Source organism: Kogia breviceps, chromosome 5 (assembly GCF_026419965.1).
Source record: "Kogia breviceps isolate mKogBre1 chromosome 5, mKogBre1 haplotype 1, whole genome shotgun sequence".
Taxonomy (NCBI): domain Eukaryota; kingdom Metazoa; phylum Chordata; class Mammalia; order Artiodactyla; family Physeteridae; genus Kogia; species Kogia breviceps.
Window position 1 is genome coordinate 19,425,239 of NC_081314.1, and position 105,362 is coordinate 19,530,600.

General features: G+C 50.2%; 1 protein-coding gene across 4 annotated transcripts; it reads left to right on the forward strand.

The window, feature by feature from the left end:
* The first annotated feature begins 52,175 nt into the window (after window positions 1-52,175).
* KY (kyphoscoliosis peptidase) lies at window positions 52,176-100,991 on the forward strand. Of its 4 annotated transcripts, XM_059064142.2 has the most exons (11): window positions 52,176-53,002; window positions 56,167-56,229; window positions 60,186-60,248; window positions 71,279-71,353; window positions 73,124-73,186; window positions 76,561-76,643; window positions 80,672-80,780; window positions 82,628-82,745; window positions 91,006-91,194; window positions 92,498-92,688; window positions 96,578-100,991. In XM_059064142.2, the coding sequence occupies exons 1-11, from the start codon at window positions 52,858-52,860 to the stop codon at window positions 97,471-97,473; spliced, it is 1,995 nt and encodes a 664-aa protein (XP_058920125.1). In that variant the 5' UTR covers window positions 52,176-52,857; the 3' UTR covers window positions 97,474-100,991. The 4 variants fall into 4 exon arrangements, with proteins under 4 accessions (XP_058920125.1, XP_066889852.1, XP_066889853.1 ...); XM_067033751.1 differs by lacking the exon at window positions 60,186-60,248 and having other exon boundaries at window positions 52,745-53,002; XM_067033752.1 differs by lacking the exons at window positions 52,176-53,002; window positions 60,186-60,248 and having other exon boundaries at window positions 56,202-56,229; window positions 71,279-71,357.
* The last annotated feature ends 4,371 nt before the right edge of the window (window positions 100,992-105,362 follow it).

The window sequence follows — 105,362 nt, forward strand, 5'->3', positions numbered from 1 at the left end:
CTACTTTACCAAATTCATTGATTAGTTCTAGTAGTTTTCTGGTAGCATCCTTAGTATTCTCTATGTATAGTATCATGTCATCTGCAAACAGTGACTGCTTTACTTCTTCTTTTCCTATTTGGATTCCTTTTATTTATTTATTTTTCTCTGATTGCTGTGGCTAGAACTTCCAATACTATGTTGAATAAGAGTGGTGAGAGTGGGCAACCTTGTCTTGTTCCTGATCTTAGTGGAAATGGTTTCAGTTTTTTACCATTGAGAACAATGCTGGCTGTGGGATTGTCATATATGGCCTTTATTATGTTGAGGAAAGTTCCCTCTATGCCTACTTTCTGCAGGGTTTTTTATCATAAATGGGTTTTTGTCAAAAGCTTTCTCTGCATCTATTTAGATGATCATATGGTTTTTCTCCTTCAGTTTGTTGATATGGTGTATCATGTTGATTGATTTGCGTATATTGAAGAATACTTGCATTCCTGGAATAAACCCCACTTGATCATGGTGTATGATCCCTTTAATGTGCTGTTGGATTCTGTTTGCTAGTATTTTGTTGAGGATTTTTGCATCTATGTTCATCAGTGATATTGGCCTGTAGTTTTCTTTCTTTGTGACGTCTTTGTCTGGTTTTGGTATCAGGGTGATGGTGGCCTCATAGAATGAGTTTGGGAGTGTTCCTCCCTCTGCTATCTTTTGAAAGAGTTTGAGAAGGATAGGTGTTAGCTCTTCTCTAAATGTTAGATAGAATTCGCCTGTGAAGCCATGTGGTCCTGGGCTTTTGTTTGTTGGAAGATTTTTAATCACAGCTTCAATTTCAGTGCTTGTGATTGGTCTGTTCATATTTTCTATTTCTTCCTGGTTCAGTCTCAGCAGCTTGTGCATTTCTAAGAATTTGTCCATTTCTTCCAGGTTGTCCATTTTATTGGCATAGAGTTGCTTGTAGTAATCTCTAATAATCTTTTGTATTTCTGCAGTGTCAGTTGTTACGTCTCCTTTTTCATTTCTAATTCTATTGATTTGAGTCTTCTCCCTTTTTTTCTTGATGAGTCTGGCTAATGGTTTATCAATTTTATTTATCTTCTCAAAGAACCAGCTTTTGCTTTTATTGAGCTTTGCTATTGTTTCCTTCATTTCTTTTTCATTTATTTCTGATCTGATCTTTATGATTTCTTTCCTTCTGCTAAATTTGGGGGTTTTTTGTTCTTCCTTCTCTAATTGCTTTAGGTGCAAAGTTAGGTTGTTTATTCGAGATGTTTCCTATTTCTTAAGGTATGATTATATTGCTATAAACTTCCCTCTTAGAACTGCTTTTGCTGTATCCCATAGGTTTTGTGTCGTCGTGTCTCCATTGTCATTTGTTTCTAAGTACTTTTTGATTTCCTCTTTAATTTATTCAGTGATCACTTCGTTATTAAGTAGTGTATTGTTTAGCCTCCATGTGTTTGTAATTTTTACAGATCTTTTCCTGTAATTGATATCTAGTCTCATAGCGTTGTGGTCGGAAAAGATACTTGATACGATTTCAATTTTCTTAAATTTGCCAAGGCTAGATTTGTGACCCAAAATATGATCTATCCTGGAGAATGTTCCATGAGCACTTGAGAAAAATGTGTATTCTGTTGTTTTTGGATGGAATGTCCTATAAATATCAAGTAAATCCATCTTGTGTAATGTATCATTTAAAGCTTGTGTTTCCTTATTTATTTTCATTTTGGATGATCTGTCCGTCGGTGAAAGTGGAGTGTTAAAGTCCCCTACTATGATTGTGTTACTGTCGATTTCCCCTTTTATGGCTGTTAGTATTTGCCTTATGTATTGAGGTGCTCCTATGTTGGGTGCATAAATATTTACAATTGTTATATCTTCTTCATGGATCGATCCCTTGATCATTATGTAGTGTCCTTCTTTGTCTCTTGTAATAGTTTTTATTTTAAAGTCTATTTTGTCTGATATGAGAATTGCTACTCCAGCTTTCTTCTGATTTCCATTTGCATGGAATATCTTTTTCCATCCCCTCACTTTCATTCCGTAAGTGTCCCTAGGTCTGAAGTGGGTCTCTTGTAGACAGCATATATATGGGTCCTGTTTTTGTATCCATTCAGCCAGTCTGTGTCTTTTGGTGGGAGCATTTAATCCATTTACATTTAAGGTAATTATCGATATGTATGTTCCTATGACCATTTTCTTAATTGTTTGGGGTTTGTTTTTGTAGGTCCTTTTCTTCTCTTGTGTTTCTCACTTAGAGAAGTTCTGTTAGCATTTGTTGTAGACCTGGTTTGGTGGTGCTGAATTCTCTTAGCTTTTCTTGTCTGTAAAACTTTTGATTTCTCCATCGAATCTGAATGAGATCCTTGCCAGGTAGGGTAATCTTGGTTGTAGGTTCTTCCCTTTCATCACTTTAAGTATATTATGCCACTCCCTTCTGGCTTGTACAGTTTCTGCTGAGAAATCAGCTGTTAACCTTATGGGAGTTCCCGTGTATGTTAATTGTCATTTTTCCCTTTCTGCTTTCAATAATTTTTCTTTGTTTTTAATTTTTGCCTATTTGATTACTATGTGTCTTGGCATGTTTCTCCTTGGGTTTATCCTGTATGGGACTCTCTATTCTTCCTGGACTTGGGTGGCTATTTCCTTTCCCATGTTAGGGAAGTTTTTGACTATAATCTCTTCAAATATTTTCTCTGGTCCTTTCTCTCTCTCTTCTCCTTCTGGGACCCCTATAATGTGAATGTTGTTGCGTTTAATGTTGTCCCAGAGGTCTCTTAGGCTGTCTGCATTTCTTTTCATTCTTTTTTCTTTATTCTGTTCTGCAGCAGTGAATTCTACCATTCTGTCTTCCAGGTCACTTATCTGTTCTTCTGCCTCAGTTATTCTGCTATTGATTCCTTCTAGTGTAGTTTTCATTTCAATTATTGTATTGTTCATCTCTGTTTGTTTGTTCTTTAATTCTTCTAGGTCTTTGTTAAACATTTCTTGCATCTTCTCAATCTTTGCCTCCATTCTTTTTCCAAGGTCCTGGATCATCTTCATTGTCATTATTCTGAATTCTTTTTCTGGAAGTTTGCCTATCTCCACTTCATTTAGTTGTTTTTCTGGGGTTTTATCCTGTTCCATCATCTGGTACACAGCCCTCTGCCTTTTCACCTTGTCTATCTTTCTGTGAATGTGGTTTTTGTTCCACAGGCTGCAGGATTGTAGTTCTTCTTGCTTCTGCTGTCTGCTCTCTGGTGAAAGATGAACTAAATCTTATTAAAACTGCAACCCATCTCTAACCTAGCTCAATCCCTGGTTGGATTGAGGTGATATTCTTACCTAACAAAGAAAAGAAGGAAATCTGACTGGTTGAAGATATCACGCAAAGCCTCTACAGTTCTGTTACACACAATATCCAACATGTAATGAAAAATTACCAGATATGCAAAGAAACAAGAAAATGTGACTGATAATAAAAGGAAAAACAAATAATAGAAATAAGTTAGAAGACTTTTAAATAGCTGTGTCTAATACATTAAAGTGGACACATTGAAGAAAAGATTAGTGAACCCAAAGACAATTCAATAGAAAATTTCCAAAGTAAAGCACAGAAAGATTTACCCGAGAAAAAGATCATTCTGCCTGCAGAGTACAGGATTGCTGGAAACAAAAATTAAAGTCAAAATACCTTGAGGAGAAGAGTAGAGATCTTTCAAACCATCTAAAAGCAGCCAGGGTGAGGTGCAAATAACACTCAAAGCATTCTTCTCCACCCCCTTAAGGAAAACGGGACCTTATTCAAATTTCTTTTCCCCTGTATAGCCTTACTCAGATGAATTTAAGTAAAATCAGAAGTCTCTTCAAGAAGCATCCCCATCATAGCATCAAACTAGGTCTCTTCATTTCCCTTCAACAATGTCTGAAGCTGGAGGAAGAGAAAAGCAACAAAACCTTAAGATTCCCCAGATTCCTGGCTTTTCCTTGGGTAGGGGAGGGAAAGACTCGAGGCTCCAAACCAGCCTGCTGACTGTCTCCTCTCTGACTGGTCCTCAAAAGGTTAGCAGAGATTCTGCACCATCAACAACCCTCCTGGGAAACCAGAAGTTTCTATCTGATCAGAAGTTATCACATACAACCAATCCAGATCTTGGCAGAAAACCAGTTTACATGAAAAGCAAATAGTGAGCTGGGAGTAAAGGTGGGGGAGTGGGCAGGCAAATTCCCTTTCAGAGGGAAAGCTCTATGTGATGTTCATTCATTCAGTAACAGGAAAGCTCTACTGTGTGCCAGGTGCAGGTCTAGGCCTCGGAACACAGCAGTAAACAAGACAGGCAAGGTTACTGCTCACAGAGCTATAACCTTCTAATATATCAAAGGCACTTTAATACGTGGAAATTAAAAGCAGGAAATTAAAACAGGATGATGTAATATAAAGTGGTAATTTGGGTGGTCAGGGAAGGCTTCTCTGAGTTGGTGCCATTTAAACTGAGATCTGAATGATAAGAAGGAGCCAGCCCTGTGGAAATCTGGGTTAAGAGCATTTCAGGCAGAGCAAACAGCTCCAGCAAATATCCAGAAGGCTAGTGTGGCTGGAGGGCCCTGGCTGCTGGGGAGAGTGATAAACAGTAAGGCGGGGAAGGCGGGAGGAAGCCAGTATGTAAGTTCTTCATCACTCTGACATAGAGCTTTGTGTTATATGCAATGGAAAGTCACTGGGGATTTAAACTGCACCGAAGGGTCTTGTGTGTGTTTCCTGCTACACTTAGGCTTGATTTCCTGGCTCCAATTCTCTGGCTCTTCATGAATCTCCCCCCAAATTCCTCTACTCCTCAGACTTTGGCAAAAGGCTCAGGCCCAAACTCTTAAGAGTCATTCTTGACTCTCCTATTTCTCTCACACTCTACTTGAAACCTGTAGAAAGTTCTACAGGTTTTACCTTCGGTGTATGTCCAGTACCTGACACTTCTCGCCACCCCTCTGCTGCCACCCTCATCTAAGCCCCTGTCATCTCACGCTGGGTGGTTGAATGTGTCTGTTTCTCCTCTCGCCCCTACAATCTATTTGCTACACAGAGTAGCCTCTTAAAGAGCCAACCGCATAAGATCGCATCTCAGCTCAGAGCCTCCATCTCACTCAGGGTAAGATCCAAAGTTCTTACAAGTGCTTGTAAGGTGTCTATGGCATCTGCCCCTCATCATTTCTCTGCCTTCACCACCTCTCACTGCCCTGACTCCCTCCCTCTCTGGGACACCGGTGTCCCGGCCACCAGCATGCTTACTCCTTTTCCTCCAGTGGGTCCCGGCTCAAAGGCCACCTCCCCATGAAGTCCTGCCTGCCTACGCCATTGAGTAAAGCAAGCTGCCCTTACCCCGGCACTCTGCGTCCTCTTTACCCAGCTTTACTTTGGATTTTTTGTAGGTCTCATCACCTTCTAAAACATTCTATAATTTACCCATTTATTATGGTAACTGTTTACCATCTGACCTTTCCCCCAACATGGATGAATTTCCTTAGGGTAGGCACCATGTTTGTGTTTTTCCCTTTATGCCAAATTCCTAAAGCAGAGCTTAGCATGTAGTCAGTGCTCAATATTTTTGAATAAATATTGTTGGATGTATCAATAATTTTTAAAATTTTATACTAGGCCCTAGATCAGCACAGATCATGACAATTTTTATATCTGTAGTATTTCACTCAATCATTCAAGAAAGAAATAGCTTTATGAAAAGAAAAAAATTGAGCACTGTATGCTGAGCACAAATGTACTACTTTGGCTTCAGTTGGACATGGTGGATTGAATACACATGTCCTCCCCAGACCCCAGCAAAATAATAAAAAAGAGGTAAAACAGAATTAACCAATAAAGACGAAAAGAATAAGAGGCAGATGACTACAGACAAGATACCAACAGAGAGTAGTGTGGAAAGCCGATGGACAAGGGAAACCATGTTGGCAGGCTAGCTGAGGGTGAAGGATGCTTGTCTGAAGGGAGCGAGCTGGTTCCTGCTCTACCGTCTGGAACTGCAAGAAGGGAGGCTGCTCTGAAGTCTTGGGGGCAGGCACGCTGAACACGGGAGAATGGGTTGAAGAGCAGTGTAAGAGAGAGTGAGACCCCCATACCCCTTCCCTCCACGTGAACAGCAACTGTATATGTACAACTGATTTAATCCAGCTTGTGATAGAAAGAAGTTGGAAAGATGTTATCAGGAAATGTCTGTGTGATGTGGGTGGGGGCAGGGGATGAGAGGGATAAGTTTTATTCCATGTTTGAAATTCAGTAGAAAATAAGTAAAGGCTAAAACTCAAAAGCCAGCAGCCTAAGGATGGTGGAAACTGCCAAAAGAGTTGAAAGTGGTCACCTCTGGGAAGTGTGAATTTTGACCGAAGAGGGACGGGACAGGAGCCCACTGTTTCTCATTATAAGCCTTATAGGATGATTTCTCTTTATAAACTATGTCTCTGTCTTACTTTTATAAAAATAAAAATTGAATTTCTGGCTGCTGTGTGGAGAATAGATTGGAGGAGAGCAAGAACGGAAGCAGGGAAACCCATTAAGTGGTCCAGGGGAGAGATGATGATGTCCAGGGCAGACATGGCAGGAATGGAAGAGGAGAGAATAGCATATGCATTTGCAAAGTTTCGGAGAACAGAGTCCACAGGACTTCCTGAAGGACTGAATATAGGCAGTGAAAAAATGAGAGGAATCAAATGTCATCTCTAGGCACGTGGCTGGAGCGACTTGGTGCAGGCAGGGTAGAGAACAGGGTGAGACCTGCGAGCCCCAGGGGTTCAACATCCAAGGAGGTCCTGGCGCTTGGGGCCCCTGGAAGGCTGTGCTGGCACCACCCTCGTCCCAGCCTCGACGTGGCAGGTTCTGGTGCTATTTACTTACCTGGAGAAATGAGTGGCAAAATCATAGGGGTCACAGTGGAGGACAGAGAAATTTTTTAAAAATTATTTTGGACAAGTCATGATTGAGTCATCTATTCGTGGTCTAATAAAGTTGGCAAGCGGTTCAAGTCTGCAGTTGGGGGCAGTCACAAGTGAGAGAGGAATTCGCATGTCTCAGCATAGAGATGGTGCTTAAAGCCACGGTTGGGACAGGGGAACCCAGAGAGAATTGTGTGAAAGTGCAGGAGGGGCCAGATCGGAGACATTCGGGCATGTAACAAGGAAGAGCAGGGGTACCAGCAGGGGAGACAGAGAAGGAGCTGCCGGCCAGGTAGAAGGGAACCTGGGAGAGGCTGGTGTTCCAGAGCCCAAGAAGAGAGCCTCTGCAGAGGACGCTGTCCTGAATGCCTCACACCCACAACCTTCGCAGAAATGGTGCTGTGAAGAGGCCAGAATGTTTTTTGCCCTCTGTCTTGCCTCAGGTCAGCCCCGTGTGACCACCTGCGACCCCATATTGCCCAGGCTCTGTGCTGTTGCTTTATTCACTGTCCATTCTTCTCCCTCCCACTCCCAGGCCACCACCGCCCCTGCAGCCAGCCTGCTCCTCTCCCTGCTTCCCAGGACCTCATAAGCCAGGCAGTGACTCTGGTCTTGCCCCTCACAGCTTTCCAGGGACTGGGCTGGAGCCATTCTTTTGTTTAACCATCTGATGTCGCAACAAAATCTGGGCTCTGTTTGCAAGGCCAAAGTTGGGATGGCGATAGTGGGGCCAGGGTAGGATTCCCCACCCCTCCTGGGTCTACGTGGTATTCCTTGGAATCACCCCTTAGATTTGCCTAGCATTTCACAATTTACTTAGTGCTTTTAACTTGTGCATTATTTCATCTGGTCTCAGCACCACCCTCTAAGCAGTGTGGGCTCTTGTTATCCCCTTTTATAGATGGGGAAACAGGTTCCCAGAGTTGAGGTACTTGCCTGGTTCTGTGTTTATAGTTGGGACAGAGGCAGGTCCTAGCACTCAAGTCGAGGTCTTCAGATGCAAAACTCTGCCCCTTTATTCCTCTTCCATAAATTCCCAATTGTCTGTCATTTACATGTCACCCTCACAACTCCCACGTCCATGTGTCTCCTTTCCTACTGTCTACTTAATATTTTCAAAGTGAAAGCTTTTCATTAAATAAATGTACCTTAAAAGGAGGCTTGATAAAGCCCCAGGTTTGATATTCTGGTACACATGCAACTTTAAAATGAGCACAAAACTGTTAAAAATATTTATTTGGGAATAGAACTCATGCTCTGGCACCCGGCTGGGTCCAAGTCCCAGCTCTGATGTGGTAGAATGTGCAGCTGGTCTCCATCCAGATGCCCCCGGACCTCACATTCCAGGGTGCGGCAACCCCCCTCCCAAGCTTTGCCTGATGGCTGTTCTCCGGCCGTTCTCTTAACAACTGTTTCTGAAGCTCCCAGTGGCAGGAATGGTGCTAGGCACAGTGGAAACAGGGATGATTAGGACAAATGCTGTTACCCAGAGGGGCCCACACCCCCCTGTGATACTTCCCGCTCTGAGCCCTGTCAGATAAAACAGCCTACCTGCCCAAGTCTGAATTCTGGCCCCAAGCCCACTGGCCAGACCTCCAGGCAAGCCCACTGAGCCTCCATGGGAGGTGAGGGGCCTAAACAGTTCCTCTCCTGTGAGGTGCAGCCTCATTAGAGCATAGAATCATCCACTTTGGAGGAAAGTATACCCAAGATGGGCCAGTGAAGAGCTTGCGGGTGACTGTCTTACTATATGAACAAGGTGGAAAGCAATGCCAGGAGGGCCAGGGAGGAGCGCGGTGAGGTAGTAAAAATCCCAGAGGCACTTACTAGCTATGCGACCTTAGGCAAGTTTCTTAACCTCTTTGAGCCTCAGCCTCTACCAGTATAAAGTGGGCATAGTACTAGAACTCCGTCCCCTGGTTGTTGTGAGGATTCACTGAGTTTAGTACTTAGAAATGCTTAGAACAGAAACTATCAGCCATCAGTGGTCGCAGGTCACACGTGGCAGACCAGGGAGGAGACCTGGGCCGCCTGATCCTGTGTCAAGTGCTCAGGCCATCAAGTCTGCCACCTTCACTTTCTCTATATTTTAACATTCCCTGTGTTGGACGAGGTGCAACAATACAACGGCAAGCGCATTGGCCTCTGCAGTGCTCTCTGGGAGGGGTCCAGAGCCCCTTCTTTCCCTCGGGACTCCTCTGCGGTGTAGTAACTTGTGCCCAGATTCACCACCTGCCAGGATCCATGTCCATCTGTTCACAAGGACCAGATGGGCCCCAGCTTCCTCCTGGGAGCTGAGTGTCTGGTCCACGGATGCAAGAAAGGTCACCGCCATGTGTGAGCAGGACCCCTCTCTCTATAAACTCATGTCCCAGTAAACAATGAGTGTTGCCACCTCTTGCTCAAGAAGCCAGACCAATGTATGCTCAACTCTTTCCAGTCAGAGCTGTTTCCACAAGCCTTTGACTTCTGTGGGGAACATTTGATTTAAAAGGAAATGGAATGTCCCCTACAATATCCTTCTTGGATGAAAGGTCTGTGATTGGAATCAGGGCATGAAAAATCATGCCCTGGTGGTTATTTGTATTAGTGGCTTTTGACTTTGCAGGGACACCTGGAGCACCAAGGGGTCAGCCTCTCCCGCCTAACACATCCCACCCCTACAGCTCAGGCAGGTCCTGGCGAGTTGCCCCGGAGCATGCTGGTGCCTCAGAGCCCTGTGCTATCTGGTCAGGAGCTTGGCTAACTCATCTTTGCAAGAACCTGCTCCGTGGTCCCTCCTCACATCATTGTCCCGCAAGCCCGTGCTCTGGTCCAGCCTTCTTCCACTTCACAGCATGATGAGACATTCCCACACACACATGTGCACACGCACAGCACGTGCTTGCCTCTCTGCCCGCGATAAACCATCCCAGGGAAGTACTAATTGTTATACGTGGTAAGAAGGAAAAAAATTGTTCATTGCCTAGGCCGCAGGGTACCAAAACCCAGGGGAGCCCCAATGAAAGAAATGAAGACGGGGCCTGGAAATGCAAGAGAAAAGCAAAATGAGACCACACTTAGGGAGTCCTTGAGGAAGACGCAGTGAGAAATAGCGCGGCAGAGGCCGCAGGCCCGTCACGGCGGGCTTGTGTGTCTGTCCTGCCCTGGGGGCAGCCACACGTCTGGGTGTCCCTCACACCTAGCACAGGTCCAGGCACTCAGGAAATGTTTGTTGATGATGGAAGGAAGGAAGACACAAGAGGAACAGGAAGACAGCTTCTGCTCAGAGACTGGGTGCCACTTTACTTAACTTGGGTCAGTATCTGCAGAACAACAGTGTTGGCCGAACAGGATGGAAGCTCTAAGGATCAGGGTCGTCTGCACCCAGAGGAGGCACTAATCTGAGGACTGGGAGCGGTGGGGCCGATCGCACAGTTCTCACAGGCTTTGCTTGTGCAGCAGGAGGGCGGGTGTGCACAGGACCACTGCACCTGCCTGCCGTCTGAATGGAGCCCACCCCGACCCCAGCCACGTCGGGGAGGCATCGAGAATCCCGTGCCTCCCATAGCACTCTACGGCCATGTTCAGGAGCCTAGGATTTGCCTCCTGGAGAGGGGGCCAGAAGCCAGTGGACAGATGGAGAAGATTAGCCTCTGGGCCTGGGCGAGGAGTGCTACCCACGTGTCTGAGGGGTGGCTGCCAACATTCCTGCAGGATGCTGTTGCCTTCCTCCCAGAGCCCTGAGCCTGAGCTCCTGCCTCCAGGGCACGACAGCTAGCGGCCATCAGTGGGGGATGCTTCTGACCCAGTGCCAGGGTCACGAGGACTATGAACTCAGCTCCAGGGCCCCGGAAATCAGGCCGGTGTTTGTGCGAGGCAAGAGCACCTGCAGAGAGCCACAGAAGGGAATCCTCTCCCTGGTCCTAGTCCTGCCTGCCCAGTTTCCCTCCGGTCTTGAGTGGTGATGCTTCCAAGAGTCTGGTGACTGTGGGCAGAGATCGATAGCCAATGAATCCAGCCCAGAGATGAAGAATCGTTTCTCCACAGAGGCTCCTGGCTCCTAGGAATGTCTGAGTCCCAAGTGCAGCTGTAAACTAGCCATAATTTAGCCCATGTTTTTCTGCTTCCTGCTATTTTATGTAAAGAATCTTTCTACCCTGTAAAGAAAGCAAATAACACCTTGCATTGTTTAAGAATTGTGTTTGGCAACGGAAATCTAGAAAACAGTGACTTAAACCCAATTGGGGTTTTAGTCACCTAGTTAGTTAGTTTCACTTACAAAAGGACTCTGGGAATAATTAACCCCAGGCTTTTTCAGCAGCTCCATGAAGCCATTTAGGGACCCAGGTTCCTTCTGGTCCTCAGCCTTGCTACCTCCAAGTGTGGCCCTGGGCCTCACATCTGCAAGCTGACTCTGGAGCTCCAGCCATCCCAGCTGAGTTCCAGGCAGGAAGATGAAAAAGGGCAAGGGCAAAACATGTGTTATCAATCTACTGTGTTTTAAATAACTCTTTCGGGAGGCCCCACCTGACAATTTTCTTGAACATCTTGTATTCCAGGACTATATCACATGACCATTCCATCCACAAGGCAGGCTGCTTTTTTTTTTTCCCCCCCCTGGGCGCATTGCTATTCCAAGAAAATGGGATTTCTGATAATAAGGAGGAAGGAAAGAAAGGCCGTGGTGTGGGCACCTGGCGGTCTCCACCACACAGCTCTGTGTTTGCCCTTGTCTCAGCCAACTCATTGAAGGCTCCGGGAAATGGATTCGAGAAAGGAGGAGGAGGAAGGGAGAAGGAGAAGAGAAGGGAAAAGGGGCAGAGCCCACAACCAGAGCCCAGAGCCGACGCCCAGGTGTGTGTGCGTGTGTGTTAGGGTGGCAACAGACACAGTTTGCCCAGCACATGGATGTTCAGTGTTAAAACCGGGACAGTCCTAGGCAAAGAGGGACAGCTGGTCACCTTGAATGTGCACACATATATGTGTGTGTGAACCGGGTGTTGTTAGACTAGAGATCCCAGACCAGTGATCCTTAAGAGCTCCTTAAGATGCTGTCCAAGGACCCCTGGAGGCCCTCAAGACCTTTTACGGGATCTGTGAGTTTGGGCTATTTTTCCAATAGATTGAAGTGTTATTTGCCTATTTCACTCTTTCTCTCACAAGTATACAAAGGAGCTTTCCAGAGGTTATATTAGTGTGATACTGCAGCAGATTGGATGCAGAAGCAGATATGAGAATCCAACTGTCTTTTATTCTGTTAGAAAGAAATAGACACCAGACACCAAAGAGATTTTCAACAAATGTAAAAGAATGCCACTCTTCTCAAAATTTCTTCACGAATTTACTTCTGTTTTCAAGAATAGAGTCATTTTCCTTAAAAATATGTTATGTTAACATATAATGATTTATTACAGTTATTTTTAAATGAATGAATGAATAATTTTTTAATTCCTTGGTCTTAATTTCTAACATGATAAATATTGATAACCATAACCTACACTTTAAAAAAGATTTTTGGCATCCTCAATAATTTTTAAGAGTGTAAAGGGGTCCTGAAACAGAAGAGTTGGAAACCTGTTGTCCTAAACTAGACTAGTAAGGTTCTCCTGGGAATTAAATAATGGGAACAGGATGAAGGCTGGACCTCGAGGCCCTGGTGTCAGAAGGCAGCAGCTCCGGAAGCCTCCACAGGAATAAATGTTCTAGTGTGGTGCTGCTCAAAATGTGCTCCACGGATAGGGACCAGGCTGAGAACTATTCACCATTAGTCACTGTTGAGATAAGTACAGAAATCGAGAGAAGCTTCTAGAAACTTCCATAACAACTTGATAGAGTAGCTTTACGTCTATTGAAACTAATAATAGGAAAAGCTGGGCTTGTATTTTGTATGTCCTATCTCTTTCATTTAATTTTTCCAGAAATTTATTTTTACTGTACTTGGCAAAATTATTCCATGATGCATTGGAAATTTTCAAAATATGGCCCTTTCATGCCTGAGATGAATCTTAAAGGATAAATACTGGTTATCCAAGCAAAAAAGGGGACAAAGTATTCCATAGAAAATTTTGTACTTCAAGGGCAAACTGTGCATTGTTGAGAGCACACATTTCCTGCCTACCTGATTGTAGCCTCTCACTGAGCTGTTTTACAATTTTATATACTGTAGATAACTAATAGTAATACAAAATAATTTCTGCCTATAGACACACAAAACTCCTGTCATGCAACTGGCTTCCTCCCTCACTGCGGCTGAGGACCGTTTAGCCTCCATTTATTCATTCGTTGCCATATTCCTACTCTAATTATGTCTGTTCTTTGGATTCCCCTTTGAACTTGTTGTAACATCTCACTGGTTTCCTCATTAGTGAGTTACATAAAATCATTATTAAGTGTTCATTAAAAAGTAATATGGTCCTTCACATTATTCACAAACACAGGCTTTGCAAAGCTCTGCTCTTGGACCCCGCCATTGATGTGATTCAATTGCCTTCTGGAAGTCACTTCCATTCTCATCTTGCTGTCTGAAAAAGTCTGTACCCTCTCCCCTGTCTACGTTTTCTAGCTTATAGCTGTTCTTTTTTTCTAGTTTCGGCTTCCTCATTATCTTATTTGTGAGGTAGAAAGGGGGCTGAGAGAGAGAGGCAGAGAGAGAGAAAGAGAGAGAGAATGAAACCAATAGGAGATTGAATAGATGGGGGCAGGGGGTCCATGTGCACAGTCCATGTGCACTTTTGTGTATGTATAGCTGGAAATAACTGCATCCTGCCCAGCAATCACTACATACCTATTTTGTTTTTGTGAGCAAAACCACACCTCTGTGAGCTCCTGGCTTAAGGCTTGTCCTTGGAAGCCATCCTCAAGATCTCCACGCCAGAACCCAATCCCAGCCTCAGTTGCTAAGCCCCTGGAAGAAGAAGACCTTTGTCAAGAGGACCTGGATGCTGGGGGAGGGTGTCATAAGCCCGAACTCAGCTACGGAGGAGTGAAGTTCAGGAACCAGTGACTCTGACACTTGAGGAAGCCAAAATGCTGGTCCCAGCCACCACCTGCCATCCTGAGGGCAGGAGGGGGTGTCTGAGGTTCCTGTCAGCAACCCTTCTTCCCACTTCAGCTGCTAATAGAGCAACAGCCTGATTGTCTCCAGTTCCCTGTCATCTTCTTGCTGGGCCTTTTGGGAGTAAGGTGGCCAAGGGGCAGCACGTGAGTGATGCAGAATCTCTAATGGAAATCCAAATCTTTTCCTTGTAACAGTTTCACTGAGGTATAGTTTACATATCATAAAATTTACTTGGTTTAAAGATACAATTTAGTAACTTTCAGAAAATGTATAGAGTTGTGCTACCATCACCACAATCTAATTTTAAAACCTTTCCATCACCCCAAAAAGTAACCTTGGCCCATTTGCAGGCACTCCCTATGCTCAAGGCAACCATTGCTCTACTTTCTGTCTACAGATTTGCTACTTCTGGACATTTCATATAAATGGAATCATACAATACACATAATGTTTTTGAGTTTCATCCATCACAGCATGTATCAGTACTTCATTCCTTTTTATAGCCAACTTGTATTCCAGAGTATGGATATGTCATATTTTGTTTATCCATTCACCAATTGACAGCCATTTGGTTGTTTCCACCTTTTGGCTATCAACGTCGCTAGGAACTTTTGTGTACAAGTCTTTGCGTGGATTTACGTTTTCATTTCTATTGGGTGAATACATAGGAGGGGAATTTCTGGGTCACATGGTAAATTTATGTTTAACTTTTTGAGAAAGTATCAAATTGTTTTCCAAAGTAGCTGTACCATTTTACATTCCCACTAGCAATGTAGGAGAGTTCCAGTTGCTCCACATCCTTGTCAACATTTGTTGTTGTCTGCCTTTTTGATTATAGGCATTTGTGGGTTGGGAATTTGAATCTTGAGCCACATGAAGTGAGGGCAGGCCACAGCTGTGGCTGACCCATCCTTGGCAGTGCACCAAAAAAGATGTCTCTCATCCTGCATCAGGCCCTTGGATTCCTACCTTTCTTGAGGCCTGATTTTTCTGCTCCCTTTGGGGTCTTGTATATTACCCCCATGTCTTTTCAATACAATGTTTGTTTAAAAAAACTTAAGTGAGATTGCGTGGGGTTCTGTCACTTGCAACAACACCCATTTGAATTGCATACTTCCCATGGCACCCCATTCCTGACCCTAGTTGGAGCTGACGTCACCTATTGGGATAAGACCAGCAGGCATCAGGTGGGTCAGGATTTGTTCTTAGTGCAGAAAACACAGGGAAATGCCTTCAGCAATAAGGAGGATGGTGCCATCTCCCAGGTCTCCAGGCACCTGGGTGACAAGCAGCACATTCATTCAGGCTGCTTCTCACCTTTCTGGACCTGCCACAGGCTCAGGTGAGTTAAAGTTAGAGTCTCGCCAGAGGATCACATCAAGCAGTGAGAAGGGTCAGTATCTTTTGAGAAGGGCCCAATTTTTGAGAAATTTAATGAAGATGGAGGGTATCAGAAAATGTGTCCTCGTGCACTTGGAGAACATCACCTGGGTGATCAAAGTTGGATCTATGAAAGCATAGAGTTCTGTGATCTGGGGTGAGTCACCCGACCTCTCCAAGCTGTAGTCTGCAGGGCCGTTGTAAGGATTCACGATAAGGAGAGCACCAGAATGGTGTCTGGTTCGTTGCGCACGGTTGACACTTTTCCCAAAGTTTACCGAGGGGAAGTGAGATAAAACAGCCTGGCCCCAATCTTTTGCTTTGGGGGAGGCACTTCAGCATCATGGTTAAGAAAGTAAACTTCCATGCCAGACATAGCAAGCAAGTCATACTGTGCCTGCTGTGCTCAGTGAGGCAAGTCACTGCATCTCACTCAGCTTCAGTTTTTCTGGCCCTAAAGTGACACCCATGACAGTGCTTCACTCATTTCAGTGTGTTGGGAGGTCACATCAGATAGTGAAGAGGGACCCCTGAGCCTGGATCCTAGTGTCTAAGATGCATTCACAAGCATTGACAATTTTCGTAGCTGCTGTTCCTTGCATTTCTCTGAACTTTCCCAGGGGCTGGGAGCTGCCCTCAGTGCTGCTGATGTGGAGCTGCCTCGGGGAGGAGCCTGTGCTCTGTCTGGGGAGGGCATGGGGGCCAGGAGGACATGAGGGGAAGTTTGAGGGCCCAGAGATGCCCCCACTGCCCCCGTCCGGTCTCTGGCCATGAGATCCTGCTGCCGCCCCCAGCTGGAAGGCTCCCGGCAGACCAGCCCCTCATCCTGCCAAAGACACTGTTGACCCCAGCCCAGATCAGACGTGTGCTGTGTCACCTGAGCTCTCCAGCCCCTCCTGGCCCAGGACAACAGGTGGATGTGTTCAGTAACTCGAGTCTACCTTCTGAAGGCCTGAGAGATTGAGAGCGGGCAGGCAACTCTTTCCTCAGACAATCACATGGGCAATAAACAAGTTTTCAAGGAGACCATGCCCAGCTCAAGCTTCTGCAGGGCCGGATGTCATGCTGGGGGGTGTCCAGGACCTTGGCTTTTCATAACAACTATGGCGTCGGCAAAACCAGGCCTCATTTGTGAACATCCCATGGATGGGTGTGGATCCTGGACCACTGTCCTTCCGTGCTCTTTCCCATTTCTCCACGTCTATAGCCGGTGGGGGAGTGAGTCATAAGAGCAGAGGCACTGCAGTCAGACCAGGCCTTGAGTCCCAGGATCTTGATCTTGAGCAAGTCAATTAACCTCCTGGAGCCTCAGTTTTCTCATTGGTAAAATATGGATGATAATATCTGCTTGCTGTGGTTTGGGGGAATTAGATGAGGTGATGTAGGGAAATTTGGGAGCCCAGATCCGGGCACAGAGTAAGCCCTCAGTGTACGGCAGCCAAATGGATTATAGGAAACAGTGTCCCCTCTTTAAGTATGAGGACAGAGAAGTCCATCTGGCCAGAATCTGAAGAGATTTGACAAGCTTGTGTTCCCACCCACCGTGTACTTACAGCACCTCCTCCGTGTTTGTCCACACCCTGTAACTGCTGGAGGACAGACTGGAGGGCAGGAAGCCCCCGGGCACGGGGGTCCAGTTGGAAGAGTGTGGGAAACACCAGTTAAGCTGGGGGTAGCATCATTTATAGCTTCTTATTACCCAAACTCTTCTGCACCCCCAACCAGAATACTCTTCAGAAAGGGCTAAAGATGGGCACCCAGAGATGACACTCCAAGTTACCTTGTTCCAAACACAAACTCTAATCAATACACAGAGGACCACAGACCACTTGTCTACACCCAGACTCTGGGAGAAAGGGCAAAGGATAAACGCAGGTGAGAATCTTCATACGACGGGTGTGACGAGCTTCCCCGGAGAAAAGCACGTCTGGCTGTACGTGTGCCTGACACGGGTCCTGTGGTGGGGCGGACAGGGCACCCCCAAAGCTCTAGAAGGTGTCCAAGTGACCTCAGTTCCCCCAAACAAAGACCTAATTATTCTGATCAATGCTTCATCCCAACAGAGTTTAAACTGGTATAAGTGCATTTGTAAATAAGATGATTGGCATGAGGTTATACATTTTTTCCAAACAAACAATATTATACATGACGCTTAGGTTATAAGTTTAAATCCGTAAAGGTCTGTTTAAATCATAACATGTCAGCAATACTGTTTTTTAATGAAAAATATTTATGTTAGAACCCATTAAACATGTACAGGCCAGTTAAACACAATATAAGGTCTACCTGCATCCAAGCCTTCTTCCCTCCTCTACTCAAGCCACGTGACCAAGGCCCCTGGACCACCTCACCTCCAGTGAGGCTCCTGGTTAGTGGAGCCAGCATGATAAGCACATCTTATGTGTTCAGGCCTCCAGTCAGCACCTGGCATGCCTCTGGTGACTGTCATTGGTCCAGGGAGTGGGGGGAGACCTATGTGGGTCCAGGTGGACTGAAGGAACGGTCCTCGATCCTGTGGGTGGAAGAGAGAGGTTTCCCAGCTCTCCTGCTGAGCGTGAACGTGTCCCAGTTGCCTCTGGAAGCCACTACGCCAGCACAAGTGAGGCTGCTGAGGACAGGGCAGCAGCCGAGGAGCTCAGGGACACGGAGCCTGGCCTTCACTGCCACCACAGCCGCCCCGCCCCTGCACTTCCTGTTTTGCAGGAATTTCTGTTGAATTCGAGGGAGTTTTCTACTCTTTGAGGCAGGAAAGCATCCTCATGCAGGCGGAAGGTGTGTCTAGAGATAAATGAAAAGGGAGGGAATTTCTTGAGATAATAAGGCAAAAGTGGGAAGAGATAGTGGAAGAAAATAAGGGATTCAGGAAGGAGTCTGTGCTTAAGCAATAAAGACACTTCCCCATATGGATTATTTGACCAGAGAGTCATAGGAAAATATGAAAAGCAGGACTTGACTTGGGCCACAGCCCCTGAGGCAGAAGAATGGTTAAAGTGGAGAGAGATTTCTCTGTAGCTGGAATGTACAGCCAGCCTAGAGCAGCATGGTCCCCAGTTATTCAGGGAAGAAGAGTGGGGGCAGGGGAGAGCCACATAGAAGAGGCCCTGAGGGGACATGCAATCACCTGCCCACAGTCACAAGCCAGGGCTGAGCTCATGTTCCCAGAATACGTGCACACTTCTAGGTGTTCTGAACAACTTTGCACCTAAAACTCTTACCGGCAGCTGTGTCATCTTCCAGGGGCTTGCTTCCAGCCCCTGATATAGATGAGAGTGCGCTGTTTACTTTCCTCTCAATCCAAAAAGATGTTAACTCTTCTCATGGCCTCAGTCAACACTACATTTCCTTCCATGGCAAAAGCCAAATGAGAATGAAAACTGTCTTAGAGCAATTGGCTCTCATGAAAACTTGTACCGCACGTCTGTTGTTTTGCCCTCCTGCGTTCACTTCTCCTGGGTCTGCTAATGCCGTGACCCTGAGGCAGGGTGCTTTGCAGTGGGTCTGAGCCCACCCCCGATGCATGGGTGAGCGTGTTGGCCAATGAGAGTGCTGCACTCCAGCGGTAAGTCAAGTGAGGGCAGGTGACCCCAGCCCAGGCAATCCAAGCTAATGCAATGGAACTGTTGAGGTGGGAAGTGGAGAGGGGTTCCCTATGTGCTAAGCCTGTCAGGACGTAAGCCATCTTAGCGACGGCTTGTGAGAAGAACCTGCCTGAAAATGAAGCAAAGATAGAAAGAGGAAAGCGGGCCGAGAGACAGACTGAGACCTGATTATATCATTTGAGCCCCGTGTCTAAAGCTAGAATCCAGGATTTTCACTTCCATGAGCAAGGGATTTATTCTCTATTTTTGCTTGATCACTTAAGTTTGTTTTTCTATCACTTGTAACTGACAGAGTTTGGGTTGATAACACATCTCAACCTTAAAAAAGAATGATTTTACTTCTTTCTTATTATTTAGTTCTTGGCCTTATGTAAAGGACCTAGGTTATTTCTAATGTACATCAAATTCTTGCTGTCTGACTATGAACAAGTCATATCCATGTCCTCATGAAAATAAGGCATGGGACCCGATCTCCCAGGTCCTCTGATTTATATAAGGCCAAGTACTTGTGCTCTACAAGCAGTCTCTTAGCAACCTTCACACTCAGATTTAGACACAAAACCATTTTTCTTCAAAAATGTGGATTCAAAACATTAAAATAAAACTTTTAAACGTTTAATCAAATTTCAGATGAGGAAAACCATGTAAAATCTCTTTGCTTTAGCAAAACATAGAACCACAATCACGGTGGAGATGTGTCATCTGCTAGTTTCTGGTTCCAGAAAAACTTCTACTCTCCCTCCAACTTCTAATGAGTACCACCCGACTGTAGCTATAGCCAGTCTATTTCACTCAGCCTTCGAATTTATTTATTTTATTTTTTTGGTTGCATTGGGTCTTCGTTGCTGAGTGCAGGCTTTCTCTAGTTGCGGCGAGCGGGGGCTACTCTTTATTGTGGTGCGCAGGTTTCTCATTGCAGTGGCTTCTCTTGTTGTGGAGCACCAGCTCTAGGCACACAGGCTTCAGTAGCTGTGGCGCACGGGCTCCATAGATGTGGCTTGCAGGCTCTAGAGCACAAGCTCAGTAGTTGTGGCGCACGGGCTTAGTTGCTCTGCAGCATGTGGGATCTTCCTGGACCATGGATCGAACCCATATCCCCTGCACTGGCAGGCAGATTCTTAACCACTGTGCCACCAGGGAAGCCCCTCACTCAGCCTTTTAAGCCACAAACTCTTTCAGAGGTAAGAGAGGTGTAACAGTTTAACAATCTTCAGAGAACAGAACTGTAGTTGCTTTGTCTTTAGACTCTAGGGCCCTGACTCAAAGCTCTTTAGTGACTCTCTGTCAACCCAGGTGCCAAGTCGTGCACCTACCTGCCCACTAGCTCTCACCCTTCCTCCCACTCCTGCCTACTTGAGCATCTTAGGTACATCACTGAATCTTTCTGCCCCCTCAGTTTCCTCATCTGTAAAATGCACAGTATAAATGTTCACTCTCATCTTCATCATCATTCTTCTGGATGGACTCCTCGGTGCCAGATGGATGGCTGCTTGTATGGCTGGCTGGATGAACAAACGGTTAAAGTGTGAAGGACTCAAAAATATTTCACATTGCACCGGTTATCAGTAAATACTTATTAATGATGGTGTTCTAGACATGTAAAAGCAGCAATTCAGAAGAGACAGGTCGCACAGCCCGCACCCCTTCCTGCTATTCCTGCCCACTCTTGAGCACCTCCCTCAAATCCCTTCTTTTTGGAGCTTTTGCTACTGGCTTTCAGATCCTGCAATGTCTAGTTAATGATGATTTGCAGCTCCTAGTATAAATTTGCTCTTCTGGGTATCTAATATGAACTGCTCCCAATACAAGTGCAAACTCATTCCCCAATTATGTCTGTTTTAGCTAAGAGATACCCAGAGTGACCAGCTGACCCCAGAACTCAATTCCCTGTGGGCACTCAGAAGTAACAGGATTTGGGAACCAATCCTCCTAAACTGCTCTTAAATGAAACCAACTGATGACTCAGAAAGACCATTTATGGAGCATAATAGGAATTAGATTAGAGCAGAGTCCTAGTCTCGAGCATGGCTTCAAGAACTCCCTCCCAGAAGATGCCCCCTCTGAGGCCCCAAAAGGCTGCTGGCTGGCTGTAGAACTAGAACAAAGTGGGCCTGCCAATCAGGAGGTGTCAACCCCCCAAGAGGCTTGCAGAGTATAATGAGAGAGGGCTGAGGGGTACAGTAGGGCTGGGTTGCTACTCTAGCAAGACTTGTTTGCTAACTGGGTGACTTTGGGCAAATTTCTAACTTCTCTGATCCTCAGTTTCTTCAATTATAAAGTGGGGCCATGGTACTCACCCCAAGGTAGCTGTGAGAACTGACTGAGATCGTACATGTCAAATGCTTGTCTCACCAACAAGTGGTCCAAGGCTACTGTTTTGAGTGTCCTTCCTTCTCTTGGGATATATTTCTGGCCCAGAGACAGTATCAGCCCCTGAACCCTGGATCACTCTCACCCTTGAGTAGTGGATAAACTCTAAATATATCATTTCCCAGATTCCACCTTCTCCTGCCATAACGTCATTGGCAGCCCTCCCACAGAAAAGCATTTGAGCAGGTTCTAGTTTAACATTCACCATATTTCACTCCAAATTAGAGCTTCTGAACTTTCTCAGGGTCATACCTATTTGCAAATCTAACAAAAGCTATGGTCCTTATCCCTGTAAAAATGACCATGCTTTTGCATGTGACTCAGATTCCATGAAACCCCTCTATGGGCCTCCTAGGGCTACATGTACCCCAAGATGAAGGTCTCTGCCTTAACTGACCTTCAGAAGCCTCTGGCCTTCACGTCTGTGCTTGGCCAGCATTCATCCCCAAAGGGGCGTGGTAACTGTCCCTCACTTCACAGTTTACAAGGTACCACAGAACAAAGTGACATGTTCTCATTTGAACTGCCACAGAAAACTAATTTCACCCCCTCTTCAGCCCCCTTTTCATGGTGTCTGCCTCAAAAGTCGTGCTTTCCCGGCTTTGCCCTCAACACAGAGGGCCCCTTACAGGATTTGGCCCGGAGAGGGTCCACCTCTCCGCCCTTCCCCCCGGCTCTCCCCATCCTTGAACCTCGTCCCACTATGAGGCCTGCCCCTGCATGTTCCCAGGCTCCTGTCCCGAGTGCCACCTGTCCTGGGGCTTCACTCACAAGTGCCGCTGTCCTGCAAACCTCCTCTGGGCTCAGCCCCCGAGGCAGGAGGGAAGAATTAAGTCAACCAGTTGAAAGATATCAGGCTTCAGAAGCAAGCTTTAAACAGACATGAATAGCAGAAAGTTTCAAAGGCACTCGCTGAAGTTCTTGTAAAACTCCTGCCACCTCTCCTGTGAGCTGGCAGTTCCAGCCTCTTTTAGATCTCTTTGAGCAATCTCCTTGTCATGTCACCAGCCCCAGTCCTGCAAAGGAACTAAAGGGCCTTTTGTATTTAAGCCTTTCAACAGAAAGAGACGGGTGGGTGGCTGTGGACCCTCCCAACCTGAAATATGAATAGCTCAGAGCATCACTGAGCCAGAAATCTCCTTTCCTCTCCTATCAGGAATTGATGGCATTTGGGGGTTGGAAGGGAACTGAGTCCTATGTCTCCACATACTCATCGTGCAGTTGAGGACATTGAGGCTCGGTCAAGTCTGCTTGTTACCCCAGACCTCTCGGGGAGTGAGCAGCCAAGCTGGGCGTTGCCCAGAGCTCTTGCCCCGTCAGTATGCAGGACAGAGCACAGCCCTTCAAAGGGTGACTTCGACATGAGTTATGGAGTCCGTTCCTCAATGGTCAGCATTTGGGTAAACTCAACAGTGTTGACAAAACTAGGGCTACTGAAAAACGGAACATAAATAAATGATCACAGGATTAAACAGAGCTTTACAATATATGTGTGTATTCGTTTGCTAGAGCTGCCAGAACAAAATGCCAGAAACTGGGGGTATAAACAACAGAAATGTATTTTCTCACAGTTCTGGAGACTAAAGTCTAAAATCAAAGCGTCGGCAGGGTTGGTTGCTCCTGAGGCTTCTCCCTTTGGGTTGCAGGTGGCCGCCTTTCTGCTGTGTCCTCACATGGCCTTTCCTCCGTGCAGGTGCATTCCTGGTGTCTCTTCCTCTCTTATGAGGACACCAATCTTATTGGATTAGGACCCACTATAATTGCCTCATTTTACCTCACCTACCTCTTTAAAGATTCTATCTCCACGTACAGTCACATCTGAGGGGTCAACAGCACTGACCTCCCATGAGGGCGTCCCACTGTGCTCTTAATTACCAAGGCAGTTTTCTCTTTTAAAAATATACATATGGTTGTGAACCAAATTGTTCCCCCCACCCCCAGATTCATACATTGAAGTCCTAACCCCCAGGGACAAGACCCTGGTCTGTGCTGAGACACCTCAGTGCAGGGCTTTCTCAGCCACCTGCCAGCTGAACGTCATTGTCCTGGGGTCATTTTGTGGCCAGAGAGTGCTTAGAATCATGGGGAGCAAACGTAAGCTTAGAGCCAGCTAACCGGGTCCCAGTGAGCTGCGGGCCCTGCAGCTGACGTTCAGTTGTCTCTTCAGTGAAGTGGAGCCAACCTGTCCTGAACTCTGCCCAGGGAAGCGGGGAGAGCAAACAAGATACAGCCAAGAAGTGGCAGCACATTGGGAACTGTAACAATACCAAATAAATGAAAGTCATTAAAACTATGTCTCTTTTTCCTTTCAGGTAAACTAACACAGCCCCCACAAAAAGATGGCATTTTCAAAGGCATAGCTATCAGTGGTGGTGTTTCTTAATGGCCCATGTCTGATGGGCCCGTAGGTCACCAGCTCTCTTTGAGAGGCTACAAGGCCTCTGGGCCTAGAATGAGCTCTGGGGGTGCAGCGCTTTGTTCCAATGAACGGTACATGTAAAGGACTCATTTGCTGCTAGGCCAGGGAGCTTGGGGTGGACTGAGCATGACTTGTGCAAGTGGGACCTTGAGCTGGGTCCTGAGCAAGGTGGGGGCGGTGACAGGGCACCGACATTCCCAGTGTAGGGGATGTGGCACAGAAGTCAGCAGTGGGGGAGGGCTGGGCTGTAGAAGCAGCACAGTGTGATGGGTTATAGGCCAGTCCCTAGAGCTGGCTTGAATTCAGCTGCATAACTTTGGGCAAGTTGTTTAGCCTCATTTGTGCCTCAGTATCCTCATCTGTAAAATGGGGACAATTGTGGTGCCCACCACATAAGGTTGTTGTGGAGTTGAAATGAGTTCATATAAGAAGAGTCCTTAGAGAGGTGCCTGGCACGTAGTCAGTAACCCGGGAGCGATAGCCATTCTAGTTCATCCTGTACTTTCATTAAATCGCGACTGAGCATCTGGTAGGTGCCTCCTAGGACTATGCTGGGCTCCGGGAACACACAGCCTTGCCCTCCAGAAGCACACAGCATGCATAGGTGTGAAAACCGTTTAAACAATGTTGTAAATAGCCTCACAGAGATAAAGCCCAGCAAGTTATGGAAACCAGGAAGAGCCCGTGACCTGGCCTGAGTCGGGGTGGAGGGATGGGGTGTCCAGAAAAGCATCTCTAAGAACATGTCACCTGGTCCAATCATAAAGCAAGAGCAAGAATGTCTTGGGAAAGGGGTGACAGTGGGACGGCGCATGTGCAGAGGAACGTGGGGCAGTGTGGTCCCCGCGGCAACCCACGGCAGTTCTGGGTAGGAGGGGCTTAAGTATAAGCAGAGATGACAGGAAACACATCTGAGAAGCAGGTGGGAGCCAGCGCCTGGGGCCCAGGGCCACACCAAGGGCTTGGACTTGAACCCGTGTGGGTTTGAGCAGGGAGTGGCATACCTGGATGTGTGTTTTAAACCTGAGCACAGCAAGAGGTGGAACCGGAGGGGGGGAACACTAGAAGCTAAGTCACCCAGGAGCCAGCTGAGTGGCTGGCTGGGTGACTTAGCTTTTGGTGTGATGGGGGTACAGAGAGAGCAGGGATGCCAGGAGTGCCCAGGAGGGGACCGGACACAGTGTGACTCAGTGACTGCAGGAAGAGGGGGAGAGGGGGCTGGGTCCACGGGGGTGTTTCCAAAAGAGAAGGGGGGTCAGAGGAGGCCAAGCGCAGGCAGGGGATCCAGTTGCGAGGAATCAAGATGTGAGGCTGGAGTGTGGAGACAGCTGCCCAGGGAGAAGGGGCAGAGCAGAGGCCTCGCCCAAAGTCAGGGGAGGCGCAAATGTCCAGTGGTGAGTAGACCAGGTAGGGACCTCCAGGAAGCCTAGGACCAGAGGTCAGAGGGCTGCCCAGGGAGCTCAGAGCCCACCCAGATGTAGGGAGGGCCAGGACGATGGAGGGAAGGACGTGCGGGAGACTGACCACAGGAGGGCAGTAGAGCCACCGGGGAGTGTGGGACAGGGACCCCAGGTTAAGAGAGAAAGGGACTTCCATATCGTGGCTATCGTAAATAGAGATGCAATAAACATTTTGGTACATGACTCTTTTTGAATTATGGTTTTCTCAGGGTATATGCCTAGTAGTGGGATTGTGGGGTCATATGGTAGTTCTATTTGTAGTTTTTTAAGGAACCTCCATGCTGTTCTCCATAGTGGCTGTACCAGGACATGGAAGCAACCTAAATGTCCATCAACAGATGAATGGATAAAGAAGATGTGGCACATATATACAATGGAATATTACTCAGCCATAAAAAGAAATGAAACTGAGTTATTTGTAATTAGGTGGATAGACCTGGCGTCTGTCATACAGAGTGAAGTAAGTCAGAAGGAGAAAAACAAATACTGTATGCTAACACATATATATGGAATCTAAGAAAAAAAAATGTCATGAAGAGACTAGTGGTAGGACGGGAATAAAACACAGACCTACGAGAGCATGGACTTGAGGATATGGGGAGGGGGAAGGGTAAGATGTGACGATGTGAGAGAGTGGCAGGGACATATACACACTACCAAATGTAAATTAGATAGATAGTGGGAAGCTGCCGCATAGCACAGGGAGATCACCTCTGTGCTTTGTGACCACCTAGAGGGGTGGGATAGGGAGGGTGGGAGGGAGGGTGATGCAAGAGGGAAGAGATATGGGAACATATGTCTATGTATAACTGATTCACTTTGTTGTAAAGGAGAAACTAACACACTATTGTAAAACAGTTATACTCAAATAAAGATGTTAAAAAAAAAAGAGGGAAAGGGACTGTGAGGAAAGAGAATAGCAAACGTAGGTCACTCTTAGGGAGATCTGAGTGAAATGGAGGCGAAAGAAAGGTGTGAAGTGGACTCGAGGAGAGTTCCTTTTTAAATGGAAGAAGCATGAAGCAGAAGCCAATAGAGGCAGAGGGGAGAAACAAAAGGAAAAGTGCTGCTGGAGGCACCAGGCCCCCAGGAGGTCAAAGGGCATGAGTGCCAGCCTGGGCACCCTTGGGTGTTAGTGACAGAAAACCTGAGCCACCCTGACCTAAGAAGCAGAGAATTTGTCGGCTCACATAACTGAAACATTCCAAGGTAGTCTGCCTTCTGGCACAACCGGATATGGGGATTCGAACAGTGTCACAGGATCTGGTTTCTCCCCCTCCAGCTCCTGTCCCTGATTCCTCACCGTCTACCCCATTTTCAAACAGATTCACATTTTTAAATCTTTTTTTTAAATGGGGATATAATTCATTTATAAAATTCACCCTTTAAAAGTGGACAATTATACTTTAAAATCATTTTGAGGGCTTCCCTGGTGGCGCAGCGGTTGAGAGTCCGCCTGCCGATGCAGGAGACGCGGGTTCGTGCCCTGGTCCGGGAGGATCCCACATGCCGCGGAGCGGCTGGGCCCGTGAGCCGTGGCCGCTGGGCCTGCGCGTCCGGAGCCTGTGCTCCGCAATGGGAGAGGCCACAGCAGTGAGAGGCCCGCATACCGCAAAAAAAAAAAAAAAAAAAAATCATTTTGACATTATTCACAAGGTTTGCAACTCTCACCACTATCTAATTGTAGGACTTTTTCCTCACCCATCACAAAAATCCTGTCCTCACCAGCTGTCATTTCCCATTTCCCCCTACCCTCAGCCCCTGGCAACCACTCATCTACTCTCTTTCTCAATATGTGGACTTATGAGTCTGGCTTCTTTCACTTATCATAATTTTTTCACCCATGTTGTACGTATCAGTACTCCATTCCTTTTGATGGCTAAATAATATTGCATTGTAATGGATATACCACAGCTTGTTTATCTATTCATCAGTTAGTGGATATTTGAGTTGTTTCCACTTTTTGACTATTATGAGTAATGCTACTACGAAAGTCCTCGCATAAGTTTTTATATGAACTTTTTTGTTTTTGGTTTTTTAAATGCTTTAATTGAGGTATAGTTGATGTACAATATTATACAAGTTTCAAGTATACAACATAGTGATTCAATATTTTTATAAATTATACTCTATTTATAGTTATTATAAAATATTGTTTATATTCCCTGCACTGTATACTGCATCCTTGTAGTTTATTTATTTTATTCATAGTAGTTTGAACCTCCTAATTTCCTACCCCTATCTTCCCCCTCCTCCTTCCCTCCTACCACTGGTAACCAATAGTTTGTTCCCTATATCTGTGAATCTATTCCTCTTTTGTTATATTTACTAGTTTGCTTTATTTTTTAGATTTCACATATAAGTGATATTATACAATATCTGTCCTTCTCTGACTTATTTCACTAAGCATAATACCTTCCAAGTCCATCCATGTTGTTATAAATGGCAAAATTTTATTCTTTTTTATGGCCGAGCAATATTCTATTATATATATATACATCACAACTTCTTTATATATATCACAACTTCTTTATATATATATATATATATATATATATATATATATATATATATATATATATATATATATATATATATATATATCACAACTTCTTTATTCATTCATCTGCTGATGCTTAGGTTGTTTCCATATCTTCACTATTATAAATAATGCTGCTATGAATATTGTGGTCCATGTACCTTTTTGAATTAGGGTTTCCATTTATTTCAGATATATACCTAGGAGTGGGATTGCTGGGTCATATGGTAGTTTATTTTTAGCTTTTTGAGAAACCTCCATACTGCTTTCCACATTGGCTGCACCAATTTACATTCCCACCAAGTGTTTCATGGCCTAGCATGCAATCTATCCTGGGAAATGCTCCATGTGCTCTTGAAAAGAACGTGTATTCTGCTGGTTTTGGATGGAATGTTCCCTATATATCTATTAAATCCATCTGACCTAATATGTTATTTAAGGCCAGTGTTCCTTATTGATTTTCTGTCTGGGAGATCTATCCATTGATATAAGTGGAGTGTTAGAGCCCCCTACTGTTATTGTGTTACTGTCAATTTCTCCCTTTGTGTCTGTTAATATTTGCTTTATGTATTTAGATGGTCCTATGTTGGGTGCATATATGTTTACAATTGTATCTTCTTGGATTGAACTCTCGATCATTATGTAATGTCCTTCTTCATCTCTTGTAACAGTCTTTGTTTAAAAGTCTATTTTGTCTGATATAAGTATTGCTACCCTGGCTTTCTTCTGGTTTCCATTTGCATGGAATACCTTTTCCATCCCCTCACTTTCAGTATGTCTTTAGATCTGAAGTAAGTCTCTTATAAGCAGAATATAGATGAGTCTTGTTTTGGTATCCATTCAGCCAATCTATGTCTTTTGATTGGAGCATTTAGCCCATTTACATTTAAAGTAATTATTGATATGTATGTCCTCATTGTCATTTTGTTAATTGTTTGGTGGTTGTTTTTGTAGGTCTTTTTTGTTCCTATTTTCTTCTTCAAATATTAGTGTGCTTGATGTTGTCTCAGAGATCTCATCTCTTTTTTCTTTTTTCTGTTCAGCATCAGTGATTTCCACTGATGCTCTTCCCACTTGCTCATCCATTCCTCCGTATCATTTAGTCTATCATTTAGATTCCTTCTAGTGTATTTTTCATTTCAGTTATTGTATTCTTCATCTCTGTTTAGTTGTTCTTTATATTTTCTAACCCTTTGTTAAAAACTTCTGACTTCTCACTCTGTACGTTCATTCTTCTCCCAAGTTCTTTGATCATCTTTACAATACTACTTTGGACAATTTCTTGGATAGGTTGCCTAACTCTACTTCACTTAGTTCTTTTTCTGGGGTTTTATCTTGTTCCTTCTTTTGGAACATGTTCTTCTGTCACCTCATTTTACTTAAGTTGCTGTTTTTATTTTTATGTGTCTGATAGGTTGATTACATTTCTCAAACGTGGGGAAGTCACCTTTTTTAGGAGACATCCTATGTGTCTCAGCAATGTACTGTCTTCTTTTCAGCAGAGCTATATGCTTTAGGAATGCCCCCTGTGTGAGTACTTCTGTTGTGGTGAACTGACTACTGTTCCTAGTCCAGTTGGTTGCCAGGTCCTGCCTTGTGTGGAGACTGCAGGCCACTGGCTGGTGAGGCCGGATCATGAGATGGCTGACTACAGAACGCCAGGGAGCCCCAGGGCTAGTGCTAGTTCACTGGTGGGTGGTATCAGGGTCCAAGTGACCCCAGGCCTCTTGCCCGCCCACTGGTGGGTAAAACTAAGTCCTGGGGCTAGTGACAGCCAAATGGCAGGCAGAGATGGGTCCTGGGGTCTGGTTGCAGGACCCAGGGGTCCCAGAGCTGGTGTCAGATCGCTGGTGTGTGGGGCTGGTTCCTGACACAGTTGGCTGCAGGGTCCAGGGTGTCCCAAAGCTCGTGTTGGCCTTCTAGAAGGCAGGACCAGTGCTCAGCCAGTCTCAGGGCAGGGTCTGGCCTGCAGGTGGATGGGCCAGGTCTACAGGCTGAAGGACTGCAATTGTCTTGAGGTTGTTGTTTGCCCACTGGTGGGTGAAGCAGGTTCCAAAGATAGAGCAGACTTGCTGGTGGGTGGGACTGGAGCCCAGGGGATTTCTGGGGCTGGTGCCTGCCCACTGGTGGGTAGAGCAGTGTCCCAGCATCTCAGGCTACAGTGTCCTGGGCTTCCTGGGTGTTGTGCCTGCATATTGATATATGGGGTTATGTCCTGGGCTCTCTAGTGAGCAGGACCATGTCCAGGGGAAGCTGTGGGCTCCTGGGATCTTCAGGCAGCCTGTCTGCTGGTGGGTGGGACTATGTCCATGCCCAGTTATTTGCTTGGCCTGAGGCATCCCAGCACTGGCATCTATAGACTATTGGGTCAGGCAGGGCTGGGTCCTGGGGCTAATAATCTAGAGGGAGGATTCCAAAATGGCATTTGCCAGCACTAGTGTCCATGTGATAGAATGAGGTCCCCCAAATGGCAGCCGCCAGTGTCTATGTCCCCAAGGTGAGCTACAGTTGCATCCTGACTCTCTGGAAGACTGTCCAAGATCAGCAGGTAGGTCTGACCCAGGATCCTTTCAAATTACTGCTTCTTCCCTGGGTCACAGAGCATATGAGACTTTGTGTGTGCCCTTTAAGAGTTGAGTATCTATTTCCCCCAGTCCTGTGGGACTCCCAAAAGTGAGCCCCACTGGCTTTCAAAGCCAAGTGCTCTGGGGTTTCACCTTCCTGGTGCAGGACTCTTGGGCTGGACAGAAGTCCCAATGTGGGCCTCAGACCTCTCACTCCTTTGGGAGAACCTCTGCAGTTGTAATTATTCACCTGTTGTGGATCACCTACCTGGGGATAACATGGGACTTGACTATGTCTCAACTCCATCCCTCGTACCCATCTCATTGTACTTTCTTCTTTATATCTTTTTCATCAATGGTTATCCTTCAAATAGTTGTAATTTTTTAAATTAATTTTTATTGGAGTATAGTTTATTTACAATGTTGTGCTAGTTTCTAATGTACAGCAAAGTGAATCAGTTATACATATACATATATCCACTCTTTTTAAGATTCTTTTCCCATATAGGTCATTACAGAGTATTGAGTAGGGTTCCCTGTGCTATACAGTAGATTCTTATTAGTTATCTATTTTATATATAGCAGTGTGTATACGTCAGTCCCAATCTCCCAATTTATCTCTTCCCCAATTTCCCCCTTGGTAACCGTAAGTTTGTTTTCTATATCTGTGACTCTATCTCTGTTTTGTAAATAAGTTCATTTGTACCATTTTTTTAGATTCTATGTATAAGTGATATCATATGATATTTGTCTTTCTCTGTCTGACTTACTTCACTCAGTATGACAAACTCTAGGTCCAACTATGTTGCTGTGAATGGCATTATTTCATTCTTTTTTATGGTTGAGTAATATTCCATTATATGTATGTACCACATCTTCTTTATCCATTCATTCATTGATGGACCTGTAGGTTTCTTCCATGTCCTGGCTATTGTAAATAGTGCTGCAATGAACATTGGGATGCATGTGTCTTTTCAAATTATGGTTTCTTCCGGATATATGCCCAGGAGTGGGATTACTGGATCATATGGTAGCTCTATTTTTAGTTTTTTAAGGAAGCTCCATACTGTTCTCCATAGTGGCTGTACCAATTTGCCAAATAGTTATAGTTTTGGTGTGCCCATAAGAAGAGGTGAGCTAAGCATCTTTCTTTTCCACCATATTAGCCAACTTCCCTTCCTGAGGCCTGTGAACATATGGTTTAAAATCTCCTGTATATGTAACTATGAGTAAAACTGCTGGGTGATATGGTAACTCTGTGTTTAACTTTTTGAGTAATTGCCTAATTGTTTTCTACATCAGCTGCACCATTTTAAATTGCCACTGACAATGAATAAGGATTCCAAGTTCTCTACATCCTCACCAACACTTATTATTATCTATCTTTTCTTATAGCCATCCTAATGTGTGTGAGTCATATCTAATTGTAGTTTTAAATTCCATTTCCCGAATGACAAATGATGCTGAGTGTCTTCATATGCTTATTGATCATCATGTATCTTTTTTGGAAAAATGTATATTCAAATCCTTTGCCCATTATTTAATTGGGTTGTTGTTTTTATTATTGAGTTGTAATAATTCTTTATATATTCCAGATATAAGTCCCTATGAGATACATGACTTGAAAATATTTTCTACCATACTGTGAGTTGTAAAAAGTCACTTCTTTGTTAATGTCTTTGACAACACAAATATTTTCGGTTTCTCTCACTGTTGTGGCCTCTCCCGTTGTGGAGCACAGGCTCTGGGCGCGTAGGTTCAGCGGCCATGGCTCATGGGCCCAGCCGTTCTGAGGAATGTGGGATCTTCCCAGACTGGGGCACAAACCCATGTCCCCTGCATCAGCAGGCGGACTCTCAACCACTGCACCACCAGGGAAGCCCTTGAGGAAGTCCATTTTATCTATTTTTTTGCTGTGATTGCTCATGCTTTTGGTGTCATATCTAAGAAACTCAACCCAAAGTCCTAAAGATTTATACCTATGTTTTCTTCTAAGAGTTTAGTAGTTTTAGCTCTTACATTTAGGTCTATGATACATCTTAATGTACTTTTCATTTATGGTGTGAGACAGGTATCCAACTTCATTCTTTTGCATGTAGACATCCACTTGTCCCAGCACCATTTGTTGAAGACTATTCTTTCCCCATTAAATTATCTTGACATCCATGTCAAAAATCAATTGTCATAGATGTATGGATTTTTTTCTGAACTCTCAATGATGGAATTAGTGCACCCTTTTTCTACACAGCATGGGTTTTGTGGTCCTTGAAAATGGAACACCATTTTCAAAATCTGTTTAAAGGCTCCACCCTGCACCTTTGTTTAAATATTACTCAACTTGACAAGCTGTCTGTCACTGGAGGTTCCCAAGGGAGACCTTGAGCCAGCCCAGGTCATAATGTTTACTGTGCATGACTCCATGCCCCCCATCTACATCCACACACAGCCTCCCTCAGTTCACAGCATTCCATTTCTTAGATGAGGAAACTGGCTCAAAGAGATGGGGGCAACCCCACCACTTGTGACATCCCACAAATCATGTTCAAACCCTTTTATCTGACATATAGGGCATTGCTGCAGCCCCCAACACCCCTCATGCAAGAAGCATTGGCTCACTGTATCCACAGACACTTGTACAGTCTCTGTTTAAACACTTCCACAAATGCAGGACTCCTGGTTTTCCTTTTCCTTTCACCTCTATTATTTTCATTATGAAATATTTCAAACACACAGAAAAGCACTGTTGACACCCATAACATAACAAATACCCAAGTGTCCACCACTGGGAGTGAATAAAGGCTAACATTTTTCTATGTTTGCTTCAGATCTTTTTTTAATGAAAGTCAACTATTACAGATGTATTGAGGATCTATATGAATCCCTCCCCAATTCTCTCTCTCCACGATGTAATCACTATCCACAAGTAACAACATTCTACTCATTCTTTAAACCTTTTCCACACATGTATACATGTGTGGACATACATATTGTTTTGGATGCTTTAAAACTACATCTAAGTGATATCATGCTATAATATTCCAACCCTAGTTCATTCACTCAGTTTTTTATTGTAGATGTTTACCCATACAGTTCCATGGAGATCTAGTTCATCCATGGTAACATCCATATAGACTTTCAGTGCGAGAGGACATAATGATTTGTACAACCCTCTTGACCATGGACACTTCCCAGTTTGTAAGTTTTACAAACGCTACTATAATAAACAACCTCTAATGATATGAGCTGGGTCATGAGGCATGTATATTTCAACTGTATTAGATGTTGCCAAATTGCTCTCTAAAAGTATTATAACAGTTTATATCCCCCCCCCCGTCAGCTATGAGCAGTCCACTTACCCAGAGCAAACCATGGTGTTGCCAACCACCCTATCCTCTAACATGAAAGAGGGAATTCATTGCTGTTCTCAGAAGCACCATTTCTTTTCCATGGCTGACTCTTGAAGGAACTACCTTACAGTGATGGATGCACTTTCCCTGTTGGTAAGCTCACACTGTGGCCATCTAAGATCCTCCAGAGCATTTCCCCAAGTGCTCCTATCAAATCAGATACCCCTTAGTTAGAACTGATTTTTCACCCAAATTTAAATTTTAGAGGGGCTGTGTGTGGATTTGGGTGGAGTACGTTCACATTGGAGGGCAACAACTTGGAAAGTTGTCCTCTAACATAGCTCAGAGAGCCTCAAAAATCATATTTGATTTAGGTTATCTAGTTGGTAATGGTTGAAAACATTTGCTTGTGCTCAGAAATAATTTGTCAGCCTCCCAAATTCCATCTTTTAACATGCACTAGCTCTACTATTACCTAAGATTCTTTGATCCAGTTAACCAGGCATTTTAGTCCCCCAAAAACTACAGAACAAGACTAAAGAGCTTTATTATGACTGAAATCACCATCAGCCTCATCAATAAGTAACATGAACTGAGTCACAGTAAGCCTGGACAGCATTGGTGTTGTGCAAAATACTTAACGATCTGTACCACACAGAGGCTGATCAATCCATCAGATATCACCTGTCAACAGCCTGGTGCAGACAGACCATGACAACCAGCTAAAGAGCAACCAAAACCAGAGAGCTCCTGTAATTACAGCACTGCCAGACTCTTGCATTATGTGGGCCACAAGCCTCAGGGCTGGAGGAGTGGTTAGAGGGGGAAGGCAGGACATGATGCCAACACAGTGTCTAACCAGAACCCCAAGAACAGGTTCACAAAGAGAAGGGAAAGGGCTGCTGCTCTGCATCCATGGTGTGCACACCTCTGACGGAAGTCTGCCCCACTTCCATTAGCAGCTAATTTGAAGACTGAGGGTCTCTGAGGAGTAGGACAAACTCTTTTGGTCACGAGAGTGAGAGTGAATGTTGTGGGGGTGGTGGAGATACTGGTGGGGGGGTGGTAGAGGTGAAGATGATGATGGTGGTGGAGGTGGAGGTGACAGTGGGGGTAGAGGTGGAGATGACGATGGTGGTGGAGGTGGAGATGACGATGGTGGTGGAGGTGGAGATGACGATGGTGGTGGAGGTAGGGATGATGGTGGAGATGGAGGTGGAGATGACGATGGTGGTGGAGGTGGAGATGACAATGGAGATGGAGGTGGAGATGACGATGGTGGTGGAGGTGGAGATGATGATGGTGGTGGAGATGACAATGGTGGTAGGGGAGTGGTAGAGGTGGAGATGACGAGGGCGGTGAAGGTGAAAATAGTGTTGGAGGTGGAGGTGGAGATAATGATGGTGGTGGAGGTGGAGGTAGCGACCACTTGATAGAAATGTGGAAATAAGTTGTGCCTTATTAAGAAGGGACCAGTCCAAGGGAAAAGTAGAGAGTGCATCCACCTGTGTGGAAATATACATGATGTGAGCAGCCATCTACCTGAAGAGCTGTTGAGTTCAGTTAAAAGAAGAAACAAATTATTTTCTCATGAGCATTAACTGGACACCACTCAGATCAGACAGAAAGCCATTCAGAAGATGTGGAAAGCCCTCTTTGCTATAAGCAGCAGCTATGGGACTTGTTCTTGACTTGTCTTGAAGGTCAAGGAGGTGGCGAGCTCATAATGCCACCTCTTATTTCTGCTCCTGGCTTTGGGCAGGCCCAGCTCCTGGAGTCCAAGGGTGGACCGGCTGGCTCACACCTGGACAGCATTTCTCAGTCCTCATCTTCCTCCTCACACCAAGGTGGATGGCTGGGCAGACAGGAAGGCCATGGTCGTGGGCTTCATGGCTTCCTTGCTCCCATGACCTGTCCAAGGGCACATGAGAAACAGCGGGTCAGAGCACCCCAAAAGTTCACAAAGTTCAGACTTGGACGTACACATTTTCATGGGCCTCACACCCCTCCTTGCCGGGCAACGTCACGGTGCAGCCCCAGCCCTCTGGAGCTCACACTTCTGGTCCCTGGCCCTTCCCTCAGATGGGTTCAGGCAGAGGTTGTGATCTGGCAGTGGGGAAGCCCCCTGCAAGCCCTTCCTCAGTGGCTGGAGCATGAAGTTTGCCGACCACTAAAATTGAGCCAGGGAGTCCCCTTCCAGGAAGTGTCACGAGGCAGATGTGTCTGTAAAGCAAACACATGGGTGTTTCACTGGGTTTTTCATATGGTCAAGTTATGAAATAATAAATATAATATATATATTGGTCTCTGCCCCAGTGCCTGGTTCCCAACACAGACTCTTCAAACCCTTGTGATGTACTGGGTAATAGGAGGATAGGTGTGCCAGTGAGGTGAGTCTGGGTGGGCTCCTGAATGGGGGCTGGTCACCAGAAAGACTAAGCCATGATTAGAAGCTTGGAACTTTCAGGCCCACCCTCCATCCTTCAGAGAGGGGAGAAGGGCTGGAAAATGAGTTAATAATCAATCATGGCTATGTGATGAAGCCTCCATAAACATCCCCAAAGCGTGGGGTTTGGAGAGCTTCCAGATTGGTACTAGGAGGGTGATGGACCCCAACTCCATGGAGATAGAAGCTCCTGTGCTGGGGCCCCTTCCAGACCTCGCCCTGTGTTTCTCTTCATCTGACTGTTCATCTGTACACATTATCCTTTGTGATAAATTTGCAATAGTAGGTAACCTATTTTCCTGGGTTCTGTGAGCCCCTCCAGCAAATTATTAAACCTGTGGAGGGGTCCCGGGAATCTGCAATTTGCAGTCAAGTCAGATAGAAGTAGATAACCTGGAGACCTACAACTTCTAATTGGTGTCTGGAGCGGGGTCAGTCTTGTGGGACTGAGCTCCTAACCTACGGGCTCTATGCCAGCTCCAGGCTGTTCACATCAGAATTGCTTGGTGTGGAAAAGCCACACATCTTCTGCTAGTTTGAGTGCTGGTTTGGTGTAGTGTGAAAGGAAGAAAACACAACGAGCCGCTTCCAGACACGAGCACACCTGTTTCTAAATACAATGTGAACTTAACTGTACTGGTATATGTTTTGTTGTCTAATTTACTCCACGTCTGCTCAGAGGAGAGCCCAACCTCTGGTGCCTTCATGCCATCTCCTAACACTGCCACCTTCCCGGGGGTGAGGGCTGGCCGGGGCACAGCCTGTCACACCCTCCACTGTGGGGCGTGCAACAGTTCCAGCGCCAAGTCAGGGTGTCCCATGGCTGCTCAGGAGGAGCCAGGTAACAGCCTGAAGTACAGGGAAGTTAATGAATGCCTTTCGAGGTGAGAGAGGAGTAAAAGACAAAAAGGTATCCTTTGCTGTGCAAAAGCTTTTAAGTTTCATTAGGTCCCATTTGTTTATTTTTGTTTTTATTTCCATTTCTCTAGGAGGCGGGTCAAAAAGGATCTTGCTGTGATTTATGTCATAGAGTGTTCTGCCTATGTTTTCCTCTAAGAGTTTGATAGTGTCTGGCTTTACATTTAGGTCTTTAACCCATTTTGAGTTTATTTTTGTGTGTGGTGTTAGGGAGTGTTCTAATTTCATACTTTTACATGTACCAGTCCAGTTTTCCCAGCACCACTTATTGAAGAGGCTGTCTTTTCTCCACTGTATATTCTTGCCTCCTTTATCAAAGATAAGGTGACCAAGACCAAAAGACAACCCTCAGAATGGGAGAAAATATTTGCAAATGAAGCAACAGACAAAGGATTAATATCCAAAATTTATAAGCAACTCATACAGCTCAATAACAAAAAAACAAACAACCCAATCCAAAAATGGGCAGAAGAACTAAATAGACATTTCTCCAAAGAAGATTGCCAACAAACACATGAAAGAATGCTCAACATCATTAATCATTAGAGAAATGCAAATCAAAACTACAATGAGATATCATCTCACACCTGTCAGAATGGCCATCATCAAAAACTCTAGAAACAATAAATGCTGGAGAGGGTGTGGAGAAAAGGGAACCCTCTTGCACTGCTGGTGGGAATGTCAATTGATACAGCCACTATGGAGAACAGTATGGAGTTTCCTTACAAAACTACAAATAGAACTACCATATGACCCCGCAATCCCATTACTAGGCATATACCCTGAGAAAACCATAATTCAAAAAGAGTCATGCACCAAAATGTTTATTGCAGCTCTATTTACGATAGCCAGGACATGGAAGCAACCTAGGTGTCCATCAACAGATGACTGGATAAAGAAGATGTGGCACATATATACAATGGAATATTACTCAGCCATAAAAAGAAATGAAACTGAGTTATTTGTAGTGAGGTGGATGGACCTGGAGTCTGTCATACAGAGTGAAGTAAGTTAGAAAGAGAAAAACAAATACCATATGCTAACACATATATATGGAATCTAAGAAAAAAATGTCATGAAGAGACTAGGGGTAGGATAGGAATAAAACAGAGACCTACTAGAGCATGGACTTGAGGATATGGGGAGGGGGAAGGGTAAGCTGTGACAAAGTGAGAGAGTGGCATGGACATATATACACTACCAAATGTAGGGTGGATAGCTAGTGGGAAGCAGCCACATGGCACAGGGAGGTCAGCTGGGTGCTTCGTGACCACTTAGAGGGGTGGGATAGGGAGGGAGGGAGGGAGATGCAAGAGGGAAGAGATATGGGAACATATGTATATGTATAACTGATTCACTTTGTTGTAAAGCAGAAACTACCACACCATTGTAAAGCAATTATACTCCAATAAAGATGTTTTTTTAAAAAAAAGACAAAAAGGAGCAGAGAGAGGAATTCCTGACCCTTTCTACCACAGACACATAGTGTTTCAAGGGAGGGCGTTCCACTGATTTCCTCTGCAAACAGCCCAGTGCCTGAGGAAAGGAGCTCAGCTTCTTGAGACTGCTGTCAGCTCGGTAACACGCCCTCCTGATTGTCCTCTCCCTCTCACTGCCTCCCGGCAATCCCCCCAACCCCCCGTCACCCTTGCTGCCCTGGGGTTGCCCCCCACCCACCACCCTCACCACCCTCCTCTCAGAAAGTGTCAGTGGAGGAATTTGCCTCCGGCTCTGTTTCCTAGGGTACCTGGAAAGACAGCTGCCTAAAATCATCTCTCTCCCTGCCAGTGGTACAGGTAACAAGTTTAGGGGGAAAATTGGTTTGAAAGATTACTGTCCAGATAGATATGCAAGAGATATGAAGGCTGAATTTGGGAAGAGACATTACAGTGGGAAAAGGCGGTGACGATGAGAGGACTATTGTGGGGCGGGCGTCGGCAGGCCTCGCACCCCGAACGGATGGGAACAGGTGGAAGGAACCAAGGTAGCTGAGTTTGGGATCTCATCCTGAGAGGCAAAAGAGCCATTGGCGGAAATAAGGGAGAGGTTGGGAGTGCGCATGGATTTCAGGGTAAAACCGACATAGATTCTAGTCCAAGCTCTGCTATTTGCTAACTCTGTGACCTTGGGCATGTTACTTGTCACCTCTGGGCCTCATTTCTTCACCTCTAAGGTGGAGTGAGTGATGACCCCTACCGTACTCAAGAGGATGAAATGAAATAGTATTGAGCACGCAGCCTGGGCGGGGGCTTGATAAATTAACATTTCATGTTCTCTCCATTGCCCTGGCCCAGCCATGGAGCTTCCTCAACTGCACAGAGTGGCCAGGGCTGAATCACGAGCTCTAAGGGGCCTCCGAGACTGCCCGTCCAAGGCTAGACAGGCCCCCAACCCTTCTTGGGATCTCTGGTGATGAAACAAAAGAGGTAGGAAGCCCCCAGGTCTGTGGAGACGGTTCCCTCAGAGCCCTCCCAGCCCTGGCCCTGCCCCCCTAGGGCCCCCCCACAGTGTGGGGACAGGAGGGAGGGAGAGGGAGGGGGACCCAGCCCTGGGCCCTTCTAGTGCAGCATCCTGATGGTAATTGGTGTGAGCCCACAATAGGCTCTCCTGGGGCGCCTGCTGGAGATGCAGATTCCAGGCCTCCCCTTGACCGGTGGATTAGACTGGCCATGGAGCCGGCACCTGAACCTGAATGTGCCTCCTGGTGGTCCTGCTGCTTGCTAACATCTGAGAACCACTGTTAGGACCCCGGACCCAGGACCCCCAGCCAAGCGTGACTTCTTCCTTCTGAACACGCTCCTTCCACCGGGAGCCTGTCCAGAAGCATCTGCCCGTCTCCCCGACTCCAGCCCCAGCTGCCCCAGCATGCACCCTCTCTGTACCCGTCTCCAGGCATTTCTTTGTCTCTCTGTCTCTCTCCATGTCTGTCTTCCCCAGTCTCTCTGATCCCCTGTGTCTCTCTAGTTCCTCCTTGTCTCTGTCTCTGTCCCCCGCCCCCTTCTCCACCCCCCACCACCGTCCCTCCAACACAATCTTTTTTTTTTTTTTTTTTTGCGGTACGCGGGCCTCTCACTGTCGTGGCCTCTCCCGTTGCAGAGCACAGGCTCCGGACGTGCAGGCTCAGTGGCCATGGCTCGCGCGCCCAGCCGCTCCGCGGCATATGGGATCTTCCCGGACCGGGGCACGAACCCGCGTCCCCTGCATCGGCAGGCGGACTCTCAACCACTGCGCCACCAGGGAAGCCCACCATCATCACTCTCTTGGTTCCTCTGTTCCTTTTGTTCTCTTTCTGCGTCTCTTTGTCTCTCTCTCTCTGTCCTATTTCTCTTCCCTAGTCTCTGTATATGTCCTCCATTTCTCTCATCCTCTGTCTGCCTCTTTCTCTCGGAGTCCCTTTGTGTCTGAGTGCCTCTTTGTCTCTCTTTGTTTCTGTGTCTCTCAGTGTTTCTCTCTGTCCCTGTTCCTCTGTCTCTGTGTCTCTGTCTCTGTGTCTCTCTGTGTCTGGTCTCTGTCCCTCTCTGTCCTCTGCTTCTCCCTCTGTTTCTTCCCCTGCCCTCTCCCTCCCTGGAGGCCTGCAGGCTGATGGCAGAGCACATGGCTGTCAGGCTTGGCCTGAGGCCCGTCTCATCACACAGGCTCCTCCCTCCTTGGTGGCTTTTCAGCAGCCACCTGGGGAGTGCGAACTGTCCTGCCACAAACAGGTCACTGTCACCACCGAGATCCAGGGCCTGGCCCAGCCCGGGGCCCAGCCTGCCTCAGGTAACCCTGTACAAGGCCAAGCTCCCGGCTCTGCTTGTGCAACAGCTGCTCCAGAGCCAGAGGCCCGGCCTCGAGGAGGGGGCGGGGGCGGGGGCTTGAACCCAGGAGGCTTTTCCCAGCTCTTCCCCGGAACGTCACGCGGACAGAGGTCGGGGTCCTCCATGGAAACTGGCCAGCCCCATCTCTCACTGAGAGGCAAGGTCAAGGCCTCCACTCTGGCCCCCTCCCTTAGCAGGAGGCAGGGAGAAGCCAGGCTGAGTGGCATGCCCTAAAGCCCCCTGCCCAATATCTCCCAGACCTGCAGGGGGTGGCCAGAAGCGGCAGCCTGCACCCTGCCCTTGTGCTGCTGACCCGCGGCCAGCACTGCCCCGCCTCTGTCTGCAGAGAGCGTCAGTGTCTGGTGAAAAGCCAGAGCCCCCCCACACCCCTGTTGCCCATGCAATGTCCCCCCCAGTCCCCCCTTCTTTCCTGGAGCAGACCCTAAGGCAGCTGAGAAAACCTCTGCACTGGATGGGGGGGGGGGGGTCAATGTGCCACGCAGGGCGCCTGCTGCAGAATCCAGAACAGCTGTGTCAGGCAGGAATCAGCACACCCACCGTCCAGAAGGGGAAACCAAGGCCCAGAGAAGGGACATGACTACTCCAAGGTCCCACAGCACTAGTGGGGGACCCAACGGCCTCATTACACACATGCGTACACACTCGGAACTGCCTGAAAGGATCACCAGTCATGTGCAGGAAGCAGCTGCTCTAGGAAAACACAAACAAAAGACAGCCCCGGCAGCAGAGCACCCAACGAATGCAGTACTTGCGCCCCACCCTGCTGTCCCTGGGGTCCCATGGAGAGGTGCTCCTCCCGTGCAATGTACAGAGACACCCCTGACAATGAGGGAAGCAGCCGTGTCCAGGTTCAGGGCCGGCCTGCACGGCTTGTGCACAGCCACCACCCCGCGCCAGCGTGTGCTGGGCCGCAGCCTGCACTACATCACTTTGTCTTCTACCCGGGGCGGCGGGCATGATGGCTGCTGGATTACAGATGGGGAGACTGAGGCTCTGACTTGCTTGTCCGCGCCGGGACTTTGAGCTCCCTAGGTCCCAAGTGGTTTTGTTAAGGTGGAAATAAAAGCACCCAGCAGGGCTCCCCACCCCAGACCCAGGGAAGCGAAGGGGAGGTAGGAGAGACTCTCCTGGACTGAACGGGCCCAGCAGGTGTCCAGGTGCCAGAAACCAGAGCAGGCCCTGCGCATGCGCGGGCTCCAGAGGGAAGGCCTGGTTTCGTGGGGTTTGTGCATCCAGGAGGCCCCCGCTGCGGCAGCAGCCCGAGGCAGCTGAGCCTGCGCCCTGCCCTTCCCTGTCCCCAGCACCCCTCCCGTCCCTCCTGGCTAGAAGGAAGACGGGATGGCAGGATGCAGTGGGAGGAGGCCCGGCTCACGTTCCCCCTCTTCCTGGCAGGGATTCCGTGGTGCGCAAGGACAGCTGAGCTGGCAGGTGGCCATGCCGTGCCGAGGGGAGAGCTGCGGGGGCAGGGCGGCCAAGGGAACTGGGCCCAGAGCGGCCACTCTCCCCACCCATGCCCCTTCCCGGTCCTGGGTGCTGGGGCTGAGCCACTGGGCCCCGGACTGATACCTGGGCGCCTGCATTCCCTTTACCCAAACCTGTTCTCCAGGGCAGGCAGGCAAAGGCCCCGCGAGCACTTTCTCAACAGACAGACAGACTGACACCAGGGAGAAGACCCACTAGTTTGTAGGAAGCAGCAGGGCTCAACTGAATGAGACCGCTGTAATTCTAGAATCTCTAATTAACACTGCCATCCCCACCCAGCCTCCGTGCTGTTCCCTAACCCCACAGCTCTGCACCTGTTGGAAGTCATCCGCCTGGGAAACCACAGGGCCCCTTCACCTTGAGCTGTCACTAGAGTCCTTGGCTGCTTGGACCACCTACCTAACTATCTGGGGACACTTCAGCCTGGGGACAGAGATTGACAATCAGTGGTCCTTAGAGATTCATCACAACAGTCAGGGAACTATTTGGTGACATCAAACAATGAGGACTGTGTGTGGATCCAGAAAGTGCCAGGAATGATGTGTCAGCAGCAGAAAACTGTACATCCTGGGTGTCAGAGGGGCCTGGGCCTGGGGCTCACGGAGCCTTGGCTGAAGCCCTAACAGGCAGGAAGTAAAGGTGAGCTCTCCTCTCTGGGGCTCTATTGGGTCTTCACAAGACCCTACCCCCAGGAGGAGGACTTGAACCAGAAAAGCAAAGCAACGCTGGACACTGAACTGGCTGACGTTTAGTAGGTCTGGCCTGAGCCTACATCCTTGCAGAGAGGGTCCAGGGCCAGGAATCTTCCAGGAGGACCCTGAACCTGGAGCAGCCACCAAGGGAGGCTCCAATTCCATGTCAAATAGATACGACCTGGCGTCAAACTCCAGCAGTTGTGCGTGGCCCCGTGACCTCCTTCTGAGTACCACAGGAGCCGATCAACTTCGTGGTTCCTGTCCACATGCACGACTTCAGGCAAATAGCACGCTCTTCAGTTGTCCTAGACAGAGTCGCTTCAAGCTCTCGCTCTGATGCTTTGTGATAGCAAGCATACTCAACCCAGCCCTGCTCTTCAGGTTTTATTCACGTTAAACAGATGCCCTATCTGAGACCCAGTTCCTCATCTCCAAAATGCATGTTGTTAAGATAATTAAGACGAATGAAAGTACTTAGCACAGGGTCTCACATGCAGTGGATATTCAATGCATATTTCCTCCCTTCCTCCCTCCCTACCCCCTCCTTCCCTCCCCTTCCTTCCTTCCTTCCTTCCTTCTTTTCTCCCTCCATCCCTCCCTCTCCCTCCCTCCCTCCCTCTCTCTCTCTTTCTTTCTTTCTATCTTTCATCTTCCCCCCAAAGCAGAAGCTAGTGACCTTAGTTGATCCTCCTTCAGCCCCCTCTCTTCTCCTTGTCCTGCAGCAACGTTCTTTTTGTTGCTCCTCTTAAATTCCACTGTTTCCTTCACACGTGGATCTGCACACTGTTTTCTAGGTCGACTACAAGAGAGAGACTCATTCATTTCTGTGTGCCCACCACCCCAGACTCAAGGCCTGGAACGCAGTGTCTGGTTCTCGATGGAATGAAGGAATTGGTACTGGGATGGGGATGGAGGAGTAGGTGAATGAGGGGGGTGGGTCTATGTTACCCTCAACAAGACCAGAGCTCTTGAGAGCAACAGCTGTATCCTTGTCACTGATCACTGCCTCATTCCAATGATAGAGTTCCTGACACAGAGTTGGCATAGAAAAAAAGACGTTTTATGGTTTATAAAATGGATAATGAGTCTTACACATGACTGACTACCATTTGGGGAAAAGTGGAATGCATTGGGAAACAACAGGAAACCTTGATCTAGGACACTGAGTTTCAATCCCAGCTCCACCACTTCCCAACTGTGTGGCTTTATCCAAGTGCCTGCACCTCTCTGAACCTCCATTTCCAAATCCTGTCAAATCAGGATAATAGTTGATACCACTCAACTATCTCCTGAGGCTGCGAGGATCATATTGGCATGGGTTCTAATCTGGTCCTTTTGAAGACCCTCGCCACCACGAGAGCCTTGATAGCCAAGCCCCAAAGCTGAACATGCATCCCACCTGCTCACCAGAGGGTAGAGTGGGTCCGTGGGGAGGGGACCAGCAGGCTGCAGGAGGGGAGCCTGCCCCACTTTCAGGCTTCTGTAACCAGAGATATGCATAATCGCCCTGACCTCAATCTTTCTCCGTGAATTATGGAAAGGGAGTTCTCTGAAAATGAGGCGTGTGCAAAAACGTTCCACCAGGCTCCCACCCTCCCCTCATTTCATCCTTCCCAACTTAATAAGGACCATGGTTTATTAGCTGTTCCCTTCCAGCTCGCCTTGTCCTGTGCCTGCACACGTGAGACTAAAAATACCCATGTCTCCTATTAGAGGCTCTGACCAGGAACAGGAAAGGCTGGAGCCCACACTGACACTGAAAACCGGCTCCCTTGTGCCCCCTGGGATCTAGGCCACTGGGCCTGTCCCGCTTGGGGCAGATGGGCACCAGCTTCCTCCCAACAGTCCCCAGGGATCCCCAGTCATGATCAAAAGGCTGTTCTGACTTCATGTGTGTTTTTGTTCATATCCTCCAAAGCCATTTTCTGGGAGTCTCGTCACCACCCCCCCACCATGAGGCACGAGGGCTCTTCCCAGGGGACACGCGTCATCGGGAGCACAGCTCTGGCCCCCGCAAGTGGCCCACAAGTCCTAGCCTGCTCCTGGAAGAGACATCTGTGCCCTTTCTGTGAAAACCCGCAGGACGGCAAGCGTGTGAGGCTTGGGGTGAGCACGGGGCCCATCTAGAAGCCAGAGGTGGTACACCGGTGAACCTGTGTGAACAGATTTCTTGCTCCTTTGTTTCTCTGCCAATAAAACAGACACAAAGGCATCAGCCCAGCCTCGGGTTAGAGCGAAGACGACATGACTTCACGGAAGTAAAAAATGCAGAATTCTGCACAGAGGTAGGTGAAGGCAGGTGGATGAACTTTGAAGCAGGAAGTAGGTGTGACGACGGCTTGCTTCCATCGGAGAGAGAAGCGGATCGAGGAACATGCAGGGGGGCATTTCAATAGCTCGGCAATAAACACTTGGTGAAGCTGAAGAGGTAATCTCTCCATGGGCTTTCATGTGCCACTGGATACCTCTCTTGGCATGGCCTGAGATATTTTGGAAGTGATGATGAAAGGCAAATTGATTTTCATCATATCCATCCACAGGAAAAGGCCAAGAATGGCAGCGAGTATAAAGACTCCAAAATGAAAACTACCTGGAACTTGGAGGTGGTTCTTCCCACAGGTGCACCTCATTATATGCAAGAAAGGGGGTCGGGATGAGCCACGGACAGAAAAATAGGGCCTGGCGATGAGGGTGTCATGGACAGAAATAGTGACAGGGAACGGCTGACGGGCCATCACCGAGAGACATACGAGAAAGGCTGAGGACGGAAACCGTGTTTAACAGAAATGTCACAGCTCTGGCTCCCGGCTGCGGTGAGGTGGGGCGGCTGCGTGGGACTGAGCAGCACGGTCAGAATCAAACTGTCCCCAGATCTGGGCTCCGGATGGTTCCGTCAGTAGCGGGGGAGGCGCTTTTGGAGCTGCTTGTCCTCAGCTAACCTCCTTCTCCTCCATCCCTTGGAGGTCCGAGGGAAACACAGAAGAGCAAGTGCTACCAGTCTCGGGACGGCCGGTACCCCTCTGGGCTAAAGGGAGAGGTCTTGCTGGCTGGCAGCACTCATTCCACCCCGTTTGATTCAAACATTTATCGAGCACCTCTTGTGTGCAAGACACGTGGGAGGCACAGGAAGGGGGACTCAGGAATGAGGAAGACCGTGAGTCGGTCCTCAAAGACCTTAACGCCATCCCAGCGTGGCCATGACCTCACCATAGACTTTGCTATGAAATAGGAAAGCTCTAGGGAGTTTGCAAGAGTATTCTTTTTCCAAACTAATATTTAAATGTTTGTACCATTCCAGTAGGAAAAAGGAACTAAGGATACAAACTATTTAAGGTTGCATGATTTAACACACACACACACACACACACACACACACACACACACACACGTGAATTTATATAAAAATTATTGTTCAATCTCAGTGGTAAATGTAAAATGAAAATTAGAAAGAGTTACCATGTATCAATTATATTATGACAAAGGTTCACACAATGACAGTATTCACTGCTTGTGACGGTCTACAGGGAGGTGGACATACACAGCTAGAGAGATTGTGAACAGGCACGAATTCTCTGGAAAGTGATTGGACATCACATGTATCTCAAGCCTTAAAATGGTCATAACCTTTGACTCAGTAATTCCACTACCTGGAATCTCCTTCTAAAGAAATAATCAGAAATGTGGTCAAAGGTATAAGCACGCAGATGTTTATCAACATATTATTTATAAGAGTGGAAAATGCAAAACAAACTAAAAGTTCAACAACACTAAAATAGAAAAATGGATTATGGTACATCGGTACGGTGGGTGATGAAGCAGCCTTTTAAATGAGGTTTTGAATATCTTTTAGTAAACTATTCACTACCTGTGTTGAGACCAAAAAAATCACGAGACCAAACTCTATATGGTGTGATCCCAGTTTTATTTTTAAAATAAGTATATACACATATATATGTGTGTATATATGTATATACACACACACATTTATTATATACGTTGTAATAATTATATGTTGTAGTTGAAGGAAATGCTAAACAACAAAATGTTTAAGAGTGCTTATCCCTAGATGATGAGATTGGGAGATTTTATTTTCTTCCCTATATGACACTTGCATTTCCTAAATTTTCAATACTGATCATGAGTTTGGCAGGCTGGCTTGTTTCACAGACCCCTCTAGGGAGCCCTGCAGGGGGTGGTCCTGCACTTGCCCGGAACGGTCACCGGTGTCTGAGGGTTGAGCTGGGTCTGCCCTCCAGCTGGAGTGGAGGGCCCTCGTGTCACCTGCCTGCTCCACCAGCGCCTGGCCCAGCTCCCCACCTTACCTGGGCACTTTGCACCACACTCCCAGACGCCCCTTCATCACACAGCCCAAGTGTGGTGTTTGATGATCTTTTCACACCAGCATCCCCTTACCCAGCAGCCTCTCCAGAAGCCCAGCCCACAGTAAGTACCCTCAGGCCTCCACCTCGTGAACACTCCCTGCTCTCCCTTCCCTGCTGACAACACCCATCACGGCTCAGGTTGGCAGAAGGATCCTCACTCACTGCAGGCATCCCCTCATGCTGAGCCCCTGCTGCTCTTGGGCTCCCCTCCGAGCCCTCCTGCCTGTACTGTGGCATCAACCAGACCACCCTGCTTTCACTTCCTGAAACATGTCATCTTCTCTCTCACCCCCAGCACTCTCCCTGCCCCCCACCCCCTCCCCCACAGGCTGTTCCTCAGCCTGGAAAGTCCTCGCCCTTCTTCTGGGGCTCTTCCGACTCATCCATCACCAAGGACACTGTTTCAGATGTCAGCCCCACTTTATAGACTTCCTGGAACATCCTCTTTAGGAGGACAGGTACCCCCTCCCTGAGCGCTTACTGGGTCATTTCATCATGATGGCACTGCCCACAGTAGGGTCTCAAGAACAAGCTGCAGCCGGTGCCAGGAAGCATCCTCAAGACGAACCCAGCAGAAATAGCAAGGCTTCTTTACAGATTAACCATCCTCTCTGCAGCACACCTCCTAATGATTCTGCAAATGGCAGAACTCTGCCTCCCTCTCCATCCCTCACAGCTCCTAAAGGCTGCTGAATGTTCCCGACCACCAACTTTTGTCAACTGCCACTGCCAACAGTTCTCACCCACTGAGATGGCACAGAGCCTAAGAAATCTGTCCCCAAAGGCCCAACTCAGGGCTTGAGCTCAGAGAATTTTCCCAAGAACCTCAACAGATGTCGGGCTCCTGGCTCAAGGTGTGTTCATTATGACCATTAAAAGCATCTCCCCTGCAGGCTGACGGCTGTTCTTCCCCTCGGCTGGGATGCTAGGCATCTCACAAGCATGTGATGGTCTCAGGGGGCAGGGGGTGGTTCAGCACATGAGCTTTGGAGTCATACAGGGTATGGCGTCAAGGGTTAGGGCATCAGTGCTATGTATGAGATGTTGTGGGACCTTGTATAGGTCTCCTTAGGTCCCTGAGCCTCAGTTTTCTCATCCATAAAATGGAGATAATACAAAGGCACATCCCGTTGGATGCACACCGTGTTCACAGAGTATAGGTGCGGGGGGGTGGGGGGGAAGGAAGAAGATCTATGCTGAGCCACACTCCACTGCAGAGATCTGAAGTCAGTTGTGCAAGAAATGGATTCTGCGGCTCACTGGGTTTCTCTGCAATGGCAGAACGGCGACAGAGAACAGTGACACAGGAGGGAAGGCAACTTCCTGCTCCAGGAGGGGGTCAAGGATGCCCCCAGTTTCTTCAGTCCCCCCTCCCCAACTGTGGAAGCACATCCATGAGATCCTCCTCAGACCAGGACAGACAGGGGTCTGACCAGAATACAGGAAGCCACTATAGCTTTAACTAAGCTATCGCTAAGCACTTTACCTCAACTCCCTCACCCATTTGACAGATGAGGAAAACTGAGGCTCAGAGAGGATAAGTACATTGCCCAAGGTCACCCCGCTAGGAGGGAATCTGGAAGCATACATTTTCCTGGCATAACTGCTCCAGTGGGAATTGACAGGTTTTCTAAATTTGATGAGTGTGGGACCAGAGCTGGGATAATCTTCCAAGTCCTGTTAACTATCGGGATGGATACAAAGAGAGGCACCACAGAGAGCTGGCATTCTCTAGGACTTCCAGGAACTAGGGTGCCCAGGAAGGCTTCAGGGTGGAGGTGAGGTCTCATGTCAGGCCTTGAAGGATGGCTAGACCGTGCTTGCCAGGGAGGTCTAAAAAGTCTTCCAGGAAGAAATGAAAGCAATAACAAAGATTCAGAAGTAGAAGCCAGCCAAGCTAGGCTGGTCACGACTCCAGGAGAAGCCCACAACAGCTGTGAAAAAGGTTTCCGGGAAAGATATCTGGTCCCCCGTGTAACTGTTTGCCCATCTCAGGCGAAGCGAGCGTGTTAAGAGGCGGGGACTTGGTCTGCTGCCCTTCCCCGAGTCACCCCACTCTCTGTGCACCCCTTCCCCACTGCACCAATGGAGAAAAGCATGTTGTGTCTACAGATTGCCGGCTAAGAGCCTTGCGTGGGTTGGCTTGCCTATTAGGTCTCTATGGAAAAGGGAAAAACTTGCCTCTTGGAATCTCTAGAGAAGTAAGAGTTAGGACTGGTGGTCCCTGAGGAACTACTATTTCTGAGGAAAAACAATAATATGAGTCAGAACACAACCTTTTCTGGCAAGGGCAAGCCTCCTCCCATCAACCGACCCCCACCGCCAAAATAGCAAAGTGGGCTCAGGGCTCAGAACCACTCAATTGACAAATCCCTCCTTCAAGCAAAGGGGGGAAAGCAATGTGGGTGACAGCTGGACGTGTCTGGGTATTAAATATGACAGAGGATAAAGGAGACAATACAGCCATTTGACTGCTCTTTGTCTTTCGGTGTCCTGAAATTTCCAACTCATTGTGATTAAAATAATTAAAGTTCTGCCCTAAAATGGAGATATCCCCTGGCTTGTCAGATCCTAAGACAAGGGTGTAGATTAATTAGTTGGGTCAGAACACTGAGGTCCTTGAATCCCATGTTGTTCAAGATGATGGCAGGATGGAGGGGCTGGGGAGTGCAGAGCAAAGCCTGGAAGCAGAAAGGCCAGACGTGCTCGGGGAGCAGTGGGCATGGCCGTGGCTGCAGCGTGTGTGAGTTGGCAGCGAAAGACGAAGACATGGGTTTGTAGAAGGAGGCTGGACTAGGGTGTGAATGGTAGACTGAGTGTCTGTTCTCTGTCCCGCTGGTTGTAGGAACAGCTGGAGAGGGCTTTTAAGCAGAGGGATAGACCCTCTGATGGATAGCTCATAGCCGCAATCTTCACTCCTGCCCCCCTTCCCCTTTCCAGATACATCCAAATGCCCTCCTCCACATCACCTTCCCTGTGGTGTCTCCCTCTCAGCCCAAAACTGATGGGTGAGGGTTTGGGTCACTTGAGGCCGGGGATGGGGGAGGCTGGGGGTGAGGAAAGCATCTCTTCTTTCTGCTTACGCCGCTGGCAGGCCCAAAGACTCAGGGCTGTGGGTGGGAGCCTCTGCAGAGCTGGCCCAGGTTCTAGGCAGCGTCAGGACCCAGGAGAGGCAGCATGTCCCAAAGCAGTCAAGGCAACATGGCCCCGATATTTATGGGCTTTTTCCAAAGCAGTGTTCTCACTGCATTTTTGTCCCCCAAGAAACATACGTCAACAACTGGAGTTGTTCCGGGTTGTCACAACTGGGAAGTGGGTGCTCCTGGCATCTAGTTAGGTAGATGCCAGGGGCGCTGCTAAATATCCTACAGTGCACAGGATATCCCCCTACGGCAAAGAGTTCTCTGGCCTCAAATGTCCATAGTGCCATGGGGGAGGAGCCCTGCCCCAAAAGATCTGTTTTCAAGTATTCTGGAAAGGCAGGGTGTCCCAGACCATCTTCCTGGAGCTCAGGCTAGCACCACCACCCTCCCCACTTCGCCAGGTCATCATCCCCTCCTCCAAAGGCAGCTATGGAAGGCATGCCACAGTGAGCGAGTTCCTAAAATGACACTCCCAGCAGGGGAGTAAGCATGGGAGATGGAACGCAAATGTCTACCGAGGGGGCTTCAGCTCCCTGCCCTCCCCACGCAGCCCCATTCAGGTGCTGCACAGGAGCTTCTGTTGGGATCCGCACCCTCAGAGGACTTAGCCCCAGTGGTGAGGTGATGCTGGGACCAGAGAGCTGCCTGGGCAATCTCCAAGACCCCAGCAGCTTCAGATAATGAATAATCCATAGTTCTTACTTCCCTAGTCCTCTAGAGAGCAAGGCTTAGCCAGCCTCCAAGCCCTGTGTGTGTATGTGTGTGTGGTGTGGTGTGTGTGTGTGTGTGTGTGTGTTTACATGCCTACATGCAGACAGGACAGGGAAGGACAGGGCTTGCTGCATGAAGAAACTGCCTTGCGAGTCATCACCTTTGCTGGTCCTGCGCTCAACTCTCTCAGGACTCCAGTCAACACTGCTGGAAGCCAGTGACTGCTCCTTTCATCGGATGCCCGGTGGGCAATGGGGCGGCGGCGATACAATGGGGTGGTGGTCTTTACATGTGACTAACCTGTGAGCCACAGTCAGTGAGGAAAGATCTTCAGAGTCTGAGAGTTCAGCTTTGTGACCCCCAGCTCCATCACTGACTTGTCACTTCACCTGTCCCTTTCCTCGCCCTTAGAATCAGGTAAGAATGACAGCTACCATTTGAAGCCACTTACAATGCACCAGGCACCTCACACGCATGTCACTGTTACAGCAGGACCTGCATTATGCCCATGATATGAGTGACAAAATGAGGGCAAGTGGCTTGTCCAAGGTCACAGGGGCAGCAAGTGTGGAACCCAGGCCTGTGCCATACGGTCTGCCTCCAAGAGGTAGCGGGAGGTCTCAGCGGCCACGCTGCAAGGTAGGGTCTCCTAACTCCACAGCAAGGAGGGTGCCAGAGCAAAGGTCTCCACATCCACCGTATTTCTTAACGGCGGAAACTCAAGTTAGGGGACGGACCCCAGCCCTGGAGGCCCACGGTGCCAAGGGCTGCCAAGCAGATGCGCTGTAAACACTCCTGAGTCCCAGAGCCAACGGCCCTGCTGCCGCTGGCTGGGCAGGCCAGGCCTCGCTAAAAATAGACCGGCCCTCAGGTCCAGCTCCCTGACTGCCAACCGAGGCAGGCTGCTCCATACGCCCAGCCTCCTCCTCTCCCCCTCCCCCTTCCCCAGCGCGCTAGAGCCAGGCTTCTAGAAGGTACAGAGATGTTAAGACTTTCACTTCAGACCAGGCAGGGCTGTTAGGCTGACACCCAATGGGCAAGTTCCAAGTTCTGATGGGGCCAGAACGGGGGAGGGTGTCCTGACCCCAACGCCCCACACATCTCCCTCTAACGAAGGGAGCTGTCAACCTCCAAGCCCACCCGGGGAGGCAGTGGAGCCAAGGCCAAAACTTGGCCAATTTCTCCACATTTTGCAATTGAATCTGGAGCCCCCTTGCCGTTTCTCTTTTCCTGCACTGATTCTCCCTGTTGACAGCACCGTACAATTTCTGTATTTGCCGCGGCTTTCGGAGATCTGCTGCTGGCCGTCTCAGGAAGGCCCCGGGGAGCGCAGGATGGGGCAGCGCCCGGCCGGCCCGGGGAGGGAGACAGGGGGCGCGGGGAGGGAGGCTCCGGAGAGCGGCCGGACCGGAATTTCCTTTCAAAGGTGACTTAGAGGCTCTTCGTTAGGATAGCGCCCTCCCGGGCGGGCCCTAATGGCGAGTTTGGCAGAGTCAGCGAAACGCGGCGCGGCGGCCGGGCGGCGAGGAGCGCCCTCTCCCGCACCCTCGCCGTCTCCCGCGCCGGGCAGCGGCGCGTACGAGCCATTTGCAGCTCAGGCAGCCTCGCGAGCGGCCGCCGCGCACTGGCCGGAGCTGGCGGCACCATGGAGCTGAAGAAGGACAGCAACGCCGTATCCATCGACATGCTGTTGATCGTGCACTCGGAGAAGCGGCGCGCCGCACAGGGCGCGCACTCGGACCGGCAGGCGGACCTCCTGCCTGCCTCCGCGCCTCCGCAGCGCAGAGGAGGTAATGCGCCCCCAGCCCGGGCCCCGGCCCCCAGCCCCTGGACCTCCTCACCCCAGGGCCCGCCTGTCGGGGGGGCGCGCTACGCGCCCCCGAAAGAAGTCCCCGAGGCCAACCTGCTCCCCAAGGCTGGCTGCGCCTCCGCGCTGCGCCTCTGGTATCCCGTGGCAACGTGCAGCCCCCGATTGCCCCTGTTGACACCCCGTGCAGGACTGCTGTGCTTCCGTCACCCCCGGGAGTAGGTTTCCTCCTGGTCACTCCTTGAAGGGTGCAGATCAGGTTGGAAGATGCCCTGGAGGAAAGGGACCTCGGGCCTGACTCCTGAGTGCCCGAGGCCTGCTCCCCACAGGCCACATTGCAGGGCACAGGGGACCCAGGGGGATTCGTGTGCTGAGTCAGACTTTGAGGTGGGACCCTCCCTTGGTGTCCTTGCACAATTCATGGCCTCACTGTCCCCTTTCTTGAGGCTTCTCCCAGCCTCCTACAGTAGAAGGCATGCCAGGTGTTAAAGGCACACAAGCTGGGGTAGGGTTAGACTTGAAATCTGCTCTCCCCACTTTGGCTTATCTGTTGATTCTACTTGTCCTACAGACTTTCTGGGCAAGGTTAGACTGGTAAAATAAAGCGACTTTTCATAGAGTGATGTGGAGAGCAGGGCTCTGGCCTCTGTACTCTCCAGAGAACAGGACACAACGTGAAGAGAGTAGAGATGGATAACAATGGCAGTTAAATCAGCCCCTCATACATCTGGGAACCCCCTGGTTCTGAGTGTCTGAGGAAGCCCTCAGGAGCCCTTGAGGAGGCTGGTGTGAGGGCACACTAGACTCACTGTGTCCTGCTTCTTTGGGAGCGAGGCTTCACAGCCCTCAAGGTAAAATGACCTGCCTCCCGTCTCCCTTCCAGCTCCAGAACTCCTTGAAGTCTGTCCCCAGTTCTTCTGTCCCCACAGCCCCTATGCACATCGAACATGCACCTTCCACCTACCCTGCTGAAGCAACGGTGCCATGGGTGGCTTTGCCCCCCGCCAGCCCCACAAGCTGCAGCTGCCCCGTAGCTCCTGGTGACCTCCTGGGGAGGCAGGCAGGGGAAAGAAAAGAGATTCTGGAGAGCTGAGAATGTTGGCAGGTGCCCCAGTCTCCCAAGAGATTTGGGGCCCAGGAGTTGTTTGGGTTAGTTGGTTCTTTAGTTCTCAGAGCTGCCCCTGGGAGAAGGGGAGATGGCCCGCGCAGGGGTATTTGTAATGAGGAAATTGGCAGAGGCCATCGGCCTTCCCTGATAGAAATGCAGCTGCCCCTACTGCACGGACTGCGGTCCGGAAGGCCAGAGGCCCCCCACGAGGCTCAGCTCCAGGTGTGCTCATGAGTCCCCTCCTCCCTCTGCCCCTCTGACCACATCTCTCCAAAAGGCTCTGACACTAGAAAGAGAGGGCAGAGAACACAGAGAAGGCCCAGAGATGCCAGGGATCGGGGCTGCTCAGAGAAGTGTCCAGCACCCTGCATAAAGCCTACATGAGGCCAGACCGATGCACTTCACACGCATGACCGTGACTCAGGGAAAGAAGACCCCTGTTTGCTGAGCCCTCTCTGCTGATATTTTTCTCCAGATATTTTGCTGACACACATTTCTCCCAGGCGCTATGGCAGCGGAGAGAACGGTGTCACTCATTGACGATCAGACAGTTCTGCAGCAGAGCAGAGAATAGGGAGCATGCGTGACCTCCAAGGCCCGCTGGGCAGCAGTGATGTCCAGGAGACCCTTGGCTAAGCCAGCCTGTGGGCCCACTCCTTGGGACAAGCTAGGCCCCAGGCTGGACAGGGAATCTTCCCTGGCTCTGCAAAGGAGGGCCTGAGCTCTGCTCTGAGAAAAGAGCAAAGCTCGGTTACTCTCACATGCAGAGGACTGAGTAAGGGTGTGACCAGGTGGCTTTCTGTTGTGTCCTTGTGGCAGAAAAGAGTCAGAGGGACAAGGGGGCAGGGAGCATGTGCACTGGGAATTTGGGCTGCCAGGCAGCAGATACTCCCTCCCCTTTCTTGCAGGGCCCTAGCATTTCCCCAGCAGTTTCCTTAGAGCCGCACTTCTCCAAAACATGCCTAGAAGCCCTCAACTCCTATTGTATATTCCCCCGGCCATGGAGGAGGTAGCCTAAAGCTGCTGCACCAGGTCTGAAAAAGCTTCAGCGCCTTAGGTTTTATCCCCAAAGTGGATGGGATGTGTGCATTCCACTCCCCGAGTGTCGGTGAAGGTTCCAAGTGGTAAGGCCCAGACACTGACTATGGAGGGCTCTGCAGAAAAGAAGGGTGTCAAGAAAGGACTGGGGGCGCTCAGAGTGGCGGAAAGGGTTGGAGACCCAGACTGGAGGCTGAGCGTCCAGGAGCGCGACCATAAGCTGTGCGGAATGGCTAGTTTGGTGAGGAAGCCTCCGCTGCCACCAAGGAGCCCTAGAAGCTCCTTCTGCGCCAGGAACTTGAAATTATTGCAGCTGCTTGCATTGCCAGAACGTTTGCCAGTTCTGTGCCAGGAACTCGACTTTGCAGCCATCACTTCCAGCCGCCACCAGAGAGAGAGAGAGAGAGAGAGCGGTTCCATTTGCTTCCCTGTTGCCTCACTAGGTCCCAAGAAAGAATGGGACACAGGTTCATTTCAGTGGATGCCTCGGCCACACAGGTCCATGCTCTAGCTGCAAGGGAGGCTGGGAGAGCAGGCAACCATCACGTTCAGTTCCCATAGGGATCCATCAGTTTCCATCTTTGCCCACCCCCCACCCCACATCGAGACTCTAAAAGTGGGGAATTCACCACATACAGAAGTAGGCAGGAAAAATGAATGGCAAATGTCTTCACAATAATGCTTCTATATTTATGCAGTGGAAATGTGGGAGTGACAAAGGGGCATCTCTATTGTGAAACTTCTCCCTGGATGATCCTGATAACCAACCCGCCACCCTTGGAAACTACCGTGGTAATATTTTTTTTAATGTTTTGAATGTGGAGGGTTGCATTCATTCCTCCAAGTGCACTTCATTCGTGGGCAGCCTCCCTCGGATCCCAGGAGAGCCGAGTTCCACCAGCCCCGCTTTAGCCCAGATCAGTTTGCAACTGGTGCATTACACACTTGACCTGAGTCTCCCCACCGCAGAGAGCCTCATGCCGATCCTTGTTACTTCACAGGGCTTCAAGGTGTTGGAAGCGGAATCCGGAGATGGCAGAAATTAGAAAGAAGTGACCTACATGGTAAATTCTCTCATTTTCATTTTGTTTTCTTTCCGATCTCTGGAATTCAACGCACTGAAAAATGCCTGGAAGCATTGGGTCTCACTTGTTTGAGGACTAGTCTAGACATCTAACCACTCAGACAGTGGCTGCTTGTGACGCAGCCAGGCCTCTGGGGCCACTGTGACCCTGGAAAATTTTCCTTGGCAACAGGTCCACCAATTTCCTGGAGGGTGTGCGGGGAGGCGGGCGGAGCGAAGCTATAACCGTGAGCACCCACTTGTTCGCTGGCTGAGCTATAAAGGACTTGGCATCATTTGGGATGGTGGGTTTGGGTGTGTTCCCATGGGAGGTGGGGCTTCCCAGGTCATGCGTCCCATGCATCTTGGGGCACCCATCTTTTGAAAATATTTCTGAACAGAGAAGACAGCGGCCTGCCTTGGGTGGTGTTACTCAAGTCCTCGGGAGATGCCACTGAAGGGTTCTGTGGCTCCTGGCCTGGGATCCAGAATACAATAAGATCTGAAGAAATCAGCTTCCAAAGCCTCTTTATGGTGCTAGGTGTCTTTCCCCCTGCAGGCCCAGGATTTCTCTGGCCATGCCATGCATGAACCATTATACTGGGCCTTATTCTGTGTCCTTATTGTGAGATTTGTAAGCCCGGCCTCCAGGAACAAACACTGTAGAACTGCACTGTGGGCATGTGAGAATTCCAGTAAGAATCAGACCTCCATTCCCAGAGCCCCAGTAGATGATTCAGTCAGATTCCAACTGTGTGAGCCCCAGGATCAGATGACTGACTCATCAAATGCCAGTAGGAAGGGACCCACCCCCCCACATGACCCTCCACAAATGGGGAAACAGGACCTCAATTGAACAAAACAGAGCAACTATGCTCTGCCATCCTTCTGACAGTAACAAAAGGGGAGGATGAACTTCTAAAAGTAAATTCATTCATTCATTCCCTTAGTAAAGGTCGACAGTGATTACTTTGTGCCGGGAAGGGTTCTAATTGTTGGAGATGGAACAGCGAACGGGACAGCCAGGAGCACCTGCCCTCCTGGGGCCGTGTTAGAATCATTGCACCATAATGCCATTCACCACAGCCGAGTCTCAGCACCCTGGAGGTGAAGAGCTTGCCTGTGTCCCCTGCACTGTGCATGGAGATAACTCATCCTCAAGACACCCCCCCACCAGGGACCACCCTCTGAGTCCTGGCTGATGGGCATGCATGGGTGGGATGGCTTCCTAAACCTTGATACGGGGCCATCACATGGTAGACGCACCAGTTCCAGCTCTACCTAAGCAGACGCCAAGGTTAGCGAAACTGTGCTGTGGGCTCTTGAGAATTACAGTAAGAATCAGACCTCCAGACACCTGACAGCGACAGAAGCACATAGCAGCCCATGCACGGAGGCGTGCTCGGCCAGTGTGCGGGTGGGTGGAGGGCAGGCGGGCCATGTGGGAGGAAAGAGACACTGCGTCTGTGTTTGTTGCAGCTCTTACTTTGCCTGAGTTGTTGGAAATTCATCTTATGGCTTCTTGGGCATGTTATTAATGTTATCAGTCCTCAGGAGAGGATTGAAATATACTAAATTCATCCTCCTTTTACCATCCTCGGGGCTCCTGGTTTGGGGGAAGTTTAGTGGAAAAATATAACAAAACACAAAGAGGGGCTTCCCTGGTGGCGCAGTGGTTGAGAGTCCGCCTGCCGATTCGTGCCCCGGTCTGGGAAGATCCCACATGCCGCGGAGCGGGTGGGCCCGTGAGCCGTGGCCTCTGAGCCTGTGTGTCCGGAGCCTGTGCTCCACAACGGGAGAGGCCACAATAGTGAGAGGCCTGCGTACCGCAAAAAAAAAAAAAAAAAAAAATCACAAAGAGACACGATAACTCTTACAAGACTCTTCCTTAAGACATAAAGTGGGTCTTAGTACGATGTACCAGCTGGTAAAGAGAATGATTATAGTTCTTGCAAAACCACCCAAGAACTGAGAGTTTCAGACAAGTGCAGGGCTGGAGAGAGGCCGCACAGAGGCCTTGAGCCTGGGAAAGATGATGGTTCCACCACTCCACCAACATACGCAATTTAAAATTTACTAAGTCAAATTTTACTTATTTTTTCGAGTGGCGTGCTTGCATCCATGCAGAAGTTAAAATTCCAGCTTCTTTCTGTGTTTTCTGATGGTGAGGTCCTGGGTACATACTTGCCTTGCTGGTGCCCAAGGCACCCAGCCCTGGTAACTGGATGGCTTTCAGCTGAGAAGGCAGCAGATGGCTTGTGCTTGGTAGAGTGTGCACAAATGTGGCTGAACGTGGGGTTGGTCCAAAAGGGCACATGTCCCCCCTCTTGCTGCACTGTGCACTCCTTGGGCTGGGGCGTTGGCAGGGTGGGGGGAGCCCGAGTGCTCCAAACTTTTCCAAGCAGCAGGTGTTTGGGCTGAGCCACCAGCCTGCCCGGCAACGGGCTTCCCCTGCTGTGATTGGCTGCTTTCCTTGGCCCTGGCCGAAGTCTGCCTAGCAGCACAGGGACTAACGCCCCACAGCTACAGGGAAACCAACTGTGCAACCCTGACTATAAATAGCCCACAGCAGCTATGCCAGCCAATCATCCTCCTTGAGGATTCCCTTCCCAGATCCTATTTCTTCCATCAGCCAGCCGAGCAGAGATGCGGCCAGCTGTGCCCGCAGGAGGCAGCTGCCCTGTCCTCGCCTGAGTCTGGCCTGGAGCTCCAGCCCAGCATACTGCATCACCCTGGGGTGGCACACACAGCGGTCCTGGCCCTTGGCCAACCAACCGACCTCAGCCTAGGGGGCCTAAGTGTCCTGGATGGGCCTGCTTATAGAGAAGGCTGGAGAGGATGGGCTTCCCAGGGCAAGACGCTGCCAGGAGGATCGCAAGTCCAGCCCAGCTCAGTGACCCACCCACCCATCCACCTTGACTGGCTTCTGCCTGAGCCCAGGCATGGGAAACGCTGAGTGACAGATCTGGTTGGGTACACAAGGGATGTCATATGAATGGAACCAGGTCAGGCCAGTGCCCCTGAGTGCTTGCACCAGGTCCAGGCACAGGTGCCAGTGGTCACTTCCAGTGACAGACCCAACCGCCTTTCTGCAGCCCAGTGGGAGGCCAGGGGAGAAGATGGCAGGCCAGGGTGGTAGTGGCCCTTCCCCCACCCCTCTGAAGCAGAGGTTCAAGGGCAAGACCAGGCCCCCACAGCAGCTGTAAAGGGAGAGATGGAGGGAAGGTGGTGCCTATCTGCCTCCTCCCTGTAGGAGGGGCAGATAAGCCTGTGGGTTCCCCCTCCATGGCCTAAGGCAGAAGCTGGGCATCTCTCCACAGCAGACTGGCTCCACTAGGCTCTGAGGACAGCTCTGTGTCCTGGGACATGAATATCGCCAGTGCATGGAGAACATTCACCCTGCAGAACGGGTGCCCTGCAATTGTCTGTGAAACTGAACCAAACTGCAAGCACCCCAGCTCCTAGGCTAGAGTAGGCAGCAGGGTACCCCCCCCAATTCCTGTCAGAGGGAGGCAGGAGGCTGGAGACTTGGGTTCAAGTCCCGGGTCTCACCTGGCTGTGGGGTCTTTGGCAAAGTTAACCAGTCGAAGCTACAGGCCCGTAATCAGGATAGGAGCCTCCCTGGCCGTTCCAAAGAAAGGTGTGGAGATCAGCGGGGCAGCCCTCTGCACTTTGGGAACTGGGCCCGGCTGCAGCGAGGTCAGGAGCTGTGGTCACTTAGCCCATGGGAGGCGTCCCCAGCTTCTCTAGAAAAACCCAGCCTCTGCCGGCACCTGCCGAGAGCGTGAGGCTGTGCGTACATGGGCTCCCGGTCACTTGTCTCTGCGTTCAGGTGTATGACTCTTCTTACGCACATGTGTTTAGGCCGAGCCTGGCAGCTCTCTCCTCTGCCTGGGGAAAAATCCACCCCACCGTGGGCCCAGTGGTCACTGCCGTTCCCTCTGCTTCCTTAAATAGGAAACCTGGTGGAGAAGCAGCACCCCCAGCAGACCCAGGTCATCACCTCCTATGACAACCAAGGTAAGGTTCCGCCACTGCCTATGACCTCTCCTCCAGCTCCTGTGTGCCCGGATCCACTGTCCTGGCCAGAGACAGCAGGTGCAGAGCCCAGACTGTGGGCAACGGGGGCCTCTCTGCCCTGGGGATGCTGGAGCACCCTTCCCCTCTCCCACATCCCACGGAAAACAGTGAGAGGCTGCATGTGTCATGCAATAGAGAAGTCGAGTCCTCGGGCTCCAGCATCCAATGCTGTCATCATCATCACCCCGGCTGTCATCACGATACCTAACATTTGCTGAGTGCTAACTTCACGTCAGGCACCCTGCCAGACCACGTACATAATCATTCTCATGTGAATTATGCCTCAAAACAGTCGTATTTGATTGGTACTCTTACTGTCTTCATTTCGCAGATGAGTGAGCTGAGGCTTAGAAAGGTTTTCTTTTGTCCAAGATCACATGGCCAGCAAGAGTCAGAGCGGGAGCGGCCTGACCCCCTCCCTGCCCCCCCGCCCCGCAACCACCACCAGGGCCTCAGCTGTTACACTTCTCACAGCTCAGCTTCTCGTAGAAACCAACCTCCCCCTACTGGCTCGCCGTGTGCAAGCCTTCCCTCCCACTGAATCACAGCAGTTCCCTGGCCTCTCCTCCTGAGGCTGAGCCTTCGAGGCCCTTCCACCCAGGGACAAGTTTTAACTCAGCAATGGGGAGTGAGAGAGCCCTTCCTCAAGAATCCTCACTTTGCCAGGACGGGTCCTGGGGGGTCTGGGAGGGCAGGCAAGGGCACCCCCGTGCGGACTCTGCAGTTGACTGGATCTGAGAGCACGACGGGGTAGAGACGGGATGGCTCCATATAGCTACAGCTGGAGGAGAGGCCAGGTTAGAGACCTCCACTCCCCCCCTCACTAACCTCCCCTCCTGCCACCTCAGTTTTTCTGCTCAGAGCCTGGTGCCTAAGAGCTCTCATAGACTCAGCCCTAAGATGTCACCACCGGTGCTCTCAGCACTGATGTCCTAATCGATATGGGTTACGTCCAGGGTGCAGTGCGGAAGGAGGAGGCCCTGGAGGATTCGGGGGTCCTCGCGGAATTGCTCTCTGAGACACGGGCTAATCCACCATCCCCAGGGAAAGGCACTGGCAGGTAGTGAGGAAGGGCCTGTCACCGCAAGTTCCCAGCAGGAGGTGGCCAGCTGTCCTTGCAATCTACGTCAGTATCCATTTAGGGCAGAATTCCTGGGACTGTGGCTCCAGGACAAACCCCAGGGCACTCAGTGGGCCCGCCACGACCTGCTACCCACCTGAGCACCGCAAGGACAGACCCAGGCCCCCTGCTTCTCTGAAATAGACTGCTAGTCCACAGCTCACCCCAAAGAAGAGTAAGTGATATTCACTAAAGTGAGAGTGGATCGGCTTAGTTCTCCCGCTTAGTTCTGGCCACAGCCCCAATGGGGTCATGGTGTTATCGCTGTTTACAGAGGAGGAGTCTGAGACTAGGGATGCTGTAGTCCCCGAGCGGGGTGCTCCTGTCAGACCTGTGGGGTGGGACTGGTGGGATGGGGCCTGCTACTCTCCAGAGCCTCCCCTGGCACACCGTACCCCGGCTCTCATGGGCCACTCACATGCCAACTCCCAGTATCTGAGGCTTCCAGAGGGCAGGAAGGAGGGTGGCCTTGGCATCCGACAAACAGGACAGGGTCCATTGTAGGTTGGGATAGGATGCCCCCCCCCACCCAGGTCTTAAGGGAGCCTGGACCACAGCGAGGGAGAGGCTGCCCTGCCCTGGGGCTGAGCCAGAGTCCACACTGACACTGACCCGTCCATTCCACAAAAAGCAGCTCTGGATGATCCGTCAGAGAACACAACAGACAAAGGCTCCTGTCCCCGTGGAGCTGACACCTAGCGAGGGAGACAGGTGACCCTAACGAGAAAAATGCAAGATGTCAGATAAGGCTGGGGGAGAAAATAAAGCAGGAAGGGGGATGGGGGGGTGCACATGGGTGTGTATTAGTTTCCTTTGGCTGCTGTAACACATTGTCACAAACTTGGTAGCTTAACACAAATGTATTCTCTTTAACAGTTCTGAGACTACAAGTCCCAGGTCAGCCTCACTGGGCTAATCAGTCTCTCGGTTGGCAGGCAGGTTCCTTTTGGAGGCTCTGGGTAAGAACCTTTTCCTTGACTCTGCCGGCTTCTAGAGGCTGCTGGCACTTGCCAACTTGTAGCTGCGTCACTCCAATCTCCACTTCCACTATCACATTGCCTTCTCTCCGTAAAGTAGATGCATTCCCCTCTGTTTTATAAGAATCCTGGTGACGACATTGGGCCCACCCGGATAATCCAGGATTGCCTTCCTATCACGAGATCCTTAAGTGAATCACATCTGCAGAGTCCCCTTTGCCATATAAGGTAACTTTCACAGGTTCCCAGAATTAGGACATGGATAGCTTTAAGGGCCATCATGCAGCTACCGCAGGGAATGATTTAAAATAGAGTGATTGAGAAAGGCCTCCCTGGGAAGGTGATATCTGAGTAAGGGAGGCGGTGGAGCAGCGGGTCATGCGGCCTCCAGGGAAGAGCTCCCAGCAGAGAGACACCGGGTGTGGTAGCTTCATGCAACAGGTGATGGAAAGATCACTGGAATCTTGGATCTTCATGCGGAAGAGGGCTTCAGAGGATTCATCTGCAATGGGTGCGTGCGTTGAATGAGAGGGGAACGACCACAGGAGTCCCGTTGACCTCAGGCCCTGAAAGTTATTCGTGACGAATCAGATTTGGGTTGAGACCTCATCCTTCCAGGTCACCCACCCTCATCCCCACGCAGACACTCTTGTGCCTTCTTGAATCACGCATGCACTAGGCTCCAACTGCCGTGTTTCCAGACTTCTGACATCCCTGTCGAGCTCCATTCTGCAGAAAGAATCATGAATGGCCCTGGGTTTTCAGGAGCCCAGTGGAAGCCAGGGTCACTCAGGGCTGCAGGAGATGCCCTTCATCACCCCCTGACGGGTGCCCCTGAGGTCTTGGCCCTGAGCTCTGCACACTCTCTGTCATCCCACGACTAGAGCTACTGCAGTACCCGGTGCGGAATCTACAGATTTGAACTGTCCCAGGCCATCATTCAGCTCGCTGTTCCTGGGATGTCAGAGCTTACACTTCCTGCACTAAAGCTGACTGCCATACTCCGGGTAGAAACCTCTGTTGAACACCCAGCCAGGGGTTGTTTAAGGGTCGTTTTTTTTTAATAATTACAAATGCTTTAGCTGAGGGTTTCTGACTCTCAGCTACTGCAGGAAAAAATTCCAAGGCAGAGGATCCAGGTTGTAAAGGCCAGTTATGGAGAGCGTTAAGGAGCATGTTAAGTCAAAGATGGCAAACATCTGACGTAAATCCTGCAGCCTCCACACACTGATATACACCCACGTGTGTGTGTGCACACTCACACACACACATTCACATACACACGCACATACCTGACAATCTTTGCTAATTGATAAGCGCTCCAGGCAGCCACTTCCAATCAGTCAGAGTTAATGAACAACACGAAATCTGTTTGCCATCTCTGCATTAGGAATTCTGAGCAAATTAGGCCTTTAGACAAAGCCTGATTCAAACCCGCAGAGACCTGGAGATAAGCTCTCACGTGGAGGACTCTCCTGACGGGGTAGAAGGCAGGCCCAGGGCAGCAGGCCAGTGGACGGGCTTGGGCATGCTTGCTGCATCTCCACATCAGTGAGGGTGGGGAGATGGAAGCAGAGCCCATAGCATCTGCGAAAAGGGCCTGGGAGCCACTTCTCAGATGTAGCAGAAAATCATCGCTAATATGCTTTTACTAAGACAGCCAAAGTTTCAGCGTCAGAAAATGCTGTTTGGGTGACAACTGGTAGAAGTGGGGAGGGGTGCCATGAGAGAGCCAGCCAGGTGACCCGAAATCCCAGGAAGGGGCTGCTTTGGGTTTAGACGTGACTAAGATTCATGTCATGGTATCTGACTGTACTTAAGGTTTAGATCTCACTTTAAATTGTGCTCCAAATAATGTTCCACTCTTTTTTTCTTTTTTTTTTTTTTTTTTTTTGCGGTACACGGGCCTCTCACTGTTGTGGCCTCTCCCGTTGCAGAGCACAGGCTCCGGACGCGCAGGCTCAGCGGCCATGGCTCACGGGCCCAGCCGCTCCGTGGCATGTGGGAACTTCCCGGACCGGGGCACGAACCCGTGTCCCCTGCATCGGCAGGCGGATTCTCAACCACTGCGCCACCAGGGAAGCCCAATGCTCCACTCTTTATCATTGGAGATTGGCCAAATTACTTTTTTCCATAAATTAAGAGTTTTATTTGACACAGAAAGGTTGTAGTCAGCAAACTCTTAGCACTTCACACCTTTAGGAAGCATGGGTACTGTGACTCTGCTCACCTGGGGACAGCATGCCCAGACCCAGGCCCGTGTGGAGCAGAGAAGCCTCCCGGAAGTGCTCTTACACACCTGTGGGTGAGAGCGGGAATCACAGCCCCACACCCACCAGGGAGGCGGGGAGGGGAGTGCTGATCAGCAGCACCGCCTTGGGGCAGAGCCAGGAGTGGGTCTCAGGAGAATGCTGCACGTCAGCGCGTGTCCAAGACGGGAGAGAGAAGACGCGGTGCGGGAAGGAGGAGGGCATGAGAAACGGGGATGGGTGGAGCTTCCGGCCAGGGCGAGTTCCCAGTGTGAGACCACCTCGGAAGGGCTTAAAGAGTATTTTGTTTTTCGGCTTGCTCATTCTCTGACAGAGCGACGTGGCTGAATTGGAGTGGTTGCAAGTACCCGGACGTTAGGAGAAGTTTGGGGAAGAGGTTTGTTGTTGAGCCCTAAACCAACAGGTGGGTCAGTTTTGCAGCTTCCCTCCACTTCTGGAGATGGTTGCAGCTCAGCATTTTCCAGATTTTGTTTGATGAAATAGTACTGGGTCCAGTAGACTTCTGCAGGAATTCTCAGAGCATTGTGTGTTGCGAACTACAAAAGGGGAGAAAGTGGCATTTTTCTCACAAGGAATCTGGCAGCCAAGTACAGCTTGGCACCCACTTTGAAAACCGACTCCGAGTGTCTCTGGGGGAGAAAGTGCAAAGGCAGAGGTGAGCAGGCTGTGCCTCGTGCATCGTGGGAAGACCCACAGGCAGAGCTGGATGCCCATGGCGATGGTACCCGATCCTGTGACCAGAGCTGAATGAAGCTTTGAACTCTGAAATGCTTAACGTCTTGTCAAGTCGCAGGCTGATTTTCTATGACAGTGAATGTGCTAGAAACTACACTCAAAATGAATATTAACCCCTTTAAAGTAATCCCTCGGGAGGCCACATTGTATCTTTTAAAATTGTTTGAGAATTACCCTCTTTGGCATGCAGAGCAAGTTCGTGAGCTACACAAGAAAGTCAGTATTGTTATTCTGTGAAAACACATTTAACAGGCAAAGGGTTAGTAAAAAGAGCTCTTACAAAATCAACAGGGAAAAAATAACGCATCAATAGGAAAACAGGTGATTCACTAAATAAGATTTAAAATGGCAAATAGGGGCTTCCCTGGTGGCGCAGTGGTTGAGAGTCCGCCTGCCGATGCAGGGGACTCGGGTTCGTGCCCCGGTCTGGGAGGATCCCACGTGCCGCGGAGCGGCTGGGCCCGTGAGCCGTGGCCTCTGAGCCTGCGCGTCCGGAGCCTGCGCGTCCGGAGCCTGTGCTCCGCAACGGGAGAGGCCACAACAGTGGGAGGCCCGCGTACTGCAAAAAAAATAAATAAATAAATAAAATGGCAAATAAGTATATGAAAAATACTACACTGAAAATTAAAGAAATACACAAAAACAATGAGATGTCATTGTTCATTGATAAAAATGTAAAGGATTAATAACAATCAAATGTCAGTGAGTGTGTTGGTAATCTATTTTTACATTACAAACGACCCCAAAACTCAGTGGCTTAAAACAATTACCAGCTTACAAGTCTACAGGTTGGCTGGATATTCTCGTCTGAGCCACACCTGGCTGATCGCAGGTCTTGGCTGGGCTCGTTCATGTGTGTGGTCAGTTGGAGGGTTGGCTGGAGAGCAGCTGGTCTAGGGTGGCCTCACCTGAGATGGCTCTGCTCTGCTCCATGTGGTCTGTCATCCTCCAGGAGGCTAGCCTGGGTGCAGTCACATGGCAGTTGTGGCTGGAATCCCAAGAATGGAAGTGGCAGCTGCAAAGTCTCTAGGCCTAGGCTCCGAGCTTGTACAGCATCAATTCTACCACATGCTAACTGGCCAGATCACATCATCAGACTGGGCCAAATGTGAGGGAGGGAATAATAGACCTCTTCTTAGGAAGAAGTACAAAGTATTGTGGCCAATTTTGCCATCAGACACAGCAAGGATGAGCAAAATAGGCCTTCTCTTGCACTGTTGAGAGGATCGTAAGCTTAAAATCATTCATGAGAAAAGTTTGCCAATATCTAACAGAAGTCTTAAAAATCTCCATACCTTTTGATCCATGTTTAAGAATGTATTTGAAGGAATTGATGTGAAGAGTGTGTAAAGTAGTGTGTATCAGAATGTTCATCACATCATTGTTTAAATAGCAAAACATTCGGGAAATGTTAACTATCCAACCAAAAGGGATTGCTATAATGATTATAAACCATTTATAGAATAGAGTATTATGCAGCCATTTAAAATGATGACTTGTGAAGATGACTTTATATTCACTGACATGTAAAGACTTAAGTGAAGAAAGCAGGATACAAAAAGCATGTTTATTATAATCCTGCTTTTCAGTGTCACCTTCTATTTTACATCTTTCTGTATCATACAAGTTTTTGTTTTATTTTAATTCTGCTTTGACTTTGGTGTTTGGTTGGTATTTTTAAATTTTTATTTTAACTTAAATTAACATACAGTAAAATTGGATTTTCTGGTGTGGAGTTCTATGAATTTTAACACATTCACAGATTCACGTCACCACCACCACAATCAGAATACAGGGAAGTTCTGTCACCCCAAAAAGTCTCTTGTGCAGACTCTTTGTAGTCACATCCTCTCATCATTCCTAAGAGAATTGTTGAGAGGTACAGCTTGATATGGATATACCACAAGGTGTTTATCCATTCACCCATCAAAGGACATTTAGGTTGTTTCCAGTTTGGGGTGATTATGAATAGAACTTCTATAAACATTTGTATATATGTCTTGTGTGAACATGAGTTTTCATTTCTCTGGGATAAAAGCCCAACAGTGTAATTGTTGAGTCATATGTTAAGTACATGTTTTGTTTTATAAGAAACTGCCAAACTGTGGTATCATTTTACAATCCCACCTGCATATATGACCTTGTCAGCGTATAGTATTGCCACTATTTTTTTATTATTATTGGTCTTCTAATAGGTGTGATATCTCATTCTGCTTTCAGTTTGCGTTTTCCTAATGGCTAATCATGTTGAACAACAACAAGATGTTGAACATCTTATTTGGTGATATATCTATTCTTTTACCCATTTTCTAATCAGATTGTCCTTGCACTTTTGTAAAAAATCAATTTGCCATATTTGCGTGGGTCTATTTCTTAATGCTGTTATGTTCCATTGAGCTATATATCTATCCCTTTGCCAATATCACACTGTTGTGATTACTCTAGCTTTATAGTACATCTTTTTTTCCTTTTAAGTGATTTTAATTAATTTATTTATTTTGGGCTGCATTGGGTCTTCATTGCTGTGCACCAGCTTTCGCTAGTTGCGGCGAGCGGGGGTCACTCTTCGTTGCGGCGCGCAGGTTTCTCATTGCAGTGGCTTCTCTTGTTGCGGAGCACGGGCTCTAGGCGTGCGGGCTTCAGTAGTTGTGGCACGTGGGCTCAGTAGTTGTGGCTCGCGGGCTCCAGAGAACAGATTCAGCAGTTGTGGCGCCCGGGCTTAGTTGCTCTGTGGTGTGTGGGATCTTCCCAGACCAGGGATTAAACCCGTGTCCCCTGCATCAGCAGGTGGATTCTCATCCACTGTGCCACCAGGGAAGTCCTATAGTACATCTTAAAATCAGTTGGAGTCCTCTTAATTTTTTTTCAAAATTAGTTTGGTTATTCTAGTTGCTGTACCTTTACATCTAAATTTTAGAATCATCTTGCCTATATCTACCATCTATAAAATTGCCCCAAGGAGTCTGATTGAAATTGCATTAAATCTATAGATGAATTTAGGGAGAATTGCCAACTTGACAATATTGAGACTTCCAGTTCAGAACATGATATGTTTCCCCACTTATTTAAGTCTTGTTTAATTTGTGTGATCATATTCTTTAGCTTTCAGCCTAGAGTTCCTGAACTTTTTTTTAGATTTATACTTAAGTATTTCATTTTTAGAGATATGAGAAATAGTAATTTTAAATTCAATTCCTAATCACTTATTGCCAATACAAATATAATTGATTTTGGGGTGCTGACCTTGTATCCTGTGACCATGCTAAACTTACTTTTTAGTTCTAGGAAATTCTTTTGTAGATTATTTGGGATTTTTCTTTGTAGACAGACATGTCATCTGTGAATAGAAGAGTTTTATTTCTTCCTTTCTGATCTATATGACTTTTATTTCTTTCTCTTGTCCTATTTCACTGAGTAGGACTTTCAGTACAATGTTTATTAGGAACAGTGAGAGTGGCCATCCACGCCTTATTCTCAATCCTAGGGGGAGAGCATTCCAGTTTTCACTATTAAATACGCTCTTAGCTCTGAGTTTTTGGTAGATGCCCTTTTTCAGATTAAGAAGTTCCCTTCTATTCCTAGCTTCTTGGGAGGTTTCGTTGAATGGATGTTAAATTTTGTCAAATGCTTTTTCTGCATCAGTTGATATGATCATGTGGGTTTTCTTCTTTAGCCTGCTAATATGGTGAATTACATTCATTGATTTTCAAATATTGAATTAGCCTTGCATTCCCAAAGTAAACCACACTTGGTTGTGCTATGTTATTCTTTTACTATATTGCTGGATTTTATTTTTCTAATATTTTGTTGAGGATTTTTATGTTTATGTCCATAACAGATATTGATCTGTAATATTCTTTTCTTATACTGTCTTTGTCTGGTTTTGGTATCATAAAATGGATATAAATTATTCGATACTCTTCTGTTTTCTGAAGGACCTTGTGAAAAATTGTCATTGGTGTTATTTCTTTTTAAGTTTTGTTAGAACTTGCCAGTGAAACCATCTGGGCCTGGTTTTTGTTTGCTTGTTTGCTTTTGGAAAATTTTGAACTACAAATTTAGTTTTAAAAATACATATAGGAAAATTCAGGTTATCTACTCATTGGGTGAGTTTTGGTAGTTTGTAACTTTCAAGGAATTGGTCCACTTCATTTTAGTTGCAGAATTTCTCTTCATAGAGTTATTTGTACTATTCCCTTATTATTATTTTAATATATATGGGGTCTGTAGTGATATCACTCATTTCATTCCTGATATTGGTGTCTTGATTCCTGATTTGTGTCTTACCTCTTTTTTATTTGGTCACTCTGGTTAGAGTTTTATCTATTTTACTGATCTTTTCAAAGAACCAGCTCTTGGTTTTGTTGATTATTCTATCATTATTTCTTCAAATATTTTTTTCTGCACCACACTATTTCTCCTCTCTTTCTCGGATCTCAGTGACATGAACATTAGATCTTCAGGCATTGTCACACAAGTTCCTGAGGCTCTGTTCACTGTTTCTCTCTGTTTTTCTTCAATAATTCCTATTGATCTATGTTCAAGTTCACTGACTCTTTCCTTTGTCATCTCTATTTTGCTATTGAGCATATCCAGATAATTTTTTTAATGACTACATTTTTCAGTTCTCAAATTTTTATTTCTCTTTTCTTTATGTCTTCTACATTTTTCTGATACTTTGTATCTTTCCTTTTATTTTAAACTATCTGCCCTCACTTTTTAGAGCATGGTTATCATGGCTCTTTCAAAGTCTTTGTCTGATAATTCCAAAATCTGTGTCATCATGGGGTTAGCATCTGTTGATTTTCTTTTCCTTTTTAAGTTGATATTTTCTAGGTTTTTCTCTATACTGAGTAATTTGGGACTGTAGCCTTTGCAATGCTATACAGATCTGCCCTGCACATGCACCACCCAGCAGCCAGTCTGGGCATTGGTCTACCCCCTAGTTTAGTTCTCAAAGACTGTGATATGATGCTTAGGATGAGATCAAAGCATGCACAACATGAATGAGGTCCATCCATGAAGAGGTGACCACAGGAGTTCATCCATAACTTTATGGAATTTCTTTCTTGAGCTCCCTTCTCTTTATGACCCATTTCCCAGTCCTCTGGCCCCAAAACTGGGGTTTTAGTTTCCACATTCTTCTGGGTAGTTCTCACAATTCTGCCTGCATCTGTAACCAATCAGCAGAGAACAAAGAGAGAAAAAAAAAAATCAATGAGTATTTTCTCCCACACTCTTGGGAATCATAGCTTCGCTGGTACCTCCCCTCAAAGACTTAGGTGCCTGCCAGGCCACCAAACTCACTGCTGCACTGATACCAGCAGAACTTCCCTGGGGGCTGAGTCAGGAGATAATGGGAAAAAGGGGTAAAAAACAATAGGGGATTTCCCCCACTCTCACTCCACAGGCCAAAAGAAAGGGCTTCTCTTACAGCACTTTTTCTCTGCATCCATTGTGCACTGCTGGGTTTGGCGCTGCCTTTGAGTCCAGTCTAGGTAATACCATTGGGGGTGGGGAATGGTCAACTCTGCCAATTTGATGATGCTTTAAATTCTAATCTTCTTTCCCAATTTGCCTATCATTTACTTTGCGGAGTCCTCAAAGAGTTAGCCCATACATTCTTTCCAATGCCTACAGTTGCATTCGATGGGAGAGACAAGGTAGAATTTGTTTACTCCATCTTGCCCAGATCTGGAAACTGTCTGCTTATTTCTTGTTTTTTGGTTTTGTAAACAAAAATTATTTGCATATTCAAAAGAAAGCTCTAAAACCAATTGTGTTTTATTGATCAAACATCTGTCATGAGACATTGCACCCTTTCCTGGCAGCGTCTGGCTGAGAATATCACCTCCTATTCCTTTGCAGGGACACAGCTGACTGTGGAGGTACACCCTCGGGATGCCATGCCCCAGCTGCTCAAGAAGTTCTCCTTGGCTAAACGTACGTACGTACAGGGCTACTCATGTGTGGAGGGCTGGCAGGGAGGATTAAGGGTAGCTGGAAGGGCCAGAGCCCAGCCTGGACACCTTCTTGGGGAAGGAGAGGAGTGACCTGGGCCTACACACTGGGAAGAGGCAGAGACACGACAGCCTCATCCTGAGCACTCTCTTCTCCACACTCAACAACCCCTGTTCTTAAGTCTCTGCCATTAAGTGTGGGTAACACAAGGCATTTAGCTAAAGAGGGAATTTCATCACAAGAGTCCTGTTGTTTTTAGACACCATTTATTGACTGCCTAAAAAGTGGCATGCATGTACAGTGCCTAACACTGTACAGTCAATAAGTTTTTAACTCTTTGATATGCACCAGTATTATCTCCACCTTTTAGATCAGTAAAGGCTCAGAGAGGTGAAATAACTGCCACTCACCCAGTTAGGAAGCGGATCAGAACCCAGGTCCTAATGAAGCCTGTACCTTTAACCACCGTACCTGGCTGCCTTCTATGCTGTGCGCACAGGCCCAGACCCAGGCCCACGAAGTCTCCTCTGCTTCCTTCTTGGTCCTCTCCCTGCATCTATCCATCCTGTGGGTAAACAGGGGCCTGGGGAAATGCTGGCCAAGGAACAGAGGCTGCAGAACAGCCAAGGCTGAGGTTCATGAAGCGAACCTTCATGTCCGCTCATGGCGGGGGCCCAGGCAGCTCCTCCAAGGCTGCCTGGTCCTGCAGCCCTCAGCAGCCAGGGCCTCGGGAGGGCAGGCAGGTGTAGAGAGGTCAGGCCCTGGGAGTTGACTGGCTGGGTTCAGATCCCAGCTGTGTGACCTCAGGCAAGTGGCTTAACCTCTATTTTGGACTCAATTTCCTCTTGTATAAAAGGAGGAAAAGAATTCAACAACCCTCATAGGATTGTCATGAGGTTAAATGAGATAGTCAATAACGCACAAGCCAGGTGTAGTAAGTACACAAAAAATCTGGCTACAATTTTGAACCCCCATCACTCTACCAAAGAATGTAGGTGGAAACAAAATGTGGGTGTAAGAAAGACAAGGCCCACTGTTTCTCAGAGTGGCCTATGTACATTTGCAACCTTCTGTACATTTGAAGGCCTACAGTGGCCTTCAAGGGAGGAGAAAAACTTGCCTTAGCATCCCCACCTCTGGCTCCTCCTGGTTCCATCAGGGACCCACATCTTCCTGACCTGGCTTCAAATCAGCAGGAAATTCTCTCCTGTTGCCTGTGGAGTCTAATAACAATTGCTGACCATTCTGCCTTAACAGTCCTGGATTTACAGGCTTTGGTTGTCCTTGAACCTTCCCGAGGAATAATTCCCCTCTCCCCCCTTTCATGAACTGCCCATGGTCAGTTCTTGTCCTGGGGTCATCTGGTAGTGAATTCGCTGGTGCTCTCAGGATCCCCGGCTGTGGTCCAAGATGGCAGGAGCGTCCAGAGGAGAGAGGAACACGGAGCTCCGGGCAGGCCCACTGAATAATCGCAAGGCTTGATGCCCAGGCAAATTCTCTCTCTGCTCACAGACTGCGCTTCTCTTTCTTGTCATGCCCTTCCTGGCTCCCAGTCCTCCCTATTCCTCGGCAGGAAGCCCGGGGCAATCCCAGCAACAATTCCGTGGTGGGTGAGTATGGGAGCAAGAAGGCTGTGAGAGGGAAAGTGAAGAGGAGAGGGCAGAGCCAAGGACACCCACACAGAGAATCATCTGTGCTTGCATTTCTATTTCTTCTGACGTGTCTCTACTTCTGACCTTTGGGATATTGTAGGTTTACAAGGCGATAAAAATGGAAACACAAGACCCCGGCAGCCTGGAGGGAAAGACGCCCATGGTAAGTTGCGGGGCCTTTTTGGAGCCATTCTCTGAGACTTACGGTAAGTTGGTTTAGCCTCATGAGCCAATCTGCGGTCAATTGGAAATGGGTCCCTGGAGCACTGTGCTGGGATTCTGGGGCCACCTCTGGGCTCAGGGGACAGGAGTATCATGATTCATTGGCAACGTCTGCCATGGACATAGATAGAGAAGTAAAAAGCTCACACACCAGATGTGATCCCAAAGCTAAAGCATTAACCCCACCAATAACAAGGCAGCTCATGATGGGAAACATTAAAAACAGAATTCAGAATTGTATTAACTTTAAATGGAACGCCAAGCATCTGTAAGGAGGGAGGCAGGTGAATAAGCAGAGTGGGGCAGAGGAAGAAATCCCAAATGGGTGATAGACGGCCTGGGTTCAAATCCTGATTTGGGTCCTCACTCACCTTCCCTGGGCCTCAGTTTCCCCCTCAGTAGACCAGATGGCATCTAAGGTTTAGTACAGTTTGGTACTTCTTCCCATTGTTTTGCTTTAAAATTAGAATAACTTAGTTAATGCCACTGGTATTTTAAATGTGTTTATGCAAAATCATATTCAAATATTATATAATCTGCTCAGAAAGTAAATTTAATGAGGCATAAATCATTATGAATATTCTTAATGTTCAGATATTGTAGAATGGAAAGGGTAAAACTTTCTTAATAATAGAGTTTTTCAGTCCCATTTTAGAAACAGCATCCTTCTTTGAAATGGGGGCAGGGAGACCTCATTTGCAGAGCTGACGCTTGTTAAATGTGTTAAGTCCACTTCATATCCACTCAGGTCACCGTGACGGCCCTTGTCAGAGGATGGCAGGAGCCGGAGTCCGTAGGGGGAAGAGGGCACCAAGGAGGAGGGAAGCTCGGCAGGGCCTCCTGCCGTGTCCCCCCTCCCTTCTGAGGGTCTGGCTGGACAAGGGCTGCATGGTAGACCACCCAAGATAGGCCCTGAGGTGATCTGAGTGATGGGAGGCAAGAAATCCCAGCTCTGGTACCAGTCACTGAGCCGCGATGGCACTGGGCTTCTAGGGAGCTCCAGGGTAAGACTGTACAGGACAGAAGGCTGCGGGCAGGGGGTGTCCAGGGAGGCTTGGTGCTTATTAGAGGAGCAGAAAATGAAGAAAGAAAATGCTAGGTTGCTGGGCGAGGCCACAGCCTCACTGTAGAGTACGCACAACCTGCCTGCCCCCCACGCACCCTGTCCCCTCTTACGAGAGGAACAGTCTCGGATCCTGGATGTGTCAGAGGTCACAGGGACCAGCACCTCTCCCCTCCCCGCACCCTCCTTCCCCCCACGCGCCCCCCACGAGGACTCCTGCAAGGTGTCAGCAGGGACCGAGGGAGCAGAGAGAGGGGGCCAAATCCAATCTGAGGCTGAGAAGGGAGATGGCCTGGGTCCTAACAGGAAGGGACCCACAGCAGTGGGGAAGTGCAAAGGACCCATGTGGCCTGCTCCTGACGGCTGAACTTGACTGGAGTCTGGGAGCTCCTCTGTGGCCAGACATTGACCAGCTCCCTGACCGGCTGTCACTGCTTGACATGCAGTGCTGGCCCAGGGAGGGTCGTGGAGCAGCTCCAGCCAGCGCTGGTGGCGTCCCCACCCTCTCACCACACCTCTCAGGCCTATAGCACCAAGGAAACCACTGTATGCATGTCGGTGGGAATGGCGACACTCTCCAAAATGCTGTCCCCCACGGTTCCACAGTCTGACTTACAGCCCTGGTTCTGGCTATGCAGCCTCTACACCCGCTGTTCTGGCCTTCCTGTAGCTCACGCAGTTACTTGAAGACATTTAATAAATTTTTGGGGGGGCTTCCCTGGTGGCGCAGTGGTTGAGAGTCCGCCTGCCGATGCAGGGGACACGGGTTCGTGCCTCGGTCCGGGAGGATCCCACGTGCCACGGAGCAGCTGGGCCCGTGAGCCGTGGCCGCTGAGCCTGCGCGTCCGGAGCCTGTGCTCCGCAACGGGAGAGGCCACAACGGTGAGAGGTCCACTGCTTAAACTGAAAAAAAAATAGGACTCTCTCAGTCCACAAGGGTTGTGGGGGTACATGCAGGCACAGCCCCACACCGGGCACAGAGGCTTCGTACCCCTGCTCTGCGCTTGCCTGCAAAGGACCCTCACCCTGCACCGTCCTGGGGAGAAGAGCACTGCTGACCTTACCGTGTGATCCACCGTCTCTTTCACTCCCCCAGGTGCCCCACAGATTGCGCCGGAGGCGGGGCTGCTGGCTTTAGCACTGCCCAGTGAGGGGGAGGTCACTGGACTAGACCCCAGGCCTCGTGCAGCTCCACCAGGCACTTTCCCACGTTACTCTGCTCTTCCCAGGCTTGCTGTCATGTCCTGGGGTCCCACCAGCACCCCTTACTCACCCAGCACCCAGAGGTTTCTGACATGGCAGGCTGAGAGTTGATCCACTGGAGTCAGGGGATCAGTGCCCCTTTGGCCCCATCCACCTCTCACCCCCGCCCTGTCCTCCTATCCAGCTTACCTGATTTTGGTCAGCCTGGCTCAGAGGGCCTTGAATAAGAAAGACCCAGCCAGAGCCCAGACTCTTCTCCGGGCTGGGACAGGGGTTTGCTGCCCATCCATCCATGGGTTGGTCTGACCACTGGTCAGTCAGCCCTGCAGCAGCTGCCTGGAGCTGTCCTGTGTCCTGGCTTCCTCTGAGAAAGGCTGTGCGTAGAAGAGTGATTCTGAGGCCCAGCTCCCCTCAGGGCCCCCCCGACACTGTACTTTGGGCGCCTGTTGCCAGAACTCTTAACTTTCTTGGGGTGCAAGTGGTCAGTCTCCAGCTAACCAAGGGCAAGGGAAGGAGCCTGTCTGGGTGCCAAGCGCACCTCACCCTACGGAGGTCCAGGTTGCCCCGGACCATCATGCCCTCTCCGACACCCGAGTGCCCTTAGGGCTACCCTGGCCACCGTGGCCAGGACTTCAGTGGCGAGAGGCACTGCCTGGATGCTTCCCACAGAGCATTCATTCCTGGAAAAGCTAGCAGGGAATCTGCAGGAAACTGTGGGGTGGGAAGGAGGGATTCTGTGCTCAGTCCGTCTGGGAAGGACTGGCTTGCCCAGTCATGGAGGTGCAATCAACCACTTTCTTTACCGCTGACTTCTGGGGTCTGCTTACTATCCCTGTGAGTCTCCCAGAGGACGAGAGGAGTTACCACGGTTCCCAAACCAGCTGGACCGAGGAACCCTTCTAAGAGATCTAGCTCTTGAAAGCAGTGTTCCAGTCTGGGAATCATGTGGAAGGTCAGGCAGTCACAGCTCCTCCAAAAGACAGGGAGCCCCGGGCCAGGCAGTCCTGTTGGCCAGTCTCAGACCCTGACCAACCTCCTTGTGTTTCCAGCCTACCCCTGGGATCGCTCCAGCCTGAAATCCATGGCCCTGGACCTGCGGCAGTTTGAGAAACTGGACACCTATGCCTCACAGGTAGGAGAGCCGGGCCCTCTGCCTGCAATGGTCACCCCCGCAGAGAGGCTTGGAGTTTCCCAAACCAGAGCGGCAAAGGCTCTCCCCAGACCCCTCCTGAGTGTATCCTGAGTCCCTGGGATGGATAGTACGGAGCACCTTTCCACAGCATGTGGGAGGGGGACAGAAGGCCCCCGGACAGAGGCCACTTCACCCTTCCACCCCACCCACGGTCCTGATGCTTTCACCCCAGGCTACACACCCCGCGCCGCCCTGTTGGCAAGCGCCTCCGGCCAGACCTGACCTGTCCTCCCCTAGCCCATTGGGGCACTGCTGCTGCTGAGCCCTGCCAGCCCCAGCCCATGAAGGAAGGGGCGTGAGGATGGGGGGAGGACCACAGGTGCAGATGGCCAGCACCCACATAACCACAGCAGTCCTCACCCCTGAACACGTGGGCGGCTGAGGTCCCACGCCTCTGGGCCTGGGCACATGTGGGGAGGGGCAGCTACAAGTGCTGATGCCCTAGGGACACACTGGGGTCCTGGGAGCCAGGCAGGAACCATACCACAGGGAGTCTGATTGGAGCAGCTAAGGAGCTGGACCCGTTGCTAAGGTCAGAGAGGGCAATCCTAGGCCAATAAGCCAGGACATCGTCTACAGTCCTAGAAAAACCACCCTGGGGTTGGCACATAGTGGATACTCAGGAATCTTGCTTGCCGAACTGATGAGTGCTCATAGGAGCTCGGATCAGAGTCTGATTCAAGGCAGGGACATCAGTAGGGGGTGTCCTGCTGTCCTGGCAGGAGGAGGCATCCTTGGATGAAGGGGGGACACTGAGAACGGAGAGGAGCTGGAAGCAGAGGGGAAGGACCCCTGCCCAGTGTGTGTGCAGTGAGGTAAAGGTGGGGCAGGGCTTGCCCGGTCACTGCGCTGAGTGGTGGAGGGCAGGCAGGGTAGCTTCTCGGCACGTGGAGTGAGGGAGGCAGGAGCATGTGTCGGGGGCTGATGGTTTGTGTGGGATGCAGTGGGCTCTGGTGCCTGTGGAGATGACCCCTGGGCAGCTGGATAGCCGAGCCCGGAGCTGTATCTAGCCTGGAGAGGTCTGGGCCTGAAACCCTGCTTTGGGAGCCGTCAGATTCAGCTAAGAGCCGAAGCCACAGGGAAGATGCCATCTTGGGGAAGGCAGGGCCAGGAGCCACCTGAGGCCGGGCGAGATGAGGAAGGGTCAGAGTTCTAGAAGGTGCATGCATGGTTCGCTCTGGCCCGGCGAGGCTAGACAGGCTCCCTTCCACTGCTCAGTACTGAGGCCCTTCGTACTTCCAGGGGGGCAGCTCAGAGGTGGTTGGAGGCCTCGGCCAGGCTCCGGCAGGCTGAAGGGAGACTAGATGTGGGCAGTCCTGAGAGAGAGAGTGGGGCGCGTTTTGAAGAGACACGACAGACAGGAGAGGCTGGGGCCGCCAGGACAGGGAGGAGGAGGTGAGGACGCGGCCGAGCGAGGGCGGTGCCTGAGGAAGGAAGAGCAGGCTTTGCCAAGGCAGGCGGCCTGGCTCCGAGGCCGGCAGAGAGCCCAGCTGAGCAGGAGGTGGGCTCGTTGGTAAGGAAGTCTTGCCTGGGCCTTGCTGAGTCTGAGACCTGGTCATCTGCGAGACTGAGGGAAGGGAAAGGGGGCGTCCAGAGTCTGTGCTGGGTGGGATATGTTGTCGTGGCTGCCAGAAGGGATGGACAGGCTGCTGGACAGCCTCAGAGAGCAGTGAGCGGGGACCAAAAGACCAGAAGCCGTAGCACCGAAGCTGGGGATTAAGTCAGGAGTCAGCCAGGCTGTAATGTGGGCCTGCAATGTGTGCTTCTAGGCCCTGGGAGAGGGACAAAGACAGGACTGTGGTGTTGGAGCAGCTGGGCGAGGGGGGGATGCGGAGGGGCCTGGCGGTCGCCCTGTGCTCAGAGGGTGGGTCCTGGAGCTCCCGTGTGAGCCGCGGAACCGTCCCAAGGGAGACGGGTCAGGAGAACCTAGGGTGGGAGCTGACCGAGGCGTGGGCAACCATTGCAGAGGTAAGCGCACAGGTGGCCCTGCTTCTCTAGAAAGAGTGAGCGTGGCCAGGGCTGCCTTTCCAGCAACCCCAGCCCTGTTTCCTCCTGAGGATCCCTGCAGAAAACCTAACTTGCTCTTTTTTTCTATATTATGGTAAAATATATGCCATATAATTTGCCATTTGAATCGTTTTTAAGTATACAATTCAGTGACATCAATTACATTCCCGTGTTGTGCAACCATCACCACTGTCTACTTCCAAAATCACCCCAAACAGAAACTTTGTACCCGTTAAGCAATAACTCCCCATTCTCCCACCACCCAGCCCCTAGTAACCTCTAATTTATTTACTGTCTTTATGAATTTGTTTAGTCTAGATATTTCATATAAGGAAGAATCATACACTGTGTCTTTTCGTGTCTGACTTGTTTCACTCAGCATTGTGTTTTCAAGGTTCATCCATGTTGTAACATATCTGAGAACTTCATTCCTTTTAACGGATGAGTAATATTTCATTGCATGGATATACCGCATTTTGTTTATCCATTAATCTGCGATGGGCCCTTGCATTGTTTCTACCTTTTGGCTATTGTGAATATTGCCCCATGAACATTGGTGAACAGGTATCTGAGTATCTGTCTGCAGTTCTTTTTGGTACATACCTAGGAGTGGAATTGCTGGGTCAGATGGTAATTCCATGTTGAAATTTTTGAGGAACTGACAAATTGTTTCCCACAGCAGCTGCACCGTTTTACATTCCCACCAGCAATGTACAAGGGATCTAATTTCTTCAACTTTTGGCTATTTTTTTATGATTGCCTTTTTTTTTTTTTTTACAATAGCCATCCTAGTGGGTATGAAGTAGTATCTCACTGTGGTTTTGATTTGCATTTCCCTTGTGACTAATGACATTGAGCATCTTTTCATGTGTCTATTGGCCATTTATATATTTTTGGAGAAATGTATATTCAAGTCCTTGACCCATTTTAAAATTGGGTTGTCTTCTTGTTGTTGAATTATAAGGGTTCTTTATATATTCTGGATATTAAACCCTTATCAGGTATATGATTTGCAAATATTTTCTTCCATTCTATAAATTATCTTTTCACTTTCTTAATATTGTCCTTTGATGCACAAATTTTTATTGTTATGAAGCCAAATTAATCTATTTTTTCTTTTATATGCTGTGCTTTTGGTATCAAATCTAAGAATCCATTGCCAAATCCAAGGTCACCATGATTTACACCTGTGTTTTCTTCTAAGAGTTTTATGGTTTAAGTTCTTATATTTAGGTCATTGATTATTTTTGAGTTAATTTTTATATATGGTATGATGTAGGGGTCCAACTTCCTTCTTTTGCATATGGATATCCAGTTGTCAGATACCATCTATTAAAGAGACTATTCTTTCCCCATTGAATGAACCTGACACTCTGGTCAAAAGTCAATTAGCCATAGATGTATGAGTTTATTTCTAGACTCAATTCTGTTTCATTAGTCTATATAACCCTTATGTCAATATCACACTGTTGTGATTACTGTAACTTTAAGTAAGTTTGAAATCCAGAAATCTGTGTCCTCCAACTTTGTTCATCTTTTTTCAAAATGGTTTTGGCTATTCCAGGCCCCTAAGAATTCCATGTGAATTCGAGGACTGGTTTTTGCATTTTTGCAAAAGAAGGCTGTTGGACTTTTATAGGGATTGTGCTAAATCTGTTGATTGCTTCGGGTAGTGTTGACCATGACTAGGGGCTGCTACAGCACCCAGATGGCCACTTGACTGGCCCCAGGAGCTGCAGAGAGAAGACGTGATGGCTCTAGGGCCAGTGGTTCAGCTGGTCAGCACTGCCCACCGCATCCAGCCCACGTCAAGGTTGCCCTAGGCCCAGCCTTTGAGCCTCTGGGCCTCTCCTCCTTCTCTGTCCAGAGGAAGGGCAGTGCTGGCTGCAGGTGACAAGGCACCGGGCTCCCCACAGCCCTTGTCTGGGCCCTGATGTAGCACACCCCTCCCCACTTCCCAGGTGACAGTCAAGAGTGGCCTGGACGCGCTGGTGAGCGACCTGCTCCAGGAGGCCCACAGTGACCTGGAGAGAGTCCGTGCCATCTGGATCTGGATCTGTCACCACATAGGTAGGCCTGCCGGTGGGGCCACTGGCTCTGGGACCCTGTTCCCAGAGGAACGTCTCTGGGCTTGACTCCATCACCCATGTGTGTGGAGGAAGAGGGAAGGTGGAGGAGAGGGGCTCTCAGATGGCTGGGTTCAATAACCAAGGTTAACTCACTGTGTGCTAGCAGTCTCCATGAAGGGTGCATGGGCGGGGATCCCACGTGGCCCTCTGTCCACAGCCAGAGCTGTGGCCCCTCACCCAGTGGCAGCCTTCCCTCAGTCCTGCCTTCCTGGGTGACCTGCTCCACAGAGATGAGAACCCAGGGCAGAAGGTCGTCTCCAAGAAGGAGGAGGCTGGGGATGAGCCATAGCTATTTGAAAAGTTACTGCAACACCAGAAGTTTCTCAAAACACCTGCGCCAGGAAGGGTGGGCACCCCTCTCCGAGCTCCCTGCTCCCACAGTGGGAGCCTCGGCTGCTGCTCTCAGCCCAGTCTCCAGGTTCTCAGAGCCACCCCAGGGGACCTGGGCCTGCGCAGCTGCCCGCAGCTCTGCATGGGACAGCCTTGAGAGTCTGACCAGCTCAAGCCAAGCCCACAGGTGGCTGCTGAGGGGAAGCTGGATGCTACACCCTGCAGTCCATGGAGGAGCTGGCTGGTGGGATGGACTTCTAGCGACTTCCCTGTGACATACAGACCAGCAGGGCTTCCCTGACCTGCTGCCACTGGGCTTTCTCTTTGTCCTCCCAGAGCAGCAGTTAGGGATGCAGCTTAGAGGATGAACTCGCCTGACACAGGTAGGGCATCTGCCATAGGACCTGAGGAGCCACTCCTCCAACTCCAACCCCGGCACTCAGCTTGGGCTTTCAGGGGACAGGATGGGAAGCAGAACATCCGTCAGGAATTTGTTTGCTCCCCTGCACCCCCACACCCACCCCCACACATATGCACGCACACACACACATGCACGCACACACACACACTCACACACACAGCCCAACCCACATGCACACACCAAAAGAACACCCACCCACCAACAACCACACACACACATGCACAACACACACACACAGCCCACCCTACCCCACAGATGCATGCGCACAACCACACACACACGCGCACACACAGACCACCCCACCCCACAGACACACACACACCAAAACCACACACACATGCACACACAGACACACACATGCGTGCACGCACACACACATACATACACACACACACAGCCCACCCCCACTCCACACTCACACACACACACCCATACCACACACACATACACACACACACACACACACACACCTCCTTTGTGCCCTCAAAGGCCACAGGGATTCCGCCTCAGGGCCTCCCTCATGCCTTAAGCGCTACTGTTACTGAAGTGACAGTCTGTCCTCTCTATTTGGGACATGTTTTAATAGTAGCTCAATTCGCCCCCTGCCGGTCAGGGTGAGGCCTTGGCCTTGGGGGCTGCTGCAGGGATGGGTGCACAGCCTCACTGGCCCTGCCTGCAGAGCTGCGTTGTGGTGGGGACACGCAGGCAAACCCCAGCCCGGTGCTGTCTTGGTCCCTCCCCTCCCAGCCCCTCCTACAAGGCCTAAGGAGCCAGGTGGCCCCTCAGCCAATGCCTTGCTCTTCCTGCCCTCACCCACACACAGAGGGGACATTTGCCAGATAGTACCTGGACTGGGGCCCTGTTCCCTTCAGTCCGCAGCAGTTTCTCCCCGGCCTGAGGGAGCCCAGCCCAAGTGATGCTGAAAGTACAGTGGAGGGGAGGGGTGGTGCCACAGGTGGTAGACCCCTCCCTCCTCGGCACCATCCGGGTTGTCTCCAGGGACCTGGTTCCTCACGACCTTCTCCTCTGCCCTCCAGAGTATGACATCGAGGCCGCCCAGGAGAAGGACCGCCAGGCCTTCAAACCCACCACCATCCTGCAGACCCAGAAGACCAACTGTGATGGCTACGCTGGGCTCTTTGAGAGAATGTGCAGGTACAGAGGCGTCCCGGGCTGGCCACCCTGACCCAGCCCCTCCCCCTGCCAAGCGCCCTGCGCCTTCACCCACGTGCCAGGCCTGAAACCCGAGTTTGCAAACTCTGCTCTGAATCCAAGCGAGTCCTGAAAAGGTCAATTTCTCCCTTTTTAACACCAGCATAATTGACTTTGTACCATCTGTCGGGCTTCGGGATACATTAACATAATGGCAGATGAATGCACAGAGATAATTTGGTTATAAAAGGCCCTTTTTCCACCTTCTCCCATCTCTGTGCAGCTGAAGGTTAGAAGAATGGCAGGTCTGGGAACTCGAGGACAGTGACTGCGGGCGGGCGCCAAGAGGACTGTGAAAGGCTGTCCTCCGGGCAGGCACAGGGGCCCCTCGGGGGGAAACAAAAGCTCCCCCACCTGAAAAGATTTGTCAGTTGGAAAAGCTGAATAACTAAGAAGCAGCTCGTCTCTTGGAGCCTTTGGGCTCCGTTTCCATTGCTCCGGGGCCGAGCACCTGGCCAGGTTGCCCAGGTGGGTGAGAGCAGGCGAGTGGCTGCTCTCATTTGTGTTTGGAGACCTCACTGCAGGTTCTAGGTGACCTGGAGACAGACGCCGGGCTGGGGGAGCCCCGCCGACCCGCACAGCTTCCTGTGCCCGCTCTCTGAGGTCTGCCGTGTTCCCCGGGAAACGGTCAGCCAGCCCTGGGGACCACTGAAAAGCCCCTCCCCAAGGGTGTAGACAGACTGTGCCCACTGTCCCTGCAGCCCTCTGGGAGCCGGTCTGCTCAGGCACCCAGCCCGCCAGGACTGCAGGGGGCAATTCATCAAACCAAGAGTAGCAACAGACACTTAAGAGGCCGAGGGCAGGCAGTCGTCAGGTGTCAGTGCTGTACAGCGGCCACAGGAAGTCCTGCTCCCGGGGGACACGCATCCCGCTCCCAGCCTGACCCCCAGTCGTCCAGCCTCCCACGCCCAGCAAGCGCAGACATGCTGCTCTACCCCTCCTGCTCAGCGTCTGCTCTTCCCTTCCCCCACCTCCAGGGCCCGGCCTTGAGACCACGGCCCCAGGGGGACCACGGTGGGTCAGGGTGCAGTGGTGCAACCCATCCCCCAACCCCCGCATTCCCACCCCACCCCAGACCCAGGCACCCCACATGCCTTTGGGCCTCGCCGGAAACCGGGGTCCTCACCGGCCCGCTGCCCAGGCTCCCAGGCCTTGGGGTCCTGAACAAGACTAAAGGCTTACACTGCCCGTAATGTCCTCCCAACTCCAGCCTCACCTCCCTTCCGGCCGCGCCACCTCTGCCACTCCCCCCACTTCCAGCTCCTCCCTTCTGCTCTCCTCTCCCTAATGCTCTTCGGGCCCCGCTGCAGGGTGGCCCCCCCTCCCAACTCCCGGGGTGCCGTCAGCACACCTGTACGCCAGCTCAGCTCTTGCTTAGGCTTTTCTTTACTAGCTTTTGTAAATGAAAAATAAAACTGAACTATAGATTTATAAAGTGCATAGAAGCAAAAAGAAGAAAATTAAGTTACCCTGAATCCTACCACTTAGAGATAACACTTGAAATTTTGTCGTATTCCTTTCTGGACTTTGTTCTATCATGTAGGCTTTGCCTGTGCTCATTTCTTCTGATAGGTCTTATAGGTCTTCTATGTCTTCCTATGTCTCCCCCGACCCTTTCTGCTTTCCCTGTGAATACACATCTCAGAGTCCTACACACAGTAGGCCCTCAATGACAGGAAATGACAGGATATTCCTAGCAGACTTGTATGAAAAGGACCTTCTTCTCTTTTTAAATAATGGAATAGCCCTCCATCTGTGTTCAGCTCTATTTGTGCCTAGCACCTTTCAGCATTTTCATCTTAATTTGCAAATTTGAAAACACTCAGGGTTTTAAGTCATGGAATATATCGTTCTTTATCCAGTAGAAGCCTTCTTAACATGGTATGGAAGGAGTACCAGATTTATAGCAGAAAGACTTCCAGGCCTCAGTTAGTTTACCAGTCCTTGACTTCCAGTCCTTAATGTACCACTTACTAGTTTTGTTCCTTTTGGAAGGCACTAAGCCTCTGGGTAGCCTCAGTTTTCTTATCTGTACACTGGGGGACTTTATTGCCTACTGGCAGGACTGCAGGACTAAATGAGAACATGCAGTTTGGAGTTTGCTAACCTGACTTGGGGATTGTTGTTGTTTTTTAATCCTCCCTGTCTTCCCACAGTACTGGAGTCTCTTTGCTCTGTAGAGCTTTCCTACAGACCCACATAGACTCACATAGGCTCAGAAAATTGACATTGGCCTTGAGTGGAACTGTCAGCTCTTTTGGCCTGGTCCAGATGCTTAACAGCGGCCGTATTCTGGCCGGAAGCTGATCATTAAAACACATCCCAACGTTTTGCATCATTTAAAGTTAGGTTCCAACCTGGCAGTTACCGTGTGAAATACTCTCTGCATTGCCCGGGTCATTTAACAACAGCTCACAGTTTGCTGAATTCCTTTAACTTTGGCTTTAAAGATCAGTAACCTCGTCCATGCATCTTTCCTAAGTCCCCCTTCCCTTTAAAATAACTGCTGGAGGTTTGGTAAATTCATTACCGGACTCCTTAAGAACTGAAGACGTGTAATCCACACTTGCTGATTTACCCCTGCTTAGTTGTCAAGGTGGCCTCTTAGCAAGAGTTGTATCCACACGGCTGTCATTACTTCGGCCGGTCCATTCCACCTCCCTGCAATGGCCTCATTAAAGACTGATTTAATAAAGTAATTTGGTGAGGAATTCAGATATTTTTTGCAACATCATTCTTTTCTTCATCGTCTTTCCCAAGTAACCAATATACCTTTTTCGCTAGCACTGTTGCTTGTAACGGCTGGACCAGTTTCTTTCTGACTTTCTCTCGTCCAGCATTGATGTCTCCCCTCTTGCCTCAGTTCCCCGACAGCCTTCATGAATCTTGCTTCATTTCCTTTGCAAGGGTCAAGCTTAATTCCCCAGAATTCTGCCACTAAGTCGGCCTCCAGTGCAATTTCTCCCCGTTATCACCGCGCTAGCACCACCAGCTAGCAGATTTTCCAGGGACTTCTGATAAGGCCAGGAGCTTATTACCAGTTTGAGACTTGGGTGCTGAGACTGGTTGTCACCAATCAGATGTCAGTGCGTTTTCCATGCATCCTCCAGCTGTCACAGTGGCATACTCGTGGCATCAGGCCCCAGACCATCCCAGAACATCGCTTGGTTCCAAAGGCCCAGAAGGCCGGATCCATTAAATAACCTTAAATTATCCTCACCATACACGGCCTCTGAAAGGGGCATCTAAACTCTCCCACCCTTATAGATACACCAAAGGAGAGCGCTCACGAAGATGAATTATGTCACTATAGCAAACCAGCCTTTAATTTCACTCCGTATACCACCCGAAGTTTATAGATTAAAACAAATCTCGGTGTACAGAAGGCCCGGTGCAATTACAGAGCCTCCTGGACTGTGCATCAGGAAAAATGAGTCCTGACGCTGCTTTGGCCCCTGGCCTACTGAGTGTCCCCGGGCAAGTCAGCCTCCCTCTCTGAGCTGCCAACTCCTCACTTGTCAGAGAGGAGGCTGCTGAAGTCAACCTCAAAAGGCTCTAAACAGGGCTTTGGAGTGAAAATTATTACCGTGATTACAGTTACTGACCTTGCTGTAAGGGCGGTGGTATAAGGAAAGGGTAAGGGGACTGACCATATAGCAGAAATATGAAGACACCGTCAAATTTACAAGAAATCAACTACATAAATTGTGAAACATAAATCATGGTTATTCATGTCCTGCTGTAGTGTAGAAATCACAATTTTTTGGCCAGTTTCGAATTTACCTTTTTTTGGATTTATATAACATACCTTTTTTAGTTTTTATTGAAAAACACTGATTTGCAGTGTCATGTTACTTTCAGGTGTACAGCAAAGTGATTCAGTTATACATACATATATATATATATATATATATTCTTTTACATTCTCTTCCATTATTGGTTATTTCAAGATATTGAGTAGAGTTCCCTGTGCTATACAGTAAGACCTTGTTGGTTATCTGTTTTCTATATAGTAGTGTGTATATTTTAATCCCAAACTCCCAGTTTATCCCTCCCCCACCTTCCCTTTGGTAACGATAAATTTGTTTTCTGTGACCTCCTTGAGGACCTTAAATTGAGGACCATTTTAGGAACAGCAAGGCCCTAAAAATTCTAATTCACACATTTGCCCAGTTAAACTGGCCCTTGGGCTTAACGTTAATGAAACCGTGTTTCCTAATTTTACTATTAGAAATCGCAATGTCTTCATCAAGATAGGAAGAAAGAGCATGCTTCACTGCCTCTCCTATAGCCTCCCCACCCTCCCTTTTTTTCCGTGTGGCTCAGACATCCTGGGAGAAGCGGTCAGAGGAGAGGAAGCCCGCTATGGTCAGGGGCTGATATGTGCAGGGTACACCGCCCACCCCAGGCCGCTCAGCCACCCTGCTGCCGAGGCCCGGACCGTCTCTGTTTAAAATGACAGTCACAGTCTGGATCCATCCCCTCCTCAATAAAACCACTGGCGTTGGGATTTTCAAAACTGTCAAAACTAAAAACCAAGATTCTGGAGCCTGAGGTTATTAGATACATCTCCTTGGCTGATATTTGGGGCTCTAGGATGGCTGGTTGGGGTTCTCTGAGAGGCGGAAACGCTTCTCGTCCTCTGCCCTTGTTCAGTGCTCTCCCCGAGCTTTCCAGCAAATTCCTGCTCCTTTGGGTTCCCTGAAAGGGCTATATGCTTATCACTAGCATTTTCGTGACAGTTCACGTATCTGCCCGCTTCCGACTATGAGCACGTCTAGGGTGGCCAGTGAGCTTTATGTTTAGAACATTACAATTTATTATGTTATAGCATTTATTACATTTTGAAATGATATGATATGTGATATTATCCCCTGGTGCCTGCACCTGGTGCAGTGCTTTGCACAGAGTGTATACAGTTGGTGATCTTTTGATGGCCTGAGATGGTGGTGGGTCATCTGTCTAGCAACCAGCAGCTAGAATTACTAGGTCCACACCCTTGCATGAGAGTTATGGATTATTAACAATAATGCTTTACATTATGACTTCTTTGTCCAATTCATCTAGCACATTGCTGCCAGGGAATAAAATATCCTCATATCATAGTCAAGCATGGCAGAAGCTTACAGCTGAGGGGGTTTTTTCATCTTTACTCTGCCCTAGGCATTCCCCACGGCCCTCCCAGCTTCTCCTCAGCCTGTCAGAAGAGAATCAAGCCCTAGAGATCATTTAATGCCAACCTTCCGTGTTGCCCACAGTGAGCCTGGCAGAGTCACACGGGGCTGAGCCCTGCCCTCCTGGCTCAGCCCAGTCACCGCCGCCTCCAGCCCCGAGCCCTCTGGGAGACAGCTGGCCACTCCCTTCTACCTCCTCTGGCCCTCTCCAGGCTTGGGGCGGGGTGTTCACTCTTATTCCCCTACTTGGTGCTCAATTCTGACCTCCACTTCACCCCCGTGGTGGGAGGATACCTCTGCCCCCGGGGACACGGCTTCTCCCAGGAGGACACTCCTGCAGAGCTCGAGCCAGCCATCTGCCCACATCAGCACCAGCCCCATCCTTCTCACGGCACCTGGAGGCTGCCCGGGCTCTCAGCCCCTCTCCTTCCCCCCTTGACTTCACTCAGAGCGGAGTAGACACCCTCCCGAGGTGCAGCTCCCCTCCCTTCCCGCAAAGCAGCCCCTTGTGTCAACACTGCTGTCCCAGTACTCCACGCTCCTCCACATCATCCTAGAAATTCATATGCACCGACGTTCCGGGCAAGAAAGGAAAATAACTCGCTAAAAGTGTCATTTTCAAGTAATATTTATGGATTTTTTTTTCCAATTCAAAAAGTAACGCATAATCATTATTGAAAATTTTAAAAATAGAGAGAAGCTTAAAGACGAAAATTAAAATCACCCATAATCCCATCACTAAGAGACCAGATGACTTTTGTGCTGTCTCTCTCACTCTTCCCTCCCCCATCTCTTGTTTTCCATGCATGCACGCACGCGCATGTGCAGACACCCCCCCCCCCACACACACACACACCCCCACACACACACCTTGTGCTGATGGTGGGGTTTTATAGGCTCTTGTCAGTTAACAGCGTGTCAGGAGCATCTCCTACCTCGTTAAATGTTTTTCACAGCATTCCTTCTCCTCGTCCACTCTCTGAGTATATGGAGCCCTACCTCCTATGGAAGGTGCCCCCATCCCACGTACCTCAGTCCCAGCCCTCTGGCCTGGCATGCGACCCTCGCCTCGCCCCTCTGCCGGCTGTTTCCTCTAAGACTATAAACTCACTCAGATCACACAGGCTGAGAACAAACTCCCTAGGCCTCATCCCATTGCAGCTAAATGAGGAGGGGCTCTCTCCAGGCCTGCCTGCTGCGCTTCCCTCCCCTGGGGGCCTGGGCCCACCCCTCCCAGGCCTCGGGCCTCTGGGCGGCCCTTCTGCTCCAGGGACTCGGTGTTGGCTTTTGCCGGCAGAATCCTGACATCCCTCGGAATCTGGTTTCTCTCGTTCTCTGCTCCCGCCTCCGAGGTGCTCCCGAAATCCTCCCCACGGGCCCAGCCGGTCTGTTCCCATGGGGTTTCTTAGGCAGCCTGGGAGGCCTGGACGTCCTTTTGGCAGGCAGAAGGGTGGGGGGCTGCAAAACTTCCCAGCCCATAAGGAGCCTCAGCAGAGCAGGCTTGCCCCCGGCAGGAGAGGGGAGCTCAGGCCGCGTGGGCATTTGCGCGGCCCCCATGGCAAGGTGGAATCTGGTAATTAGCAGGCTCCATATTTTGCCTCACTAGATCTCTCAACAAATGGTATGTAAATAGAGATAAGTCGTATTTAATCCAATATTCTACTAATTGTTAATTAAATGGTCGTGTTTATACGAAATATTTCCCCGTTCCTATCCTGTGTGCATGGCCATTTCACCCCATTAGCCTGAGGCTCCATGGCCTCTTGTTCAGAGCAACTGAGGCTGCAGACCTGCTCCCCGAGGGACCCCAGCTGCCCGAGGCCGCTTCCCTGATTCAGGCCAGGCTGACACTCGGAGCACAGCCCCAGTTCGTGCAAGGGGAGGGCAGAGTCAGCGGGCAGCTCGTGCTGAGACCCATCCAACGGGCCGTCACAAACATCCTGGATATCACGGGTTTGGGCGTTGATTACACCAACCTTCCACAGTGAAAGGAAAGTGTCCTGAAGAAGTAGCACCTTGTTCCAACTCACACAGAGGCCCCAGAAGGGCTAGCACCGGGGGTCCCCTGCGCCAGAAGAGCTGCCATGTGGGGGCAGGGCTGCTGAAGGAGAGGGCCAGCTGGCCATGGCGAGACTCTCGGGGTGCTTGCCGTGGCCGTGGGGTGCTGCCTACAGCCCAGGTCTGGGCCTCAGTGTTCCAGCTACAAGTGCCCAGATTAGAGCTTGCTATTTGGTCCCCAGACGTGACCAACACCCATCGCCCCACCATCCAGGCCAGCTTGGTTGTGAGCAGTGGGGGAGCACACTGTCAAGGAGGTCTTGATAAAAGCTCAGGCTGACGGCTCAGCGTTTCCACTCCCGAAGTAACAGCTACAGGGGACTCTGAAACCGTGGCCAGGGCGATCAGTCGGCAAATGGCCTTAGTGCACCGTGGTGGCCCTGGCAGGGGGCCAGTCCTCCCCAGGTCAAGATGGGGACCCCGGCTGGCCTGCCCCAGGGGTCCCCGCACGGGTGTCCGTGGGCAGGATGTGGCGGTGGAGGTGGGCTCAGCTTTCTCCCGCACGCTCGCATGCAGCACCGTGCCTGACGCCCCACCCGTGGCACCTCGACCCAGCTCCCCGGCCACGTGTGTCGAGTCGAGAGCATTGGCATTGCCCTTGGTTTCCGTGTCCACCAGGCACTCCTCACTGTTGCACCACTGTCCTCCTGCGGCTGCCGGCGGAACCCTCAGGCAGGCTCTGGGGAGAGACATTCCCAAGTGCTCTGTAGAGGCTGGAGGGGGAGCAGACAGCGGGGACTGCAGCCAGGCTGCGCCGGCGGGACCAGCCAGCCCTGTGTCCCCCTGTTCCCCGGCTCTGCAGACAAAAGGCTGTGTGTGTGTGACTGGGCGAGAGGCAGGGGAAAGGACAGGCCCGGAGGGACTTCCGGACAGCAAATGCGCCTGAGGCCTGGGGCCACAGACAGACAGACTTGCGGTGCTGGACGCAGCCCCAGCAAGGAACCGCCTCTCAGAGCCCTGTCCCGCCCCAGGATCGCTGGCGTGCAGTGCATGACCGTGCCTGGCTACTCCAAGGGCTTTGGCTACCAGCCGGGGCAGAGCTTCTCTGGAGAGTTTGACCACGCCTGGAACGCCGTGTTCCTGGAGGGGAGATGGCATCTGGTGGACAGCACGTGGGGCAGCGGCCTGGTGGATTCCACCAGCTCCAAATTCACCTTCCTGTAAGTACCTCGGTTCTGCGGGGTGTCTGGTGGGTGGAGATGGAGGAGGCAGCAGGTGGAGAAGGCTGGATGGAAGGGGAAGGAGAGCTGGGGGGCCTCCGTGCGCTGCTGGCCGCTCCTAAGGACCCAGGCCTTTCTGTCACCTCACTCTCCACTGTCTAAACCCCCCCTCTGGCTCCCCAGCACTACCTCCACCCAAGCGCTAAAAGCACAGTGTTTGCCCGCAGGCCAAGTGCAAGGGAAGGCCGGGCTGAGAAGCTTCTCTGAGTGCCTGCAGGTTCCCATCAGGCCTTTGGCCGCTGACTGTGGTACAGTGGCCAGCATTCTCTCCTGCTTCTCCCAGACACCGGGGCTCCTCCTCCTGCTCTCTGGGCTGAACTCAGCTGAATCCCACCCCTGAGAAAGGGGGTCTGCTTTGTGGGAAGCGGTGCTGGGGTGTGCAGGTTCCCTGTGGCCACAGCGGGGCAGGGTGGCCTGGGTTCCGGGGGCTGCAGCGCATCTGTCTTCTGAGGCTCCGGCCTTAAGCTAAAGCCATGACACATTCGTGCTGGATCTTGATGTCCATCAGCAGCTCAGATGCCTTTTCATCCAGAAAAATGAGAGCACGGCCCCATTTGTGCAGTTACAATCCTGGCGGTCCTGCACGCGGGGCAGATACAAGCGCCTGCACAGAGCCGGTTCACGCAGGACGTGTTCAGTCACACCTCTGCTTTGCTGCATCAGCTCTGGGTGCTGCTCACCTTGGGTCGAGGGAAGGCTCGCCCATGTCGGATGAGTCCCCCGTTCTCCTCCTGATCCCCCTCACTGACCTCCAGAGAGCCGTGTCTAGGCAGCCCCAGGGACCACATCCGAGCCTCCCACCTGTACAGCTACTCCCATCAGGTCACCATGGGGACGGAGCTCGTGCGCCAGGCTTTCCCTCCCTGCCCTCCCTCCACTCCACTGGCACCTGGTCTGTGGGTCACGGCTTTGCTCCCTTCAAATCTCCTTTGGCTTTGAGAGCAGGGGCAGCCCATTCCCTGCCTGGTCACAGCCCCGCCTGGGCAGTGGCCTTCTCTTAAAAGGGGCCTCAGATCCTGTCTCACCTCCTATTTATGGAAGCAGCCACTGAGGGGGCATCTGCAGCACCCCCGTTAGGGTTGGAAATGGTGCCTCTTCCCACTGGGTAGTGGCTGGGACACCCCCCCCCAGGATACGTTAGCCCAAAGAAGGCCCCAGAGACCCCCTGTGGGCCCCCCCGCCCCTCTGCACAGCCGGGGCCTGCTCCCCCCACATGACTGCCAACCTGCTTGCCCCCCTCCAGCTACAATGAATTCTACTTCCTCACCCACCCTGCACTGTTTATCGAGGACCATTTCCCAGACAACAAGAACTGGCAACTGCTCAAGCCTCCTCAATCTCTGAGGCAGTTTGAGAATAACATGTATCACAAGAGTGAGTTCTACAACAAGGGGATGCTGAGCGCCCACCCACAGACCTCCATCATCAAAACAGGTAAGCCGGGCCCGTGGGGCTGCCCTGCCGGGGTCCAGCTCGCTGGACGCTGTATATGGGGGCTGTGCAGGGGCGACAGAGGCAGCCCAGGCCGTCAAGCCATCAGGGCAGGATGCAGCTTCAGGTCACATTTGCGGGGACAGAAGCCCCTCCCACCAACATAAACCAAGACAGGGATGCGTAGGGGGTCCGAGGTTTCCCTGGCCTGAGGGCCGCGTTCTCAGCCCGGGGTCGGGGCACCAGGGCTGGTGGGCCCGAGCTGGGGGAGTCTTTCTCAGCTCACACAGCAGGGAAAGGACTGCCTCAGACCTGGCTACACCTGCCTCCCAGCTCAGGTGCCTGACAGATGCTCCTAAACTCCTGGCAGAGAGTGTGTGTTGACCCAGCTGAGCCAGGGTCTGCGTGTCAGTGGCCTGAGCAGCTAGCGGGCGAGCGGCGGGGGTGTCCCAGGACAGGGAGCTGGGGGCTGTAGTAGGGGGGTAGCCACCGAGCTGGGCGTTGGGAGCTGGAGGAGCTCAGGCATCACGGGAGATGGGAGGCCGTGCTCCAGGAAGGACACAGCAAGGCCTCCGAAGTCTGAGCCCAAGCACCCCAGACGACGGCCGGGCTCCAGGGGTGCTGCCTGGCCTCTCAGAGCTCCCTCGCCACCTGGATGCCGGCCGGTTCTGCCCGCTGCCCTGCATCCTTCCCTCCTGAAGGCAGGACCAGCCTCTTCAGCCAACTTCCCCAGGGCTGGGCATGCAGGACCCCTGGCCGAGCTGTCCCCAAGGCCGGCCTGGACTGACCTTTGTTCCACCTCCCCACAGGGGCCACGGGCAGCCAGCTGGGTGTGTTTGGGAATCACAAGGCCTATGGAGGGCTGGGCCCAGGGGTGCCAGAGCCACAGTCAGGGCTCAGCCCAGCAGGATCAGTGCACCCCCACACTTCCTCCAAGGACTGCCTACGGGCCCCATCTCTGCCCCCGGGGGCCTGTGTGCTCCCAGGAGAGAAGGCCTGAGCTCACCTGGTGTGAGCACAGCGGGGTCTGTGGGAGGGTCTTCGGGGGACCCCCCCACCCCACATTCAGGGCTATGGGGGAGCCCACATTAGTCCCAGCTGACTTGTCTCTGCCACCTCACAGCATTCTCCTTAACTAGGCTGCTGAGCTCGGGAATACTTTTTCTAACACTACAAATACCTGGCAGCTCCTGCTGCTAAGATAACGGCGTGAAAAGCTCTCAGGAGTGTGGCTCCTCCACGTACGTCAGATGCGGACCCGCTCCAGCGGTCACAGGCCACGGGGCCACAGGGAGGAGCAGGCCAGGTCACAGCAGCGTCAAAACAGTGCCCCCAAGGGGTTTGCCTTTTCAAGAGACAGAGAAATGTAAACACTGGGTTTCTTAATATATAGTAAACCTAAAATGTGATTACATATTCATGAAGCATATTTATAGAATATTTCTTTGCTGGAGCTAGTTTTCTTAAAATTGGGGATGGGAAGAAAGCTGAGAGGAAAACGGATGTGGGCAAAAGGCAGGGAGGAGAGGGGGGAGGGCAAAGGAGGGGTGAGGGGAAGAGGAGGTCACAGGGTCCAGCTTGGTCCCCAGGGATCGCCAATCCTTTATTTCAAGTCTACCCAGCCAGTCAACTCACCTTTGCCAAGAACGCCCTGGGCCAGGCGCCCCGGCCAGGCCTGGGACATGGCAGGAAAGGAGGCAGGCAGACCCTTCTGTGTGGCGCCCGCAGGGAGGACAGACGGACGTTACACATAACCAATTCATTACTACGGTGCTAAGTTCCCTGGAGGAGATGCAGAGCCAGGAGAGAGGCTTCCAGGCAGCTCAGCCTCACCCCAGGGCATCAGGAAAGCTTTCTTTGCAGTCAGAACGTTACACTGAGGTCTTATCCAGGTTTGGGAGACACGGTATGGGGAAGAGCATGTGTGAAGGCCCTGGGACGTGAAGGGGTGTCCCCCGGTAGGAGGTGAGGGGATACTGTGTGGGCCCAAAGACGGTCCTGACTCAGGCAAGGCAGGAGGGGACAGGCCTCTCCACTGGCCTCCGGTTTGATGGTGAAGTGAGCCCCAGAGTGACCGGGTGGATATTTTCAGGAGCCCTCTGGCTGCCATGTGGAGATGCTGGGAGCGCTCCATGCATCAAAGGTGAATTGCACGGGGACCACACAGCCAACTGTGGTGCAAGATGGAGCAGGACAGGGTCCATGAGCAGCTGAGGGCTGAGACAGCTTCTGCCCTCTGAGTTGGCTTAGATTAGGAAGTGAGGGGAGAGGAGGGATTCAACCGAGAGAGGTTGATAACAAGTTTGCTGTTCTTGGTCACTTTCCTTTGGAGGTCACCAGGTCCCATGGTGGCTGGTGGCAGTGGAGAAAGAGTGTAGACAAAGAAAATAGCACGTAAGCACAAAGAATGCCACAATTAGTGTACGGGAAAGGGAAGGGATCAGGTGGTGGTCAGAGGGTGGAGAGAGGGCCAGGCTGGAGAGGGTGGTGGATGCAAGACGAGGAGAAGACTTCCAGGAGGGCATGGCCAGCGGCACAGATCATCCAAGAAAGTCACTGAACACTTGGAGAATGGGAACAGAGGCCAGATTTCAGAGAGCTGACTGGGTGGAGGGGAACTGCAGTGGGGAGGTGTTTGGGAGAGTAAGGTAGGTGAGGAGTTGGCAGTACCTGGGAAGGCAGGGAAAGTCTTCCAGATGGAGGAGCCATGAAGAAGGAAGGGGGGAGGCTGATGGAGCCCCCATCCCGGTCCTGCTGACTGTGTGGGAATTCTCACTCACTCCCAAGATGGGAGCTAGCACTGAATGCAGTAGCTGAGCAGCCTGGAGTCGGGGACCTCGTGGCTGATTAGATACGAAGTCTCAGGGACACTTGTCCTAGAGCCTGAGCATGGCTTTCTGCCTACCCAGCAAGAGCACTGGACCCCCGATTGGGGAAAGGCTACTAGGGAACATGGATCAGACACTAGTCTGTCTCCTTCCTTTGCGCCCATCCACGCACGGGACTGGGGAGGTGGCTGGGAGGAGGAGCAGGTGATCAGCTTCTGAGAGGAAGGCGAGGCTCTCAGAGAAGCCCTCCCCCTCCCTGCGGTCCTGTGAAGCAGGGAGGACCAGGTAGGGGAGTGCTGGTGGGCTGCAATAACCAGAGAACTCAGCCCCTCTCCCCGACAGCAATGACCAGGACAGAGGAAGACAGCGCTGGAGGGCAAAGGGGAGAGGCAAGGAGCAGGGAAGGTGGGTGCAGAAGACCCTGCCTGGCACTCACTGACCCCATTAGAGACGTGCAGACTGGGGTGGCGTGGGGGGGGTGCGCAGGGAGAGTGGGGGACACTCAAGGAAGCAGCTCTGCCCCTTGAGCACAGCCTCCAGGAGGGAAGCCATTCCAAGCCGTTTTTAAGGTGATGTGTTGACAATACAGCTGTGATAAGGTAAGGCCCGGATACTGGAGGAAGCAGTGTGAAAGCAAGACTTGAGACTTGGAGGCTCTCCAGCCAGGGTCTTGGGCCCTCCTTGTCCCTCGGCCCTCTCCCCTGCCCTAGAATCAGGTTGAGGCTTCGTGCAACACTCATCTGATACGAATCAAACGGGCAAGGCGAGCATATACAGCTGGGGGCAGATTTTTTTCTTGAGACCCCCTCCCACCCAGCTTGCAGCTCTTGAAGAGAATCATCTAGAGTGGGTAGGGGAGCCCTTCCCGAGGTGTGCTGCTTCCGGCTTATATTGTGTTCAGTGAGGTCACACTGGTGACTTAAAACTATCGTGGGGAAGGTATTTACACCACGGAAATGGGCAGACGCTATATGTCAGCACTTTCCCCCCCCGTTGTTAAACATTTACCAGCACATCAGCACAGGCCGGACCCCCCTCACCTGACCCCGGCTCTCTCTCCACAGCGAACGGGAAGGTCACAGTCACCATCGAGAGCTGCGCCCCGACGCTGTTCATGTTCATGCTCAACGGCAAACAAGAGCACGGGCTGCTGAGCCTCAGGAAGAACGGAATGAAGCTGGACGTGTACCCTCCGACCGTGGGCACCCACAAGCTGCAGATCTTCGCCAAGGGCAACTCGGAGATCTACAGCTCGGTGCTGGAGTACACACTCAAGTGCCACTACGCGGACATCGACGTCCGGCTGCCCGCGGAGCTGCACCAGCCCGTGGGGCCCAGCTGGTTCTCGGAGCAGATGGGCATCACGAAGCCGTCCCACACCGAGCCCGTCATCTACACCAGCGACGGGCGCTGCTCCGTCAGCTTCAGCGTGGAGGAGGGCGTCAGCGTCCTGGCATCGCTGCACGGGGACGATGGCCCCGTCACCGAGGAGACACAGCGGCGCTACATCTTCCAGCTGCAGCGGGAGAAGCGGACGGAGCTGAAAGTCCAGTTGCCCCACGCCGGCAAGTTCGCACTCAAGATCTTCGTCAAGAAGAGGCAGGAACCGGGCAACTACGTCTTCGTCTTCAATTACCTCCTGTGCTGCACCAACAGCAAGGTGAACTGGCCCGTGTTCCCCGAGAGCTTCGGCAACTGGGGGCAGGACAACGAGCTACTGGAGCCCCTGTCGGGCGTGCTGCCCGCCAACCACAACGTCCCGTTCAAACTGAAGCTGCACGGTGTCGCCGAAGCCCTGGTGAAGGGGCAGGACACGTGGCCCCTGACCCTGAACCGCGAGGGCTACTGGGAGGGCAGCTGCAGCACAGCCGGCTGCCAGGAGGTCTACGTCATGGTGCTGGAGAATGCCAACCACAACTTCTACTCCTACATCCTGAAATACAAGGTGAACGCCCAGTGAGGGCCGGGGCCCCACCACCCCCGCTCCGGGCAGTGCAGAGAGCCCCAGACACCCCTGAGTCTGCATGGAATCCCTTCTAGGCCTCTGCCTCAGTCTCCCTGCTCTGCCGTGGGAGCTGTGATGTTTGTGTTCGGGTGGCCGAGGGGACAGAGGCAAAGGCCCTTTAGAAGACAAAGGTGCTATGTAAATCTAAGGTATTGTAAACTGTACACCACTGCCCAGACGCCCCCTTCTCGTGCTAATGCTGTCGACGTTGTTACCTGGCTGGTGTGGGAAAGCAGGGATGCTGCCGGGGCCGAAAGCTTTGCCCATGAGGGGGAGAGAGAAGAGGGCGTGCTCTACGAGGCTGAGTCATCCTGAATCCTAGAGCCCCTTTCAAGGAGCATCACAGTGTTTCTCAGCAACTCCTGGACCCCAGGGGAGGCTGGACTGTCATCTTTTTCCCAGACCTGACCGCCTTCCGCATTCCCGAAGCCACTTCTTGTTCTTCCAGGGTCCGAGAAGGAAGGTGTGGAGAGGAAACTAACTGCCCCCCAGCTGACTGGGGGCTGAGGGCCTCCACAATCCCTGTGTGTGCTGGGAATGTGGCAACAGAAAAGTTCTGGGAGACTCCAAGGCCAAGAGCAGCCAGTGCCCGCTCTTGGTGTCCTGGGTAGGGGCCAGGAGGTGCAGGGATACATGGCAGCCCTGCCACCTGAGCCTAAGGATGTAAGACCTCCAACTCTGCTCTCAAAGCGAGTAATTCAGTCCACTCTGTCTAAGAGCAATTCACTCGGCCCCTCCAGGCCCTCTCAGGCCCCAGCCTGCACCCTTCACAGGAAGCCCCAGGAGGCTGCTGGGCCCTTGGGGAGCCCTGGCGATAATAAAGACTTTGGGTGAAGTAGTGAGAATGCCGCAGTGCCAACGGGCCCCCACAATAACAGGGCCCTGCCAGCCCCAAGATCCCTACCACCAAAGCCACACCTGGGGGGACCCTGACCTGTCTTGGGAGCAGTTTCTGTGCTGATCGCTATCCTATGCCCCTTCCTCCCTTTCTCAGACAAGAGAGACCCCCAGGGCCCGCCTTCCGTAGGGACAGTCCAGAGCCCCTTACTTGCTCAGGCCTGAGAAGCATCGCTGCCCAACCGGCCCTTAGCAGCACCTCGGGCCAGCGTTGCCATGGCAACAGCAGAAAGGCTGGCTCCAGCAAGGGCAGCAAGAAGGGAAGGATGGAGAGGCCCCAAGAGGCCCAGCGTGGCCACTGCAGCACCATCCCAGCACATGGAGACGCTGGAGGTGTTTCCGCCCGCCCTCCTGGCTTCTCCAGCTCTGCAGCCCCTGCCTATCAGTGCCTCAGCCCCTGAGAGCCAGCACTGCCCAGCACTCTCCTCCCCACACTGTCGCTCCAAAATGCCCAGGCTCAGCTACAGCCAGGGGGATCCTCACAGCCTCCTGTGCCTTTCTCCTCACATTTGTATATTCAACAGATGTTCGTGGAGCACTTAATAAGCACCAGGTACGGCGTCAGTTGACCTTTCACGCTGGGGCTACAGAGGCAACCAAGGGGCCCTGCCCTTGCCATCCCAGAGCTCAGGGTGGGTGGCAGCAGCCTCTCTTGCCCAGGCCTGTTTCAAGTTCCAGGCTCCTAACACTTCAGTCCATCATCCCCCTAGGATCTCTCCCCCGAAAACCCCCACTGTCACCCAGTATGGACCCGGTCCAGAGAGATGTTACTACGGGGTGCCCATCCTCCACCAGGCGGGGGGCCGTGGAACTCAACGGCAGTAAACCGTGGGGGGCCAAGCTGCCCTGGCCTGTGTCCAGCCGTCCTCTGATAGGCTCTGTCACCCAGGCATTCAGCACCGTGTCACTCATGCCTGGAAAACGCACAAAGGCCGCAGACGCAGAACCGCTGTGCACCACAACAGGGAAGCAAGGGGAGTTTTTACACCCTGCAGACAGCCTTTTCTCACCCCTTTGATTTTATGGGCTGAAAGAAATGTGCTGTGTTTCATCAAAATAATAAGTGCCTTCTATGACTCATGTCACTCCCTGGACCCAGAGCTGGCTGCTGGTCCTGCCGAGAACAACATGCATCCTTTACAAAACAATATAATTAATCTATACATTCTAGAGCACACAAAGGATGCCACCCAGAAAAATAGGAGCTGTCCCTAGACGGAGACGGAGGCCCAGCCTCTCAAAGGGCTGGGGAGCAACAGCAGCGCCCCCTGCTCATTTAAACAGGCACCCCCGCCCCTTGTAAAGACAGCTGCAGGCACAGTCAGACGACACGTGCATTTCTTCCCACTAAAGTAAAAAATACATGAAATGAAATCCAATCTTCATGAATTTTTACACGCATGCTGCTCAGGGTAGAATTCGGGGTTGCATTTCGAAGTCTTTTATTCAAATCCCTATCTTTGTTTCCCGGTCGAGGCGTTCCAGCGGCCAGCGGCATGTCACGGGCGCCCCCTGGTGCCCGATGTGCGGAGCTGCGGGCGCTGCAAATCCCCTTGAGGCTGAATCTATCGCCGAGGTTTTCACACAGAATTTGAAAAATGCAGCTGAGATGTTTATGTTAAATTCACTGAGTGCTTTCTCGTGGCTTCTCAGCGCTTCCTCGTGTATACATGGAGCACGTCGTTGCCACGCACAAGTTGTGAGGCGAGACTGGGGCCTGCCTGGCATGGTGAGACGACGTAAATGTAATAGGATTGGGGAGTATTTTGCCCGGAAATCCCGTAGGAGTGGATGGAACAGTTTGACCACACTCATTCCTGCGCCAGTGAAGGATTGGAACTGATCGAACTCAGAGAGTTTTTGCTGCAAGTCCCCAGAAGGGCATGGAGGGTCGTGGAGGATGTGGGGAGTAGGATGGGGCAAATGGGCTACAAACACAACTGCAATTAACTTCTTTTCAGCTTGTTTCGGAAGCGCCACCAGCACAGCTGGACTCCGTTTTCAATCTGATTGTGATCATTGTGTGTTCCCCATATGTTACATTGTCCCACCAGGGCGAACCCCTCACAGCCTGCTGAGATTAAAAGGAAATAAATAGATTAACTGAAGCATGAAAGATTTAGGCTAGACATAACAAAGTATTTCCTGTTGTTAAGCAGGAGGGACAAGTTGCCAAGAACGTTTGTGAAATCCTCTTCTTAAAGGACGGAAAAAACAGAAAAGTTTTCCCAGTGGTCTGGGGTCTTTGATGCCACACTAAGTGGAAGGACTAGGTTCCTTCCAAACCAGTTTAATTCTTGAAATACGCTCCATCACCCACAGCAAACGGGGACCAGAATGGTATGGTCGCCTTTGCTGTTGGCTAAGCATTCAGAGGTCGTCTGCATCTGTGACCCCCGTCAGTTTATCTGAGGTCGATCATTTCTTCTCATTTGGATGAGTAGTTGGAGCTCTGAAGAGGTGATTAGTTTTCATAACGTGTGCATTGAGTTGTGTGGGCCACTGGCTGTTGAGTATGCTTTCCCCACATTGTTGCTCGTGTTGTTTTTCAATAAAATTTATATTCATTTTTATCCAACAATGTAATTATCGATCCATTCTTATCACAGTTCTCACAAGGGGGGAAAAGAACAGGAAAGAAACATTTTCATGTTCAAAGAGAACACTAGGAAAAAAAAATCAATGTCCCAGCTATTGGAATGTGATGGTGAGATGCAAACAGAATGTCAGGCAAATAGCTATTTCACATTAAAGGAAACATAATTAGGTTAGCTCCAGCCCCTCTCCGCTTCACGTGCCTTTGAAGAACATGAAGGCAGTGTTCATTTCATTGAATCTTGTTTAACTTGAAATTTTTTAATTCGATCCTAATTCTGTTTATCGTGGGAGAAAAAAAATGTTCCAAAAATGCCTATCAGCCTACTTTTTGTTGTTGTGAATATATATAAATATATATTCCTTGATATACATATATTTGCAGAAACTTTCCAGCAGGTTACCTAAACAGATTATTCATAAATTAGACATTTAGGGAAATATAGAAAATGAAAATCTAGACACCTCTAAGAAACTGCTGTAACCATGGCGACCATTCTCATAGCTGTCGTGTGAAGGACAAAAAGAATTCGTGTTCCCAAATCTGGCCTTGTCACGCCCCTCACTGCTAGACGCACAAACACAAGTCCCAGCACGCTTCTCCTTACGAAGGAGGCCCACGGGTGATCTTTAACAGCAATGGTAAGGGAAAGTCAGAAGAGACAGTTTCCGCATAATAGAAAGGGGGACTCAAATTCTTAGACCAGTTTGAAAATGCCAACCCCGAGGCTGCAGTGGATGACCTCTAAAATCCCTTCCAGTCCAGAGAGTTTGTGATGCTGTGTCTCCGTGAACAGATGCTGGCAGGAGGTAGGCCTGGGATTGTCATTGACGGAACATCTGAAGGGCCCTGCTGGGTTAAGAGCCTGCCCTGCAGCCCCCAGCAGACTGCGCTGCTGGCTCTTCTCTTGCCTGAGGGCAAGGGGCTGGAGGAAACCCAGCAGAGGGACCAAAGGGGAAGCAACAGCCCCTGACAGGATGTTCAGGGGCTTTCTGATTTTGTGAGCAGGACTAAAGAAAACTAAAAGTCAGGCGGCAACTGGGATGCCCTCTCTTGGATGTCCCACCCTCATCCCTGAGTCAAAAGATACTGAACCAAAGTCACTTCTCTCCCCCAGATTACCTCCACCTCCTCCTGGACCCCCAACAAATGCATCCCCATCCCCTAAGTCAAACTCACAGTGGCCACTAGTAACCCCAGCATCCCCTTCAGTGAGGAAATCTGGTCCATTCTGCCGTGTTCCATATTGGGAACAGTCCAACGCCGTGTGCACTCCTTTGAGCAGCCTTTGCCATAGTTCAGGCCCTCCTCATCTCCCAGTGACACTGTGTGCTCGCTTCCGCTGATGACATGAACCTCCACCTGCCCTGTGACTCTCCGTGCTTCCTCTTACTGGAGCACCAGGACTAGTGTGTTGGTTAAGACAAGGTGTCCGTGAAAACCTTCCAGAAGTTCGCCACCTCTGGAGAAGGCATAATTTGGTCAGGTGTTGGTGGAAAATGTAGGTCTTCAAACAAAACCTGGTTTTAATAGGGAGGCAGGTAAAATCCCAGAGTCTCCTCCTTTACCTGGACTCTGAAGACGCAAGGTGCTGAGGACGTCTCTAGGGGACTGTGTGGAAGATAGCTCTTAGCACCACAGCGGGGGGAGACCTCTGACAGGTGCAGTGGTGGTGGCTACAGGGGGTCACCCTGCTGGTAAGGGTGATGGCAGAGGATGGTCAGGGACCCTCTGGCCATGAATAGTCTTATAGAGTTGGCTTTCCTTCATCTAATGATGTTTCCTGCCCCAGCTTCTCCCCCAGGGCCCAGTCTGAAGGAGGCTCTATAACCTAAGCTTGGTGCTTCCGTTCAGGAACACAAATACCCCTGGAGGCACCTGCCGGTCCCACCCAAACAAGCCCAGCGAATAAACCTTCCTACAGGAAAGCTTCTAAAACCCCAGGAAAACCTGTTACCTGAGGAAAGAGCTGCAAAAATGGCACATCTTTTGTTAAGGCCAAAAAGCATAAACGTTTTTTACGGACAAAGCCTGAGTATTTTCAGGACTGTCTTCAGGAGGGTTGATGTCTCAGAAAACAATGGTCCAGTGAACACTCAGAGCTCCTGGTCCTTTGATCATCATTGTCCCCAAGGCCGATCCTCTAAAGAGAAGCTCCTACAGGATGAGACATAAAGAGACAAAATGCCTCAAGGTCCTTGTGTATCCAGTGGCAAAGCTGAGTCACAGGGGTTTGAGAATGAGAAGGAAACCTGGACTTAAACCGGCTCTCCACATGTTTGGTCATTGCTGCCTGGAGCACTGGGTTAAGAAGGATTCTGAGGTCACATCGGGCTCAGTAGGAAAGAGTATTGTGACTAGCTAGTGATCCATAGACACTGGACTGAAGGGTGAGCTGCACCACGCATTTGCCAATTCTGACCGAAAGGCAGCCAAACTCAAGCCAAGACCAAACGATACAGGAGATTATTCAGACCAGTGGGTGAGCGCTGGCTTCCCAGCAACTTTGCCCACTGACGGACAGCCAGTCACCTCGCACCACAGACCCGAGAGTGTTGCTCTGGAGGCGTCCTGACCACCTCTGGGCTCCAGGAGGTCACCCCCCCAACCCACCCGCGTGGAGCACACACACGCACGTAGACATGGTGCTCCAGGAAGGAGGAAGCACCCCGAACTTGTGTGTTATTTCATCTCATGATGAAACAGTACCTTGCATTTAGAATAAGCAATCAGTACGTGTTTGAAGTGAACATCAATGTGTCCTTTCAAAAACGAAATTATAAATCACTGGATTTATTTGCATGGCTGCTGACCCAAAAGACTGTTGAGTCATCTTCTTTTCCCCAGCTAACTGAAAACTATATGCTGGGCGATGAGCTCCTTTGCCCCTGTGGGAAATGTGGATTTAAAGGACACAAGGATTGCCACCTGGCTGGCCGTGCTCCTGGGGTTCGCCTCCAAAAAGCAATCAGGGCACCCGATCGTTCCGAGGAGTGCCCTTCTTCCGGGGGGAACTGCCGCCCTAGGCTTGTGCTGAGATTGCTTTGTTTCCACTGGGGGGACGGCTGAAAGCCTCCGTGATACGAGGAGTCAGCAGCCATAATTCCACACCAGCTGTGCGGAGACCGGGCAAGGACGCCCCCTCCAGGGTGGCAGGGAGGACGGTGGGGTGGATTGTGCCATGAGGGCAGAGGGGCAGCCACCCCGAGAATGGCCAAGAGGAATTGGCCCACATGATTAACGGAGAACAGATGTTAGGAGTGAGGGGCCCCTGGCAGCTCCCATATGGACGAAGAGTGGTGATGAGGGAGGACGAGGAAAGTTTATGTAAAAGAAATGACCGCGGGATGACAAATCGTCTGGTGAGTGCTCTGCCGGTGTGTATATGTATTAGTGTGGCCCCAAGGGGATCTGAAAGTTAAAATTGATCATTTCATTATATGACAAAAAATTAAATGTAGCCAAGATACCGTAGGCATCTGGAGGCTGCTCCCCATCTTTCGTGATCACCTTGTCCTCAGGACTGGGACAAACGTGGGCACTGTGAACCCTTCCGTGTCTGTTTCATCAGCCTCAGATCCCCTTCTCCACCTCCCAGGAGAAATGCAGTGGAGAGAACCTGATCTTGGGAGGAAATCAACTTTGTCTGTGAAAGCGTCACTTGACATTTTTAGAGCTCAACAAGAGTGTTAAAAGCCCATTTTAAAAAGAAGGCGGGTTTCTCTGGTGGCGCAGTGGTTGAGAGTCCGCCTGCCGATGCAGGAGACGCGGGTTCGTGCCGCGGTCCGGGAAGATCCCACATGCCGTGGAGCGGCTGGGCCCGTGAGCCATGGCCGCTGAGCCTGCGCGTCCGGAGCCTGTGCTCCGCAACGGGAGAGGCCACAACAGTGAGAGGCCCGCATACCAAAAAAAAAAAAAAAAAAAAAAGGAAGGCAATGGGCTTCTTTCTGGAAAGATGGCCTCTTAGCCGCTGGTCACTGCTTGAGCAAAAGCTGCCTTGTGCGGTCAGGAGCCGTTAATGCAGGACTGAAACCTCAGTTTCGCTCTGTAAACATTGGATTGACTCGGGGCGGGGGGCGGGGCCCTGAGGATCCCCAGGGACCCCTCCTCGCAGAGCTCCTGAGGCCGGATCCGTGGACGACAGCAGGATGGTACCAACCCTGCAGTCAGCCACCCGGATTCCAGCCCAGCGCGGCCACTTGCCACGGCTGTTGGCAAGTTACTGAGCCTCCTGTCTCAGTTTTGTCAACGGTAAAACGGGGATATCATAGCACCCAGCATGTAAGCTTCTTATGGGGTTTGAATGAGTGAAAAAGAACACAGTGAACAAAGTCCCTGGCACATAGGAAGG

Excerpts from the sequence above, each read along its gene's own strand:
- KY (XM_059064142.2), top strand. The coding sequence starts at position 52,858 with ATGGAGCTGAAGAAGGACAGCAACGCCGTATCCATCGACATGCTGTTG. Across the intron at positions 80,781-82,627 it reads CTGGATCTGTCACCACATAG|AGTATGACATCGAGGCCGCC; the intron begins GTAGGCCTGCCG and ends TCTGCCCTCCAG. Across the intron at positions 82,746-91,005 it reads CTCTTTGAGAGAATGTGCAG|GATCGCTGGCGTGCAGTGCA; the intron begins GTACAGAGGCGT and ends GTCCCGCCCCAG.